This window comes from Microcebus murinus, chromosome X, assembly GCF_040939455.1.
Source record: "Microcebus murinus isolate Inina chromosome X, M.murinus_Inina_mat1.0, whole genome shotgun sequence".
In the NCBI taxonomy this organism is placed as follows: Eukaryota; Metazoa; Chordata; class Mammalia; order Primates; family Cheirogaleidae; genus Microcebus; species Microcebus murinus.
The window spans coordinates 7729656-7859797 of NC_134136.1; the positions used below are offsets into that span (position 1 = coordinate 7729656).

The 130142-nt window shown below is 35.8% G+C and overlaps 1 protein-coding gene across 2 annotated transcripts; it reads right to left on the reverse strand.

Annotated features, from left to right (window-relative positions):
- Nucleotides 1-2870: 2870 nt before the first annotated feature.
- On the reverse strand, nucleotides 2871-103161 carry ABCB7 (ATP binding cassette subfamily B member 7). Of its 2 annotated transcripts, none has more exons than XM_075999429.1 (16): nucleotides 102952-103161; nucleotides 60795-60872; nucleotides 58295-58381; nucleotides 49388-49507; nucleotides 24159-24291; nucleotides 23022-23290; nucleotides 22298-22386; nucleotides 22118-22205; nucleotides 19843-20017; nucleotides 18404-18561; nucleotides 17680-17843; nucleotides 17396-17525; nucleotides 13408-13579; nucleotides 10427-10530; nucleotides 7591-7698; nucleotides 2871-3186 (listed from the first exon to the last, which is right to left on the reverse strand). In XM_075999429.1, exons 1-16 carry the CDS (start codon nucleotides 103117-103119, stop codon nucleotides 2971-2973), a joined length of 2259 nt encoding a protein of 752 aa, XP_075855544.1. In that variant the 5' UTR covers nucleotides 103120-103161; the 3' UTR covers nucleotides 2871-2970. The 2 variants fall into 2 exon arrangements, with proteins under 2 accessions (XP_075855544.1, XP_020140450.1); XM_020284861.2 differs by having other exon boundaries at nucleotides 60795-60875.
- Nucleotides 103162-130142: the final 26981 nt, after the last annotated feature.

Sequence of the window (130142 nt, forward strand, 5' to 3'; positions counted from 1 at the left end):
AAATAAAGGGATGTAAAAAATAAAATCCTATCACCTTGTTCCATTTTCAGAGCCTATATTCTAAAACTGTAGCTTATGCATCCTAATACATTAAAAAACATTATGTTATAACACTGATTTGGAAATTTATAAACTTTATCCTTTTGTGTGAGTATGTAATATTGTAATGTAAAATTAGTACATTATAATTAAATGCCCTTTTTCTTGGCATTTCCTCTGAATGAATCATCCTAGGAGGCTTTTCTTTCATCTTAATTTGTCTATATTTCCCTGTATAGAACCACCTTAATATGATGTGGTTAAGAGAAATGTCTTAAAGACTCAGCTATGGCCCGTACAATAACTGTTTTTCAGGCAATTTAAGTTTTTATTAGCTGAAAATAATAGTTAATGACCACAATGGCCTAGGGATCACCTGCAATCATATGAAAAGAAAATAGTTTTAAATCTCTTAGTGGGGAAATTATTCACACCCTGAAAACATTCCTACCCTTCTAGGACTAAATGTTCCTCATATTACAAAATAATTTACTTTGAACACTACTATTCACACTTCAAAATGAATTATTACTGACAGTTACTTCATTCTTACCTGCTTGTTCATGCAACTAAGCTAAATCTTTTCCATCAGCATCACTGGAAATATAGAAGGAATTAACAGAGAAGCAAAATTTCTATTTAGACATTTAACCACATTTCCAGTAATGCAGCTGATTTATTCAAATGAAGTGCTTTTTCCCCCTCAGAGGAACAATGTCTTCAGAGTAAGAAATGTCAAAAACAAAACAAAACAAACCAAAACAAAACCCTAAGCCATTTTGCAGTTGATTATGCATCTCAGTGTTAACTCCTTCTTTAAAAGCAAGATCCTACATTGCTTACTCTGGTATTAAAGACCATAAAACACTGGCTTCAACTGATATATATATAAAAAATTAGCCGGGCATGGTGGCGCATGCCTGTAGTCCCAGCTACTCAGGAGGCTGAGACAGAAGGATCGCTCGAGCCCAGGAGTTTGAGGTTGCTGTGAGCTAGGCTGACGCCACGGCACTCACACTAGCCTGGGCAACAAAGCGAGACTCTGTCTCAAAAAAAAAAAAAAAAAAAAAAAAAAAACACTGGCTTCATGTTACTTATCAAATTGCCTTTATATAACAAAAGTGGACATCCAAGTTAGATAAGTTTAGATATCCATCCATCAATGTCAACAATACAAAACAGAAAAAAAATCTCTTCCATATCAAATTATCATTTAAAATACCTTAAAATCATAAACTATTAAAATAAGTATTCTAGGACCTTTCCTGAGAAACAAAACCTCGATATATATGGTTATGTGGCCATTTATGAGAAGCACAAGCTTTCAAACTGAATGATTAGTACCAAACAAATTAAAGCAAATTCATATTGGAAAAGAGAGGAACTTTCTAAGTGAACATAAACCAACATTTTAGTTATTTCTAGTAGGTAACACCTTTTTTTTTTCCTGTTTTATTTTCCCAGCTAAAACTTGATTATATTATTTGGGTTCTTCCTTATTATGTCAGGCTTAAAGAAACTCATTAAATTACTAAAAAGGAAGGTAAGACCCTATAATAAAGTGATTCTAAAGCATCAACACAGATTAAAAGTCCTGATCATCTAAAAGGGTGTGTGTGTGTATGTGTGTATATATATATATATATATATATATATATATATATATATATATATATGTATTACTCTCCTAATTACCTGAAGGTCTTTAATGATTTTTTAAGTGGACATTGATTTACACACATGTGAGCATGTGCATGTACATATATATGCATGTACAACATCCCATTTACTTGTTTCTTTGTATAACTTCAGACAGCAAAAGCAGTGAATTTAAGATAGAAATAGAAAAAGACATTAACTTCCTAAGCTTTTTAGATCCCTCCCAGTATAGCAACTCTCAAATTACATCAGGGTTTATAAGTCTTTGAAGAAAAATGTGGCCAGACACAATAACTCATGCCTGTAATTCCAGCACTTTGGGAGGCCACAGTGGGAGGATCACTTGAGGCCAGGAGTTTGAGACCAGCCTGGGCAACATAGACCTAATCTCTACAAAAAAAAAAAATTAAAAAATTAGCTAGGTGTAGGGGTACACACATGCAGTCCCAGCTACTTGGGAGGCTACGGCAGGAGGAACACTGAGCTCAAGGGTTCGAGGGTCCAGCCTGGGCAACAGAGTGAGACCCTATCTCTAAAAATAAAAAAATAAAATAATAAAATAAAGAAAATGGATAAATGTTGGTCCAAAACAAAAACAATGCCTCATTATGGTGGAAACATAAAATTCCAGTCACTAGATGATAGTTATGGTGCTGTGTAATGATGAAGAATATTCTGCATACCAACATGACCATTAAGATTTTTCCTCCAAAAAGTACACAGTTGCAAATACTTATGTATCTATCAAGTAAGACATTGAATTATAAATGCATGTCTATTTCTGACAAGTTCTAACTTTAAATGTGTTTATGAATTCATTTTAACATCAATGAAGTATTTCATTTGGAGGGAGGAGAGAAAAGAAACAATGAACCTACACTATCCTCTTTTTCTTTAAGAAACATTTTCCCTCTAAATTGTTAAGATAAAGGAGGTTTTACCAACTACAAAAATTTGAAAACCAATCTGATTTATCTGGTTATGGATATCAAAGGAACGTCAGGCCTCAAGAAGGGTAATGCTAGCAAAAATTATGCATTGAGTATAACCAGGGCAATAACAAGAAAATAATCTGGGGATAAATACAGATACCACATTAAATAGCTTATGAAAGATGTAAAACTCAAATCCCCTCTTAAGTAAATCTCATCTAAAAGAAGGATTGTAGAAAATGGGAATGTATGATTTTTTTTAATAAACAATTATGCTTCAGTGCAAATGTATAGTCCAAAACAAAAAAGAAAAGGAAAAAAAAAGAACATCTCATGTGACTTAGCAGGAACAGTTTCCACAGCCTTTCACACTGTTGATAATTTCTTCTTGTAGTTTCTTCCTTTCCTCCTCTTTGGACATATTTTCTTTCTTTGCAATCCATTTGGAGTTATCATGGTTCTGCACACGGCTACTCTGTGTATGCCACATTTCTGAATAGATACTGCCAGGGTTAGCAAGCAAGCCATGGTGGGTACCACGTTCAGCTACCTTACCCTAAAAAGCAAACATACAGAAAGGTCATTTAACTAGCATAATAACTGAAAAGTATATAATACTTTCTAACTAAGAATTCTGAAGGATTTGCATTCATTAAAATACCTCTCCCAAGTCCTCATCCACAGTGTAAGTGGGAAAAACTTAGGTAGGAATGTCTTCTTCACTGTTGAGCTACCCAGCCCCAGTGAACAAACAAAAAGCTATTGAAATTTCTAATATGATAAACACCATTTTACTTAAAGGAAATGAAATTTTAATGTTTTATTTTTAATTCTAGAGGGCAGAAAGGGAAAGTCAAAGGTATACGAAGGTGATATTTTCTGTAATCTGCAAATATTCAAATCAAAAGCACTGTTATTTATACAGGGATTTAAAAATAATATCCTGAAATCCTTATGTGTACTTTGAAATAAAAAAGATTTCATGAAATAAAAAAGATTTCATGAAAACGAGAAGTTTACTTCTTCCAGTAGCTATTTTTGTTAACAATGGTTATTAAACTTAACACTGCGCAGATTTGGTATAGATTCCAAACTCTGATCTACAATTAATTTGTCTCTTGACAGCTATTGTTAAACATGCTGGGAGAAAAAGGAATTTTGTCACTTTTACTGGTATTCCTGGTGATAGGACTTTTATGATATACTCTTAAGCAAAATAACTAAAATTTGTCCATGCCCATGTCTGAGTATTTACATATAAGGTTAAACTGCTATTTCTTGATTTATTAATTTCTGGCATCATCTACTGACTTCATATTGTAGAAGATGGAGACTCAGCACTTATACTATCTACATTCCCACTGCTCCATTCATCACTTTCCTAATAACATCAGTTATACACCTAAGTGGACATATAGGAGTAATATTTATAGGGTGTCGGGAGGGTGGGAGGGGGAGGAGGGGATGGATATATACAACCACAACGAGTAAGATGTGCAATGTTTCAGGGATGGACACGCTTGAAGCTCTTACTCGAGGGGGGGAGGGGGGGCATGGGCAATATATGTAAACCTTAACACTTGTACCCCCATAATACGCTAAAATAAAACAAACAAACAAAAAACATCCCCATCGATAAGGAAACAGATCAACAAAATGTGGTATTCATAAAATGGGATTTTATGCAACAGTTAGAATGAATGAGCTGGATCTATCAACACGAATAAAGCTCAAAACAAAGTTGAGGGGGAAGAAAAGGAAGACACAAAATAATGTGTTATATAGCATAATACTTATGTGTGCAAAATGTGCTTTAAATGATCTGAAAGGATAAATACCAAATGAACAGTAATTGCCTTAGGGACGGGGTATAAAGACAGGGGTTAGACTGGATGTGTTGGTTAAGGGGGCTTTAAATGTATCTGCAGCATTTGATTTCTTTTTCAAAAGGCTAGAAAAAATATTGTAAAAATGCTAACAGTTTTTATTATAATTATGGGTGGTACAAATACAGATATGGATGTCTATTAAACTAAAAAAAATAATATCAGTTATATCACAAATTTTGGTTCAGTGTTTACCTTATTATGACTAGGTAAGTATTTCCTGTTGAGCCAAGTATGTACTAGGATTTTATACATATTTTCTCATATAGTTTTTTATTCTTCCTAGACTTAGTAACTGTCTTGTTTTTTCATTTGCTTATTTTTCTATGTCAATATTGGAAATCTCTCCAAAGTTTATTAGAGAATTATAAAACCCTTCTAAATATAGTTTTTTTTTCATAATCAACTATATTAGGTAATTGATTAGCTCATTTCCCCCCACTCCCTGGAGATACTGCTCTCAGAGCTTTTAGGTTCTTTTCTATATCCTCAATTCTGTAGTTTTATGATAATGTGCCTTGGTATAGCTTTTTCTTTTCATTTCCATTCATTGTGGTGGGTACTTGATAGGCCCTTTCAATCTGAAAACTCTTGCTCTGAAGTTCTGGACACTTTTTTGGTATTATATTATTCCTTTGATAATTTCCTCTCCTCTTTTTTGTCCTTGATAGAACTAACATTAGTCAGACCTTAGACCTCATAGACCAGGGTGGGGAACCTGTGGCCTTCTAGGTCCTCAAGTGCGGCCTTTTGACTGAATCTAAATTTTATAGAACAAATCCTTTTATTTTTATTAATACACTTTTGTCTTTTATATTTTTTATTTTTAAAATGAATGTATTTACGAAACCAAAGAATAAAATAAGAATAAAATAATATTTCGTTTTAACGAAATAATCCTCCCAGATTGATGGGCAGAATTAGAACATTAGTAAGCCGTAAGGGCTAAGTTGACGGCTGCTACACTCATAATTTAGTTCTAACTGCCCCTGCCTGACTGGCACCACTACCGCACAAGGCTGATTGGCAAGAGTTTATGGGGGTCAGGTACACCAGTCTGTTATCAGCTTTGGATAACAGCGCACTATGTTTTTGTTTGAAGTGGAATTTGTGAATAGCTGCACAGCTCAACAGTATTTTTTAATTCTGTCAGCTTAACAATCCATTACATCGGAGAAGATCAAGAGAATGCTGAAGGAAGAAAGTAGATGTTTTAATGAGGATTGGGAATTCCAATATTATCTTGTTTCTGCTAAAGATAAGATGATTTGCTTGCTTTGTGATACTGCAATATCAACATTAAAGAAATTCAATGCTCATCAACATTATAACACTCATAAGGACCACAAATATTTCAAATTAGAGGGAGAGGCACAAAAGGTTGTATTGCAGAAATTAAAAGATGAAAAGTACAATAAAAGACAATTATTTCAAGCAGCAGTAAGACCTGGAAATAATGCCACTGAGACAACTTATAAAGTAGCTTATATACTTGGGAAAAAAAGGGAAGCCATTCAGTGATGTAGAAATTGTGAAAGAACGCGTTGTTGAAGGTGTAGGATGCTTAGACCCCAAAAACGTTTCAAAATACTAAAACTGCCTCTTTCAAGGAGAACCATAACTGATCGACAGCATGAATTAGCCTTCAACTTAACAAAAGGTCATGTTAGTTTCACTAGGCAATGAAACTCTGTGATCTTTATAATCAAGTGACTACAGAACCATCAAATTATAAACATAAAGAGATTTTAGTTTAGATATAGGTGCTATGATCATTAATAATTTAGTTCCAATTATAATCCCAAACCCAAGTGACAATGATGTGACATAACTGTATAGATACTATGGACATCATGGCATGAGGCAGGTAAGTATGTGCCTCCTAAAATACTTTGACATTTTATACTTGTTTTCAAGCTCTAACTACATGACTGCATAGAATTGGAAAGCTTAATAAAAAAAAGCACAAAGCAGATTTTACTTCTGATTCATGAATATTGATGATACAATAGGGTATATTTACAAATTTTCCCATTTAAGACATTCTGGTACAATCATACCAGATCATCATAATGGTAAAATGATACTGGTACAATCATACTGGAAAAATCAGTTTATTTTCTAATGAATGTAAACATTTATGAACAAACCAACAGAAAGGCCTAGGATCACAGGTGTACATGTAACTTAGAAAGGAAACAGTATTACACCACAGCATTGAATATCCTATAAGAAATTTTAGTGGAGTAAAAAGTCTCTCTCAATAACTAAATATACAGACAGTACTTGAGAATGCTGCTTCTCTCTGAACTCTCAGTATGCAGGCTTTCAACATGATAAAGAATCAAAGATGTACTTATTAGAAGGGAAGATAATCAGAGAAAAGGCTAAATGCAAGGTGGAAAACTGAATAATATTAGAAATAATCGAGTACTAGGGGGTGGGGAGAAGAGGTCCTTATAGAGAGGAGAAAAGGAAAATTATTACAATTTTCAAATCTACCAATCACAATAGTGGTAACTCTGTTTTGTTTAGAACATTTACATAGTATACTTATATAGTAGTTCCTTTAGAAGAGATTAAGTGGGCTTTTTCTTACTTTCTCCATAAGGAAAAACATAAAATAAAAATGGCTTTGTTTGAAAATGACTGCTTTATTTTATGGTAATTTTCCTTTAGACATCAAAGGTGTGTGCAGGTATTAGAAAAATGAAAATAAATAATATGGCAAAGACACTCAGCAAAGATTCTATTCAGAGCAAAAATGAATACAAAAAAATTATATATATATCCTTGAAAACCTGCTTCTATCATGAAGATTTAATGCTTTCATGATGAAACTTTTGCTTGTAGTACTTTAATAGAAAGTGAATTAATACAGTTTATTCCTTCTTGGAAGTGATATGCATTATTTCCAATCAAAGGGGGCTAAAACCAGAATGTTTATCAGCATTCAATCTCATCTAAAGAATACAAATTCTATATATTTTATTAGAAACAGTATTTAAATTTCTTGTATCTATACTAATTTCCAATGCTCCTGAAATATTAAACTTTAAAATTAAATCTTTTACCTGGTCCAAGACAATGATTTCATCTGCATCAACCACTGTTGACAATCTGTGTGCAATGAAAATAGAAGTTCTGTGTTTGACCACATCCCTCATGGCACTAAGAATGGTCTACAAGTTTGATAAGAAAAACAGGAGAAAAAAAACTACTCATTAGGTAAATGTAAATTAAAATAATCATATATTTCCTAAAGGAACATATAAAATGTCAATCTTTTATTATGTACACTTTATATCAGTATCAAATATTTGACTTAATATGATAGTTACTAAAAAGAGGAGGACAAAATTAAGAAAAAGAGGAGGCAAACATGACCACATGATCATGGAAAAAAATTCTTTAAGATAGGTAATATTACTCTTAATTACAAAGTCAAGGAGAAGGTAGATATTTTCTATAATTTAAAACAAATAAACAATTCTAGTGATACCAGGAACATAGCCAGATATGTTTATCAATGAGAACAAAACTAAAATGAGGAGAGATTCAAGTGATAGGACTCAAAGAAATTTAAAATAATCCAAAGAAAGGAGGAGACTCAAAGGGTACAGGAACATTTGCTTTCCCTTAGTTCAAACTCAGAGGACTAAGACAAGGGCTATTTTTAACCTGAGGAAATCTCTTTTTCAAAAGCATTGACTTCTTAATGCACCCTGAGAGATAACATTTTGTTTACACCTGTAACGTATAAGAGAGTTGTATATATATTCAGCTATACTTGGAAACCTGGGTCTAAGAGCAGCTAGCTAGATGGAAATAGCAGTGTGGAGGATGGGAACACAACCAATGGCTTCCTACAGATATTTCTAAACATATTATTTACTAAAGGTATAAAATTGTCAAGAGCAGATGGTTACCCAAGAAAAGAAGACCTTATATTTTACTAGAGCGGACTGATAATCAAGTACCAGGCCAATCCTAAGAAAAACTGTGATGTTTATGGGGACTCCCTTTCTTTACCCTTAAGAACTTAAACTCTGACATCCTACTGAGGACTTTGGACCTTTAAAAAGGCCCATTAGATTTTTTCTTGCTGATTTTCGTGAATTCTAAGTATATTCTAGTTATCAGCCCTTTATCGGATATGTAGGATGCAAAAATTTTTTCCCATTCTGTAGGTTGTCTGTTTACTTTCATGACTGTTTCTTTGGCAGTGCAGAAGCTTTTTAGTTTCATCATGTCCCATTTTTTAATTTTTGTTGCTGCTTTGATTGCCTTTGGGGACTTCTTCATAAACTCTTTGCCTAGGCCGATGTCTAGGAGAGTGTTTCCAACATTTTCCTCTAGAATTCTAATAGTTTCATACCTTAGGTTTAAGTCTGTTATCCAGCGTGAGTTGATTTTTGTGAGAGGTGAAAGGTGTGGCTCCTGTTTTAGCCTTCTACAAGTGACTATCCAGTTTTCCCAGCACCATTTATTGAAAAGGGATTCTTTTCCCCAGCGTATGTTTTTGTCTGTATTCCCATAATATGCCGAAATAAAAAAAAATAATAATAAACACTAAAAAAAAAAAAAGGCCCATTAGGCAGGGCGAAGTGGCTCATGCCTGTAATCCTAGCACTCTGGGAGGCCAAGGTGGGCAGATTGCTCGAGGTCAGGAGTTCGAGACCAGCCTGAGCAAGAGCGAGACCCCGTCTCTACTATAAACAGAAAGAAATTAATTGGCCAACTAGTATATATAGGAAAAATTAGCCAGGCGCGGTGGCGCATGCCTGTAGTCCCAGCTACTCAGGAGGCTGAGGCAGGAGGATCGCTTGAGCCCAGGAGTTTGAGGTTGCTGTGAGCTAGGCTGATGCCACGGCGCTCACTCTAGTCTGGGCAACAAAGCAAGACTCTGTCTCAAAATAAATAAATAAAACAAAAATAAAAAGGCCCATTAAAACTGACCAAATCTTCTGGTAATTCCTTCCCTTGGGGGTTCTATGTTAGCTCTTAATGGCTTATGCTCTGACATGAGAAAGCTATGTGACTTGAATGATAACTGTCAGTAGGACTTTTAATTTGTGGTAGTATGACACATTTTAGGTATGTTGCAGATCGAATAATGTGTCCCAAGACTTAACCCCATATGCAAATATTATGTCATAGACCCTTTAAAGCCAAATTAGGCCTATCCTTCAATACCAGGTTTATACAATGTATTAAATTAAAAGGTAGGTGACTGAATGCATTGACAAAATCTGCCTATCTTCAGTTCTAGATGAAGGGGATTTGTTTATAAAATTGTCATTGTTGAGACTTTTGTATGTAATATAGATGTTGTTATGAAGTCTAATGTGGTTGCTGGGTTAGTGTCATGAAGTCAGTGTCACAACATTTTGGTGTCTCACAACACTTCTTGTGGAATGAATACAAATTGATACCAGCATTGCAGATTGTATGCCTGATTTGCACCTCTGTGAGTTGCCCCATGATAAGCGAAAGGCTTTCTGGTGTGTACTGTGTCACAAGTGTCGCAATCACTTACATGACTTGTTTTAATGAGTGTTAAGTGGCAACAGGAGAGAAAGAAAAAAAAACAAAAAACAAAAAAACAAAACCTCCTTCCTCTGCACATTAGGCAATTCCTATGCAAGATACAAGGGTAATACAATAACAGCGTAAGGTATCACACAGCTCCAAAAGGAACCATATTTGCAAATGGACTTAACACTATGATATCTAGTTCAATGCAACCTGGCACTCTTAAGCATCATCACTTGGAATATGGGGGAAAGGGCTAGGCATTTTGCTTCAATGAAATTCAATGGGAGGTGCTAAAGAGCAAAATACCATTTTATTAAAACTTTCAAGGAAAAAGGTAAACATTAAGAGCTTTATATTTTCATCATCATTTACCTCTTCAGTAATTGAATCTAATGATGAAGTGGCTTCATCATAGAGTATGACTGGAGGGTCCTTCAAAATAGCTCTTGCAATTGCTACTCTTTGTTTTTCTCCTCCTGGTAAAGAAAAATTTTAGTTTAAGTAAGCATAGTGTAGACAGATTTTATGTTTCTAGAGTTTCCATTGATTATAACCACCAATTAAAACCTTCAACATTTACCTTCAACCTTCCTGATTGCTGTTCATTTGACAGAGTTGTAGAGTCTAAGTTCATATATGATATCCTTTTACAAATTAAAATTCCCTGGAACATACATGCAATACTAAATTCTGACTTCAAGGCAGGTGAAAGAATGAAAACAAGGCAGGGAGGTAACAACTTTGATTCCACAATTATTCTTCTGACCAGAAGTATGCTCATTCCATATGTTACTTTATATTACAGATCATTTTCAATAAACAGCAATCTCAGACAGAAAACTTTTAATGTAAAGGCATTGACAATGCCAAAAACAAATTCAATATCTGAACCCTGAAAACCTGAAGACATGAAACTATGCATATCTAAATTCATATCTTACCATAAAAAAGTACCATTCATCTAGTATTCTCAAGGATTTTTCTTTTGACAGAAAGCTATTATTTTCATAGCATTCTTCAAAGTTAAGGGTACATACTAGATACCTCTTATTTCCCCTTAGTTATTTGCTATAAGTCTCTGGCATAACAGATTATTTTTTAAGAGATGAGGTCCCTCTCTTTCACCCAGGCTAGAGTGCAGTGGCATGATCATAGCTCACCGTAGCCTTGAATTCCTGGGCTCAAGCGATCCTCCTATCTCAGCCTCCTAAGCAGCTAGGATTACAGGCATATGCCACCACATCCAGCTCAGATTTTTAAAGTAGAAAGGAAACAGAGGCTCAGAAAGGTTAAGTGATTTACTCAAGGTCACAGAGCAAGTTCCAGTGAAATCTGAACTAGACCTGTCTCAGTCCAATGCTCTTCCTATCACAATGTACATGCCCATAAATACAAGAATACATAAATATTCTTGTATTTATTCATAAATACAAGAATAAATATTTAGGAAATATTTCCTAAACAGTGAAACTATTTAGTGAAATATAAAGAAACCTTTCTTTCATTACTAGGATTCCTGTAAGTCTAAGTTCATTAATCTTACATAGAAGTATAGTTGGTAGTATAGGAAATGGTGCTTTACTGAATATGCCCCTTTTGGCTTCTTTTCTTGTGTGTTATACATTAATTTAACAATTTTTGAAAAAAAAAACTTGTATTTTTCAGCTTCAATAACCTCTTCAGGAAACAAGCTCTACCTGGTGATTATCTGTTATATTAAGTATTATTTTATTTTTACTTGTTCCACAATTGTTATCTTCAACCTGTAAAGGGGGCTCCCTGTGTCTAATATTAGTAAGTTCATATTCATGCTAGCTATATCCTTCCCTATCTCCTAAGACCAAAATTCTCTTATCAAAGTATCATAAGAATTATCTTCCCACTCACCTATCAACATAGTAGCAGAAAGCTTTTCAAAGAAGTAGATACTCAGAGGAAGGATTAGTTTTGACATGTCTCTCAAATTTCAAATGGAAACCAACTCACTTTAAATTCTATACAATAGTATTTTGAAACTTGGAGAAGAAACGTCTGTTTATTCTTTAACATAATTATTAGCATAGATTCTAAATAATAAGTTGCTCATTTTGAGATGTTTAGTTGTTAGGTAAATGCGTATTAGATAAGAATAAAATATCTTTATCCATTCCTACCCCCACAGGCACACAGGGAGGAGAAAAGGATTAGAAAATGGAATATGGCAAAGCTGGCTAAAGCAATGTCATATATTGAGAGGGCTAGTCTATATTATATAATAAACTGGAGATCATCAGAATTAGCCAAATGAATACATAATTAATTGGAAACTATCACCAAATAAGAGCAATAAAGTGTAAAGAGGGACTAGAATGACACAGGCATCTTATATCACCAGGTAATGACCAAATAACTACCACAAATCAACTAAACTTGAAAATAATCTTTGCTTAGGATTTTCTAAACCTAGATCAAAACTTTCCAATAGGCTGCAAATTCCTTGAGAGTAGCCCTGCTTATCTTTCATCTTTTTAACTATCAAATCATTTAGCATAGTAGCTTATACACAGTATGTATCTAATAAATGTGAATAAATGAAGCCAGTTTGTGATGAAGAGAAATGAGGATTCATTAAAATTCACACAGAGTATTCTTCATTCTGTTTTTGCCTTAACCCTACCCCTAATCTATACAATTTCTCTCCACACTAAACTAGCTATCATTATACTTCTGAAATTCAAATAGTTTGGGGCAAAGAAATATTTTTATAGATCCTCCAAAACAATCCAAAGTCATTTTAGGGTAATTCATTCTTAAACCTAGCAATCTCATAATTAAACACTTAAATAGAAATGTATAAGCCCCCAAATTTCCTTGACCACTGAATCAACAAGGACATGAAATTGAAGTTGCTATACGGAAAACATAGCAGGTAACAGGATCAAGTGTAAGGAGGTCTAAAGTACTGGAGACATCCCCTTATGATCTAGGAAGTTATGATAACAAATACACTATTTCCTACCAAATTACTTCTCTCTACTATTACCACTTTCCCAGGTGATAAATGATCTTGGCTTTCCTTTAATATAAAGATCATGGATAATAAGTTAACACTTATCTGAGCATATATTGATAACTTAATATCAAGCACCTACAGTGTTTACAGCTAAAAAAGAGACTTGTATGACTTGAGATCAGTTACTTCTAGGATGTTGAATTGTTGACAGTAAGGGGTAGGAGATTAGGAAGCCCATCAAATGCGACTAGATGAACACCAGTTTTGAACTCTGTTGTTACATTTTCTTAAAAATAGCTTTGACAAATTAGAGTTTGAAAGGAGTATACAAGTGGGGGGCAGGTCTAAAATCTTTGATCACCTGAAAGCTTGAGTCCTCGTTCACCAACTTGGGTGTCATATCCACGTGGCATTCGAAGAATTGCATCATGAAGTCCAGCTAATTTTGCCACTGCATATACTTCCTCAGGTGAAGCACTGATGTTTCCATATAAGAGGTTGTAGTAAATAGTATTATGGAAGAGGACAGCATCCTGAGGCAAATATATATACATATATATATGTATGTGTGTGTGTGTATATATATATGTATATATATAACACATACATATGTATTTCATTATAAAAAATTTAAATAGTAAAGACACAAAGGCATAAAGAGTAAACATGACAGCCCCTTCCATCACCCCTCATCCCTGCAATTCCATTTCCCTTCCTAGAACTAATCACCATAAATAATTTGTTATGCATCATTCTGGACTTTTTTCTATGTGTTTATATGTCTAAACCAGGGGTCCTCAAACGTTTTAAACAGGGGGCCAGTTCACTGTCCCTCAGACCGTTGGAGGGCTGGACTATAGTTTAAAAAAACTATGAACAAATTCCTATGCACACTGCACATATCTTATTTTGAAGTAAAAAACAAACGGGCAAAAACACCCACATGTGGCCCGCAGGCTGTAGTTTGAGGACACCTGTCCTAAACATATGCTTTTTTCCCCCAATACAAGTTGGGGCCATTCTATACATATTATTTTGCAAATTGCTTTTTTACTTATCATATCCTGGAGATTGTCTATGTCAGTAACAGAAACATACCTCATTCTTTTTAACAGTTTATATTCCATACTATGGATACATCATAATTTATTTATCTATTCCACTATTGATAGATATTAATGTGACTTCCAAATTTTTGCTGTTAATGCTATAATGCTGGGATAAAACATTATATATATATGACTTTTTATACCCATATGTTTCTGTAAGGATTCCTAGAAGTAAATTGATGGGTTAAAAGGTGAGCATACATTTATCCTTTGATAGCATTGCCCGACTGTCTTCCAAAAATCTCCAACAGCAACCAATAATGTATGAGTACACTGTAACCAATAGTATTAATATATGAGGGTGCTAGTTCCTCATCAACCCTGGATATTGACAATTTTTTGTTGTTGCTACTTTTAGGAAAGAAATGGGCTGGGTGTGGTGGCTCACGCCTGTAATCCTAGCACTCTGGGAGGCTGAGGCGGGTGGATCCTTTGAGCTCAGGAGTTTGAGACCAGCCTGAGCAAGAGCGAGACTCTATCTCTACTAAAAAAAATAGAAGAAATTAGCTGGACAACTAAAATAATATATAGAAAAAATTAGCTGGGCATGGTGGTGCATGCCTGTAGTCCCAGCTACTCAGGAGGCTGAGGCAGGAGGATTGCTTGAGCCCAGGAGTTTGAGGCTGCTGTGAGCTAGGCTGACGCCACGGCACTCTAGCCCGGGCAACAGAGTGAGACTCTGTCTCAAAAAAAAAAAAAAAAAAAAGAAAGAAAAAAAGAAATGTACTTTTTGTTTAAATTAGCATTTTCCTAATTACTAACGAGGTCTGTATATGTTTTCCTATGTTTCTAAGAAGCTTTGACATTGGACTTAAAACACAGAAAATAAAAAAACATATGATACACACACACACACAGAGACAGTACACTGTAAGCATTCATTGAATATTTCAGCTTATTCTGACATGGCACACTAAAGCTAATCAATCTACTTAAAGTGAGCATCGCTCATTTTTCTTTCAGTCTCCAAATGGTTGTAAGTAGGTGAAATAAAATGACTTCGTTAGTTCACATTAACCAGGATATCCAATTAATTAAAATCTCGTTTAACATTATAATCAGACCCAGAATTTCAGATATTATTTCAAATAATATTTAAATCATTTAAATATCTACTACGAATATTAAAAATTTCTCATATTGATATAGTACTTAAACTCAATAAGCTCATTCTATAAATACAAAATACTTATTTTTAAATATTTTATTTTCAGAAAAAAGCTAACAAAAATAAAGTAAAATAAAAATTAAATACTGGACTTTTTCATGATTTTCGCTAAATAGATTTTAGCTGTTCTTGTCACAAAAATGGGTAACTATGTGAGATGACAGATGTTAATCTGATTACTATAGTAACCATTTTATTATCTATATGTATCTCATAACATGTTGTATACCTTAAATATATATAATAATATTGATAAATCTTAAAAATTAAATAATCCATAATACTATCCTCCAGCAATAACCACTATTAACATTTTGGTATATTTTCTCCTATCTTTTCTTCTACTTAAGTGCATTAATTTAGTATTATAAAATTAGGATATTATATTTTGTGGTATCCTATTTTTCAATAAACTGTATTTTTCATAATAATATTCTTTTAAAACATTTATAAATGACTGCATGACATTTGATCCTATGATGATAATTTAATTCACTTACTGTTGAACATTTATATTGTTTCCAAATTTTGCTATTATAAATAATGCTATAATGAATATCTTCGCATATAAAGACTTGTTCACATCTCTGTTCATTTTGTAACTACAATTTCCTACAAGCAGAATTATCAGAATAAAGGGCATGAATATTTTTCAAGCACCTGATACATATTGCCAATTTGCTTGTCAGGAAAGCTGTATACTTTCACCAGCAAAACAACAGACTGTTTTACACAGCCTTGCCCAAGCTGGATATTGTGAATTTTAAAATCCTTGCCAATCTTTTAAGTGAAAAATGGTATCCTATTGTTGATTTAATTTATATTGCTAAGGTCTCCAATAAGGATGAGCATCTTTTCTTTTGTTTACTGACCATGTATATTTTCCTTTTGGTAATGTTTTATTTCTCAAAAGAATGAGGATAATTGTTATATTGCCCAAGAGAATGGTGGGAATCTAGTTACATGGATGAGGGCACTGAGCCCTAAGTAGTCACAGCCCAGAATCCAGTTCACTTGACATATAGTTTAGGTCAGTATTTCTTAACATAACGTCTATGAACCGTCTATATCAGAATCACCTAGCAGATATTTTCAAAAGTGCAGGTTTCTAGACCCCACATAGCTCTCTCTAAAATCAGAACTTGGGTGTGTGAAAAAGAACTGGAATTTGCCAACTAATATTTGGGATTCTCTGTGAAAGACAGGACAGAGAAGAATGCCATGAGTTGGATCACTTGGGGACCTTTTATAACCTACATATTTCCATCCAATCACTTTCTAACAGTTTTTCCCTTCCCCTCCCCAATATTTTGATCTATTCTGCCAAGGATTTGATTCTGGTTCCAGAAGCCAACTTTTAATAAATATTAGTGGTAACTAATTCCTAGGTCTCTCTATAAGTTTTCAACATAAAAAAGCTCACATTCTATAAGGCTATCTATCACTTAACTTCTCAGATCTTATTTTGAATTTACTTTCCTTCTAAAGTCACTGAGCAAATGTTTATTAAGTGCTTACTATGGGTCAGGCATTATGCCTGGTACTGAGGGTACAGTAGTGAACACAGTATACAAATTTGAGGTTGGCAGCCAAATTACTTTATAATTATCATAAATTCGCTGTGTTAAAAACTGTTCCAAATGATAACAGTAGTTTTCGTTTACTGAACAATTATGTAATGGACATTGTGCTTGGTGCTTTACATATGTTATTTCTAATCTATAATAATAATCCTAGCCTATAAGATAAATGGTATGCTTATTTTACAGATGAGGAAACTGAGGCCCAAGGTTATCGAATTAATTAAGGGTTAGAATCCAGGTCTGTGCTCTTTCCATTCTCTTATGCTATCATTTTAGGGCTTCAACATCTTCCCATCCTACATATTTTCCATTCAAGTGTTTTTCTTTTCCATTTTTTTAAAAAACTCTTTTTGGTAATAAAATTTCCCTGTAGGATCCGATACTACCTACTTTACTAGCATAAGTTGACTCCATGGATTCAAATTATTTTAGTTAGAGATCCACCAACCCAATACCAAAAAATAATTTTTTTTTTCTGTTTTTAAATACCTGAGGTACCACTCCCACTGCCCTCCGAAGGCTTTCCAGGCTCACATCTTGTATATTTTGACCAGCAAGGTAAATGCTACCTTTTTGAGGCTCATAGAAGCGAAACAGCAGCCTTACTATTGTGCTTTTCCTGAAATTGGAGATAAAGAAAGGTTATTTAGCTCCTACTGGCATTAGAGAACCCCCATTTTAAACCACAACAATCATTTTATTAAGATAAAAAATATTACATTGGGAATCATCAATCAATAATGCAGAATTTTATAAATAACTAAATTACCCACCCTGACCCACTACCTCCTACAATGGCCACTTTCTTTCCTGCAGGGACTTCAAATGATATTCCACTAAGGACTTTCTGCCCCTCAATGTACTCAAAATGCACATTATCAAAGGCCACCGTAGCTGTCTGTGGTGTGATCTGAAGGGAAGGTGCCATCACTTTGTCCTAGCAGGGAAGAGAAAAAAAAAGCCACTTTACACACTATCTTAGAGTATAGCTATACAGACAACTTTCTAATTCACAGAGAGAAAAAGGAAAATAATGGGGAAGGAGGAGGTTTATAAATGGATTTAAACCATTTCCAAGCATGCTTTTAAAGATTTGTTTTTTCACTCCTCACTGCTAAGGTAAAAATTCCTGAATGTTTTAGTTTCTAGGCAAACGTTTTTTAGGGGAGATTATGGGCAAGGGAGTAAACGGTTTGAGGATATGAGGAGAGGCAATCAAACATTCTGTATCATTATTAGCAAAAGTAAATTCAGCTTAAGTACCAATAATTTAACAAAATTTAGTTTCTAGATATAATATTCTTTGCTAACACTGTAATGTTTTTAAACACAGATGTGAAAGCCATAGCAACCTATTAACACACATGATAGTCCCAATTCCTGCAAGAAAGAAATTAGTTTGCTAACATGGTGATGTAAGAATATTTCCCTAGAATAATCCTATTAATAGGATGATGCTCAAATAATTTTTGAAAAGGTACTATATAGATTACTTACTTTAATTCGGGTGTCTACCTTGAGTAGAGTGAATAAGGTGTTCATATCTATGAGTGCTTGTCTAGTCTCTCTATATACAGTTCCCAGAAAGTTAAGGGGTAATGAAAGCTGAAAAAGCAGTCCATTCACCATTACTAGATCTCCAACGGTAAGGGTACCTTAACATGCATTTGAAAGAGGAGGAAAAAAAGTATATTTTAAATGAATGTTATACATTTTTCCAGTTTAAGAGGAGTTTACAGCCTATTATGGAATACAGTTCAAAATATACATAATCAACAAGTCTTAGGCGTACTCAAGCTCAAAGTATTCTAATTCATGATTTAGGTAAAACAGGGAGCTTGGTATATGTTATGTGGAGTGGAAAAGCCCATCAGTATACTATATATGTTATACACAAAAAAGAATGGCTTAATTGAGGATAGAAATGGAAGGCTAAAAATCTCTCCTTTCTTTCCTAAGACACTAGCAACAGTTTCCCTGTAGTGTAAAATAGAAATTTTAAAAAAGAGTATACGTTAAAAATTGGAGCAAATGAGGCCGGATGCAGTGACTCATGCCTGTAATCCTAGCACTCTGGGAGGCTGAGGTAGGAGGATTGCTTGAGGTCAGGAGTTTGAGACCAGCCTGAGCAAAAGTAAGACCCCCCCGTCTCTACTAAAAATAGAAAAATTAGCTGGGTGTGGTGGCATGCGCCTGTAATTCCAGCTACTCAGAAGGCTGAGGCAGGAGAATTGCTTGAGCCCAGGAGTTTGAGGTTGCTGTGAGCTAGGCTGATGCCATAGCACTCTAGCCCAGGTGACAGAGCAAGACTCTGTCTCAAAAGCAAAAAAATCCCAAAAAAAACCCCCAAAAACCAAAAAACAAAAAACCTGGAGCAAATGGGTGTCATGACTAAGAATGATATATCACATATTTAGGTCACAGTAAATGAATCTTAACTGAGTAGGGAGATTTACAGCCACAGACATTATTTGCTTTTGAAGTGTTTTGCAAATGAAAAAAATAGTAGAAAGATTAAAAGGTTACTGGTAATTCTAAAAAAAAAAAAAAGAAAAGACTGCTTCTTAGTCCTTTGGACTAAACACGAAATTAATTACATTGCTTTTCAGGTCTACAAGAGAAATTAGAAATACCAGAAGCTAAAAAAAAAAAAAAAAAAAAAGTTTCTGAAAGAATCAGGTTGTAGACCCATAAAATGTATAAACTGTAATCCTACTCAATGAGACAGCCAGTGCTAAACAAATGGAAGTAAAAAACATTACCAAACAATCAAGAGAACACATTCTGATACAAAAAAGAAAGTACTCCAAGGATATTAAAGCATTTTATTGAATATCCTTTATAATTAAGATTAATATACACATTCCTTTCATTCATCTTTATTAATAAAAATTAGGTTAAACAGCCTATAAATGTGATAACCACAGATCCATTACCTGCCACAATTCCCTTACTGGCGAGCACCATTATAGCCGTTAAACCGACACTGAAAATAGCATTTTGACCAAAGTTCAGCATAGCCAGAGTGGAGGTACTTTTCAATGAAGCAGTCTCATACGTCTTCAAAAATCCATCATATCTCTGTGCTTCATATTTTTCATTATTAAAATACTACAAAATATATAAAAATGATAACTATGGTCACGTATAATTGGAATTTATTCTCTTAAGTGATTAGTACACTTTTCATCAGACTTCATGTATAGATACAACTTTGTACTTAAAACTCTATTTTAAAAATTGATTTTCAATATATTGGACTATGATACACCTGCAGTTTTCCACAATGGATTGTATTTGAAAACTACACAAAATTCATCCAACAAACATTTACTGAATGCTTAGCTAATTCAAACCCAGATTTTAAAAAAGTCTTTAATGATACTTCTGTCACAAAGCCTTCCCTTGGGACTCTGCATTGACAGCTCCCCCTGCCTTTAGCATATCATGCCTTCTTGTCTAGTCACCTGCATACATAAACTCTCCCAGCAGATTATAAAATTCTGGGAGTGCAGGGATTACACAGTAATCATGTTTTTTTTTTATCACCCTCCCCCATCAAAGCACTTAGTGTAGTGCTTTATATATAAGAGGCATTCGGTAACTATTTGTTAAATGGAAAAAGGAATAAATAAATGAAAGAATCAATGAGATGCACTATGCTAAGCACTCTGAGATATAGTCAAGAATTTATATGCCAGTTTAATTAGCTTAATGTTCATTCTGAATCAAGATGCTATCCGTATACAGTCATGTGTCACTTAACGACAGAGACACATTCTAAGAAATGCATCATTTAGGTCATTTCGTTGTGCAAATATCATGGTGTACTTACACAAACCTAGATGGTACAGCCTACTATACATGTAGGCTATATGGTATAGCCTAATGCTCCTAAGCTACAAACTTGTACAACATGTCACTGTAATGAATATCGTAGGTAACTGTAACACAATGGTAAGTATTTGTGTATCTAAACATAAACAAGGTACAGTAAAAATATGGTATAAAAGACAAAAACTGGGGCGCTTGTAGAGGTACTTACCATGAGTGGAGCTTGTAGGACTAGATGTTGCTCTGGGTGAGTCAGTGAGTGAATGATGAGTAAAGTCAAGGCCTAGGACATTACTGTATGCTACTATAGACTTTATAAACACTGTACATGTAGGCTATGCTAAATTTATTGAAAATACTTTTCCTTCTTTAATAATAAATTAATCTTAGCTTGCCATAACTTTTTTACTTTATAAACTTTTAATTTTTTTAAACTCTTTGACTCTTTTGTAATAACACAGCTTAAAACATACATATAGCTGCACAAATTATTTTCTTTTGTATCCTTATTCTATAAGCTTTTTTCTTATATTCTATAAGCTTTTTAAAATTTTTTATTTATTTTTACTTTTTAAACCTTTTTGTTACAAACTAAAACACAAACACACAGGTTAGCCTAGGCCTACACAGTGTCAGGTTCGTCGATACCACTATCATTCACCTCCACGTCTTGTCCCACTGGAAAGGTCTTCAGGGGCAGTAACAGGCATGACGCTGTCATGTCTTATGATAACAACGCTTTCTTCTGGAATACCTCCCTGAAGGACCTGCCTGAGGCTGTTTAACAGTTAACTTTTTTTTATATATATAAGTAGAAGGATTATGCTCTAAAACAACAACAAAAAGTATAGCACAGTAAATACATAAACCAGTTACACTGTCATTTATTATCACTATCAAGTATTATGCACTGTACACAATTGTATGTGCTATACTTTTATGACTGGCATTTATGCAGTAGGTTTGCTTATACCAGCATCACTACAAACACGTGAATAATGAACTGCACTAGGACATTACAATAGTTATGATGTTACAATGGCTACGATGTCACTAGGTGATAGGAAATTTTCAACTCCATTATTATCTTGGGGGACCACCATCATTGCACGTGCTGCCTGCTGTTAACCAAAATGTCGTTATGTGATGCATGACTGTATTTATGATCACTTATAAATTAATTCAGAAGGCAAAATTCTGATGGTGCCAAACAAAAACTGAGGAGGGAAAATGGGTAATTTCTGAACAATTACCCTATCACACCTAGAAATCCTACCCTAATCTGAAGCTCTAACTTACAACACCTATTAAATTAAATGGCAGAACAAATCTTAGTGCAGTGTAAAAGGCAGAGGAAAGTATAATTAAACATATTACCTTCACAGTTTCATAATTCAGCAGTGAGTCTATAGCAGCATTACCTGCATCATTATCCGCTTTGTTCATCTCTATTCTAAATCTAGTTCTGTAAGACAAAGATTTGCACAGATATGAAATATATGTTATAAAAGCATAACTAGTTTCTAAACCTTGGCTGGCCTCTGGGGAATACCTTACCTCCACCGTGTGACTGCAATTGTAAAGGCTGTGTATGCACCAAGGGTTGTGAGGGTTACCAAAGCAAACTGGGCACCACATTTGTAATACTGGAAAAACATGTCAAGAGAAAAAGTCATTGTTCTTGCCAAACAGTTTATAATACGCAACAGCAAATCTCTCTCAGTCAAAATATTTTAATAAAAATATGATGGTGGGTAATTATATATGTGAAAAACTAATAATAGGTGAAAAGCCAAATACCTTAGAAAATCTACTTTAGGTAACAAGGGAAGGAAGCCGAACTGCACTTGCCACATTGATACTACCGTCAAATGCTAATAATAAGATAGTATAATAAACAAAGAAGAATTTTAAAAATCTACTTTTAATTATAAATAATGAAATTGTCTAAAGTGTTATGAATGGTGAATAGAAACACAGATATTCTAAGCATATCAGTCCAATGCCACACACAAAAATCTCTGCTAAAAAAACCTCGCGAGTACTAGTTAATGACGATCTATGTGTAGAACTGAATAGTTCTTTATAATAACAGGATAAAGAATTTGGACAGTCCCTTGAAGCTTGTGGTAAAATAATTAAACAAACTGCATAATCTTTCCGACATCACGAAATTTTGCTTTCAAACCGATGGGCATGCAACAGTACAATAGATTCAAACATTGAATGCTACTAATGGGAATGTAAGATAAAAGCTTATTATGAAAAATGTTTTACTTACCAAAACACTGCTGACAAGCATCACCTCAAACATGATGGGAAGAAGATTAAATACCAAAGCACTCAGGACAAAACTGATACCCCTTGTTCCTCTGTCAATAGCTTTAGATAAAGCTCCTGTCTGTCTGCTCAGGTGGAAACCCAGATCCAGGTTGTGAAGATGGAGAAAGACATTTTTGGCTATTCTTCGGATTGAATTTTGGGCTACCTTGCCAAATACTGCATTTCGAACTTCGTTAAAAAAGGCAGCTCCAGCTCTTGATACACCATCTAATGATACATTCAAAAGAAGAAATGGAGTATAAAAATACTGGAATCACCAGAGTGTAAAAATGGCAAGGGCTCAGAAAATGTTTGTACAATGAATAATTCAGTGAATAAATATATAACAGAATATTTACACTAAAAGAAATCTAGAAATCATCTAGCCTAATGAGCACCAACCTTTCCACCACCATGGATCTCATTCAGTGTTATTTTTCCCTAGATTTCAGATATTAAAAGATTTCTTCCAATTAGAATACTTAAATAATAGCCCATATGGCCTTATTGTGGAAAAACGTATGGTATCTATTAAGGTTTTTGATTTAATCTAATTCCCCCAAGTTACAAATGATAAAATTAAGATCCTAAAAAAATCAAGTGCCTCCACTCATGTCTCCTAAATCTCATAAAGTGTCCTTTCTAATACATGGGGACACACAGCATTCATATTCTGTTCTAGATTTGTTTCACGGCTGTTGAATATATTTTAATAAAATATTAATGTACATATATATATTGGCATTTAGCTATTTCCTATTTAACAGCTAATAATAGGAGCAAGAAAATAACTGGCCTTACAGAAAGGGATCTTATAAAAAGCCTAACTATTAGAAATAGTTGTTATGAATTTAATGCCTTATTTCATATTATTATCTCCTGTAACTTGGAAAATGCTACTGTTATCATAGAATTTTTGAAAATTATATCATACAAAGAAATTAAGAAAAAAACATATCAAAAAAGATCTCACATAAAACAATAAACATCCAAAATGCTAAGTTGTGTTTGTGGTGAAAAGGTCATCTGTTCAAATATGATGAAACCTTCCTGAAGAGAATCAACACCTGTAGACAGATTAAAGAATCACACATACAGCCAATCAGAACTGCTGTTGCCATGGTTGCAACTGTATTTGGTGCATCACTCAGGTTCAGCATGTTTCCCGACATCTGGTTGAGGCTGTCTACAGCATATTTAAACATGAAGGGGACCACAATATTCATGGCCTAAAAACATAACAACATCAATTACTCATTATATGCAAAATATTTATTTATAGAAGTACAAATATTTACCTTAAATCAGTATTTATGGTAACATTTAGATATTTACCATTTACTGGTATTAGAATGATTTTCCCTATTTATAAAGATAAAATCTTTGGCATTGGAGAGCTATCATTTCAGGATTTCTATATTACATGGCCATGTTAATATTCATTTACAAGCTATGTAAATTAGTCAAATGTTCCCACTTCCATGAAATCATCCCTGATCAGCCACTCAAAAATGCTCTCTCCATTATGTGAAATCCTACAGAGCTCATGGAACTTATGACAAACTGTCTCATCACTGTGTATGCATTTTCTTTTCCTACTAGAGCCCTGAGAGTCTGTATCATATTACTCTTTTTGTTCTACCCATGCTAAGCATATTGCTTTGGATACAGTAGGTATTTAATAAATATTTTTAAGATGATTTACTCACCAAAATAATAGTAAAACGGAAATTATATAGCAAAAAGGATTGCAAATGCAGATAAATTACAAGTATCTGCGGCTAATTCACTATTGGAAAAAAAACACATCTATTTGCACCACAAAAAGATTCTTTGCCCAATAACATACCAAAAAGAGCCCAATGAATATCAAACTAAGCTTTCAATAATGAACATATTATTCCATGAGAATATATCAAAAGAAAATTTTAAATACATACGTTCCTATAGTCAAGGCAAATATTTAATCATTCACATTTTACATTTTCTATAGTGACAGTATTAAAAATATCAACCACTTAGGAACAGGAAGTTTGTTAGATGCCAGAGTTCTCCTTAAAGAAATTAAAGTGATATATATAAATAGCATGTGAAAACAATTCTATAAGGCTTAATAAAAACACTGAAATTTCAGCTCTTATTAATGTTCCATTGTTAAGCCATCCATTTTTGTTAAATGTAAGAATTTACTGCCAACAAGTCTAAGTCTAGCTAGAACTGACAGAAGCTATATAACTCTTCCCATCAAGATTTCAAGGTAAGGTATACAAGAGTTTTAGCAACCAGGCAGGTGTTCTAACATTCAACAATATCATTAAAATACACAGCAGATACTGGGATGCTTTTAAGAATGTAATATTATGAGGTAAATTGCCTAAACATTAGTGTTTCAAAATATAATCTAACAGAATATATGGCAGGTCACAAATAGCATAAATGTCTCAATTCTGATTTCCTTATAACCCTATAACCTCAGGCTCTTGCTTCTGCTTGAAATGGCCTCCCCTCCCCTATCCGCCTCTCCACTCTTCAAAGCTCAATTTGAATCTCATTTCTATCCTAATGCCTTCTCTGAAACTTGTATTCAATTTGGTACTTATATTTTCCATCTCTTATCTTTTGGTTATAGTTTATGACTCAATATTTATCACTTTTCTGATATATTTCTCATTCACTTTATATGTATATATGCATGGATACACCGCCTTCTTAATGTACAAATCTTTTGTGACAAAACAAACATTTAGTGAACAACAGCTGTATCAGTCAGGTATGGTGCTAGGTACCTTTCATAAAGGTGAGGGTGGAAAGAAATAATAATTCTACAAAATGGGTATTATCTCTAGAGTTGAGGAAACTCAGGTTCCCTGAGGTTTAATTACTTGTTTGGTAAGCAACAGAGATTAAAATCTAGATCTGGCTGGTCCGAAGGTAGTGAGTTATCTCACTTGATTGTGCACAGTCAGTTACAGATTGAACTCCTTGTTCTACTACTCCCCCCACCACTACTGCACTTGACTAGTCTTCAAAACAAAACAAAATCCAGATCTGACGCCTGAAGTCAGATTTTTTCTAGTATATCATAGCCATATTAGCATTTTATATACATTTTACTTCTTTTTACCCTAAAACGGATACTCTCAACTGCACTGTTTAAAACAGCTACAGTTGTAAAATATGTCACGAGGAATTTAAATAATTTGAGCAGATTCCTGGTTTTCCACACAAGTCCACAATCCCTTACCTGCATTCCAATACACTTTCTTGAGTAGGAGAAAAAGCAATAGTTACAACTAGCATTCAATTCAATTCTCATAACTCACACTATAGTGACAACTATAGTGAGTGATGACTGAAACTAATGTATCACCAATGAAGCTGTGCAATTTTACTTTCTTGAAAATGTTTTTTGAGTTTAGTCAAATTTGGGAGCATACTTGTGTATAGAACATGTGAAGGTCATCTGCCCTGTGTTGTTACTGGCAGGAAAAGGGCAATTAGCACAGTGCTAAAACATGACACTACCTCTAATAATAACTGAATACTGTCAGTTTTACCATAAAAGTAATTTTAAAAAGGAAAGAAATATACCATGTGTATTAAAAAAGGAAAGAAATACACTAAAGAAATAGGATTATATTATGTGTAGATGTTCTTATTAATATGTATGTGTAGGTTTCATTGGCCTTGTGATATTTGGGGGCAGGGGTGGCAAATACTAGTTTCCCCCAATATCCCACCTTCAGCAGAACTAGACTTAAGCCATCCCAAATGAGAATATTTTTTTAAAAAACTTTTCATTTTGAAAACTCACAGGAAGTTGCAAAAGTAGTACAGAGACACATGTACCCTCTTCTCAATGACATCTTTTTTTTTTTTAATTTTAAAGAGATTTATTCTGAGCCAAATTTGAGGACCATGACCTGGAGCCACTGCCAAGAGGCCTTGGGCAAGTGGACTCCCTCAATGACATCTTATATAGCTGTAGTTCAGTATCAAAACCAGAAAGATAACATTGGCACACTACTGTTAACTAGACTACAGAACTCATTCAGTTTTCACCATTTTTAAACCTGTACTCATGTGTGTGAGTGGAGGGGTATATGACTGTTTATATGATTCTATGTAATTTTATCCTATGTACAAATTTGTGTAACCACCTCAATCAAGACACACAACTATTCCATCACCACAAAAGAACTCCTTTCTGCTACCACTTTATATTCACTCCCATTCTATCCTGCCTTACCTTAGTCCTTATGCCCGGGCAACCACTAATTTGTTCTTGATCTATATAGTTTAGTCATTTTGAGAATATTATTAATATTATAAATGGAATCATATAGTATTAATAGCTAATTTTTTGAGACTGGCTTTTGTTTCACTCAGAATAATGCCCTTGAAGTTCATCAAAGTTGTTGCATGTATCAAGAGCACATCCTTTTTTATTGCTATTATTCCATAGATTATTTATTCAACCATTATTCAATCCATTCCATGGACTATTTATTCAACCATTCACTCTAAAGGACATTTTGTTTGTTTGCAATGTTGGGCTATTATGAGTAAAGATGTTATTAACTTTCTCATACAGGTGAACGTAATATTTCATTTCTCTGGATAAAATCCCAAGAGTCCAATTGCTAAGTCATATGGCAAGTCTATGTTAAACGTTTTAAGAAACTGCTACACCCTTTCCAGAATAGTTGTACCATTTTACAATAACCAGCAAAATATTAGTGATCCAGTGACTCTGCATCCTCACCAACATGTGCTATCATTTTTTTTTATTTTGAAACTGTTCTAATAGGTGTGTAGTAATATCTTAAGTGGTTCTAATTTGCATTTCTCTAATGGCAATAACGTTGAGCATCTTTTCATGTGTTTATTTGCAATTTGTATCTCCTCTTTGGTAAAATATCTGTTCAAAGTCTTTTGTACATTTTATAATTGGATTGTTTTTGTGGTGTTGAATTTTAAGAGTTCTTTATATATACTAGATATAAGGGCTCTGTTAGATATGTGGTTTAGAAATATTTTCTCTCAGTCTATTGTATTTTGTCCTACCAAAGAGCCCAAACTCCCACCCCACTCAGCAGTAATGAGGAACCCTTTCTCCTTGGAGTCAACGGAGGCTGAAGTGGGAACCTGGACTTTCATCCCCACCTGCTTTTATCCCCACCTGCTCTACTGAAGCAGTATCATAAAGAGACCTGCTAAACAGAAGATTTACATAAGATTCAGAATCCTCTAACATAATACTCAAAATGTCCAGATTTCAATAAAAAATTATCATTTCGAAAACCAGTAAGATATCAATTTCAATATTATAATCAACAGGCACTAACACTGGGGGGACACAAATATTAGAACTGTCTGACAAAGAAATCAGAGTAGCCATCATAAAAGCACTTCAAGGAACATTTATGAACATGTTTGAAATACGTGAAAAAAAAAATAGATGTCTCAGCAAATGTATAAAGAACACCCTGCTGGCTTTGAAGATGGAGGAAGAGGCCATGAGCCAAGAAATGCAGGCAAACACTAACAGCAGGAAAGGCAAGGAAACAGATTTCTCCCAAAAGCCTACTGAGGGAGCACAGCAATGCCAAATATTAATACATTTATTTTGATCCAATGAAACCTAATTTTGTACTTCTGATTTCCAAAATGTATAATAATAAATTTGTGTTGTTTTAAGCTACTAAGTTTGTGATAATTCATTATAGCAGCTATAGGAAACAAAGAAAATTCAATAGGGAAAGGATAGCCTTGGTGTTGGAAAAAAAAAAGAACCTCCATTTAAATCTCATACAAGAATTAACTCAAAATGGAGCACTTCTGCCAGTCCAGATTTAATTTTTTAAAAACTGGAGCACGTGTCTAAATGTAAAAGATAAAAATATAAAACTTTTAGGTGAAAACATAGAAAATATTAATGACTTTGACTTAGGCAAATAGTTCTTAGACATGACAACAAGAGCATAATCTATAAAGAAAAAAAATAAACTGAAATTCATCAAAATTAAAAACATTTGTTCTACATAAGATGTTATTAAGGGACTTAAAAAACAAGCTACAGATTAAAAGAAAATTTTTGCAAATCATGTATCCGAGAAAGGTCTCACAGGCAGAATATATAAAGAATTTGCTAGTGTCAAGAGGCAAAACAAATAGCCCGATTAAAAAATGGACAAAACACTTACACACTTCACAAATGCTTGATATATGCAAATTAAAGCCACAAGATACCACTATATACCTGACAACACTGAGTGTTAGCAAAGAAGTAAGCAACAGGAACTCTTACACATTGTGGGTGAGAATACAAAAACAGCTACTCTAGAAAACAGTTTGGCAATTTCTTAAAGAATTAAAAATATATTTAGCATGATACAGCATTCCATACCTATGTATTTACCCTAAAGAAATGGAAACTTATGTCAAACAAAACCCTGTACCTGAACGTTTATGACAGCTCTAGTTATAATTGCCAAAATGTCCTTGAATGAGTGAACAGATAAATAAACTCTGTTATATCCATACCATGGAATATTACTCAGCAATGAAAAGAAACTGACATATTCAATGACTTCAGTCAGCTCAATTATATAACACATAATTCCATTTATATAGTATACTCAAAATGTCAAAATTATAGTGATTGAAGACAAATCAATGTTTCCCAGAAGTTAGGGGTCTAGAGAAGATATGAATACAAATATGTAACACAAGGGTGATTTGGGGAGTGATGGTACTTTTTTGTATCTTGACTGTGGTGATAATCACATGAATATATACATGTGTTGAAAATCATAGAAATGTGTAACAGAAATAGCACATTTCACTGATTATACATTAACATTAATTAAAAAAATAAAGTAAGTGTTTCAGGTCACAACAGACCTGGTTCCCTACGGATAGGAGATATCTAAAAATAAGAATAGATGACAGAATATTTTAATCAAAATTGATTCAATATGAAGTTTCGTATACCTGTTACTTTCTAAAAATTAAGAAAATAGTTACTTTTACTAGATTATGATCCTGTGACAAAAGGTATATTTAATCTGTGACTGCAATGTACACATTAAGTACAAGAGAAATAAAGGGACTTATCTTTATAAAACTTTTACCCTCTCCAGACCCCTACGTCAAAAGCTTTTCTCATACGTATAATCTGCTAAACTCTTGAATTTTCAGAGACTGGTATATCATTAAGAAATTGAATTCACTCAATTTTTAGCACAAAAATATATAATTTGGGACACTAAAGAATAGAGTTAAGGGAAAAGTAAAATCACCATAAAGGACAGTCGAAAGTATGTCATATCTACATGATGCCAAAACTACTGGTCAATATGTTAAGCTTGATGAGAGTCTCAAATTCCAGATTTAATTATCATTAGTCATCTGAGGAACCCAATTCTTTCAGATTTTTAAATATCCAAACCCCTCAATAATTAATCTCTTTCAGAGTGGCTTTTGTTAACTAGGGGCTCTGTAAGCAGTGCTGCTAAGAAGGGTCCAATATATCTCAACAAGTAGAAGAGAAATTTTTTTCTTTGTTTAATTGTCTCTCTAGTCACAAAAGATTCAGGAGATAAAGAAAATAAAGACCAAGAACACTAAAGGGAGATTTGATTAGCAAAGGAAAAGAAGGGGGAAGGAAAACTGGACAAGGTACTTAGACCATTTGTAAAGACCATCAAGGTAGTGGTAGGACCTTCGCAGAAATGAAATCTCTATTCTATTAAAAGGAAAAAAAAAAGACAAGCAAGCAAGAACTACAAAACAATTACATGAATTCAACAAATGGAAATTCTTTTATACTTTATAAAATAAGTTATTAATTCATGAAAATTAGACCTGGGTAACAAAAAACATGACATAAAAGATTTTCATCATATAAGATAAATTCTTCTGGTTTGTATATAAAGTTTAGTTTGAGTATTAGAGAGTAACCTGAACAGAAAACAGCCTGTTTAATCCAATCCTTGCAACACAGTTGAATATGGATTCTGAGAAAGGGACGCAAGAGGTATGACTAACCTACATGAATAAAAGATACACTGAAGACTCCATATGCAAGACTGTTACGTAATATTTGTAAGAAATTTGTTTATTGTTTTTATTTAACATATTAGTTTGATCAGGAAACTATAAACATAACAGAGCTGAGAGATATAAATAGAGAGGAACCGTATGTCACTGTCAAATAACAGACAACTAAAACACGGTATAGGCAAATTGAAAATCAAGAAGTCAAAATATTCAAAAAATAAACTTGTTTTACCTTATTTTACAGCTGAAGCCCTCAGAACTGAAAGCAAATTAAAGAACATGGACAAGCAGTTGATTTATACAGTGTCAACTGTACTAATCTAACATATAAGTCCTTTTATCTAAGATCTCTAGGACAGGGGCCCTCAAACTTTTTAAACGGGCCAGTTCACTGTCCCTCAGACCGCTGGAGAGTGCGCATTGTGGGCCCAGGATGAGTCGGCTGCTAAGCAGGACAGGCAGCAGCGGCAAAAACACCCTGCGGGCCAGATAAATGTCCTAGGCGGGTGGCATATGGCCCACGGGCCATAGTTTGAGGACGCCTGCTCTAGGAGATAAAAAATTTGGAGGGGAAAAGTACATCAGACTAATATTTAATGAACAACCTCAATGTAACCAGTAGAAATGACATGATGTATAAACTTGATTCATTTTTTTTTAGTGAAAATATCAACATTTTCATTTTTTTCCCTTTTTCTCAGATACTTTAGATTACCTAAAAGCTGGCCCCTCCACTGGGGGCTATACCTCTTTACTTTGGTACGATGGACCCAAGTTTTCACTTCTGATAATTTTAACAAGGTGTGAGTTGTTAGAGCCACTTCACAGGGTCCCTTCCGCTTTTCTGCTTCCAACTGGGGCCAGGACCTGAGACAGGCAAACTCATTTATAGTGGTTATCAACTGATCCACTCATTTGACATATTGTTTTACTCTATTCTCTTTTACTTATGGTTATATTACCATACTTACCTCAGGGTACCAGGAAGGGTCTCTCATAAATTATTTTTTAGGGGCTTAACTTAAGCCTGTTTCTAAAGGGCTACTCTTATCCAGAGGAGGGCAAGCGGGAATACGCTATTTCATTTTAGATGGTTTTTTTGTATCAATTTCAGGATGTATATAATTTCTATTCTAGGTGTAGGGCTTTGCTTACTTGCTGGGTTACCTCTGCTACAAAGGGGGATCCATTATTACTCTTATGAAATGTCCAGCACTCAGCAGAGTATGCTCTTGAGTCCTGTTGACAATGGGTGGCCTGCTGATGTCCTTGCTATAGGAGGAGGAGCTGCCAAGCCATCTCTGTAGCTGTCTGTCCACGGCATCCATCACCAGTGTGTCATTCTCTATCTGTTCAGCCTCTTTCCCTAGACTGAACGATGTGCAGGCTTGCTGAGGCCTGATCGCCAAAGTGCAATGTCAGTCTCTTGTATACGTCTTCAGGCCCTGGTATTCATCCAGCAGGAGCTTGGTGGTACCCCTCCCCCTCAACAGAGGTAAGCTTCTGCCACTTCTGAAACAACCCAGGTGATCTGCTGCTCGCCCAGGTCTGCCTCCTGGGCCCACTGTGACAAGTTTCGCAGCCACTGCTTGTCTACAACTGCCTCACTACCCCCTGGCCCCCTCCCCCATCACCCCCTGCGTGGTTCACAGAGCACTAGGCATGGCTGGTGTCAGGGATTGGGGTGGCAGCTGGGTGAAGAGACCCCCCCCCCGAACCCCTTCTGTCCACATGGGTAGTACCAATCAAATCCCCACTGTCAATTCTGCCCAGGGCTCCTGTGGGGATATTTGGTTCCAGTGCCCCTCCTTTGCTGTCTGAGTCCTGGACTTAAAATATATATATATATATACTCTCCTGGAGGCTTCCCGCAATGTGGAGTCCTTTGCAACTTTGGGCAATGTTCCTTTCAAGGTCCTTTTTCTTTACAAAAAGTCAGTCTGGGGCAGCTTTTTCACCCTTTCCTTCTGACTGTTTCAAAAGACCCTGCCAGAAGCTATTCTTGCACATTCAAGCCCTCTATTTGATATTGCTGAACACTGCCCTGCTATAGCTATGGGTTCCCTCTGGCCTATATTGAGTCTGCTGCCAGGAGAGATCATTCTGAACTCCGAGTCATAATTTACTGGGTGTGGGACTGAAGAGTTAGTTCAGGCGACGCCCTCCCCAGCTCCTCCCATGGTGCCAGGATGGTGGTGGCAGCAGGCATTCCTTCCCCCTTTGCTACATGCCGCTTGGCGACAGGCTGTGTGCACCAGTCTTCCCTCCTGCCAGGGCGACCCCTGGGCTGTGGCCCTGCCTGGAGGTGGGAGGGGAGCCTCATTGATCAAAAATGTCACAAACACAGATCATTTTGTATACTGTAAACAATGACTTTATCTCAAGCAATGAACTTGAGACTTAACATTTTACCTCTGTAGTAGCAGGTGGACCTTTTGAGCTCTGAATTTTCCTGGACATAATTTGCCTTTTAGTAAAAACTTGTGCACGAGAATTGGCCATCCTAGAAAACCTGGCCTACCTTTGAACCTTATACAAACACTTGCAAATAGAACCTTATACAAACCAACTGGGGTGCCCAAAGGGGGTCATTCTCCTTATCTTTCTTTATTTTAAAGGATTTAATAGGCAATGGAGAAGACCCATTAGAATGTACCTCCAAGTCAAAATCAGGGTCCAAACAACAAATTCCTGGGAAAAGAACCAACAGCTCAGAATAAACCCAATCAACCACCACTTCTTCCTTACACTCCATTCAAGCGGTACCAATCACCACTTTTCTTCACATTCCATATAAGCAGTACCACAACAGAAAATCTCACCAGGCAAGTGGTGCAAAAACTCACAAACATACACAAACAATATAGGGAATTCCCAAAACAAATAATCTAAAATGACATGGCTTGTCAATAAAATGAGATTTTTCATTTAACAGCCACTTCTCCTCACACTCCATCGTGTACATTAGATTCCAATAACACCATTCTCTTTGCACATGAGTTTGTAGCTATAAGTTAACCATTCAGCCAAAGTTTTTCCCAGGGGGCTTTGAGATGGAACTTCCTTATGTTGCAACAAAATGAGCAAATAAGAGACAATACAGGGGATACAAAACTGCCAGGGCCCATCAAACAAATGGGAATCCAAAGGGGACAAACGCCATCCCAAATTGCACCTCAACCAGTGCCTCAAATGCCCTACCACAGGGCTGAAAAGTTCACAAATGGAAATCCAAAAGGGATAAACACCACCACAAATGGACATGGGAATCCAAAGGAGACAAACGTCACCCCAACTGGAAGGTTCAAAACCCTCCCCAAATGGGTGGCTTAATCCTCCTGTTCCCTGGGCCTCCAACAAATGCCTCACAGGGCTGGAAGATTCAAAACCCTCTCTAAATGGATGTTCTAATCCCTCTGTTCTCTGTGAAACCCTACCCTAATGTGGCCCAGTCCCCCCCCCCCCCCCGTTCCCTGGGAACCACAAATGAGCTCCAAATTCAAACCAGGTTCCACAGTTCCACTCAACCTCATGACTTCCACCCCCCAAAAATGCCTCAAAACAAAGCCAACAAGAAGGTCTGAACCCCTCCACCCCAAATGAGTGGTATCAAGGTCTCAGGGTGTACCTGGGGAACTTATTCAACAAATGGCTGAGGCTGTCCAGACATCTCAGAATCCATTTCCTTCTCCTCACCTCAGTTCAGGTTGTGGGGAGCCACATCTATATCAGGGAGAGTGAGACAGCGACAGCGGTTCCCGGGAGCTAAAACAGGCTCTGGCAGCTGCCGGAGCGTCTCTTGCTCTCTGACCTCGAAAAGAAGTTACTCCTACCTGTGAAGACCCATGACTTTGACGCGGGGCTGTTCCCTCCCTCTTCCAGCAGTCGTGGGGTGCCATTCAACCAGGGCATTGATAGGCCCACCCAGGGATGGCAAATTCTGTTACCAAAAGTTCAGCACTTGTCCCCAAGGTCGCATCAAAAGAACGAGGACAAGTGTTTTGAGGAGGTGGAAAGAGGAGTTTATGAATTTGCCAGCAAATGAGGAGGTTGAAAGACTCCTGTCTTAAAGTACCAATGTCCTGTCATTAATTTTTGTTAATATGGCCTTTTACAGTAAAATTTGTTTGACCTATTAATAAAATTAGCAGGCATCTGGATTAACTGGTAATGAGTTAAAATATATTACAGGGTAGGACTTCCAGTTTCCTGTCTGACTTGTAAAGAGCTTGGAAATCATGACTCCCATGCTCACAATAAGAAAAAAGCTGAACTGAAAACCAATAACTCTTCTTGGATTTAACAGAGAATTGAGGTCACAGAACAAGCTACTGCCCTGAAAACTGGACAAACATAAATATATGGAATCACAGCTTACTGGGAGAAGCAGCTGTGGCTGGAACCAGTAAATGGTAGGTAGGAACACTACCAGTAAATGGTAGGTAGGTAGGAAGGGTAATTGACTAATTGCTGGAGAATAAGCAAGGACTACACCTAAAGATTAAGACTCCTGGGGGTACAAACTTTCATGAGTTTTATTTCCAATATCCTTACTAAGTTCTTATGGTAAATATGTAAGAATAATGCCCTCATATTTTGAGCAGGGAGAGAAGAAAAGTAATCATTTTGAAATATGTCCAGAGTATTCTGTTCTCATTAACAAAGGGTTTCTCTCAAGGGAAATTATATTATCAAAGCCTAACTGACTTGGAATTTATCAGAGTATGACCATCATGGCGAAAGGGAGATACCCAATTCCACCTCCTCCAGCCTTCCTGTTTCATCTAAGCAGAGAGGGGAAAGCTGAGAAGTACCTGTGAGTGTCACATCCTAGGGGCACAGGCTTCACCAAAAGTCTGAAACCTAATCATAGGATTATAGAAGGACTCTCCCCAGCCCACTTACCATCACATCAATAAGGTTCCTCTATAATAAAAAGATTACAACTGAAAGGACTGTAAGATTCATAACCTATTTAAAAAGAAGTCTTTAGGGAAACTCAAAGACAATAGGTGAGACAGACACTAGAGGAAATTCTAGCCTGACACCTACAGCTACAACAAACATTACAGATAGCCAACTCCTAGCCTTTATAACATAAATCATGTTAAGGGCCTATTTATCTCAGTACCTTTTACCCCAAATGTTGCATCCAGCTTTCAAAAAAAAAAAAATTACAAGGCATGCTAACAGGCAAAAACCAGTCTAAATAGAGAAACTAAGCATCAGAACCAGACTCAGAAAAAGCAGAGATTTTAGAATCATCAGACCAGGAATTTAATGTGCTAAAAGGCTCTAAAAAAAAGTGGATAGTGTGCAAGAACAGAAGGGTAATGTAAGCAGAGACAGGGAAAACTCTACGAAAGAATGAAAAGGTTATAAGGTTATACAAGAGATCAGAAATACCATAAGAGAAATGAAGAATGTCTTTGATGAGCTCATCAGTAGAAAAGAATCAGTAAGTTTGACAATTTATGTCAATGGAAACTTCACAAAATGAAAAGCATAGAATAAAAAGAATTTAAAAATGGAAAAGAATATGTAAGAACTATGGAAAAATTATAAAAAGTTTAACATATGTGTGCTGAGAATACCAGAAGGAAAAGAGAAAAAGAAACAGAAGAAATATTTTGAAATAATAATGGCTGAGAATTTTCTAAAATTAATGAAAACACCAAGCCACAGATCCAGGAAGCTCAGAGAACACTGAGCATAATAAATCCTAAAAAAACCTGTACTTTGGCATATCACATTCAAACTGCAAAATAAATAAATAAATATAAAGAAAGAATCTTAAAAGAAGCCAGAGGAATCAAGTATATACTAACATCTGGGCAGGAAAAAATTATTAAAAAAAAATAACAAAATCCAGAAGGAAAACCACCTATAAAGGGCCAAAGATAAAAATAACATTGCTCAAACAATTCAGCAAGAAAAAACAAACAAACAACCTCATCAAAAAATAGACAAAAGATATCAACAGAAGTATTTCAAAAGAATATAGATAAATGGCCAACAAACATATGAAAAAATGTTCAATATCACTAATCATCAGGGAAATTCAAATTAAAACCATAATGAGATACCACCTTACTCTTGTCAGAATGGCCATTATTTAAAAGTCAAAAAACAACAGACGCTGGTATGGACGTAAGGAGAAAAGAACACTTATACATTGTTGGTGGGACTGTAAACTAGTACAGCCTCTATGGAAAACAATATGGAGATTCCCCAAAGAAATAAATGTAGGCCTACCATTCAATCCAGCAATCCCACCACTCAGTATCTATCAAAAGGAAAAGAAGTCATTTTTTCAAAAATACACCTGCACTCGAATGTTTATTGCAGCACAATTCACAATTGCAAAGATATGGAATCAATCTAAGTACCCAACAATTTATGAGTGGATAAAGAAAATGTAACGTGTGTGTGTGTGTGTGTGTGTGTGTATGTGGGTGTGTGCGCATGTGTATATACCATGGAGTACTACTCAGCCATAAAAAGGAATGAAATAATGTCTTTTGCAGCAACTTGGATGATAATGGAGACTATTATCCTAAGTAAAGTGAGTGAATGGAGACTATTATCCATTTCTCAGGAATGGAAAAACAAAAACCACATGTATTCACTAATAATTGGGAACTAAACGATGGGCACACACAGGCACAAAGAGATGTAAAAACAATGGAAAATAAAAAGACGGGTAGGAGAGGGGATGCAGGGTAAAAACTATTGAGTACAACATGATTATGGTGACAGGCATACTAAAAGCCCCAACTTAAGTATTACAAGATAGCTGTGTAATAAAATCATTTGTAACCCCTTAATATTTGAAAAAAATTAAAACAGCAATGAGATGCCACGTTATCCCTGTCAGAATAGCCATCATTAAAAAGTCGAAAAATAACAGATGTTACTGTAAATGCAAAGAAAAAGGAACTTTTACACACTGTCGGTAGGACTGCAAAATAGTACAACACCTATGGAAAACAGTATGGAGATTCCTCAAAGAGCTAAGAGTAGACCTTCCATTCAATCCAGCAATCTGACTACTGGGTATCTATCCAAAGGAAAATAAGTCATTGTATGCAAAAAAGACACCTGCACTTGAATGTTTATTACAGCATAATCCACAATTGCAAAGATACAAAGACATGGAATCAACCTAAGTGCCCGTTAATTCATGAAAGGATAAAGAAAATGTGGTGTGTATATATGTATACAAACCAAACACACAAACACACATATATACCCTGGAGTACTACTCAGCCATAAAAGGAATGAAATAATGTCTTTCATAGCAACTTGGACGGAACTGCAGATCATTATCCTAAGTATCTCAGGAATGGAAAAATAAACAGCACATGTTCTCACTAATAAGTGGGAGCTAAGTGATGGGTACACAGGGGCAGAAAGAGATACAAAGGACATTGGAAACTAAGAAGGAGGAGGTTGGGAAGAGGGTGAGGGATAAAAATAAAAATTTAAGTATCAGATACAATGAACACTGTCCTGGTGACTGAAAGCCCTGACTTCAGCATTACACAGTGTATCCATGTAACAAAAACATTTGTACCCCTTTAATATTTTGAAAGAAAAAAAAATAGCAATGGACTTTTCTTCAGAAAATATGTAAGCAAATACAAAGTGGACTGAAATATTTAAACTGTTGAAAGTAAAAAAAAAAATACCCATCAATGTAGAATTCTGTTTGTTCTCAGTACAACTGTCATTTGAAAGTGACAAAAAATAAACACTTTCCCCCCCAAAAAAAACAAAAACTGAGGGAATCTATTGCCAATACATGTGTCTTCTAAGAACTGTTATTAAAAAACAAGCTCTTCAGAAAGAAGGAAAATTATATAGAACAAAAGCTCAGACTTCATGAGTAAAGGAAGCATATTAGAGAAGGAGTAAATTAATATCAAATAAAATCATTTATTTTTCATTCTTAATAGATTAAGAGTTTCTTCATATTAATAACAGCAACAATGTAATGGGTAATTAGAGATTATGAATAGGTAGAATGAATGACAGCAATGTATAAATGATGAGAGGAATAAATTGGGAATACTGTTATACACACTACCCATGAAGCAGTATAATGTTATATGAAAGTGAACTGAGATTGGTTATAAATATACATTGTAAATTCTGTGTCAACCACCAAAAAAATTGAAAAGTTTAATTGGAATGTTAAGATTAGAAAAAATAAAACCATACAAAATGCTTAATTAAAGCCAGAGAAGGAAGAAAAAGATTAAAAGAAAACTGAAATAAAAACAAAAAACAAAGAGCATGGGCAATGAATAGAAAACAGTTACACATATGGTCAATATTAATCCAATAGTATCAGTTGATCATTTTAAATGTGAATAGTATAGACCAAATAAAAGACAGATTGTCAGAGTAGATTAAAAAACATAATCCAACTATAGACCTCACTTGAAATATAAAGACATGATAGATTAAAAGTAAATATAGGAGAAAAAATATATACCATGCTAACACTAATCAAAGTAAAGCTGGAGTAACTATATTAATATCAGACAAAGCAGACTTCAGATTAAGGAAAATTAACGGGGATTAAAAAAGGGGCATCACATAATGATAAAAAGGTCAATTATCCTAAAAGATATAACAATCTTTCATGTGTATTCACATGAAACAACACGTGAATACGTGTTATGTATTCACATAACAACATCAAAAATGTGTGAGGCAAAACTGATAGAACAGGCAAAAAAATATATAGATAAATCCTCTATTATAGTTTGAGACTTCAACACCCCTTTATCAGTAATTGACAGATGTATTTGGTAGAAAATCAGTAAGCATACAGTTGAAATAAACAGCACCATCAATCACTTGATTCTAAATGGCACCTTCAGGATACTCTATCCAATAATAGCAGAACGCACATTCTTCTCAAACTCATATAGATCATTCACCAAGATAAACCTCATTCTGGGCCACAAAACACACCATAACAAATTTAAAAGGATATACCTGATACAAAATATGTTCTCCAACAAGAATGGAATTAAATTAGAAAAGAAGAACAGAAAGGTGGCTAAAATATTCTAAAGATTAAACAACACACTTTTAAATACACCTGGGTCAAGTCTCCAGAGAAATTTCTAAATATTTTGAACTAAATAGAAATGAAAATACAACTTACCAAAATTTGTGATATGCAGTGAAAGCAGTGCTTAGAGGAAAATTTATAGCATTGAATGCATATATTAGAAATATATCTAAAATCTAAAGAAATATCTGAAATCAGTAATCTAAGCTTCCACCTTAGTAAACTAGAAATAGAAGAGCAAATTAAATCCAAAGTAAGCAGAAGAATAAAATTGGAGCAGAAATCAATGAAATAGAAAACAGGAAACCAACAGAGGAAGTTAACAATAAGGATTAATACAATTGATAAGCCTCTAGTCAGGCTAACAAAACAAAAAGGAGACTACATAAATTTTTAATATCAGAAATGAAAGAGGGGCCATCACTACTGATTCTATGAACATTAAAAGGATAATAAAGGGATGTTATGAGCAACTCTATGCCTACATACTGTATAACTTAGATGAAATGGACAAATTTCTTAAAAGATCCCCTTCTATAAAAAGAGGGATAAATTGAATATGTCTATATCTTTAAAGAAGTTGAATCCATAACTAATAACCTTCCAAAACAAGAAAGCAGCAGGTCTAAATGATTTTACTGGTGATATTTTAGCAAATGCTTAAAGAAGAAATGATGCAAATTTTCTATAATTTCTTCCAGAAAACAGAGGTAGAGGGAATACTTCCTAACTCATTCTAGGAGGACAGCATCACTCTAATACAAAAACCAGACAACTGCATGAAAGGAAAACTACAGACGACTCATTCTCCTGAACATAGATAAAAAAAAATCCTCAACAAAATATTAGCAAATCAAATCCAACAATGTATAAAAATAATTTTATAACATGATCAAGCAGAATTTATTGTAGGTTCAACATTTGGAAAGCTGCTTCAACATTTGAAAATCAATTAATGTAATCCATCACTATCAATAGGTTAAAGAATAAAAATCATATGATATCAACAGATAAATACCATTTAACAAAATCCAATACCAATGATAAGAACTCTCAGCAAAGTAAGAACAGGAGAAACCTTACTCAACTTGATTAAAAAATGTACAAAAAATCCTACAGTTAACAACAAACTTAATGGTGACAAACAAGATGTTCCCTCCACCCGAGACTGTGAATAGGCCAAGTGTATCCTCTTTTACCGTACCTATTCAACACTGTACTGGAAGTCATAGCTAATTCTATCAGATAAGAAAATAAAAGTATACATTTTAGAAAGGAAGAAAGAAAACTGGCTTTGTAGGTGATATGATTGTCTATGTAGAAAATCAGAAAAAATAATTGAAAAAAAACCTACTGAAACTAATAAGCAATTATAGCAAGGTTGCAGGATACAAGGTTAATTTACAAAAGTCAACTACTTTCCTATATACCACCAATGAACAATATACAATTGGAAATAAAATACACACCATTTGAATTAGTACCAAAAACCGAAATAGTTATAAATCTAACAAATGCGTACAAGAGCTATATGAAGAAAACTATAAAACTCAAAGAAATAAAAGAAGCTAAATTAATGGAGAGATACTTCATGGTCATGGATAGGAATCAATACTGTTGAGATGTCAGTTTTTCCCAGCTTGATCTACAGATTCAATATAATCCCAATTAAAATCCTGGCAAGCAAGAAAAAAAATCAAACAACCCTATCAAAAAGTGGGCAAAGGTAATCCTTTCCCCCCTACAATGCTCATCGCATCCTTAAGATGTGGGTCTCCCCCCCCTCAGATCCCTGTTGAACACTACAATTATTTGAACACCATAGTTTTAGGCTGTCAGTACCAATTTGATGGTGAGTATCCCTTTTTAGGGAGAGGCAAAGAAACACACTGTAACCAAAATGTCTAAAAAAAAAATTTTTTTTGTTAATGGGAGTTGAACAGGTGGAAGGGGGGAGAAGGGAAGGGTACGCACTTTCATGGTGGGTGCAGGGCGCACCACTTGAAGACTGGACACGCTTGAAGCTCTGGCAGAGCGGGGTGGGGAGGGGGACAGGGGCAAGATATGTAACTCTAACAATATTTGTACCCACAGAATTTGGGAAAAAATAAATTAAAAAAAAGTGGGCAAAGGACATGAACAGAAACTTTTCAAAAGAAGACAGAATAATGGCTAACAAACATATGAAAAACGTTCAACATCCCTAATTATCAGGGAAATGCAAATCAAAACCACAATGAGATATCACTTATTTCCAGTGAGAATGGCCTTTATCAAAAAGTCCCAAAATAATAGATGTTGGCGTGGATGCGGAGAGATAGGAACACTCCTACACTGCTGGTGGGACTGCAAACTAGTTCAACCTTTATGGAAAGCAATATGGAGATACCTTAAAGTGATACAAGTAGATCTACCATTTGATCCGGCAATCCCATTACTGGGTATCTACCCAAAAGATCAAATGACACTCTACAACAAAGACACCTGCACTCAAATGTTTATAGCAGCACAATTCACAATTACAAAGCTGTGGAAACAACCCAAGTGCCCATCAATTCATGAGTGGATTAATAAAATGTGGTATATGTATGTATACCATGGAGTACTATTCAGCTATAAGAAACAATGGTGATATAGCACATCTTGTATTTTCCTGGATAGAGCTGGAACCCATTCTATTAAGTGAAGTATCCCAAGAATGGAAAAACAAGCACCACATATACTCACCAACAAATTGGTATTAACTGATCAGCACCTAAGTGGACACATAGGAATTATACTAATTGGGTATTGGCAGGTGGGAGGGGAGAGGAGGGGGCAGGTATATACATACATAATGAGTGAGATGTGCACCGTCTAGGGAATGGTTACAGTTGAAGCTCAGACTTGTGGGGGAGGAGGGGCAAGGGCATTATTTGAAACCTTAAAATTGTACCCCCATAATATGCTGAAATAAAAAAAAAAATCCTGGCAAGTAATTTTGTGGATATGGACAAACTGATTCTAAAGTTTATATACAAAGGCAAAAACCTGAAAATAGCCAACACAATACGAAAGAAGAAAACAACATTGGATGGCTAAACTACCTGACCATAAGACTTACTATAAAAACTACTGTAATCCAGTGTGGTACTGGTGAAAGAACAGACAAATAGATCAATGGAAATAGAATAGAGAGCACAAAAATAGACTCCCACAAATATATTCAATTGATCTTTGACAAAAGGAACAAAGGCAACCCAATGGGGAAAGGATAGTCTTCTCAATAAATGGTATTAGAGTAATTGGACATGAAAAAAAAAAGAATCTAGATACTGATCTTACATCATTCAGAAAAATCTTTCATAAAAATTAACTCCAAATAGATCATAGACCTCAATGTAGAACACAAAACTATAAATCTTCTAGAAGATAAGACAGGATAAAATCTAGGTAACCTTAGGTTTGGCAATGACTTCTGAAATGTAGTACCAAAAGCATGATCCATGAAATATTAGTAAGTAGGATTTCATTAATATTAAAACCTTTTGATTTGCAAAAGACACTGTCAAGAGAATGAGAAGACAAGCCACAGACTAGGAGAAAATATTTACAAAAGACTTACCTGATAAAAGACTGGTATCTAAAACATACAAGGAACTCTTAAATCTCAACAATAAGAAAACAAACAACTCAATTTAAAAATGGGCAAAAGATGTGAACAGACACCTCACCAAAGAAGATATACAGATGCCAAATAAGCATACGATAAGATGCTCAACATCATATGCCATCAGGCACTTACAAATTGGAACAAAAATGAGATGGTACTACATACCTATCAGAATGGTTAAAGTCTAAAACACTGATAATACTGAATACTGGTGAGGATGATTGTAGAGCAACAAGAACTCTCATTCATTGCTGGTGGGAATATAGAATAGTACAGGCACTATAAAAGACAGTTCAGCAAAACTAAACATAGTCTTACCATACAATCCAGCAATTAAGCTCCTTGTTATTTATCCAAATGGGTTGAAAACTTATATCCACATAAAAACCTGTATACAAATGTTTATTACACCTTTATTCATAACTGCCAAGATCTGGAAGCAACCAAGATGTCCTTCAAAAGGTGAAGGTTTGGTACATCCATAAAATTGTATGGTACATCCATACAATGTAATATAATCAGTGATAGAAAGAAATGAACTGTCACAAAAAAACATGAAAGAACCTGAAATGCATATTGCTAAGTGAAGAATGTCAGTCTAAAAAGGCTACATAATATGATTCCAACTATATGACATTCTGGAAAAGGCAAAACTAGAGAGACAGTAACATGATCAATGGTTGTCAGGAATTTGGGAGGAAGGAAGGAAGGATGAATAAGTGGATAACATGGGATTTTTAGGGCAAGGAAACTATTGTATATGATACTATAATGGTAGATAAATGGCATTATACATTTTCCAAAAACCACATAACTATAAAACACAAAGAGTAAATCCTAATGTAAACTATGGACTTAAACTGCACTTGAGAAGAAAGGTGTATATAAGAACACTCTGCACTTACTGCACAATTTTTCTGTAAACCTAAAACTTCTCTAAAATATAGTCTTTTAATTTAAAAAAGTATTCTAGGGTATAAATCATACTTCTCAACTTAATTAAAGGCTTTGGGTAGCATTGTTTCATTTTAAAGTGTTTTTCAGAAAGGTTTCAAAATATCAAAGTCAAGGAAGAAGTGTATAATTTTTTTGAAGTTACAAATGTCAAATTAGTTATAGGAAAATGCTAGCTCCTCCATGAAGCCTTCCCTTAAGTGCTTAACCACTGGCACTCTCATAGAGTTCCACTTGTGCCTCCCTTTGGATGTTTATATCATGTCTTTTATGACATGATATATACATATAAATGTATAAAATAATTATTTATATATTTTTCTCCTTTGGTACACTGCAACTCCAAAGAAAGGCACATGTTTTATTTATCACTTTTGTATTTCTAGCTGCCTAACATAGTACCTTGTATCTAGTAGTTACTCAATAAATATGTACTCAATACATATATTATCCCTTACTTTACATAATACATGCATTCCTGCCTGGAAAAAGGGGTACTGATTTCATTTTTATAAATCACAGTCTCCCCTAAAATTATTTTATAATTTTAAAGATAGCTTACTGTGATTTCAAACAGATTACTGAGAGTATCTTTTTGAAATTGATACTTTAATTCACTTTGCTCCCAATTTCTTTCTCAACTAAGTGACTTATAAGATGGCAATGGTTAGAAAATATGAATAAACTATTTTTAATAGCAAAGGTAACACCTATTTTATAATATCCGATGATTTCAATAAATATTTTTTATATTGTCCTTAAATCCTGGCATGATTATATGTAAAATGCTAATAGAAAGGTTGAATTTTTAAAAAATCCTTAGATCTTCTAATCTCAAAGCCCTCAGATTAATGATGAAATATTACTATGAAATATGCACAGATGTTCAGTAAAGACATTACATATAATTTATAGGACTTAAGGAATGAAGACAAATTGTATTATGTCTCTGTCTCTCTTGGTAGCTGAACCCCTAAAATACCTCGTATATAACCCTAAACATATTAAACATTAAGGATGAAATCCTCCTCCCTTTTTCTTCTTCTTACTTGACATTTCTTTCTTTTTTCTCTCTTTCTCACCTATACCTCAGGCTAGTCATGATATCACCACAGTCATATAGATGGTTGGGTGGCACTTAGAGCTAAGAAGGTTCCTGAACCCTGCACTAAAATTCCCAGAATACGTCTAAAGTAGGAAAGACCAGAGTATAAAGGGGCCTAGATTGGTCCAAAATGTTTATACATCAAAGCATTTAATCAGGTTTGAAGAAAAATAGGAAACCAAGGAATGAAAGGGTATAACGATACACCTTTGCGCACCACTTAAAAAGCATACTTGTGATACTGCTCAAAAATAAACAATGATCCGTTTTTAAAGGTTGGAAGAGTGATCACTTTTAAACAGAGAAGTCCACAAAGCTAGAAAAATGTTGTTTGGAATGGTTAAATGCTACTACTATGCTCTACATGCCTAAAATTATTCTATGGTCTAGTTCCTGTCTAGTAAAAAGAAAATTGTTTTCTATATGCTTTGGAAGTACTAGCAGGCATTCATCATAACATCTGGCAATTTCTTCCTTTTCCTGATTCAAAAGAAATCAAACATACTTTCTGAGGATTTTCTACATTCATTTCTGTTTACTTGCAATTCATTTACATGAGTTTAATGCACCACTTTCTATTCTATGGGTAGTCAGTATTCGTTGACTAAAGAACCAAATATTAACCTTCTAAAAATATTTCAGTCCTTAAGGAAGTTCGCTTAAATCCAGATTTCATACCATGATATTTACCTGTCATGAAGCAACAGAAATCTGTATTTTGAAGGATTGGAACTCATTCTAAAAATAAATTCTAACACAAATATCATTACTTAAGACTCCTCCCTTTGGCTAGCTTAATTAGTCATGCTCTGACTGGTTTTCTTCTATTCAAAAGAAAGTCCAGAAAACAATCTGCCTTTAACTTGTCAGCAAGGTACTTGCATCCAACTAAGAAAGGATTAAAGGTCAATTTGCTAATTATGCCTTGCATAAGAGCTCAGAATCACCTTTATCCTTAAGTAATTTGTATGTAAGAGACAACAACCAGTACTGGGCAAAAAATAAACATGAGAGTTAAAAAGAAATTTCAACATTAGCTACCAAAATTCGATTCATAATACTTGTTTTATCTGTTCAGCTTAAACAAACAGAATAAAGTATGGATTCTTGATCTGTTTTTCAGGGTCTTGAGTTAAGCAAATACACTCCCTAGAAATGATTGAGATCCATTGGAGATTACTCAACAGAGCCCATAGATGAGAAAGGAGACACTAAAATGGAGTCTGTGAATTATTTTGGTTTTACTCTTAACTCTTCAATTACTCCTTCCCAATTTCCTCAATTTCCTCTACTGTTTACTTTACTTCCCTAGAGGAACACATTAATCAAAGGTTCTGTCTCTACTTGTCTTCTATTTCTGCTCTTTTCCTTGGTGAACTCATTAATTTTTACTGTTTCAACAATCACTTCTTAATCTCTCTAGTCCTGGGCTCCTTCCTGAGCTTGTCTTACATTTGGTCTTAGTAGTTGAATAGCTCTGGATGCTCTGCTAGCACCTCAAACTTAACATATCCAAAGCCAAGATTTTCATTTTCCCAATCAAGACTTCCTGACTTACTATCTACTTCTGTTAAAAGCATTATCATTCTTTCATCCTTGGTATCATCTTTCAATCCTATGCCTCTTTTTAAAAACTCTGATAGCCCATCCATTGCTAAGTCTATTGACTGTTATCTCACAATTTCACTTGCATCTTTATTTCTACCACCACTCTAGTTGGTGCTATTGCTTCTTACCTAGACTATTACAGTAGTCTCATAACTGGTCAGTAAATATATGCTGAATGAATGGAGGAAATGAATGGTATCCCTACTTTAGGTCTCTTACCACTTTAGTCCATCTTCTACAATAGGGCCAGATTAATTTCCTAAAACACAGCTCTAATCTTATTGCTCTTCTATTCAAAATAGAAGCTACTACTTACTGCATAATATATTTTTCTGATTCACAGTTAAGATACTTCACATTAAGAGCTCTAGCTGTCTTTCTAAGCTTATTGCCAATTCCACTGAAACACTTCCCCCTCACTGGACCCAAAACAGACTACTCACTTCTCCACACATACTATAATATATGTTCTCTCTCATCTAGGCCATTGTTCATGCTATTCCTATGCCTGTAATAACCCTACTCATCAATCAAGGTCTATCTCAGATGCTATCTCCTCTCTGAAACCTTTCCCGACTCCCCATTATAGTGGCTCCTTACCTTTTCTCTGAAACCCCGCAACACCTGACTGGTACTTCTTTAAATCATTTATGATCTACCTTGTATTACGGCCATAAAATAAAACTTGCCTTATCCTGTATGATTTGAGGGAAGAACTTTGATTTATTCATATTTGAATACTCTGCATTGCCAAGAACAATATTTTATATGATAAGTTCTCAATAAATATTTTTAGGGTAGGGAAAAGAATGAGTAAATAAAAGGGAACATACATGGTTATAAGGATGAAATAAGTGGTAAGAACTGGGTTCTAAAACAAAATATTAATCCTTCTATGTAAGAGGAGTAACCAAATTACAGCCAAATTTCATTTATACTTGTTTTAAGCAAACACTTTTATTTATATTTTTGGAAATCTAAATTTATTTATTTTTATTTTAACACTTATATTGCATTTTACTACCTGTCAGGTACTGTTCTAAGTCTTTTATATGTTAATTTGTTTAACCCTTATAAAAACCCTATTTACAAATCAGGAAACTAAGGTGTGGAGACTAAGCAACTTGCTCAAGGTTATAAGATTAGTAAGTGGCTCAGGCAGACTGACTCCAGAGAAAGACTTCATCATGACTATATTGTACCTATAATTCCCTGAGTTTAAAATCTGAGCAAATTGAAAATAAGGTTTTGTTCTTGAAAACTCAGAGAAATCATTCTATTGCTTTATAGTACAATAACAAAGTGAGAAAGCTGCTGAAATACAGAAGACCCCTATACTGAATGTACCAAAATGTCCAGATTTTGTGGCTGGTAGTTTTTGCTTGTTTGCTTTTTAGTTTTTCTGCTTTTTCCCTTGATATTAAGCTGCTACTTACCACTTATGGCCATCAGTGTGCCTAAAATGCCTTCACGCGATTTTCAATTTACCAGGATCTGGGAACCAAGCTTATCAGAAATAATATGTACTAAAAAGGAGCCAATGAGGCTCTAAGGAGCTTCTTTTATAAAGTTACTTATGCTTTGTTACAACCAATGTTCTTATATATTGCACTGGCTTCAGGAGTGAATTCCATTAAGTTGAGGCTTTCAGAAGTCTGGTCCAGAGATGAATTGGGCATTGCCATATAATTTCTGCTGACTGTACAAAATAATTATGCAAACTAAATGAGAGTCCTAAAAATTGAACATATTCCTCCCAAAGTGGTTTATAGCATTCCAGAATTCACGCCTAGAAATTGTTGTCTTATTTCTTAGTTAAAACAACACACAATGTATAGTTTCTCTTATTCTTACCTTTGCACCACCCAAAAATCCCAAGGAAATGGCAACTCTTGCTCTTAGATCTGGCCTGTCTTTGGGCCACACATAAGAAAGCATTGCTTTTATGATTTTCCGAGTATCAACATCTTTTAACTGTTCAAAGAGAGAAAACAAAGCAGTGAATAATATGCCATTTCAAATGTAACCATACTTCAATAATGCAGTTATATAAATATTTAAAAATACATGAAAACATTACAAACACAACTTTTACTCTGAATCTAAGGCCAGTATCTTTCAAAGTCACAATATTTTGGAGAAAAAGAAACTATTTCAATTACTTTTAAAAAGCTACTCATTTCTCTCAAATTTCTTACTTTCAATTTTAGCCACCCTCATATTACTAAAAAGGTATTTATTTAGTGGTAACGAGGGACAGGCACTATACATTTATTTATTAAACTATCAAAACATTACATAAAACTTTAAAAACATTTCCATATTTCCATCTTTGGAGTCAAAAGTTTTATATACTTTTGGGCTATTTTTCAGTATTTTTATTTAAAATATTTTGAAGTCCTAAGTCCAAACTCATAGTAGTGCAGAGTTACAATACTCTGTTTAGGAAAATAGAGGTTTGGTATTAACCATATCAAACAGAGTCTGGGTTATTAAAAATTTCAACAAAAACACAATTTTACAGTCACGCTTAATCTGACCTAAATCCACCTCATATTTTTCTTTTTCCCATGTTCCTGGGGCAACATTCTCATTAAATACCTTTTAGTTTCAATTTTAGAGGCAGAATATTAAGAATCAAAACCATACTTTTTAAAACCAAAATAAAGAGATCAATACATATATATTCCAAAGCTACTATATTATTATAGTTGGCAAAACAATTCCCATTTAAAAAATTAAAATATTAACTCAATTTCTGGAAAAGGTAATAAAACAAAAAAGACTCGAAAAGATAATGCTCATTGCTGGTGAGGGTGTATGGAAATGAGCACTCTAATGTACTGTTAACAGGCACTATAATACACTGACACAATCTTTCTAGAAAGCAATTTGATATCTATTACAAGCTTTTAAAATAATTCTGCCTTTTGTCTCAAGAATTCCACGTCTGGGAATTTATGCTAAAAAAAAAAAAAAAAAAAAAAAAACCTTAGAAATATGCTCCAAGTTGACTCAATTTTATCTCTTAAAAATCTCTTGAGTCTATTTCTTTCCATTTCAAACCACCAACCTAACCCAAGTTATCATCAATTCTTACCTAAATCACTGCAAAGACCTAACTGATCTCCCTGTATCTACTCTGTTCTCTAATAAGTTCACTCTGCAATCAGATACAACTTCCAGCTTGAGACCCTTGAGCAGCATCCTATCATTCTTGGGATAAACACCAAAGTCCATAACATGGCTTAGAAGGCCCTGTTTAGCCTGGTCCCTGACTACTTGTCATGTCATGTCTTATACCAAAGCTTTCAGTGTTCAGGCCACACTGGCTTTCTTTTAGTTCTTCAAATATGCCATAATGCCTCCTGCGATAAGGGCCTTTGCACAATAGTGTTCTCTCTGTCTGGAATAATCTCTCTCTCTGTAACACCTCCCCTTCTGGTCCCTCAACCTCTTTCAACTAACTTCCAGGTCAAGCAGCACTTCCTCAATAAAGGTTTCCCTAACCCTTCCGTCAGGATCCTTTGCTGTATTCTCTCACACAACAGTACTCCTTTCTTTCAGAGTATCCATTTCAATTATAAACTATATATACAGCAGTACAATTATTTGATTAACATCCGGTCTCCTGCTAGAATTTAAATTCCATGTGAGTAGTAACTCTCTGTTTTGTGCTCACTGTTGTAACCCAATAACAAATAAGTGGCTGACGCACAGTAGGTAGTCAATGAGTATTTATTGAAAGGAATGAAAATTTATTAGTAGGTATAAGGATGTTCACATCCATGCTGTTTTAATAGAAATAAAATTGGAAACAGCCTGAATGATAAACATTAGAGAATAGCATAAAAAATTAGAATGAATGCATGTCAAAATACGGCCATTCAGAGATATACATAGTGACATAGAAACATGTTAAATAAAAAAAAAAATAAAGAAACTTATTTTTTGTGGAAAAAAACGTGAGGTATGTATGAGTTCACACATGCATGCTAATGATGTGGAAAACAAGACCTCCAAAAGTGTTAACATCAGTAGCTGTGAGTAGGTGGAATCATTGATAATTTTTTGTATTCTTCTTTTTGCTTACTTGTGTTTTCTGTAATTCAAATCTCTTCAAGGGGTGGAAAGTTAACACAATTTCAAGTAGATTTGCAAAGCAAGGAAAGTGGGGGAAATTGTCAACATATGAGACCCAGGACAGTACATTATATAATACAGGTTAGTTTTATAGTATGATTATTCCCCCTAGGGCTCAGCAAACTATTTTCCTAGTCTTCTAGGCAGGTTATTGCATACGGACTAGCAGAAATAAAATTGCACATATTGTACTGAAAATTGAAGGACTACCTTCCTAAGCTGCTTTAAATACATAAGATAGCAAATATATGAAATGCTAAAAAGGATAGTTCTTAATGCTTTATTTTATACACACACATACACGTGATCTTATAACTGGCAAGGTGTTAAAAAAAGGGAATAAGGCAGTAATTTTAAAATTCACTTTCCCAATCGAACTATTACAAAATAATTTAATGCATTATGACACCAACTGGGGCATTTCAACCACTTTCCCATTTCACAAGTTTCGTCTGCCTTATTTTCTTGATGGAATAATGGAAAAAAGGCCCTGTTTCCACATATCTTTAGAAACAGTCTCCTATCAAAACCTTCTACAACATACCCCAAAATTTTTTCAAAAAGGACACAGAAAAGTTATGGCTAAGAGCAAGAAAATTATTCTAGTTGGCTTAATAGTACATAAAATGTCACCACTTCATTTAGCAAAATGGGTTCCAGAGTTGTGTAATCATGCATTATGAGTCCATTAAGCTCTAAAGTACATGACTTCAGTTAGTTTAGATAAAGTTTGAAAAATGACATTTTTTAAAAAACTGGAGACCACGTCAAAGAGGCATTTCAGAGGCTGAGACACATTTTCAAAGAATTTGAAACCAACTTATTCCAGCTGCACAAGAGTAAAATAAAATTGGTGGCCTCAACACAGAACCCGAAAGACAATATACCACCTTTCAAAACCACCACAGTTAATTCATACTGGATACTCAATGGTAGTCCTGAAAGACAAAAGGGTTATTATCTAAGGCTGAAAAGAGACCAACCACTAGCTTTTTATTTATTTATTTTTTTGAGACAGAGTCTCACTTTGTTGCCCGGGCTAGAGTGCCGTGGCATCAGCCTTGCTCACAGTAACCTCAAACTCCTGGGCTCAGGTGATCCTCCTGCCTCAGTCTCCCGAGTAGCTGAGACGAAGGGATGTGCCACCATGCCTGGCTAATTTTTTCTATACGTATATTTTAATTGTCTGGCTAGTTTTTTTCTATTTTTAGTGGAGATGGGGTCTCACTCTTGCTCAGGCTGGTCTTGAACTCCTGACTTCCAGTGATCCACCCGCCTCGGCCTCCCAGAGTGCTAGGATTACGGGCGTGAGCCACCGTGCCCAGCCCCAATCACTAGCTTAAGACTGAATTAGACATCATATTCACATCAACTATTCATTTTCTCCCTGACTCAATAGAGTATAAATAGATAATACAAATAGCATATGTACCCTTTTAAGACCACGTTCTTAAAGTGTACGAAATGATCAAGGAAGATGACAAGGAATTTGGTTATTTAAAAAAGCACTGTAGAAAAAGTAATCACATTACAGTATAGGGGGGAAAAAAAATCAAACAACGATTTAAGGAAATGGAAATTTTTTCTCAAGGGTCAAAATTCCTGAAGTAACTAATGGATGACATCATAACAGTTTTTCTTTAGGTATCTTTTATACATAAACAGAAAGCATAAAATTCTTTAACTCTTCTGTTTTATCATTTTCATAGTAAATAGAATTTAAAAGATATTTTAAAAACATAACTGTTATGACTATATTATGACAACAGAAGCTAAGATTGAATGCTCTAGAAATAGCATTAAAAGGCCTGCAAAATAAGTGCAAATCTACTTTCCTTCTCTGCTAACAGAACATTATACAATGTGGTCTCCTTGCTGTAGTTATTATAGATAGCTCCAAATTTAGAACACAGAAGTGACATTTTAAGCCCCATTACAATGTAAAACCAGTACTGCGTTCCTATGAGGAATAAAAGTTTTTAGAGAGGTCTCAACTATATATTGAAATTAGATAGGCATAACTAAAGAAAAGCAATTAGATTCAGGGAAAAAAAAAACCACAAGGGTAACAAAAAAAGGAATTCAAATTGGCTTACTAAGATCTTTGAATAGTGATAAAATTGTATTTACTTTTTTCTAGAAATTAGTTTAGAAGAAAAAGTTTAGAAATGTCAGAGAGCTGTCAAAGATTAAAGTAACTGAAAACAAGGTGGTCCAAGGGGGAAAAAGCAGGTGCCAGGAAAAAAAAAAAAACTTCACTGATATCAAAAACAATGCTCAATAAATATTTATTAAATTAATTAATTAATGTATCTATTCTCAAAGACACGAGGATAATTTTTTTCTTTTTAAGAGACAAGGTCTCACTCTGTCACCCAGGCTGGAGTACAGTGGTATGATCATAGCTCACTGCAGCCTTGAACTCTCAGTCTCAAGTGATCCTCCTGCCTCAGTTTCCCAAGTAGCTAAGACTACAGATGCATGCTACCATGCTACCATACTGGGATTTTTTTTTTTTTTTAGAGATGAGGTCTTGCTATGTTGCCCAGGCTAGTCTTGAACTCCTTGCCTTGAGCAATTTTCCCACCTCAGCCTCCAAAAGCAGTGGGGAAGAAAAATTAATATTAATAATATTTTAAAATTTTAATTTTAAAAAATTAAATATTTAAAAATTAATATTAAAACTATTTAAAAATTAATATTAATTTTTAAAATTAATGTTAATAATTCCTATTAATATCCTGAAGTATACCTAATACTTAATTTACTAAATCACCACAACTTTTGACAGATTTTTAAATATTTACTTATTTGGTATTAATATATAGGTTAATAAGCTTCATCAGGATGGATAGGTAAGAAGAAATATTGAAAGGAACGTCTACTTGTACACAGGAAGATGAAACAACACAATCATAACACAGTTGGCCAAAGTTGAATACATGCTTTGCTCCTCAGATGGGTAACTTTATATTTCTCTCCAGAAAAGGTTGTCAAGCACTGAAACAACAGCAAATTTTTCCACCACAATCTCATTCCTTTCAAGGAAGTGAAGCCTAATGGGCTTTGATAAGAAAATGAAAGCGTAAGAAAAAAGAAAATGATCTTTTGGTAAAGACAGCAGAATCACCTTTTTCTTAGCTGATGAGGAATTAATTTATCTAACAATTCTGGTTTTGCAGACATTCCTAAATTCTAATAGCAAGAAATGTAATAGCACCTACGAAATCAGGCTTTCTGCTAGAAAAAAGAAAATTAAAAAAAAAAAAGAATGTATTAACTCACAGAATCAAGGGATTGATTAAGAAAGAAACTACTTGGGGGCAAAACTTGTGGTGAAGAAGAAAAAATATATACAAAAAAAATTTTGGAATGTATCAGTTTTGTAAAAATAATGGGCCACAGGCTAAATGTTTTCTCCTTAAGGAACCAATTTGGCAGAGAAGTTGGAAGTACTCACAATTTCAAGAGATAAGCAAACTTTCCAGAGAAGAGAACTATCTCTTCAACCCAGCAATTGCAATTAAAGGAATAACTGAAACAACTACTTCAAAACTGTTAGGGATAACAGTGGCTTGATAAAAGCTAGGTCAAAAGAAGACAAGCAAGTTCAGTAGATGTCTAAACTGAAAAATCTAGAGGGTAACTAGAAAATTTTTCTCATATTGTTGAGGACATAAGTATAGTGAATTTTGGACGGGAGAGAAAAATATGTATTAATTGTCAGGAAAGAAAAAAAATAAAAAATTGTCAGGAAAGGCTTTGCAATTATTGTTACTTTCTCTATATCTCAGGGTTTGTTTTCTAAGCTCTGTTGGTCTGAAACTTCAATGAAGAGCTTATTAAAGTGGTGATTAGGCCCTTTTCTTAAATGGATTATGCTACACATGAGATGGATTTGTACCCAACAGTACATTTAATAATTTACAATTAAAAAAAAAAAACAACCAACCAGACTTATGTTCACATTGGCCAGTCAGTGAATTTTGTATCCCTAAAGGAAGACAATTTGAGAAATCAAATGAAGATCATATGAAATGAGAGCTAGAAAACAGCTATCCCATGTCATCCAGGTATTCCACTGGTCTGAGTGCCCACTCATTTTAACAAGCATAGAGACTCTATCTCACTATCTCCCCAATCCTCCAATTTTTAATACTCTAAATTGTTTCACTTCTGATCACATCAAGATTTATACAAAGCTCTCTGATTGCTCTAGTAAGTGCTAATTTCTCTTCTAAAACTACTAGCTCTATCTGTATCCAATCAATGAGAATGTGTTTTTAACATTAAAAAAAAAGAGTATGTCAAGCAAAGTCTGGGAAGTAGTCCTTTCATTAAGTTCTGCATTATTCATGTTCTTATTAGCACAGGACTAACTAAATTTAGTAACAGATGCTTCTTCAAAGAAGCATATAAATAAAAACTTCCCCAAAATCCCTAAAAAATCTGAAGATTCTATTATAAAACAAATAACTCCTTAGTTCATCTCTTTAAAACGGAAGTTTTCAAATACTGAAATTGTCATTCCTTTCTCACAAACCCTTTATGATAGCCACACTGGATAAACAGATGTTTTAAATACCTTCTGAGCAGTATTATTAATGCTAATTAATAGCTGTTAAGAACATACAAGTGCAAATGAATAAAAAGTAAAACAAAGCATGGTGGCATATACCTATGGTCCCAGCTACTTGGGAGGCTGAGGAGGGAGATTTGCTTGAGTCTAGGAGTTCAAGACCAGCTTGGGCAACATAGTGAGACTCTGCCTCTAACTAACTAGCTAAATAAATAAATAGTAAAGCAATAGAGAGTTCAGCTGATTATAAGGTAAAATGTATTACTTGACAGAGTGATAGAACTTCTTTGTGGCAGTTTAGATATTCTTCCATCTAAACTAAGTTTCTAGACAGCAGGGACTTTGTCTTGTTCACTAATTTATCTTCAGTACTTAGCACAGAGTTTAGCAGAGAGCAGGTATTCAATACATATTTTTTAAATGAATAGATTATAGTAGAGGACAGGCCTTACAGTTTCACATTATAACAACAGTAGCTAGTATTTATTGAGCATCTTTTATGTGCTAGGCACTATTTAAGAGCTTTAACATGGTGTACGGAGGTAACTAATTTAAATTCCCTTCGGTATTATTATCATCCTCATTTGACATATGAAGAAACCGAAGCGCAAAAAGATTAAGTAACTTTTTCAAGTTCATTCCACTAGGAAATGATAGAGCCACAATTCAAATCTAGGCAGTCTGGCTCTAGAGTTCAGGCTCTTAACTACAACTCCATGCTCTCTTTTTTCTTATAGCCTCCTAGCTCTATTATTCTGATTCCATTTAGCTAACAAAGCTAATGTAATATCAAGATGACGGGAAAAAGAATAAAGATGTAAAGACCAAATACAAAGTATTACAATAAGTTTGGCTTTGTTCTATTTTGTTAGAGAAGAAAGAAACTGTCTTGAAGTTTATATTGCTTGAGCCTAAGAGAATTGACTGCTTCTCCTTTATTAGTCAACATATTTTTGGTTGTGTTTAGAGCATTATTAGCAACTATCCTTAAGATTAGGCCTTGGTGACAGATAATCCTGAAAACTGTCAAATAGCACACCAAAACTAATAATGCATGGATAAAGAAATCTCATCATTTGGTTTAATTTTTACAAATTCTATTTTATGATACTTTGCTGTTTCTTAAGATAATCATGAAGGATAGTAATATACAAAAATGGGACAGAAACATGAATGTGAAGTGTTTTGAGTTCCTTGAAAGAAAAGAGCTACACTGGGAATCTAGGAAAGAGGGGGGAAAAGCATTGAAAAGTTTTTCTTGCCAATCACTTCCTACCAATAAAATAACTAATAGTTATTTCTCTCTCTACAATTTAAAGAGTACTTTTATATAAAATTTGTTCACCTGACCACCAATCATGAAAATATCATTTCTACTCAGAGATACCACATATGTATACTGATTAATGGTCAAGCAGAGGAAGACAATAAAGGCAAGCTCAGAGAAAAATGGCCAGAGAACTGTATAACAGTACTTCAATGACATTTTCACTCACTTAGAAAAAGTGTAATGCAATTAAATCTTTTTATTTCAGTGGCCATACTGCTTAGCATGCCTGTACAATGATAATAATGATAATGATAAATAATATGGATAATTAGATGGATCATGTATATAGAGAATTTACCATGAAGCTAGGGGATATTCTAGGATCTTTCTATGTAAGTATAGAGAAGGGGAAGTATTAACCTTTAAGCACACATACAAATTACTTGTAAGTGCTAAATCTAATTTGCCTACTTATTTATTAGGCTAGATTATATGATAAATAACCTCAATCAATGCTACTTTAAAGAACTAAAGCATTCGGGTTGATAAATAACTTCTTTTTTAGTCAATCATGAATTTTTGTTTGTTTTAAGCCTGAGAAAATATCATCTATGTAACCATGGTAAATTAATATGATTTTGCATTAAAGAATATGCAGCTAGATGAGTCAATCAAAATATTCTATAATATGATCATCTTAAATACATATATCTTCCATGCAAGCTCAATCATCAGCAAGAATTTCCAGTTACTTGTTATCGGCTCTTACCCCTTCTTTCGGGTCTGTGTGGAGCCCTCCTCCTGCGTGACCATGCCAACATGTCCTCTTTTCTATCAGTGGCCATGCCTGGAGAGCCTAGTTGAAGATGATACCAAATAGTTCATTAGCTATTACAAAATTTAATATGTTTAAAAATCTGGATTAGACAGTCCAATCTAATGAACATCCCCAAAACAAATTCAGAGGCATAGCTTTTAGCCTGGCTAAACACCATCAGAATTAGCTTATAGCTAAATTTATACAAGGAATACTAAGACGTAACAAATACTCATACAGAAGTCACTTTCTCTAAATAGCTTTTAAAATTAATGTTTAAACATTGTATTATACTTCTACTTGACTTATATGGGCTTTCTTGATGTCATTCACTACTATAGTGTTGATAATCTGTTTATTCCATTATTGGCAAGCAAGTATATTATACAGTTAATTTATATCTCACTTGCTTTCCTTGTGTATACATTTTTGTTTAATAATTAATACAGTTGATTTTACACAACTGAGTCTTTTTCTTATTAGTCTAGCTCACATTATATATTCAGAAACAAAGTATTTTTAATACTTCATAGTCTGTCTTATCCTGTAGTCATTTGCATACATGTTTTGTCTTTCCTATTACAAGATAAAGTTTTTTTTTGAGACAGAGTCTTACTCTTTTTTTTTTTTTTTTTTTTTTTTGAGACAGAGTCTCGCTTGTTGCCCAGGCTAGAGTGAGTGCCGTGGCGTCAGCCTAGCTCACAGCAACCTCAAACTCCTGGGCTCAAGCAATCCTGCTGCCTCAGCCTCCCGAGTAGCTGGGACTACAGGCATGCACCACCATGCCCAGCTAATTTTATATATATATACATTAGTTGGCCAATTAATTTCTTTCTATTTATAGTAGAGACGGGGTCTCGCTCTTGCTCAGGCTGGTTTCGAACTCCTGACCTCGAGCAATCCGCCCGCCTCAGCCTCCCAGAGTGCTAGGATTACAGGCGTGAGCCACCACGCCCGGCTACAAGATAAAGTTTTTAAGATTAGGGACAGCATCTTTTATCTTCGTATCTTCCATGGCACATACCACAGTGTCTTATACATGGGCACAGTAGGTTTCAATGCTTATTGGATTCACTTATAAAATAAAGCTATCTATAAATCTAACTAGCCTTGAAAATACGCAAACATCTTACTTATTATAAAAATTTTTTAAAGGCTTTAAAATTACTGCTTAAGTTAGAGAAATATAAAATTAAATCATTTGAGAAAAGATAATATTCAACAAGATAGTAAAGATTAGGCTTAAAATTTAGGCTTGCTAATATTGAAAGTGTTTTCACAATTAAAAATACTTAATGAAGTACATGGATTTTAAGATACTTTTTCAGTAGCCATAATAATCGATCATTAATGAACAAAGACACAGTTCTTTACAAACACAAACGTATCAACAACATACATAGCATAACAGTATCAGCTCTGGGTCAAGCTAAGAAAATGGAATTACAAAAAGCAAAAGTGCCTTCTTGCTCTCACTATTTGAGACACAAAAAGTAATTGCCATAAATGGGTTATTGATTTTTGGATCAACAATCTTAAAGCATTTTGTTAAAGGAAAACATCAAAAGGTAATTGTTTGTCTGACAATGTCTCTTTGTGACATTTTTTCCTCTAAAAGACTAAGAAACAAGTTTTATTATGGGGTCTGGTGAATACCATACGAGGTAATGAGGTCTTCAACAAAGCACAAGACTAAAATATAATAAATTTAGTGCTGTCACAGACAATGAGAATATTAAGTACATTTTCCCCTTAAAACTTTAATTTAATAAAGGAAAATAAAATTCATTTCTATAGCCTCTGCATGAATTAGAACAATGCCTTGTATCTTAATGGCAAATAATTATTAATCAGAAAGAAAAAATAAAGGAAATATCCAGGATTTAGACCGTCTCCTAATTTTCTAGTCTTTTTCTATCATGGAGATTTACATGTCTCATTTTAAAGTACTAGGAGTTTTTAAAGATGTCTTTCATTTATATTAGCAATAAAAAATAACCCTCATCAACATATAAACTCAGCATCACTTACCTCATAGGCTCTAATAAGCTTAGAATCCCTTGGTATTCTGCTATCTGAACATCTTCTAAGGTAAAGAAACTTTACTCACTTGAAAAACTTACAGCATTCCACATATCAGACATAAATTAGGAGGATAAATTTAAGTGTCAACATGTTGCCATTACATTTATAAAAGCTTTCTGAAAATGTTACTCTAGTTGGCACTGATCTCAAGAGATTCAGACAGATTTCTCCAGGGGTAGAAAAATATCAAGACTTCTCTCTGCATTTCTAGCAGAAGCATACCTTCTTATTTATTTTGCCAGTATTCAGAAAAACATGAAAAGTGGAATTATTTGAGAAATGTAAAATATGTAGTATAAATTGGGAAATGCTCCCAGGGCTTGCACGTTTTTCCTAGCTATATATAAAAGTGTTTGCTTAATCTTACCTTTGTAGCATCTAATAATTGTCTTGAATTGCATTTTCTCACTCTCTGCCATGCAGTATTTCTTAATGACTCCGGGATCTGCTGAAGAGAAGAAAAGGAGGGGAGGAGTTTCAGAGTAGACAGTTAATATTCAAAGATTATTTCCTTTGTTCATAAATATATATAAAACTAAAACCATAGCCAGTGTTAGAGAGACAGTTATGCTTTTAACACATGCCCAAAAAGATTTCAAAAAATAAAATTTGGGGTTCAGGAATAAAGTAAATTATATTGTTCATTTATTCATTTAAAATGTCAAAATTGGTTTCCGTGATTGCAAAGCCTGGGAGGTGAGGTCCCAGTCCAGCTGAAGACATTGGATCTTATCGTCCCACTTACTTGTTTGCTCTCTGCCCCCAATTCCCTCAATAAAGTGGTCTGCCACCCCCTGCAATGTGAAATTGTAATTTCTTTTCACTCCCTTTCTCTCTAGGTTTGTTTCCTTTCTTTTTTCTATTGTTTTAATAGTCTTTTTTTCTTAAAGCCCTCAAAGTCTTCAACCCCATTTCTTTCCTAAATGGCTTTTATGCTCTTTTCAAATACTCCTCTTTTGTTCTAACTCCATCACTGCATTTTATTATGCACTCCCTTATGTCTGTTCTCTCTTTTGTCTTAATCCGAATGCCAAATTTATACTGGTCACAAGATCAGTTTTGACAAACATTTCTATGTGCCTAGCTAATAGACTCCGATCAAAGTTTCCCTGGGGCAGTATTTTTTCTCATACTGCTGCAAAAATGGAACTGAAAGAAGGCAGAATAAGAACCTCTTCATGGTAATACCACACACACATCTGTAAAATGGACACACATCTTTCTGAAATGCACCATCATTTAGTGAGGAAAAGTTTGCTTCTTAGGTCAAGTCTCTCCCAACAGAAAAGAAATACTTAGGCCTTCCCTAAGCTGTCAATGAGTTGTAAATGTACAGTTGGACCAATGTCTAAATATAAAAATCAATGTTGTACACTTTAAAATTACCAAAAACCAAATCAACCAAAAGCCAACCTCTCTACACAAAAACATAACCAAGCTACTGAGATAATTAGCTCATTTGTTTTCTAGAATGTAATAAACAATAGTTGATTTCTGCTTATGTATATTTATAAACATATAAGGCATTCCTTGAACTGTGACAATTTCAAAAATACCAACGGCTGTTTGCACACTGTCTTGCTGAATCCAAGCTCCTACACTGTATCGTGTACCCTCCAATCTTTTTGCCATAGTAACCAAGCCATGTACTGTAAATGATACCCTTCTGGTACTTAACTCCACTGTTTTCTCTACTGCCTTTCTCCATATTCAGACCTTCTACAAGCTTTACTTCATTTTCATGTTTTTCAGAAATTCCTAATTCAAGTAACTGCACATCAAACAAGATCTTGCTCACGCTTGCACATGCACATGCAATGTAATCTTCTTTGCCTTTCACATCTTGCCCAGTTATCGCGAGTAAAGGACTATCCACTTTCTTTTCTTTCTTCTCTCTCAAACCATGCCTATTATATGGCCACTAGATAAAAGATTGATATTGGTAATACACTTAACAGCAAAAACATACATTCTGAAGTGATATTGTGCAAAATAATGACAACTACCATCAAATCCAAGCCCATGAAAGTACACCTAATTCCCCTTCAGAATTTCCAGCTACCTCATTATCCCTCTCTAATCAAACCATATTTTTTCTGAAGTATCAGTATTTAAGGTAAATAAATAATTTTTAAATGTGCATATTCAAACTGAACTTCTAGTAATGAAACAGCATTGTTAAAATTATCAAATATTTCAGGCATATAAACTTCAGAAAACAATATAATGAACACATGTATAAGCACTACCCAACCTAAGACATAACAGATCAAAAGAGAGCCCTTGACATACTCTTATACAATGTCACCACCTCCCTGTTGCCCAAAGATAACCGGCACTGAGTATTTAAAACATCTCTCACTGCAAAGATAAAAAGTTCAGTCACATAATGGGTTAACACCTTTTGAGGGCTTGCCTTGAAACCATACCACTATTTATTAAATATAATATTGTCCCTATGGAAAAATGCTCTGAGTTTCAAACAACAGACTTAAAAACATAATTCATTTATAAATTAGATACTACCTCTACTTTTAGAACCCTGAGGGAAGGGTTTATAGCAAAGTATCTTCCATTTACAAATTGAGGAAGGCAACAGGAGAAAAATGATGCGAAACTTGATTTGAAAATTAGAGGGTTAGATTAGATGCCCTCTAAGATTTATTCCAACTCTGAAATTCTATGATTTTTATACAATGAAATGAAAAGGCTGCTGTTATTAACTAAACTTTTAAAAACTTAATTGAGTAGATTATAATTTATTTCTTCAATAAATCTAGCATCTGAATTTTTTATAACACCATCCCTCCAAAGACATACATAACAATAAACCATGTATTACTGAAGATAATAGACATGACTAATATGCACAGATATCAAATAAATGCAGTATACTGAAAACGACAGTCTGCCAGTCCATTTTAGGAGGCACGTAAGTTAAAATGTTTAAGTTGGAGGTTTGTATTTATTTCACCTAAAAAACAAGAAACTCCCACTAATCATTAAACATATTAATTCTCAAAAAATAGTTGCATGGGCATAATGCTTTGTTCTGTGTAGACATTTGATAAGTATTTATAAAACGAATATCAACACTAAAACCATCGATCTAGCAGACAGAACTGCCCATGTAAATGAAACCAAGACTCAAGTGAGGTAAAAATTCAACCTTTACCAAAAATAATCTATTAATAAATTTTTTAGTGGTTACTAATGATTGCATCCTTTTTTATAATAGTTAACATTCATAACTCAAGTTATGCTCAGTGTTTATGACACTTGAAGAATTACCTAATGATAAAAAGAGATTAAAAACCAATTTATAAATTGTCAACCCATCAGGAATTTTGGAGTCAATTATATATTCTGCATTCCTGAAGCTTCAGAAACAAAACTAAGTTTACAACTATCTATCCCTGATGCATGTAATGCTTAACAGTATCATTCATGTGTGAATACTGTTATCATCTGATCATTAATCATCTGTGATCAAAACCTGAAATATTAATAAAATTAAGCTCTCAATACATTCTTAAAGAGAAACTGCTGTGATTTTAAACTACATTTAACCTACTTTAAAAGTATAAGTCTGAGGCCGGGCGCTGTGGCTCACGCCTGTAATCCTAGCTCTTGGGAGGCCGAGGCGGGCGGATTGCTCAAGGTCAGGAGTTCAAAACCAGCCTGAGCAAGAGCGAGACCCCGTCTCTACTATAAATAGAAAGAGATTAATTGGCCAACTGATATATATATATAAAAAATTAGCTGGGCATGGTGGCGCATGCCTGTAGTCCCAGCTACTCGGGAGGCTGAGGCAGAAGGATCACTCAAGCCCAGGAGTTTGAGGTTGCTGTGAGCTAGGCTGACGCCACGGCACTCACTCTAGCCTGGACAACAAAGTGAGACTCTGTCTCAAAAAAAAAAAAAAAAAAAAAAAAAAAAAAAAAAAAAAAAGTATAAGTCTGACATAAAACTTGGTTTTCTTCCCACCTGCCTAGAAACCGGGGGGGTGGGGGGGTGGGGGTGTATAAGGAAAGCAAGAGGAAAAGTGAGGAAAAGCAGGAAAGAAATGGTAGGCTGTCTTCCTAGATTTTGTAATTACAGTTCTCAGCCAAAACTTGGGGGAATAAAGGATTTTCTTTACTGTGTTAAGTATTCAAAAATGCTTGTTGAATGAATGGATGAATGGTAGCATAGCATAAGGATTTTGGACAGCTCAATTCACCTGAGTCTTCAATTATTAGACCACAAAATCATCAGGTGGAATTCTGTCATTATAAAATTTGATGACTCTAGAACAGGGGGTTGGCAAAGCTTTTTCTGTAAAGGATCAGATAGTAAATATATTTTTTCTCTTTTAGAAGAATACTTATTAACAAAGGTAAAGGTAACTTTAAGAAGATTACATAAAAGTATAATATATAAGAATAGCAATTCCCCTACACTCTCCATCCAAGTATCCTACATTATTGCTGCTAATAGCACTTATCACAATATATTTTATATTTATAGTCATGCTCTGCATAACAACATTTCTCTCGATGAAGGACTACATACATATATGATGGTGGTTCTATAAGATTATAATACTGTATATTTACTGTACTTTTTTATGTTTAGAAATGTTTAAATACACAAATACCACTGTGTTACAATTGCTTATAATACTCAGTACAGTAACGTGCTGTACAGGTTTGCAGCCTAGGAGCAATAGGCTACATATACTACATAGCCTATGTGCGTAGGCTATACCATACAGGCTTGTGTAAGTACACTCTATGATGTTGCACAATGAGGAATATGCCTAATGATGTACTTCTCAGAATGCAGCCCTGTTGTTAAGACATACTTCTCAGAACATATCCCCACTGTTAAGAACACGTGACTGTACTTGTTTTTTATTGTATATATTAAGGTGGACGACATGTTTTAGTATACATACTCATAGTGAAATGATTACTTCAGTCAAATAAATTAACATATCCACTTCCTCACAGTTCTCTTTTTGTGCACGGTGAGAGCACCTGAAATCTCCTTAGCAATTTTCCAGCATACAACACAGTATTATTAACTACAGTCATCACACCGTACATTAGATTTCTAGACTTATTTATTCTACATAACTGCAACTTTGTACCTTTTGACCAATGTCTCCCCATTTGCCCCACTTCCCCACCCCTGGTAACTGATATTCTACTCTGTTGCTATGTATTCGACCTTTTTAGATGACTTACACATGAGTGAGATTACGCTGTATTCGATCTTTTTAGATATTGGTCTATGCCTGGCTTATTTCACTAAGCATGATGTCCTCCAGGTTCATTCATGGTGTCATAAATGGCAGGATTTCCTTCTTTTTTAAGACTGAATATTATTCTACTGTTTATATATACACCACCATTTCTTTATTCATTCATCCATCTACAGATACTTCAGTTATTTCCTGTCCTAGCTATTGTGAATAATGCTACAATGAACACGGGGATGCAGATATCTCTTTGACATGCTGATTTCATTTCCTTTGGGTATATAATCAGTAGAAGGATTATTGGGTCATATGGTACTTTTATTTTGAATGTTTTGAGGAACCGTCATACTGTTTTCCATAATGGCTACACCAATCTAGATTCCCACCAACAGTGTACAAGGGTTCCCTTTTCTCCCCACCCTCACCAATACCTGTTATCTCTCATATTTTTTATAAAGATCATCACAACAGGTATGAGGTGGTATTTCATTGTGGTTTTCATTTGCATTTACCTGATAATTAGTGATGTTAAGCACCTTTTCAGATACCTGTCAGCTATTTCTATGTCTTCTTTGAAAAATGTATATTCCAGTCCTTTGCCTATTTTAAAAAAGGTTATTTGGTTTTTTTGCTATTGAGCTGTGTTAGTTCCTTATATATTTTGGATATTAACCCCCATAAAAGATATATGGTTTGCAAATATTTACTCCCAATCAATAGGTTGCCTTATCATTTTGGCGATTGTTTCCTCTGCTGTGGCTTCTGCTTTTTAGTTTGATATAGTCCCACTTGCTTATTTTTGCTTTTGTTGCCTGAACTTTTGGTGTCATATCTAAAAATCATTGCCAAGACTAATGTCAAGGAGCCTCTCCCCTGTGTTTTCTTCTACTTTTATGGCTTCTGGTCTTATGTTTAAGTCTTCTGTCCATTTCAAGTTGATTTTTATGTATGGTGTAAAGGTCCAGTTTCATTCTTTTGCATGTGGATATCCAGTTTTCCCAACACGGTTTATTGAAGAGACTATCCTTTCCACATTTTGTATTCTTGGTGCCCATGTGGAAGATAAGTTGATTATATGTGTGGGTTTGTTTCTGGGCTCTACATTCTGTTCCATTTGGCTATGTGTCTGGTTTTATGTTAGCACCATACTGTTTTAATTACTACAGTTTTGTAATATAATTGGAAATTAGGAAGTGTGATGCCTCTAAGTTTATTCCTTCTTGTCAAGATTGCTTTGGCTATTTGGGGTCTTTTGTGATTCCAATTAATATTTTCTATTGCTGTGAAAAATGCTATTGGAATCTTGATAGGGACTGTGTCGAATCTGCTATTGTTTTAGGAAGTACAGAAATCTTGATAATATTAATTCTTCCAATCCATGAAGATGGGACCATCTTTCCACTTATTTGTCTTCTTCAACTTCTTTCATCAATGTTTTACAGTTTTCAGTATACATATCTTTCACCTCCTCAGTTAAATTTATCCCTAAATATTTTATTCTTTTTTATACTATGGTAAATGGGATTGTTTGATTGAGTTCCTTTTTTCAGAAAGTAAATATTCTTTAGTTTGCAGGCATATAGTTTCTGTCACAACTACTCAACTCTGTCACTGTAGCATGAAAACAGCCATAGATTATATGTAAATAATTCTGGCTGTGTTCCAATAATACTTTATTTATGGACAATGAAATTTTAATTTCATATAATTGTCATCTATCACAAAATATTATTCCTCTTCTGTTTTCCCAGACATTAAAAAGGATTTTAGGCCGGGCGCGGTGGCTCACGCCTGTAATCCTAGCTCTCTGGGAGGCCGAGGCGGGCGGATTGCTCGAGGTCGGGAGTTCAAAACCAGCCTGAGCAAGAGCGAGACCCCGTCTCTACTATAAATAGAAAGAAACTAATTGGCCAACTAATATATATAGAAAAAATTAGCCGGGCATGGTGGCGCATGCCTGTAGTCCCAGCTACTTGGGAGGCTGAGACAGAAGGATCGCTTGAGCCCAGGAGTCTGAGGTTGCTGTGAGCTAGGCTGACGCCATGGCACTCACTCTAGCCTGGGCAACAAAGTGAGACTCTGTCTCAAAAAAAAAAAAAAAAAAGGATTTTAAAAAATCCTTAGCACAGGAGCCTTGCAAAAACAGGTGGCATGCTGGATTTGGCCCAAGTGCCATAGACTGCTGACCCCTGCCTCTAGATAATTTCTAAAATCCCTTCAACCTCCAAAGATTTTCAGAATGACACAGCAAAAGAAAGCACCCCTACCAAAAAATGTCCACAACCACCATCACAAACATGCACAGAACTTCCTTCTTCCTCAAACAGTTTTCCTTTTATCTACCAAAATTTCACATCTCTGAGGGAATAACAACAGCAGCAAGGCCTACTTAGGAGATAGCATAAAAACTCTTCATAGAGCTTTTTATGTCTGTTCAGGCAACTTCTATGAATTAAGTTTCCTTGTTCCCATTCACATAAGAAGCTCATTTATCATAACATTGTTGTCATCATGAAACTTAGGCATTGCTTCATAAGTTTTAATTAAGTAGTATGAGATTCCACGCTGCTTGCTGAATAGAGTAAGAATTACAAAGCATTTGCCAAATTCAGGGCAATAAAAACCAATGACTGGCCGGGCGCTGTGGCTCACGCCTGTAATCCTAGCTCTTGGGAGGCCGAGGCGGGCGGATTGCTCAAGGTCAGGAGTTCAAAACCAGCCTGAGCAAGAGCGAGACCCCGTCTCTACTATAAATAGAAAGAAATTAATTGGCCAACTGATATATATATAAAAAATTAGCCGGGCATGGTGGCGCATGCCTGTAGTCCCAGCTACCCGGGAGGCTGAGGCAGAAGGATCACTCGAGCCCAGGAGTTTGAGGTTGCTGTGAGCTAGGCTGACGCCACGGCACTCACTCTAGCCTGGGCAACAAAGCGAGACTCTGTCTCAAAAAAAAAAAAAAAAAAAAACCAATGACTGAATATTAAAAGTTAAGAAAAAACTTCAGAACCAACTCATTTTAAATCATAAAATTAGGAGACAAATGTATAAAGAGACCTTTATCATATTAAGAGTGAATTTACCAAGGATATATTTTACACATATTTAATAGTGAATTATTTCGTTGGCCTGGTTTATTAGAACCTAAAAACTTTAGAAAATTGGTTATGAATCTCTCAGTACTTCTAAGATTCCCAGTCCTATTGTGTCTGTGCACAGAATGGAGACACTATCACACATTTCACACTGCAGCTGGAATACTGAGATAATGTAAAAGAAGTCGAGAAAGTAGAACCCTACTTATTTTCTGCTACTTTACAGTTTCAACTTTTGGTAATTTAATAGTCTTACTCTTTATGTTCACTAATGTAGACTTGGAAGAGAACCCACAAGCACATTTCTTAACTCTCAGTTCCATGCCTGGACAATCTGAATTAGTAGTAGACCTGCCACTTTGTTTCATTATATTTTTCTATAATGCTAGTTTGTTTGTTGCTTTTTATGTATATGTCAAATTGCCACTGATGACTAAATTACCTGGAAAATTACCCTAAACTCATACAAAATAGCATTTTCATTTACTTGGATCATTCTAGAAGGCTCACTATGCAGGTCATATCCCAAACACATTGGTTTTCTTTATAAGCATTCCAGTAAAGTCTGATAATAGGTGGTCTTTTGGTAGGACATACTAATCATAATCTGCTTATAACAGAGGTGTAGACAAAGAGAATATTGATGTAAACACAAACCCAACGCTGGGGCTTACAAATGATACTTAATGAGTTCCTGCTTAATACTAGATGGAAAAGGTATTTAAAGAAGATATTTGGTTCTGTAAATTTTAAATTCCTTTCAGCTTATCCCTATCTAGTATTTTTCTAGCAGGCTGAAAGTTCATTTCTGTTATAGAGGTAGGTAAACACAGGCATTTCAGGCAATTTCTGATAGCAATCTGCCACTCTCCTCAACATGGGTGTTTTCTCTTTATCTCATTGCTACCCTGTTTTTTGTTTTTCTCTTTTTATATGTTCATTGATTTCTTTTTCTTCTGCATATTTTTTAATTGTTAGTTTAGTATTGCTAACGGTACTCAAGCCTGAAAGGTTTCTAACCACTACCCCATTATCTCCTCACGGTCTAATTGAACAGACATGATATAGAATGCAACTGTGTATTTCTGATAACACTATTATTGCCCAAAACAACTGAATTAGCTCCTCAAATGGAAAAAAGGGACTTTTTCAAAAGATACTACAAACCCATCCTCTTCTATCAAAACGTACACATTAAAAAAAGTCTGAATTTTGCTCCCTCTCATTTTTCCTCAGGTATATTTGAGCCCTAAAAACCTATCAGTTGTTTTCCAAAAATATCTACTCTTCTTTGCAACTGCACTTCAAAAATTCCTAAGGTGAGCATAATTCATACGATAGCTAGAATACTTGTTTTCACATAATGCCAGGAAGAAAACTGACAGCTCTCCTGGAAGCATTTTAAGAGTCATCTCTTTTTTCAAAAGCTGCACCTAGAGCCTTCAAGTCACTCTAGAATGTTTCAAGAGTAAACAAACTCTGCTCTAAATTCATACCAAACTTTTTAAACTGCACTCAACTGCTGCAATACAACAAAAAGGGTTTTATCTTGCACACTGTACACAACAAAAATTTTAAATACTTGATCCTTACACTTTAGAAGTTTATAATCTACAACTGACAGATGCAGGCATAAAGGTTACATCAAGACAAATGCTATGGTAAGATAATATCTTGACTGCCTTCCTACCATTATCCACCCCCAAAAACCTTCAATTTTAGTTCATTCCTGTAGATGCTTAGTCTAGAACAGTATACCAGATTCACGTAAGGCCAGGGTAGTTAGTATTTTATCACTTTTCATATTTTCATTTTGATCTTATTTTGCTAAGGTATTTTTACATTATACAACAATGTGGATTAGTAACAGCTATTCTATAATTATGTTTAATAAGAACAGCAGCGGCTACCATTCACTGAACACGTACTATTTGGCTGGCCTAACATCCAATAGTACATTATCTCATTTCATTCTCACTGCAATCCTACAAGGTAGGTACTGTTGTTAATAGTATTATCATTCCCATTTTACAGATTAGAAAATGAGACTCCTAGAGGCTAACTTGCTCAAATTCACACAGCCAGTAAGTGGTGGAATGGAACTATCCATTCCTAACACTATTAATACTAACAATATTAGCAGTGTCACTGGACCTAGTGAATTTACTGTCATCTTGCTGACTGATAACCTTGAAATGTCTAAGTTGATTTTTCTATTGTTAACAAGGCACACATGATTTTGTTTGGTTTTTGGTAGAAGTATCAATAAAATAGTGATGTTAAAAATACTGGAGTGATGTCACCAAAAATGACAGAGTATGATGGAACTCCAAAAATTCAGCTCTCCACTAAAGCAATTAAGCTGGCAAAAATGGTCAGATCTGAATCAATTTTTTTCAGAACTCTGGAATCTAATGAAAAACTAACAACAATCAAGGGAACGTATAATGAAAAAAGAAGTTGCTAAATTTCAGAAGAGAGTATTAGGACATTTGTGCTCACTAACATATCATGCCTTCATTCCCCCAAGGGGATGGCAGCCCACATTCTTGGTATAGCTTGCTGGTACCACAGGGGGAAATGTGGACCTTGTTCTCAAAGAACTGTAGTTGTACATTTTGACTTGTCTGGTGGCTCTCTGAAGGACTGGCTCAAGGGCTTACTTTGTTTTGTACCCATCAGAACTCTCTTAGGACTAGAATGGCCTTCCACTGGGTCCTTTGTTGAAAGCATTTAAGACATATACCTGGGGCAAGGGATAATAGACCCACAAGACAGGCAAGCAGGCTGGGCGCGGTGGCTCACTCCTGTAATCCTAGCACTCTGGGAGGCCAAGGCAGGCGGACTGCTCCGATTGCTCAAGGTCAGGGATTGCTCAAGGTCAGGAGTTCGAAACCAGCCTGAACAAGAGCGAGACCCCGTCTCTACTATAAATAGAAAGAAATTAATTGGCCAACTAATATATAGAGAAAAACTTAGCCGGGTATGGTGGTGGCGCATGCCTGTAGCCCCAGCCACTCGGGAGGCTGAGGCAGGAGGATCGCTTGAGTCCAGGAGTTTGAGGTTGCTGTGAGCTAGGCTGACGCCACAGCATTCACTCTAGCCTGGGCAACAAAGTGAGACTCTGTCTCAAAAAAAAAAAAAAAAAAAGACAGGCAAGCAGCAGACAGAGTAAAACGCCTAGTAAGAGGCTGGGGAAGGAGATACATGGGAGAATAAGAGCTTTGAAAATGGAAACATTAGGTATGAAAAGGAGTAACAGTTAAATAAAAGAACACAGAAGCGAAGGTATTAACATCTATTTAACATGAGGCTGAAGAAGAGAAAAAATTAAAATGGAGAAAAAGAAATATTAACAAAAATAAGAAATTAAATGTGCTAAAATTATAGATGAAAGAGTTCATATTGAAACAGCCCATAGAGTGCCAAGGGAGTAAGAAAAAAAACTATCACCTGGACATATTCACTCAGAAATTTAAAAACATCAAAGTAAAATAATATATTCTAAAAGAATGTAAAAAGAACAAATTAACATATCAAGTATAAAGAATCAGATGGACATTAGACTTTTCAACAAATACACTGGATGCAAAAGAAAATGGAGGATTTTCAAAGCATTGAAAGAATGTTGAAGCTACAATTTTATATCCAACTAAATTGCCCCTAAAACATGATGACATGCTGGTTACAATTTTACATAGGTCTGTTCAGTTTGTAAAAAATCGTCAAGTCATATACTTATGATATTTACATTCTTCTGCACACATATGTCAATAATGGAATTTAAAAAGCATATGATGAGGCCGGGCGCTGTGGCTCACGCCTGTAATCCTAGCTCTTGGGAGGCTGAGGCGGGCGGATTGCTCAAGGTCAGGAGTTCAAAACCAGCCTGAGCAAGAGCGAGACCCCGTCTCTACTATAAATAGAAAGAAATTAATTGGCCAACTGATATATATATAAAAAATTAGCCGGGCATGGTGGCGCATGCCTGTAGTCCCAGCTACCCGGGAGGCTGAGGCAGAAGGATCACTCGAGCCCAGGAGTTTGAGGTTGCTGTGAGCTAGGCTGACGCCACGGCACTCACTCTAGCCTGGGCAACAAAGCGAGACTCTGTCTCAAAAAAAAAAAAAAAAAGCATATGATGGGGGACATGGCAGGGCAGTATATTTTTCCAAATTCTCACATTAACAACTGTCAGCATGACTAGATAAAACTGACAACAGAACCTATGAACAACATTTACAACAAAATTAGGATATAAGAAATCCTCTTGAATCTCAAAATGCAAGCACATGGAGAGAAACCACCAACACCCATATTATCTACATAATATCAGCAATTCTGTAGTAATAAGCAGAAGGCATATGCAGACCTGAGACAAGGAGAGTATCCAAATAGCCAGTAAGTACTCAGAGGAAAACACAGTGGTCAGTTAGGAACAGTAGATGAAACTGGAAGAGCTTCTGTCCATCCCAACAGTGGATGAAAGCAAGGAGTCTGAGATAATAAGGTCTGAAGGAGTTGGAACACTCTAGCCCCATGAACTCTCAGAATTGACTAGTGAAGGCTCTCTTTCAGGACACTAATGAGAAACTGCTAGAAATGGAATTAACGCATGACAAGGACAACAGAAAAGAAGGTCTAAAAAAAAGTAAGGGAAGGAGAGATAAGATATCAGGGAAAACAATCTAAAACAACACAAAGGGGAGCTCTGGGAAGTTAGAAAAGGTACTTGAACCAAGTCTCTGTCTAAAAGTTCAAGACATTTTACATAAAAATGAGCAACAGAAAAGTATCGAGGTCAAATCCCACACAAAGTTAGTATACAAAATACAAAATAAAGAGAACGACAGCCCTATACTATAGACAAGAAAAACAAAACCAGAAAGCATGCTTTTAAAGCAGATCAAAAGTATATATTTCAATGGCCGGGCGTGGTGGCTCACACCTGTAATCCTAGCACTCTGGGAGGCCGAGGCGGGTGGATTGCTCGAGGTCAGGAGTTCGAAACCATCCTGAGCAAGAGCGAGACCCCCATCTCTACTATAAATAGAAAGAAATTAATTGGCCAACTAATATATAGAGAAAAAAATTAGCTGGGCATGGTGGCGCATGCCTGTAGTCCCAGCTACTTGGGAGGCTGAGGCAGTAGGATTGCTTGAGCCCAGGAATTTGAGGTTGCTATGAGCTAGGCTGATGCCATGGCACTCACTCTAGCCTGGGCAACAAAGTGAGACTCTGTCTCAAAAAATATATATATATATATAAACTATTTCAAAATAAGCTAAAAACCAATTAAAAGCAAATAAATTCAACAAATGATGTCTTACAAAAAGAAAAAGGTGAAAAGGAAGAAAGAATTAAAAATGAAAAAGAAAGACAAAAAAGGATTCAAGAGAAAGTGACATAATTAAAGATAGGCAAAGATGATCCAAAATATAACTAATACACGTCCCTGAAGAAGGAAAGTAAAGTATACTTCTTGATTTCAAAACTTACTACAGGGCCGGGCGCTGTGGCTCACGCCTGTAATCCTAGCTCTTGGGAGGCCGAGGCGGGCGGATTGCTCAAGGTCAGGAGTTCAAAACCAGCCTGAGCAAGAGCGAGACCCCGTCTCTACTATAAATAGAAAGAAATTAATTGGCCAACTGATATATATATAAAAAATTAGCCGGGCATAGTGGCGCATGCCTGTAGTCCCAGCTACTCGGGAGGCTGAGGCAGAAGGATCACTCGAGCCCAGGAGTTTGAGGTTGCTGTGAGCTAGGCTGACGCCACGGCACTCACTCTAGCCTGGACAACAAAGCGAGACTCTGTCTCAAAAAAAAAAAAAAAAAAAAAAAAAACTTACTACAAAACTGTAGTAATTAAGACAAAAGGGTATTGGCACAAAGATAGCAATACAGATCAATGGAATAGAACTGAGAGTCCGGAAAGAAACAATTGCATTTTTGGTCAACTTATTTTTGACAAGAGTGCTAAGAAAATGAAATGGGAGAAAGAATAATCTTTTCAACAAATAATACTGCAACAACTGGATACCCATGTGCAAACCCCCTTCAAAATGGATTGCATGCCAAATTGTAAGAATATGAAATACAAGACTTTTAGAAGAATTATTTCTCTCAGGAGAATTTTTTTCATGATCTTTGGTTAAGCAAAACCTTCTTAGAGAAGATACCAAAAGCATTAGCAATAAAAGTAAAAAAAAAAGAAAGATAAATTGGATTTAATCAGGATTTAAAACTATTGTTCTTCAAAAAATACTGTCAAGAAAGTGAAAAGGCAACACACAGAACAAGAGAAAACACTTGCAAATGATATTGATATCTCTCTAGTAAGGAATTTGAATCTAAAATATATAAAGAACACTTATAGCACAACAATAAAAAATAACCCAATTAAAAATTAGAAAAGATCCAATAAACACTTCTCCAGAAAAGCTCATGAAAAGATGCTCAACATTATTAGTCATTAGGAAAATGCAAATCAAAACCACAACAAAACTTCACTTCACATACACTAGTATGGCTAAAAGAAAAAAAAAAAGACAGACATTAACAAGCTTTGACAAGGATGTAGAGAAGTTGGAACCATATTCACACACACACACACACACACACACACACACACTCCAATAGAAGAAAAAAAGTATGTATTTTGCAGTTGTTAGGTACATATACACAATGTGTATACACATATACATATATACACATATACATGTACACATATAAAATCAAACTTGGTGATTATTAATATGTTGTTTAAATCTGTATTTGTGGGTTTTGGCTGCTTTAATTTCTTTTCTTTTTAATTAAGCCTTAATAAAAGCTCTTTATAGGATTTTCCAAACCAGATATTAATACTGGTGGGAAATGAGGAATACCTTTTATATCACTTTGCAGCTATTAGCAAGTAATCTGACATATAGGATGGCTTTTTAACTGGTCACCATATTCCTTCCTATACAAGTCTGGGTATACATTGAAATCCTCCGGGAGCTTTTAAAAAAAATACAGCTCCTGGACACTATCCCAGACTTGCTGAACAAGAATCTTCAGGGATGTGATACAGGGATCTGAAACTATTTTTAAAGACCCCAAGGTGTTTCTGATGCAACCAGACCAGGTTCACATTCGTGAACCACTGTCTATCCACCACTGAAGATTAATTCTTCCTAAAACAACCCTTAAAACCCTTGGTCCTCCTGCTCAAAATCCTCTAATAGCTCCCTACTAACTGTAAGACCCTTGGAATTGGATTCAAGTTCTTTGCTGATCTGATACCAATTGCCCTTTTCAGTCATATCTCCATCAGCTTTATGTCAAACTTTCAAACTGATATATTCATTATCCTTCAAACATACTTTGTACTTTTTCTGACATCGGTTCTCTTGCCAAGAATGTCTTCTCCCTTTCTGTTTATCTAAAAATCCAATTTATCCCTCAACAACTCGCTCAAAATTCTAACTCCTTCTAAATATTAAAAACAATTGATCTCATGGAGACAGAGTAGAATGACAGTTACCAGAGCCTGAGAAGCGTAGTGGGGAAGAAGGGATAAAGTGGGGATGGTTAATGGGTATAAAAATATAGTTAGATAGTTCTATAGAAATGAACAATATTTGATAGCACTACAAAGTTACTATAATCAACAATAAGTTAGAATATACTTTAAAATAACTAAAAGAGTGGAATTGGAATGTTCCTAACACTAAGAAATGTTAAATCCCTGAAGTGATAGATATTCCAGTTACCCTGATTTGATTAATTCACATTGTGTGCCTGTAGCAAAACATAGTATCTACCCTATAAAGATACATACTATTATGTACCCATAATTAAAAATTTTAAAAAATTATACCTCCTTCCCAAATCTTTTCCACATCACTCTCTTCTCTAAGCCTAAAGTAACTCTGCCTCCTGAGAGTACCTGTTTACATAAGTCACTGATCAATTAATTGTGTGATCTCTTCTACTATGGTTCTGAACTATTCTTTAAATCTTTTTTATTTTAATTTAGGTTTAAATTTGTACTAAATTGTATATAATTAGGCTATATACTCAATGAAGGCGGGTAGCATGTCTTATACTTCTTTATAACTACCATACCAAATTTCATGTCTCACAGAGGAAATGCACATATAAACACTGATTTAATTCCTTTCTACCTGGAAAGTCTCTCTCACTTCTATAGATAACTAGGATAAAAGGTTAAGATAAGACTGGGAATGAAGGTGGGAGAAACTTCTTGCTTCCATGAGATCACATTTCTGGCCTCGTTCTGATACCTTCTTTAATTTAATGCAGGCAGGATGTGGAAAAGATAAGAAAAGGCATCCAGAGTCAAAAATAAAATTAGAAGAGAACAGAAACCAAGACCAAAGTGCTTCTCTCATCTTCTCTCCTTTTCTGCCACCAAATCCCCGTATTCTTCTTAACTTTCTCCATGAGCTATCAGAGTTGGGGAATGAAGTAGAAGCTATATCACCAGGGTATAATCTCGTAAGGTTAAAAAAGCCACTTTAACCCTTATGTCTTCAGGATGCAGAGCAGAGCACAGGAGAAACAAGCCAAAGTCATCCCTGGCCAGCATGTTAGCATCTTTTAATTCTAAGCCAAGCCTCACAACCAGAAAGCAGCTCAGGTTCTGACAGCTGCTTCCTTGAGAAACTTAAAGGCTACAGGAAAGGAGAAACAAAAATTGGGTTCTTAAACTATGTATTTACTGTAATATACTATAGCATCACAAAAATGAAAATGGGGTTCATTGTAGAAAATTTACAGAGATGAATACAGAGATACAGATAATACAGAGACGAATGTAGAAAACAGTAGTCAGCCATTATCCTACCACCCAGAAATAATGTTTTTACCTTTGGGTGTACTTTCTTTTAATCTTTTTTTCTTGCATATTTTTTTTCAAAAATAATTACAATTATTTGGCCTATTGAATTTTATATGTTGCTTTTCACACTGAATATTATATCATATGCATTTTCCCCATCATTAAATATTTTTGGAAAACATCAGTTCTGGCATCAGTGAACTGATGGCAAAACCATAATTTCTACTGATGGCATAACCATAATTTCTTTAACCACTCCTAGTGTTTGTTAGATATAAAAGTTGTTTTTTCTCTGGGAGGCCGAGGCGGGTGGATTGCTCAAGGTCAGGAGTTCAAAACCAGCCTGAGCGAGACCCCATCTCTACCATAAAAATAGAAAGAAATTAATTGGCCAACTAATATATATAATATAAAAATCAGCCGGGCATGGTGGCTCGTGCCTGTAGTCCCAGCTACTCAGGAGGATCGCTTGAGCCCAGGAGTTTGAGGTTGCTGTGAGCTAGGCTGACGCCACGGCACTCACTCTAGCCTAGGCAAGAAAGCGAGACTCTGTCTCAAAAAAAAAAAAAAAAAAAAAAAAGTTGTTTTCAACTTTTACCATTACAAATAATACAGTAAAGAATATCCTTGCATTCATTTATAAACTTTTATACATTTTCCTGATTGTCCTTAGGAGAAATTCTTAGAAGAACTGGTGGGTCAAAGGGAATGTATTTTCTTTTTCAAGGTTTTCAATCCATTCTGACAAATCGCCCTACAGAAACGCTATGCCTACTTACATTACGAGTAGCAGTGAATAAGAGTCATTTCACTACAGCAACACTGGGGTGAGTGTGTATAATGTGTTTACTATTGACAAACAAATTGAAAAAGATTTTGCTGCTGTTTTTAACTCACATTTCTTTGATTTTTAAAATGAAGTTGGGCATTTTTTTCATATACTTATTGACTATTCATCCAGTATTTCTTTTTCTATGAATGGCCTGTTCACCTCCTTATCTATCTTTCAATTGAGTTTTTGGTCATTCTAAAAAAATTCCTTTGTGCAAATTCTTTTCTTTATAATTTTAAAAATGTATAACTTAGTAATATATATTTCTTTATAAAAAGCCAAAATTGGCCGGGCGCTGTGGCTCACGCCTGTAATCCTAGCTCTTGGGAGGCCGAGGCGGGCGGATTGCTCAAGGTCAGGAGTTCGAAACCAGCCTGAGCAAGAGCGAGACCCCGTCTCTACTATAAAATAGAAAGAAATTAATTGGCCAACTGATATATATATAAAAAATTAGCCGGGCATGGTGGCGCATGCCTGTAGTCCCAGCTACTCGGGAGGCTGAGGCAGAAGGATCACTCGAGCCCAGGAGTTTGAGGTTGCTGTGAGCGAGGCTGACGCCACGGCACTCACTCTAGCCTGGGCAACAAAGCGAGACTCTGTCTCAAAAAAAAAAAAAAAAAAAAAAAAAAAAAAGCCAAAATTTGCCTCCCTATAACACTTTCTATATCTCACAGTTTTAACCTTTTTTTTAAATTTTAATTTATAATTTCTTTTTTTAATTCAGGATATTATGGGGGTACAAGGTTATCAATTCTTTATTGGCTTTATATGTGATGAATATTTATCTTTTTATGTCATCTTTGACAAACACATGTACTGTTACATCATGTCGCTTTGTTCTTATGCTTAGAAAATCCTTTCCTTACCCTGGGAGCAGATAAATGGTCATATCATTTCTTTTCATTAAGATTTATCATATTTAATCATTAATCCATTCACAGTTTATTTTGATATATGTATAAAGTAAAGATCTAACTCTTCTTTTTTCCCCTGATTTGAAATTTGAAGAATTTTTCAAACATTAAATTTATATTTGGGTCTGTTTCAACATTTGATATTTGGTCTCAGTAATCTGTCTATTCATATGTCAGTATCACACTGTTTATTTTTACTTTGAGACAAGGTCTCACTATGTTGCCCAGGCTAGACTCGAATTCCTGGATTCAAGGGATCCTCCCACCTCAGTCTTCCAAGTAGCAGGGTCTACAGGTGTGTACCACCACACCCAGCTTCACGTTGTTTACTTTGTAATATAGTCTAATACCTGGATAGAATAAGTTTCTCCTTCCAAACACACCTGCAGTACTCTTCTATAAAATTTTCTTGGCTTCTCTCACTAGTTTATTCTTCCAGAGATGCTATTAAAATAATTTTGTCAAGGTCCCATCAAGAAATCCTATAGAAGCCGGGCGCGGTGGCTCACGCCTGTAATCCTAGCACTCTGGGAGGCTGAGGCGGGCGGATTGCTCGAGGTCAGGAGTTCGAAACCAGCCTGAGCAAGAGCAAGACCCCGTCTCTACTATAAATAGAAAGAAATTAATTGGCCAACTAATGTATATATATATAAAATTAGCCGGGCATGGTGGCGCATGCCTGTAGTCCCAGCTACTCGGGAGGCTGAGGCAGAAGGATTGCTTGAGCCCAGGAGTTTGAGGTTGCTGTGAGCTAGGCTGACGCCACGGCACTCACTCTAGCCTGGGCAACAAGCGAGACTCTGTCTCAAAAAAAAAAAAAAAAAAAAGAAAAAAAGAAATCCTATAGAAATTGATTGGATTCCATTAAATCTATTAATTAATCTGGGGAGCACCAATATTAATATAATATTAAATAATCTAGTATTTTCTCATTTATTAAAAACTTCTTTTTTGTACTTTGGAAAACTTATATAGATTTGGTCATATAGATCTTAAAAATTCTATATAAATTTATTGCTAATATGTATATGTACATTGTGAGAGTCCCCTCTATATTTTCTACAAAATAAGGGACATCTTCACAATGCATTACAGTATGTAGAACTTTTGTACTAGCCTATAGATTATAAATTTATAGATTAACACACTGTCATGTGAGTTGTATTTAACTCATATTAGTTTTGAGCCTGGAATTTCATGAAGCAAAACCTGAGCAAAACCCTGCAGTTAGTTTGTGAAAATCTTGATGTTCTTATTGTTACAATTAATATTGACAAATTAATGCTAAAAATGTACATTAAATTAATAGGAGTCAATAAATTTCATTTTTCATTAAATTAGAAAGGATTGTTTTGTTTCCAAAGTTTTTATTCTATTTTTGTAATAAAACACCGTGGCCCCAAGGAAAAATTTTTTCTCTAGTGCGGCAGTTGATGTGTTAAAAGCTTATATGTATAAATCTGCCCAGATACCATCTATAAGAATCACTTGAAGAGCCTTTTAAGAATACATTCTCCCCCAACTCCCACCCCTAGGCAATATTCCTTCCTGAAACACCTGAATACCTCATAAGTATCTAAGAATAGGTTGCTATGATTACTAAGATTATGGGCTTCCTAACATGACCCAGAAAGCCCTGCATAATTAGGCCTCCTCCTACCTCTCCAGCCTTCTCTTATAGCACCTTACTGTGTACTATATACTCCCAATCATCAAAGTTGTTGTATATGTGTTTCCCTCTGCCTCGAATTCTCTTCCTTTACTTCTTTGCCTCGTTAACTCTTACTCATCCTCCAGATGTTAGCTCAGGGATCACTATCTCTAACTTTTATGATAAAGTCAAATCTCCTTACTAGTGAGTTTCATGACAGCATGCATCTCTCAGTATAGTACCTGTCACCTTTTCAATTTTGCATTGTAATTTTTTGTCATCATTTAATGTCTGAATCTGTATCTCCCCATCCGTTTGATCCATGAAGAGAAAGACCAAGTCTTTTTCTCTCTGTGATCCCACAACCTATACTTTCTGGCTCACAGTATAGTCTTTCTATGAGTATTTGTCAAATTTTTCTTTTTTTAGAGACAAGGTCTCATTCTCTGTCACCCAGGCTGGAGTGCACTTGTACAATAATAGCTCATTGCAGCCTTGAACTCCTAGGCTTAAGCAATCCTCCTGCCTCAGCCTCCCAAGAAGCTGGGACTACAGGTGCTGTATCACCACACCCGGCTAACATTTTATTATTTTTTCTAAAGACAGGATCTTGCTATGTTGCCTAGGCTGGTCTTGAACTCCTGGCCTCTCAAAGTTCTCGGATTACAGGTGTGAGACACTGCGCCCAGCCTGTATTTGTCACATAAACAGCTAAAAGAACAAAGAGTAAATCTGAGGTAACTTGTTATTTCTGTTACTAGCAATTCTCTTTCAAACTTGGCTCAACTTTTCAGTTAGTTTTAAATGTCGTGATGACAGAGAACCCCAGGAAAGAAGAATATGACAGCTCCATCTATTCCTGAATTTCTCTCTAGATTTTCATTTCTCAGTTCTTAGGTAAGAATCCAAGGAAGAATTGAGCAAGGGTTAACATACATAATAAAAGTCTGAAGTGAACTGAATTTAAAAATTCTAGGCCCAGTGCAGTGGCTCACGCCTATAATCCTAGCACTCTGGGAGGCCAAGGCAGGAGGATTGCTTGAGGTCAGGAATTCGAGACCAGCCCAAGCAAGAGTGAGATCCCGCTGCTACCAAAAATAGAAAAAATTAGCCAGGCATGGTGGCGCATGCCTGTAGTCCCAGCTACTCGGGAGGCTGAGGCAGGAGGATCGCTTGAGCCCAGGAGTTTGAGGTTGCTGTGAGCTAGGCTGATGCCACAGCACTCTAGCTGGGGCAACAGAGTGAGACTCTGTCTCAATAATAATAATAATAAAGTGGTGTTTTTGTCCCCATCAAGTTAAATTCCTGTAATTTAAAGAACTGTCCTGACTAAATTTTGGTGCTCTTTATTCTAAGAAATTATGGAGATAGATGGTAGTTTGATTTTTTTATTCCCCTCATTAGACAGATTAAAAATTGGCAACTCTACATTGGTCACCAAAATTTCATTTTTTTCAATTAGACCGTAGGTGCAAAGCTCAGAACCACTGACTAAGAGTGAGGAATTAGGGCCTGACACCAGCACTCTCTGAGAGGCCTTGGGGACATGCAGAACACATCACTGTCTGCACTGAGCGTCTTGTCACCTGGAAATGAAGGCCAGCATGTCTGACACCACATGCTCTGTGGAGCCTGTTTGGAACTCAAGGTGTAGGTTTCTATGATTCTGGATGTAAAAAAATCTAAACCATGGCATGGGGAAGACATGAAGATATATTTATGGTACAAAATCTCTTTATCTTAAAACTGTAACTTCTGAGTGTCTCATTTGTTATTTGAATTAATTATGAAAGAACTTCAAATATGAAATAAGGAAAGAGAAAAGGAGTAGGTGCTCTTATGGTAAAAAGTCCTCCTTCCTAGAAAATTTAAAGATTTCTCAATTGCAGTTGAAATTTAAAATTTTTTAAAAGTAGAGATACACTGCTTACAATATATATATTTAAAAAATGACTGTGTCAGTGAGAAAGGTTAGAAGTGAGGTTGGAGTATGTTTTAAAGCTCATCAGAAGCCAGGTGTGGTGGCTCACCTCCTGTAATCCTAGCACTCTGGGAGGTCAAGGAGGGAGCATTTCTTGAGCTCAGAAGTTTGAGACCAGCCTGAGCAAGAGTGAGACCCCGTCTCTACTATAAATAAAAAGAAATTAATTGGCCAACTAAAAATATATAGGAAAAAATTAGGCAGGCATGGTGGCACATGTCTGTAGTCCCAGCTATTTGGGAGGCTGAGGCAGGAGGATTGCTTGAACCCAGGAGTTTGAGGTTGCTGTGAGCTAGGCTGACGCCACGGCACTCTAGCTGGGGCAACAGGATGAGACTCTGTCTCAAAAACAAACAAACAAAAAATACTAAGATGATATAGTGGGATAAACATTCTACTAGAAGTTAGAAGCTTGATTCTAACCCTGTTTCATTCATTATCTTGTTATGCTATCAGCCATGTGATTTTTCAGTTTTTCACTTGTAAAATTAGTAAAACGGAATAGCTTACTCCTAAAGTCTTTTCTAATGCCAAATCTGATAAATCTATGACTCATGTGTAATTACTTCACGTAGTTAAAAAAAGCAACTGCCTTTGCTGGCAATTAAAACATTAGTTAACAAGCCATTTGAAATGCCATCCAAAAGTAAACACAGTTTACTTAAATGAAATTTGGATTGAATACAGTATTTGGCCTTCCCATATGACTATCACTGAAATCTCAGTTTTATTCACTAAAATTCTATTTTTTAAGTAAAATTCTCACATGAAGTCCTTGTGCAATTTCAAGTTTAGAAAATCAAAATTAAAAGTAAACTTATTAAAAGACATTACATAATTGTACATGTTTTCAGCCCTTGTAATGAATTTAAATATATTACAATAGGAAGTCCTATGAGTAATAACCTGGAAACCATATTAGCTCTAAAAAAAAATTACTTTCTATTCACGGAGTTTTTCTATCATATGTGCCAACCTAAATTATTAAAGTACTAATATAAAGTTAAAGTGAAGGATTTTTAAAAAACACTAACATGGTGATGGCTCAGATACAGGTGAATTTAAATATTACAAATAAACTAAGTAGGTTCAGAGAAGAGTAAATAATCAAGTTTAGTTATAAATCCGATAATTTTGGATTTATTTCTAGAAAGCAAGGATGGTTCAACAGACGAAAATCAATCAATATAACACATCACATTCATGGAATGAAGGACAAAAACCACATGTTCATCTCAATTGATGCAGAAAAAGCATTTGACAAAATCCAACACCCTTTCATGATAAAAATGTTCAAAAGACTAAGAATAGAAAAAAAAACTACCTCAACATAATAAAGATGACATATGAAAAGCCCATAGCTAATATCATACACAACAGTGAAAGACTGAAAGCTTTTTCTTATAGATAAGAAACAAGGTAAGGATGCCCACTCTTGCCACTTCCATTCAACATAGTATTGGATGTCCTAACCAGAACAATTAGGCAAGGAAAAAAAGGCATCCAAACTGGACAAGAAAAAAGTAAAATTATCTGTGTCTACAGATAGCATGATCTTGTATGTAAAAAACTCTAAAGATTCCTCAAAAAAAAACAACTGTGAAAATAAATGAATTCAGTAATGTTGCAGGATACAAAATCAATATGCAAAAGTCAATTGTATTTCTATACACCAACAATGATTTTGTAAGGAAAATAATCCATTTACAATAGCATCAGAAAGAATAAAATACTGAGGAATAAACTTAACCAAGGAAAAAGACTTGTATGCTGAAAATTATACATTATTGAAAGTAATTGAAGACACAAATAAATGGAAAAACATCCTACACTCATGGGTTGGAAGACTTCATATTGTTAAACTGTCCATATAACCCATAGATATCTATGCAATCCCTATCAAAATGCCAATGGCATTTTTTGCAGAAATAGGAAAAAAAATCATAAATTTTATATAGAATCTAAAAGGACCTCGAATAGCTAAAACAATCCTGAAAAGAACAGAGGTGAAAGCCTACACTTCTAGATTTCAAAACATATTACAAAGCTACAGTAATCAAAACAATGTGGTAATGGCATAAAAACATATAGACCAATGAAACAGAAGATATGTCCCAGAAATGATGCTTGTGCATATGGTGAAAATAATCTTTGACAAGAGTGTGAAGACCACTTAATGGGGAAAGAACAGTCTCTTCAACAAATTGTGCTAGGAAAAATGGACATCCATATATAAAACAATGAAGTTGGACTCTTATCTCATACCATGTACAAAAATAGACTCAAAATGGATTAAAGACTAAATGTAATATCTAAAACTATAAAACTTCTAGAAGAAACATAGGGAAAAGCTTCATGACACTGGATTTGGCACTGATTTCTTGGATATGATACCAAAGCACAGGCAGCAAAAGCAAAAACAAACCAATGAGACTACATCAAACTTACAATATTCTGCACATCAAAGGAAGCAATCCACAAAGTGAAATGACAACCCAAGGAATGAGAGAAAAGATATGCAAATCATATATCTGTAAGGAATTAATATCCAGAATAAAGAACTCCTACAACAAAAAAACAACTCAATTTAAAAATGGGCAAAACATTTGAATATATATTTCTCCAAAGACATATAAATGATCAATAAGCATATAAACAGAGAGAAATGCATATTAAAACCACAATGAGAAAAAAAAGAAAAGTGAGATGCCTTGAGCAAAAATTGTTTAAAAAATCCACAATAAAATACCACTTCGTACCGGTTAGGGAGGCTATTCTCAGAAAGTAAAAAGAATTGGCAAAGATATGGAAAAATTGAACCCTTGTATATGGCTGGTAAAATATAAAATAGGGCAGTGGCTGTGGAAAACACTATGGTAGTTCCTCAAAAAATTAAAAATAGGATAACAATATGATCTAGCCATTCCACTTCTGGGTATACACTCAGAAGAATTTAAAGCAGGTACTCAGACAGATATTTGTATACCATGTTCATAGCAGCATTAGTCACAATAGCCAAATTGTGGAAGAAATCCAAATGTCCACTGACAGATGAATAAACAAAATGTATGTTCAGATGAGTAAACAAAATGCATACAATGGAATATTCTTCAGCCTTAAAAAAGGAAGGAAATTCTGACACATGCTACAACATGGATGAATCTTGAAGACATTAAGTGGAATACACCCATCACAAAAAGACAACTACTATATGATTCCATTTATATGAGGTATCTAGAATTGTCAAATTCATCAAGACAGAAAACATAATTGTGGTTGCTAGCAATTGGGGAAAAGGGGGAATAGGAATACTCATTTATCACTTCTTCATCTGGAAAATCTTCCCTGACCTCTCTAAACTGAAGATGGTTTCCCACCTTTGGGATAGCATAAAATCTTGCACATGGCTCATGAACCCACTTATCATACCTGATTTAAATTGTTCACTTACAGATCTGTCTTCTCCTCTAATTTGTGACTTTCTGAAGGGCAAGGCTATGTCTCCTTCATGGTTGTAGCCCCAGTGCCTAGTACAATATCTGCCAAATGGCAGGTGCCCAATAAATGTTTGTTAAAAGACTGGTGGCATATTCTTTTTGTAAATGTGGAGCTGTGTTAAGTGGTGATTAAACTCTAGAAACAGAGTATAGTATGATTTTACTAATTTTATATGTATGACAATATTCCAAGCTAATAATACATAAAAATTTGTTTCAAAGATAGCTTTACAATAGGTTTATTTAAATAGATTTATTCTAGCTATTTATCAAAGCAATAGATTACAGATGCTGTGAGTGGAAAATCATACAAACTCAGTGCTTTTTCCTATTATCTCACTCCCAACAACAATCAACACAGAAGATTTCTGTGACCCTAAAATATGTAGAGATTTCTCCCCACCAGCAAGCAAGCAATCAATTCTCCAGCTGACACCAGCTGGGTATCCTCAAATTCAGTGCCAACACTACCTGGTAGTGTGAGATTCCACAGTTTGAGGGCTCAGTCCATAAGACTGCCACCCCTCCTTCGGCCATTCCCATTGGCCTTCAGACACCAGTTGCAAGTCTGGGCTTCCAGAACTTCTGACTAACCAGCTTCATGTTGGGGCTCCCACAACCCCCTCGCGGGGTTCAATTAATTTGCTAGAGTGGCTCACAGAACTCAGGGAAACACTTAAGCTTACCGATTTATTACAAAGGATATTTTAAAGGATACAAATAAACAGCCAGATGAAGAGACACATAGGGCAAGGTCTGGAAGGGTTCCAAGTACAAGAGCTTCTGTGACTGAAGAGCTGGGGTGTGCCACCCTCCCCCGCACATGGATGAATTCTTGTTCACCTTCCTGTAAGCCTCCACATCTCCAAACCCTGTCTTTTTGAGTTTTTATGGAGGCCTCATTACATAGGCAAGATTGATGGTGACCAGCTTAATTTTCAGCCCCACTCCTCTTCCCTGGAGTTGGGGGGTGGGGCTGAAGATCCCAACCCTCTAATCCTGTCTAGGTCTTTCAGGTGACCAGCCCTCATCCTGAAGCTAAGGGACGCAGGGAGGTAGCTGTAAGTCAACTATTACGATACAGAGACATCATTTTAGAGATTCTAAAAATTTTGGTGTCGAAGACCAAATATATGTATACCACAATATCACAGATGCACAAAAGGTCAACTAAATAGAAAGTAAAATTAATCAGTGTGAGTTGTGAAAAGGAAAGCTACCAAGATGAAGGGATAAAAGATGAGCGAAAAGACCAGGGTTGTAGTTTCAATTCCATCGCCAATTACCTATGGTATAATTATACAGCTTGAGAAGCATTCAAAACAGAAATAATGATGTAGCCTAATGGTAGCCTGACCATATATGCTGTACAGGCAGTCCTCATAAAATCCAATACCAAACGCTGTATTTTATTATAGAACTAGGATAAGCCAAAATAGCAACAGCAAAATTTAAAGCACTGTACAATTCATAAAATACTTACACATGTATCATTTCACTTTATCCTCCTCAGAAATGTGGGAGATGGGTAAAGTAAATCTTACTCAAATGCTTATTTTACAGTCTAAAAACATTGAGACTGAGATAAAGTAACCAAGACAAGGTGATACTCTCCTGCTTCAAAATCTTATCCTCTTTTCATGATAAAAATCCTACCTCATAACAGGCAGTACAGGACCTTATCACTTCTCTTATATTACGTCAATATCCTCCTAACTGATGTTTCTATTTCCAATCCCTGCCTATTTCTAATCTAGCCTTCAAACTGTACCCAGAATCATATTCATAAAACAAATTTAGGCCGGGCGCGGTGGCTCACGCCTGTAATCCTAGCTCTCTGGGAGGCCGAGGCGGGCGGATTGCTCAAGGTCAGGAGTTCAAAACCAGCCTGAGCAAGAGCGAGACCCCGTCTCTACTATAAATAGAAAGAAACTAATTGGCCAACTGATATATATATAAAAAATTAGCCGGGCATGGTGGCGCATGCCTGTAGTCCCAGCTACTCGGGAGGCTGAGACAGAAGGATCGCTCGAGCCCAGGAGTTTCAGGTTGCTGTGAGCTAGGCTGACACCACGGCACTCACTCTAGCCTGGGCAACAAAGCGAGACTCTGTCTCAAAAAAAAAAAAAAAAAAAAAAAACAAATTTAATAATGTCTTCCCCTGCTTAAAATTACTTTCTAGGCTGGCCATGTCCCATAGAACTTCTGTGATGATTGAAATATTCTATATATCTGTGTGGTCAAATATAATAGCCACTTGGCCACACATGTGGCTACTGAACCTTTCAATTATGTGTAGTGTGACTAAACCACTAAATCTTTAATTTTATTGACTTTAAGTTTAAATAGCCACATGTGGTTAATGTCTACTGTATTAGTGAAGCCAAGTCAATTGGGAAACTTTTTTTTGGATCCTGGTGAAAACCACTGAATAATTAGAAGCAGGAAGAAGTAAAATATTAAAGCATTTTGCAAACTAAGAACACTATAAAAATATTATCTGGTATTATTGTAAGTTATACCAAAGTGTTAGCATAGCTTCCCTTTTTTTTTTCTTTGCTTTTCTAATCTTTTAGTAATGGGTTGGTACTGTTCGGGGAATTTTTTAAAATATAAGAACTTGATTTTGAAAAAGAAACATAACTATACATAGCTCTTTATTAGGCAAAATCAAATGTGCAGAAAGCCTATGTTACACAGTAGGAGAAGAACGAGAAACATTGGGACTCAATCTCCAAAGAATCCCCTCAATTCCCCAATAAATTAACAACATGAAATTGGTTAAATCTAAAAGCAGCAAATACTTCCAAGAAAGCTTCTTAAATATGTTAAAGACTTTTTTTTACATTATATGAAATAATCATTGAGTCATATATAGGGATGTTAAAATGCATTACTAGTAGATGAAACAAATTAGACTTCAAATAAATGAACATGTTAATAAAACCTATTCACAAAGGTCAGTTTGCCAATTGAAAAGCTTAAATATGAAATTTTTCTCATTATAAAAACAAGTACAGTATATCCAACTATGTCTAAGTATTTATAATAGCAAGTGAAAGTTCCTTTTTATTGTCTTTTAGCCTCTCAACCCATCTTCTTTCCAGAGGTAACCACGGTTACCAGTTTGGAGTATATCCTTCCAATTTTCTATGCATTTGCATTCTTTCTCTCTCTCTCTCTCTCTCTCTCTCTCTCTCTCTCTCTCTCCTCTTTCTCTCTCTCTCTTCTCCTCTCCTCTCCTTTTTTCTTCCTTCTCTCTCTTCCTTCGTCTCTCTTCCTCTTCCTCTCTCTCTCTCTCTCTCTCTCTCTCTCTCTCTGTTGGCTGAATTGTGTACCTCCCCAAATTCGTATGTTGAAGTCCTAACCTCCAGTACTTCAGAATGTGACTGTATTTGGAGACAGGAACTTTAAAGAGATAATTAAGGTTAAATGCGGTCACCAGGGAGGGCCCTAATCCAATATGACTGATGTACTTATAAGAAGAGATTAGGACACAGTCATACACACAGAGGAAAAGACCATGTGAAGACAGAAGATGACGGTCATGTTCAAGCCAAGGAAAGAGGCCTCAGGAAAAATTAACCCTGCCAACACCTTGAATTTGGACTTCTTAGGCTCCAGAACTGTGAAAAAATAAATCTCTGTTGTTGAAGCCACCCAATCTGTGGTACTTTGTTATGACAACCATAGCAAATACACACACACACACACACACACACACACACACACACAGTTGTTCAGTCACTATAGATAGAGCAGTTGAAGAAAGAGTTCATACTTGGCAAATATTCATGCACTTTAATCTCTTTCCCCTCTGGATACCGTAAATAAAATGTAATCAGAGGACTAAGGAACATGCCAAAGTACAGTCTGCTATTAAAATTTCTACAGAAGGTAAATTTTTATATCTTATTTCTCAAAGAACTCTATCTTGTAAATCATTCTTTCTTAGCAAAAGATGCCCATAAATAAAGTAACTCAAAAATTTTAGGATAAAAAATGCATGTGTGCTTTGGTTACTGAACTAAAAACTGACATTCTTTGATGCTACTCCACCATAGTACCATATACCTAATGACAGAAATGCAATTGACAGATTTACGAGGTTGCCCTCAAGAAAGTGAAGCTTCGATTTCAAATGTATAGCACTGAAGTAAATATTATTTATTCTTATGTTAGACTTTGTTTTGGTTTGGTTATAGGGTTTAATTATCCATTCCACAAATATTTTCTGAGTGCCTACTACAATATAAGACACCATGCCCAGTTCCACAGAAGATTAAAAGAAATGACTGGAATGTATCTGCCTTTTAGATGCATAAAATCGTATCTCTGCCACAAGACACACATGATAACTACTTGTAGGAAAAGGTGCTGTAGGAATTCAGAGGAGAAAGAAATCGGTATCTTGTGAGTTTATGAGGAATGGTTCTGTTAGCATAGGTAGGAAAGAAAGACATGATATGGAACAAGCAATGTGAACAAATAGTACGCTTAGTAAGACATACTGTTACAATAACAAGATAAAGATAACCGAAAGCATCACAAGAAACATAATAGAAACAACAAAGGGCACATTATATGATATTGCAGTTCGCCCTCCCCCTCCGCCTCCTCCTCCCTGCCCAGTGGGCTTTGGGCACCATGACACATCCGGGCCTAATCATATAAAGTGAAAAACTCCCCTGCCCAATGGCAGGGAGGACACATCATCCCCACTGGCCAAGAAAAAGGGGAAGAGACAAACGTAAGGAAGGAGGAGAAGTCAGGCTGAAGAAAAAGGGATAACAGAGAAACCCAGGGGCCATGATCTGCTCCGAGGTATGCCTGTTCTTAGCCCTTGAGAGTGCGCTTTCACTTCAGTAAACTCTCTCTGCTGGCAATACATTCTTTGTGGCTCACTCATTCTTCAATCACAAGAAGAATCAAGGGATTCGGGATAAAGCTGGTAACATATTTGGTGCTGTGACTTGGATTACCAGACTTAAGGTAAGACTTTGCCTCTGACTTTCTTTCCACTGTCACATTGATCCAGATTTCTGGAGCTTTTGTAGCTATTGGAGTACAGTGCTTTCACCCTTTTCCTGAGAGTCCTTGCTGTTTTTGCATGGAAGAGATCCAGTCTTCAGATTTGCTGGACTCTATGCGGGACCTTGAGATATCTGATATGTGCTTTGTGTCTTGCTTGGTTAAGCATTTGGGAATGTGTGAGGGCATTACATCCTCCTTGGAGAGGGGACGTCTAGAAATTTCCTTGGTTCTACTGTGTGATAAAGGTTGAGACGTTGCAGGGGAAAGGTGTGGGATAATTTAGGGAGACTACCCTCCTTATAACCTTTTTTGTCTGTTTTTAAAACTCTTGTTTTTATTTTATTTTATTTTTAACAATATTACCTCCTATGTTTCTTTCTTTCTTTTATTTCACAATATTATCGGGTACAAACATTTTGGTTACATGTAATGTCTTTGCCTCACCCAAGTGAGGGCTAGAAGCATGCCCTCCCCCCATACAGTGCGCTCTGTCTCCATTAGTTGTGAGTTTACCCACCCCAACACCTCACCAGTACCCAATGAATATTACTACCATGGAAGCACTTTAGTGTCGATCAGTTAGTACCAATTTGATGGCAAGTACATGTGGTGCTTGTTTTTCCATTTTTGTGATACCTCACTTCGAAGGATGTGCTCAAGCTCTATTCAGGATAATATAAGAGGTGCTAGATCACCATTGTTTTTTGTAGTTGAGTAGTATTCCATGGTATACATATACCACATTTTATTAATCCACTCATGCATTGATGGGCACTTGGATTGTTTCCACATCTCTGCAATTGTGAATTGTGTTGCTATAAACATTCGAGTGCACATGTCTTTATTACAGAATGTCTTTGTTGCCTTTGAGTAGATGCCTAGTAGTGTGATGGCTGGATCACATGGTATTTCTATTTTTAGCTCTTTGAGGTATCTCCAAATTACTTTTCACAGGGGGTGTACTAATTTGCATTATTTGGGTCTTGCCTCGGCATCCTGAGAAAGGGGGAATAATCAAAGGGGATCACCCATGGAGATTAAGGGAGACCATGGTAAGCATGCCTAGTCTATGTCTCTGGAGGCCCCCGACGGGCCAGGATGGTGTCTGTGCTAGGAAGGATACCTCCTCCCAGGCAATGGGATGGGTAGGGAGATGCCCCAACAATTCTGTGCACTCTTCTACGTTTCAGACACGAAGTCAGCACAGTATTCCCAGGACAATACCTTTTGGGTGTATTCTTCAACATTGGGATTAATTTGACTCTCAGTCCCTAAAGAAGAAACGGTTAATCTTTCTGTGTATTATGGCCTGACCACAGTATAAGCTGGAAGATGGGGAGGACTGGCCTGCAAACAGCCCTCTTAATTTTAACACTATCCTACAACTTGACCTGTTTTGCCCCAGATTAGGAAAGTGGTCTGAGGTGCCTCATGTACAGGCCTTTATGGCACTGACAGATAACATGGGTCTATGTCAGGATTGTTCATTAGACCCATCCCTTCTGGCAGTGGTCACCAGGCCCTCTCCAGCCCCTCCACAGGAGCCCAACATCCTAGATGACTCGCTGTTGGGGGCTACTCAACCACAGCGCATAACATCAGCATTACGTAGCGGACAGAAAGGATTTCTTCCCCCTCAGGCTGGTTCTCCCTGGTTGGCATGCAGCAATCACCCTGATACTCTCCACCCGATTTGCCCAGCCCAGGTGGATATACTCAGAGAGGGGCCTCTTTCCACCCTCCCTTGGGAGTATACCCTTTCAGGGAGGTGGCTACTGTGGATATGGGAACCATAGGGTACATGTCCCCTTCTGTATGACAAATCTAACCACTTACAAGCAGAAACAGGGGAGGTTTCTGAAGGACCCTTCCCATTTTCTAGATGAGTTCCAAAACCTGACCTTATCTTTTGACCTTACCTGGGCCTGGGCAGACATTCATATAATCTTATCAACCTGCTGTACAGCAGAGGAAAAACACCACATTTGGAATGCTGCCCAGGCATATACTGATGGATTGGCAGTTTCTCAGCCTGGCCAGTATGCTGTTGGGACAATGGCAGTTCCCTCTGAGGACCCCCAGTGGCACTATCAGATAGGACATACAGACTTAAGGAAATGGAACTACATGCTTCGGTGTATAAAGGAAGGGATAAAGAAGTGTATAGTTAAGCCAGTGAACTATGACAAAGTAAAGGGAATAACCCAGGAGACCACAGAAAACCCTGTCCTCTTCCATGAACAACTGGTGGAGGTAGTCAGGAAGTTTACTAATACAGACCCTCAATCTCCAGAGAGGCAGGTATTCTTGGGAACTCATTTTCTTAATCAGTCAGCCCCTAACATTTGAAGGAAGCTTCAAAAATTAGCTATGGGATCCCAAACCCCAACCAACCAGCTCATAGAGAAGGCATATGAGGTGTTTAACAATAAGGAATATGAGAGATTGGGGGAAGAGCAAGGCAGGGAGAAATGCAGAGACAGGAAACAGGCCCAACAGATTTTGGCTATGGTCCAGGCTTTCCGGTCCCATCCAGGTTATCCAAAGGGAAATCCCATCAGAGCATGTTGTCATCTTTGCAGAGAGACAGAGCATTCAAAGGCCTAGTGCCCCAACTCAACTGGAAGCAGACTTCATAGCCCAAAGAAAGAAATCCTACCTACTGAGAAACAGAAAGGAAAAAAAAAAAAAAAGCCACCCAAGGATGATTTGTCCGGCCTCTGGAGAGTTCACACACTGGAAAAGGGACTGTCCCCAGCCCTGAAGGGGACCAGGATCAGAGCCCTCCCTTCTGATGTTCTTGGACTGAAGGGGCCCTCCCCTCCAGTCAGCCTCCCCAAGGACAATTGACATCAGGGGGTTGGATCCTAGGGCAACTCTGTACATGACAGGTAGGACTGTTAGTTTTCTTGTAGATATAGGGGCCACCTACTCTGTGTTGACCTCTTATGCAGGACCTTTCTCTCTCCCATTTCCTGTAAATTGCAGATACAGGATCTCCTGAGTCAAAGTTCAGCCAGAAAGTCCAATATCTAGGGCTGGTACTGACCCCTGGGAAGAAGGGCTTTCCCAGGATCGGGCGCTTGCCATTGAGAAAATCCCCTTGCCAAGCAACAAGAAACAACTCCAGATTTTCCTGGGAATCATGGGATACTATAGGATGAGCCATTCCAACTTGCTGTAACAGAAAGATCAGAAATAGCCCTCAGAATACTCACCCAGGCCCTGGGTCCTACCGAACACCCAGTGGCATATTGTCCAAGAAGTTAGATGCAGTGGCTCAGGACTGGCCCGGCTGCCTCAGGGCCCTGGCCACTTAAGCTCTCCTACTGGAAGAAAGCTACAAGTTCACCTGGAGAAACCCCCTAACCATTTATACTAATCATCAGTTAAAGGAACTATTAAACTTCAGGGGCCCCCATTGGTGGACTGATTCTAGAATTCTCAAATACCAAGTGTTATTACTGGAAAACCCAGCTGCTACCCTTCAAATATGCCAAGCAATAGAAAGTTATTAAGGGACTTTATGATACCTGCCATATGGGCAGAGATAGACTTTCCCTATTTCATAAGAGACTCTTTTCAGGGAAGAAGCTGTCCAAAACCATTAAGCAGGTTTGCTCTGCTTGCCTGCTGAACCTTCAAAATAATCTCCAAGGCTCTCGGCCCCCCCAAGCTTGTTAAGCCAGTTCAGAGAAGGGGGATCTATCCCAGGAAAGATTGGCAGACAGACTTTACCCAAACAAGTCCTCATAAAGGCTACAAATACTTATTAGTTATCAGAGACACCTTTACTGGATGGATAGAGGCCTTCCATACCAAAACCAAAAAAAGCTTCTGAGGTGGTAAAACACTTACTCAAGGACATCATCCCCAGGTTTGTACTGCCTTATTCCTTACAAAGTGACAATGGGCCACCCTTTACCTCACAGGTCAATAAGGAGATAAGTAAAGCCATGGAAATCTACTATCATCTTCATATAGCCTAGAGGCCCGAGTATTCCAATAAAGTAGAAAGGGCTAATCAAGCTCTAAAACGTACCCTGGGGAAACTGTGCCAGGAAATTTCCCTACCCTAGCCCAAAATGCTCCCTATCGCCCTTCTCAGGTTGAGGGTATCCCCTAAGGAGGTCCTCCAACTACGCCCCTGTGAAATGCTGTATGGAAGGCCTTTCCTCCATCCTGATTCAGTTGTTTGGACTCTGAAACAAACAAGCTTACGCAGTATGTAAAAGAAGTGGCCCAATTCCAAAAAGCCATAAAAAAATTTGGGCGCGGTGGCTCACGCCTATAATCCTAGCACTCTGGGAGGCCGAGGTGGGAGGATCGCTCAAGGTCAGGAAACCAGCCTGAGCAAGAGCGAGACCCCATCTCTACTAAAAATAGAAAGAAATTAATTGGCCAACTAATATATATAGAAAAAATGAGCCGGGCATGATGGCACATGCCTGTAGTCCCAGCTACTCAGGAGGCTGAAGCAGCAGGATTGCTTGAGCCCAGGAGTTTGAGGTTGCTGTGAGCTAGGCTGACGCCAAGGCACTCACACTAGCCTGGGCAACAAAGTGAGACTCTGTCTCAAAAAAAAAAAAAAAAAATTTGCTATGAAGCAAGAATTCCAATCTGAACAAGGCACTCCCCTTTACCAGCCAAGGAACCTAATCTTTATGAAAACTTAGAAGAAACCAGTAAGTAGGAGAGAGAGAGATGTGAAGAAAGTTAAAGATATAAAGAAGTATTTTTGATAAGGAGGGTAAAAGGGAATAATTTTGAGTGATAAAGAATCTTATATAGTAAATTTTGGTCCTAAAACAAACTGGTTATTTAAGAAAGGAAAATTTAGGACAAAACAAGAAAGTCCAAGTATGTCATAGATGGTCTGTGTAATTTGTGATGAGGTTTGTGAAAGAGAATTTGTGAAAAAATTTTGTATGTGATCAAGTTGGCCACAATTGAAAAAAACTGGTTAAAACAACAAGACTCTCTTAAAGTACTGATTAATCTTTGGGACTCTCAGGGGATGGCTGGGATCTTGGCTAACACCAATTATATCAGCTGCAACTATAACAGTGATGGTCCTAATCTTAGGCTCCTGTGTTTTTAATCTTGTTAAGTTTGTCGCTTCTAGACTACAACAATTCCAGACAAAACTTCTGGTGATGCAGGGTTTTCAGCCAATTTCCACAAGTGATGAGTCCCTAAATCAGGCATCCTCAAACTACGGCCCGCAGGCCACATGTGGGTGTTTCTGCCCGTTTGTTTTTTTACTTCAAAATAAGATATGTGCAGAGTGCATAGGAATTTGTTCCTAGTTTTTTCAAACTATAGTCCAGCCCTCCAATGGTCTGAGGGACAGTGAACTGGCCCCCTGTTTAAAAAGTTTGAGGACCCCTGCCCTAAATGCTTTAGATTTAGCCAGACAACACTTCTACCAACACATGCTCTGACCTTAATTCCTTTAAAAAGCAGCAAGGATTATGGGACCCGGACCCAACTTCTCCATCCAGCAGGAAGTAGTTACAGACAACGAGTCAATGCCCTGAAAGAATTCAGGGTTCCAAATCCTTGGGGGGGGAGTGTTAGCATAGGTAGTAAAGTAAGACATGAGCAGAGAAGTATGGAGTAAGCAGTGTGAACAAACGGGACCTTGAGTTAAGAGAGCATACAGTAACAATAACAAGATAAAGATAACTGCAAGTGTCACAAGAAAAGTAACAGAAACAACCCAGGGCACATTATATGACACTGTTGTTTGCTCCCCACCCAGTGGTCTTTGGGCGCCATGACACATGTGGGCCTAACCATATAAGGTGAAAATCTCCACCACCCATTGGCAGAGAGGAGATGACATCCCCACTGGTCAAGAAAAAACGGGAAGAGACAATGTCACAAAGGAGGAGAGGTCAGATGGAAGAAAATGGGAGGACACAGAAACCCCAGGGGCACAATCCACTCAGATGTGTGCCTGTTCTTAACCCTGGAAGGTGTACTTTCACCTCAATAAACTCATTCTTTCTCTTTCTCTCTCTCTCTCTCTCTTTCTCTCTCTCTCTTTCTTTCTTTCTCTCTCTGCAACATGTTCTTTGTTGCTCACTTTCATTATTCAATCATGAGAAGAACTGAGGAATTGGGGTGCAGCCAGTAACAGTTCCATGGAATAGATTGACCCTTGAGCTAAGATTTGAAAAACAGGAGTTAGAAAGATGGCATTTCAGATATAGGGTATAGCATAAATGATGGAACAGAAACATATGGAGGTGGTACAATATATTTGTCAATGACATCACAAAGGAGATGGGTAGGAGCATAGCCATATTGGGATAAGGAAACGACTTCACAAAGTAACTCAAATATATGAGAACAAGTAAATAGACCAGAAATGGTAAGGTTAATATAATAAAAACTATAAATATATACTTGCCTTCCTCTATTCTCTCAGTTTCTTTAGAAGGCATAAAATTATATAAAGTAATAACTATGACCAAGTATTGTTGGAATTATAATATATGTGCACTATATATAAAAAATAAAACAACAGGCCGGGCGCTGTGGCTCACGCCTGTAATCCTAGCTCTTGGGAGGCCGAGGCGGGCGGATTGCTCAAGGTCAGGAGTTCAAAACCAGCCTGAGCAAGAGCGAGACCCCGTCTCTACTATAAATAGAAAGAAATCAATTGGCCAACTGATATATATATAAAAAATTAGCCGGGCATGGTGGCACATGCCTGTAGTCCCAGCTACCAGGGAGGCTGAGGCAGAAGGATCGCTCGAGCCCAGGAGTTTGAGGTTGCTGTGAGCTAGGCTGACGCCACGGCACTCACTCTAGCCTGGGCAACAAAGCGAGACTCTGTCTCAAAAAAAAAAAAAAAAAAAAAAAAAAAAAAATAAAACAACAAAGGGGGAAAAGGAACTAGAACTATACATGAGTAATGTTTCTGTATCGCACTACAATGAAGTTATAAAATTAAAATAAAACATACGAGTAAATCTTCATGATCTCAGATTTTGCTGTGAATCTTAGATATAACACCAAAAGCTCATGATCAACAAAAGAAAAAATAGATAAATTTGACTTCATCAAAATGAAAACCTTTTGTGCTTTGAAGGATATTATCAAGAAACTAAAAGGATAACCCACATGAGAGATTTAAATAATATTTGCAAATCATGTGATAAGGGAGAACTGTTACAACTCAATAATAAAAAACAAACAACCCCATTAAAAAATGGACAAAGAAGGCCGGGCGTGGTGGCTCACGCCTGTAATCCTAGCACTTTGGGAGGCCGAGGCGGGCGGATTGCTCAAGGTCAGGAGTTCGAAACCAGCCTGAGCGAGACCCCATCTCTACCAAAAATAGAAATAAATTAATTGACCAACTAAAAATATATATACAAAAAATTAGCCGGGCATGGTGGCGCATGCCTGTAGTCCCAGCTACTCGGGAGGCTGAGGCAGTAGGATCGCTGAGCCCCGGAGACTGAGGTTGCTGTGAGCCAGGCTGACGCCACGGCACTCACTCTAGCCTGGGCAACAAAGTGAGACTCTGTCTCAAAAAAAAAAAAAAAATGGACAAAGAATCTTTCTGCAAAGAAGATATACCAATGGCTAATAGGCACATGGTAAGATGTTCAACATCTTTAGTAATCAAGGAAATACAAATCAAAACCACAACAAGATGCCACTTCACACCCACTAGTATAGCTAGAATCAAAGTCAGATAACAAGTGTTAGTGAGGATATGGAGAAATTGGAACCTTCATTTACTTCTGGTGGTAATATAAAATGTGTAGCCACTTTAAAAACCAGTCTGGCAGTTCCTTAAACAATTAAACACAGAGTTACTGTATGATCCATCAATTTTACTCCTAGGTATATACCCAAGAAAAATGAAAACTTGCACATGAATATTTATAGTAGCATTATTCATAATAGCAAAAGATAGAAACAACTCAAATGTCCATCAATTGTTGAATGCATAAAGAAAATCTTGTATATCCATACCATAGACCATTATTTGACCATAAAAAGGAATAAATTACTTATACATGCCATAACATAAATTTGCCTTGAACACACAATGCTAAATGAAAGAAGCCAGTCACAAAAGACCACATATTATATAATTCCATGTATATGCAATGCCCAGAATAGACAAATATATAGAGATTGACATAGATTGGTAGTTGATTAGGGGACAGAGGAGGGGTACAGGAGGGTGACAGTCAAAGGGCATAGGCTTTCTTTTTGAGGTGATGAAAATATAAAATTGATTGTGGTATGGTGGTACATATCACAGAATATACTAAAATCCATTGTACACTTTAAATGGATGAATATGGTATATTAATATGGTATATGAATTACATCTCAATAAAGATGTTAAAAAAATCAAATGAAGAAAGTGTATGATCAGTGTCAGAATGAACAGTCAAGGACTCTTTAAACTTGGATAAAAGGTGCTGAGGAGAAACTATGTGATACCTCAGTTTCTACTATTTAAATATTAATGAAATAAACCCAAAATTCTATCATTCAATATTCATAAATCCTTTTAATATCAACTAATGTAGTAGAGAGGCTCTGGTATAATAAATCATGCAATTTAAATATTATCATATGAAATCTTCCCATTTTGAGAATGATTTTTATTTATGGTGTTTTCCTTTATTAATTATTAGACAAGTATCTTTAGAATTTGATGAATATTTATTGCGTGTCTAGTGTCTGTCAGGGTCTTATTCACTCTTATGTAAGTATCTGACCCATACAGAAGGCAATAAATGAACGAATGGCCTTGAAGGATGTCATTTATCCATACTGGGACTTAAGTTTTCTCATCTACAAAATTAGAAGTGCTGGATATGATACTCTCTAAAGCAACACTATCCAGTAGAACTTTCTACAATGATGGAAGAAATGTTCCATTATCTAATGCTGTACAGTATAATAGCCACTAGCCACATCTGGCTACTGAGCCCTGAAAATATGGCTAATGCAATTGAGGAATTAAAATTTTAATTTAAGGCCGGGCATGGTGGCTCACGCCTGTAATCCTAGCTCTCTGGGAGGCCAAGGGGGGTGGATTGCTCGAGGTCAGGAGTTCGAAACCAGCCTGAGCCAGAGCGAGACCCTGTCTCTACTATAAATAGAAAGAAATTAATTGGCCAACTAATATATATAGAAAAAATTAGCCAGGCATGGTGGCGCATGCCTGTAGTCCCAGCTACTCGGGAGGCTGAGGCAGGAGGATCGCTTGAGCCCAGGAGTCTGAGGTTGCTGTGAGCTAGGCTGACGCCAAGGCACTCATACTAGCCTGGGCAACAAAGTGAGACTCTGTCTCAAAAAAAATATATTAATTTAAATAGCCACATGAAGCTAGTGGCTGCTATATTGTACAGCACAGCTGTAGGAATGATCCTCAGTGAAAAATACATTTTACAATGAGTCCCAGTAATCACATACATGTTGGAGTGTGTATATATACATAAAACAAAAGTTCATACAATACATCCCTTAATGTGTAAAATGCACTGATATTTTCTTTTCTGTTCTGAATTTCATCTAAAAAAGGGTTTAATTTCCCTTGTTTTTAACACTTCAGAAATGGAGTTTGGGGTATAGTTGTGGGGCACAATGTTCATGGAAAGAGAGAAAGCCATTGCTTCCTCTGAAATTCCTAATGACATCTTCCCCCCTTATCCATCATTCTTCCAGCCTGAGAAAGTCCTACAAATTTTATCTTAACTTCATCTGCATTATTGGAGACTGTAGAATAAAGAAATCGTGTGTTAACAAACTTTCAACTGTAAAATTCTTTAAAAACTTTAAGAAAACAATCTAGATTTGCTTCTCTAGGCTACTTCCTATATACTACTTCCTTCTGCTACTTCCTATATTTAACTCCTTACTCCAGTCTAAACTAAATGCAGATGTGCAAAAGGTCCATGGTCTCTCTTACCTGTGGGCCTTTGCACATGTTTCCCTCTTTAACTAATTTCTAATTTTCCAGGTCTTGGCTAGGTATCAGTTATTCAAGGCAATCTTCCCCACCTTAAGATTAGATTTAATGTCCCTCATATATACTCTCACAGTACCTTGTACTTTCCCCATCATTGCACAGTTCTACTGTATTTTAATTGCCTGTTAACTTATCTATTTTCCCCTACTAGATTTTAAGTTCTTTAAGGGGATTATATTCTGTTTTATTCACTTCTGTAAAGGTGTTCAATAATTATTGAATGAATGATGAATCTAATTCCATCAGCCTTCCACATACTTAGTGCCATTCCCTATTCTCCCTGCTGGGAATGTTCTCCCCAGTTCTATCACCAGCATGAGATCCTTTTTATAATCTGGTCTTTAATTAACACTATTTCCTCTGGACACCTATAGCCTTTATTCATACCATTCATTTGATATTTAACCTACTATTCTGTTATTCAGGTATTCTCACAATGCACAGATCCACTCTCCTTAAACTGTACAATCCTTGAAGGCATAACTGTTTCTCTTGGTACCTCATTATCTGGCACAGTGCTATGTACAAAGTAGATGTTAAATATCTGTTGACAAAGAATCAAAATTTAAGAAGTTATTTCTCATCACAAGGCTGACAATACTTTAAAGCAATACCGAGGAAAAAGTGGTGGCAATGAAACTTTTTGCCAATATATAGGAAATAAAAATATATACTGAAGTATAGCAAGTACAAATAATTATTTTAAAAATGTCCTTGAGTGAGAGGTAATAATGGACTCAAACAAATATCAAGAAGTACTATAACCATAGCTATAGTCACAAGATAAGCAGCCCTATAGCTTCCAATGGGACCTGTGCACACAGAACACCACTGTAATTTCAGATGAACGAACAGTCATGTTTATATATGAATTTAGGGCAGTCTATGTTTTGGAACGATAATTATGGTCTTGGCCTATCAAAGAGCACGCCCGTTAGCAAGAGAGTTAATTCATGCGACTGGTTTATAGATAGCTGGCTGTCATGTTACAGTGCCCTCCAAATTGCTAATTCCGACTGAGTAAAATCTGAACCATAGGCAAACTGTCCCAATTTCCATTACTAACTCAGAAAAGTAGCCCAGTCTTCCTTGCATTTAGAAAGGTAAGCAGGCTGGGAATGGTGTCTACCCCATATGTTAACGACAGCGAAAAAGTAAATCCTATGAGAGACTCCAGGGCTCCAAGTGCCCTCTGCTCGGAACCTCCCGCCCCGTTCCCCTTGGCTGTCCCCAGAGGTTTTTATTCGCCCCTTCCTCAACTCACTAACTCTAACTCCCTTCATTTACTGCTGCTCGGAGTTAGCCCTAACAATCTCTCTTCTTGCTGCTCTCGCTGACCCGAGGTCACGAGGGCAAGCTTTTCCCTATAGGTCCCCTTGTCCTTCACCCTACTTTTCCATGTGAACATTTCACCTGGCAGATTCGAGCGGTCCCCGAGGCGCCGAGCTGATGTAATCTCCATCGCGGGCCTGAGCGGCAGACAGAGACTAGAGGCCTGACCAGAATCGCGGAGTGCCGGCGCTTTTCGAAAGCAGCCGCCGCGGCCGCCCAACGCCAAGAATGTATCGCGAGCAGCGCCATCTTGAGCGAGGAAAGAGGAACCGAGAGGAGAGGATTGTGGGACGCTGGCGGACCAAACTCGGCTGCCTTAGTCTTCTCTCCCCTCCCCCTCGTTTTTCCAGGGCCAGGGACCGGAAATAGCTTGTATCTGAAGATTCGAATGTTTCGGCGTAGACTCCTGTTTTCTTCTAGGGCCAGGCTTTGATTGTTTTTCTTACACAGCCAGGAATACTGGAGTAACATTGTCTTTCTCTCTTTTCCTAGGGTTGCCAGATAAAATACAAGATGCCCAGTTAAGTTTGAATTTCAGATAAACAACGAATCATTTTTTAGTATAAGTATGTACCAAATAGTGCATCTGCTAAATCTGGCAACCCTATCTTGTCCATCATTCCACTCTCTTACTGCTTCCTACTCATTGCTACTCTCCACTCTTTCCATTTTCCCTATGCATATTCTTATCTCCACTCTCCTATGCACTAGGGTAGATTAAACTACAGACATTAATTTCCCCTGGGAGGAGGCTTCATCTGTGAGATTCACTGCCTCTCTGTCTTGTAAGCGTTTTTACTTTGCTGATTGTTTTCTCTTGCGCAAATCTAGGGGCAGTTTTCCTTTGGTTGCTCCTGGGACAGTTACAGATACACACACTGCAGACGTCTTTACTCTGCTAATTTATTTGCCTCTCTCTTTCTAACTCTTCAGCTCTTAGTTTCTGCAGCATTCTTACTTATTTAAAAAACCGCTAGATTGGCTGAGGCGTGGTAAAGTGAAATGTGTATAGAGAAGTCCATGTTTAAGACAGGTTTATATTCTTTTGTTACACTATCATAAAATAAAATAATGTCAAAATATGTTTACAGTTATCTGGGAAACTGCATTTGCAAGTGTAAATATTACCGGAAACCCCAGAGACAATAATGCAGTTGCAATTTTATATTCATTGCTGCATTCTCAAACTTTTCACACAAGACAGGTGAATAATTATGAATATCTTATGAAGAGGCACTGTAAACTAGTACGTCTGATGAAGACAAACAAAGGATATGGATAACCCATGCAGTTAGCTTTACTTTGTTCTGAAATTCATATTACACCACAGGTTTCCACAGAAGGGGATGGTTGAGCTAGTTATTTGAAGAAAAATAGAATTTATTGAAAAGGTCGATGAAAATTTCATGTAAAGAAGATGACATGTTAAAAGCAAGAAGGCATAAGAAAACATTTTCAGGCTCAGGAGTCTATGGTGTCAACTGAAACAGTTTGGTTTTATACATTTCAGGGAGATAGGAATTACACATAAAGTCATAAATTAATACATGGAAAGACATGCATTGGTTTGGAACAAAAAGGCAGGACATCTCGAAGCAGAGGATTACAGGTTATAGGTGAGTTTAAAGATTATTTAATTCGTGATTGGTTAAAGAAAGGAAACTTTGTCTAAAGGCTTGGAATGTTTTAAGTTAAGATAAGGAAGTCTGTTAATCAGAGACAAGCCACCGGACATATACCCAGACTCATGATCTGTTCGTAAATTGATGACCTGTAGGTATGATTTAAGCTTTGTCTTATATAGCTTTAGGCCCGTTAATGAGTTACAAAAGTTATCTCCAAGAAGGGAAGGGGTAAGACGAAGTATGTCTGACCTCCCTTCTCATGGCGAGCAACTCAGCTTTAGGATATTTCTGGAGCCCCTTGACCAAGAGGGAGTCCATTCAGTCAGCTGGGGTGGGGTAGGATTTTATTTTAGTTCACAATGGAGTGTATGGCAAAGTAGTAGTAGATGAGCCTGAGTGAGTAGAACCCTCATGGTAAAGGGCTTCTATTTCATTCTACGAAGTTAATGCTTTATCCTATAGCCAGTGAAGGGTTTGAATCAAGAGAGTAACATGATCAAATTTATATGTCCATTAAGGCACTCGGGCTTAAGTGAGAAGGTTGGATTGGAGGGAGTTCAGATTGAAGTCATGAAGTTAATGCAATAGTTCAGTCATAAAATAAAGGCCTGAACCGGGCCATAGCAGTGACAATAAATCAATTCCAGCGATATTAAGGAGATAGAATTGATGTGACTTGGTGACTAATTGGATGTTTCTAGCTTATTATTGTCTTCTCGACAGTAGATCAGTAATGGCCTCTTTTATTAATGACTATGTCATCATCAATAAATATTTATTCAAAGCATCTATTTTGTGTTAGACAGCAGCAGTCTACATTAGAGAAACCCTAGACCCTACCAATGATTTCTAACAGGTCTGAATACTGCCACTGAATCTTACCAGGTAAGGCATTGTCAAATGATGCTCTAATTTTAAAAAATGTAAGAACCCATACAATACATATTTCGTGAGCAATTGTCAGATAGATACAATGTGATGCAATAATATCTTAAATTTTGATACTTTCAGAAACACATTATCTTGCTGAATCTTAGTAATAGCTTTCTGAATCTTAGTAACAGTTTTCTATAGGTTTTAGCTGTTCATAGCAGTTAAAGAGGACCAGAACCAGAACTAGAGCTGTGGTATTCTGGCTCTTATTCTACTGCTCTATCCACTAGGAGATGTTGCCTACACTTAAACATAAGATTTAATGACAGTCTAGAGGCCATTTGGAATCATAAAATTTTAAATCAGAAAAGACCTCAGAATTCTGAAACACCTACACCTGAAACAACTTATGATTTCTCAAAATTCTTGAGCAGTTTTATTAGAATCACCAACAGGCATTATTGATATGGAATAGTAGTTGTGAGGTCTTTGAATGGAGTCAATATATTTTTTTTTATCAAAGTAGTACTTACTGTAAGCCAATGTGAATTATGGCTGGGCATGGTGGCTCATGCCTGTAATCCTAGTGCTTTAGGAGGCCAACATTGGAGGATCACCTGAGGCCAGGAGTTCCAGACCAGACTGAGCAACATAGCAAGACCCCATCTCTACAAAGAATTTTTTAAAATTAGCCAGGTGTGGTGGCACTTGCCTGTAGTCCCAGCTACTCAGGAAGCTGAGGCAGAAGGATCACTTGAGCCCAGGAGTTCCAGGCTGCAGTGAGCTATGATCATGTCCCTGCACTGCAGCCTGGGCAAAAGAGTGAGACCCCATCTCTAAAAGAAGAAGGAAAAAAAACGCGAACAACGTTGAAATACCCAAATAGCTACTCTATGATGAGCTGAAGTGAAGCAAACATTTATTTGCCAAATAAGTCAAAGGGCTCCCAGAAATAGAACATAAAGCACAGTAAGAGTTGCACGCTGCTGGGGAACAGCATCAACAAACAGGCCAACTTGGCCCGCAGCAACTCGACCCATAAATTTCTGACATATATAAAAGCTGCTATAAGTAGCTGCTACAGCCACAGATCACATGATAGCACTTTATATAAGCAATAATTATACCTAAATGGATATAGTATTTTATAATTTACAATATGCTTTTTCATACCTTATCTTATTTAATCCTCAGATCAACCCTAGAGAATAGGTATTATTTATTAATTATCCAAAGTTTATGAGGAAACTGAGATAGGTTTTGATTAGACAGAGACCACAGAACTAATGGGATGGAAACCAAACCTAGGTTTTATGACACCAAATACAGCGCTCTTTTCACAAATTAAACGCCTGAAATGTGGAAGAAATACTTGAGCAATTTAAGAAGGCCACAGTGGTCTCCTTTCTGTTTCTAAAAAAATGTTAGAACTTATTCTCACCTCAGGACTTTTGTGCTTGCTTTCCCCTCTACCTGGAATGTCTTTCATGTAGATTTTTTTTTTTTTTTTGAGACAGAGTCTCACTTTGTTGTCCAGGCTAGAGTGAGTGCCGTGGTGTCAGCCTAGCTCACAGCAACCTCACACTCGTGGGCTCAAGCCATCCTCCTGCCTCAGCCTCCCGAGTAGCTGGGACTACAGGCATGCGCCACCATGCCCGGCTAATTTTTTTTTTATATATATCAGTTGGCCAATTAATTTCTTTCTATTTATAGTAGAGACGGGGTCTCGCTCTTGCTCAGGCTGGTTTTGAACTCCTGACCTTGAGCAATCCGCCCGCCTCGGCCTCCCAGAGAGCTAGGATTACAGGCGTGAGCCACATGTAGATTTTTTAATGACTTTTTTTGTCATTCAGGTCTCAACTCAAATGTTAGAGAAGCTTTCCAAGAACACCTTATCTAAAGAGCCACCTTCTGTCCCTGCCACTCTCTATCACATTTCCTTGTGTTATTTCCCTTAAAACCTTGCTATTCAAAGTGTGATACACGAACCAATGGCGTTAGCATCACCTGGAAGGTTCTTAGGAATACAGAATCTCTTGTAGCTATTTTGAACTATACAATAAATTATTGTTAACTGCAGTTGCCATACTGTACTATCAAACACTAGATCTTATTCCCTCCATCTAACTGTATTTTTGTATTCATTAACCTCTTTTTATTCCTCCCCCTCCTTCCCTTCTCAGCCTCTGGTAACCATGATTCTACTGTCTACTTCCATGAAATCAACTTTTTTAGCTCCCACATGACTGAGAATGTGCAATATTTGTCTTACTGGCCCTGGCTTATTTCATTTAACATAATGACCTCCAGTTCCATCCATGTTGCAGCAAATGACAGGATTTCATTATTTTTACAGCTGAATGATATTCAGTGGATTCATTGTGTATATGTACCACATTTGCAAAAATTGGAATGTTCCCAACATAAAGAAAATATAAATGTGTGAGGCAATGGATATCCCAATTACCCTGATTTGATCATTACATATTGTATGTATCAAAATATCATGTGTCCCCAAAATATGTCCAACTATTATATATCAATAAAAAATAGAAATGTAGAATCTCAGGTCCCACACCAGACCTAAAGTTTCAAAATCTGATTTTAATAATAATTCTCAGGTTATTCATACGCACATTAAAGTCCGAGTGGCACTTTTAGTGCACCTACCACTTTCTCAAACTAACCTCTTTATTTTTCATGTACTTTTAACATTAGGAAATATTGAATCATAAATGAAAATTACCAAGTAAAATATAATTAACACCACATACCCACAACCCAGCTTAGTCAAATCTTAACATTTTACTATGTTTGCTTTATTTTTTTATTATTTTTTTTATTATCTCAAATTCTGTGGACTATGTTTGCTTTAGATCTTAAAAATAATGATTTAGTTGAAGACCCCTCTGTTACTACTCTCTAATCCTATTCTCTTTGTCCTTGTAGATTTATTTCTGTTTGATTCCTTTTTGGTATTTTGGTTGAGTCTGTAAAGAAGAGGAGCTAAATAGATTTTATTAATACACCATGATTATCTGGATGTCTTATGTATTTTATGAGGCTAGTACAAACTTAATACCAAACATGAACAAGGACTGTACAAGAAAATTATAGATCGATCTTATGAACATAAATGAAAAACTATTTAATAATAGTAAACTCAATTAACATTGTATTAAAAAAGTATATCATGACCATGTAAGCTTTTATCCCAGAAATGCAAAATTTACTCAGTGTTCTATAGCTATTAGGAGTCATTTATCTGTATGTCCCTTACATCAAGGTTGTAAACTGTCCCTATGCTGGACAAATTTTAAAGAACAGATATATATAAAAAACATATAATTCAGAAAAGATACTCAATAAAATTTAACACCCATTCAAGATTTTAAAACTGTTAGTTAACTAGGAATAGAAAAGAGCTTCTCTAATCTGATAAAGGATATCTCTCCTGCCACCAATAATCTATTTCAGTTATTATACCTAATATATAAAGTGTATACTATACACTTTGCTAGTGTTCTTAAAGATGGAAATATGTCCAAGGATGCTCACTTAGCCTACTACTATTTGACATTGCATTGCATGGAAGTAATAGTCATTGTAATAAGAAATAGAAACAAAAAGAATGAGGAATGAAAGAGAGAAAATAGTAGTTTTTTGTAGATTTTATAATTTTCCAGATAAAAAAGATAATCTATAACTGAACTAATAAAAGGCAATAAGAGAGTTAAAAAAAGGTTGCTTAATAGAAGAAGATCAACCCAAAATAATCAGTACTCTATAGAGGATATAAAAATTTACTTAATTATGCAGATTTTCTATATGTTTACTACTTATTTATGTGCTTGTTTTATCAGTGTTAAAATGCCCCACTATTAATGAGGATTTCTCAATTTCTCCTTGTAATTTGGTTAACTACTGTCTTTTATATTAAGCTGATATTATGAGGTGCATACAGGTTCATGATTATATCTTCTTGGTTGATAAAAGATTATCATTAAGTTATTTCCTTGTTATGTATATTAATAATTTTCACCATAAATTCTCTTTTGTCTGATACTGACATTGCCATGTATTTGCCTCAGGTATCTTTTTCTACTTCTCTATTGTTAAGCTTTTTGATGTGATTATGTTTTAGGTCTGTCTTTTGTAAAAAAAACATACTCCTAGATTCTGTTTTTCTATCCAATCTGAGTCTCTTTTAATAGACACTTATGATTAATTTACATTTATATGTGAATTGCAAACATATTTGGGCTTGCTTATTAATTAATTAATTAAGAGACAGGGTCTTGCTATTAGTGTGCCCATCACCTAAGTAATGTTCATTTTACCTGTTAGGTAGGTTTTTACTCCTTTCTTACTCTCCCTCCCTCCTACTTGATTTCCAATGACTTTTACTTCTCTTTGTGCCCATTCGTGCCCATCAATTAGTTCCAAATTATTAGAGAGTATATGTGGTGTTTGTTTTTCCATTCTCGAGATACTTTCACTTAGGAGAATGGTCTCCAGGTCCATCCAAATTGCTTCAAAAGGCATTAATTTATTTCTTTTTATGGCTGAGTAGTACTCCATGTTATATATATATATATATATATATATATATATATATATACATATATATATATATATCACATTTTTTTAATTCCACTCATAAATTGATGGGCACTTAAGTTGATTCCACATCTTTGTGATTTTGAATTGTGCTGCAATAATCATTCGCATGCAGGTGTCTTTTTGATGAAAAATCTTTTTTTTTCCTTTGGGTAAATACCCAGTAGTGGGATTGCTGGATTGAGCGATAGGTCTACTTTTAGTTCTTAGAGGAATTTCCATACTGTTTTCCACAGAGGTTGTACTAATTTGCAGTTCCACCAACAGTATATAAGCATTCCTCTCACTGTGCATCCATGCCAGCATCTGTTGTTTTTGGACTTTTTAATAATAGCCATTCTGACAGGGGTAAGGTGATATCTCACTGTGATTTTAATTTGCATTTCCCTGGTGATTAGTGATATTGAACATTTTTTTATATATTTGTTGGCTATTTGTCTATTTTCTTTTCAGAAGCTTCTATTCATGTCTTTTGCCCGCTTTTTAAAGGGGTTGTTTGTTTTTTCTTGCTGATTTTTTTGAAACACTAGAAGGATTTATTGACTCATATAAGTCTAGGCATCTTGTGGTTATAGGGTTGATTAAAGGCAGCAATTCAGTAGTGTCATTGAGGACAAATTTCCCCTTGTTTTCCTACTCTACTGGACTCTGTGTGGTCTCCTCAGGCTCATTTCTCTCCAGTTTTCAGAATGTTTGAGGTCTTTGTAGATTCTGGATGTTAGCCCTTTATTGGATGTATACCTTGTAAATATTTTCTCCCATTCTGTAGTTTGTCTATTTGCTCCTTTGATTATGTCCTTTGCTGTGCAGAAGCCTTTTAATTTAATCAAGTCCCATTTATTTATTTTTGCTGTTGCTACAATTAATTGCTTTTGGGGTCTTAGTCATAAATTCTTTGCCTAGACTAATGTATAGAAGAGTTTTTCAAGGCTATAGTAACCGAAACAGCATGGTATTTGTACATAAATAGAGATATAGACTAATGGAACAAAGCAGAAAACCCAGACATAAAACTCTACCTATAACCAACTGATCTTCGACAAAGCAGACAACAGCATACACTGGGGAAAAGAAGACCTATTCAACAAATGGTGCTGGGAAAATTGAATAGCCACATGCCAAGGAATGAAACAGAACCCCTTTCTCTCATTACTTACAAAAATTAATGCAAAATGGATAAAAGACTTAAATGTAAGTCATGAAACCATAAAAATTCTAGAGGAAAATGTAGGAAAAACTCTTTGAAACATGGGCCTAGATAAACAAAGAGTGTTTTAATCATCATTGTTTGCATAAAAATTAAATTTTTAAAATTCATACAAAGTTTTAGTTATTTTACCTTAATAAAAGTTTAGAGATTTTAGTCAATTTTACTGATTAGCTTTCAGGGGAAAAAAATCTTCTACAAAGTTGTAAATGAGCTGGTTCATTTGCAGGTCATATAAAATAATAATATCCTAATTCTTATGTATAATAATAACAGCTATTAATTATTGAGTGCTTAATCTGTAAGAGGGACTTGCTACTGCTTTCCTTACATGATTTCATATAATCTTCTCAAATGTTGTATGAGGTAGGTAACATCATAATTACTTTTTATTCTGCTGATGAAAACTGAGACTTGCAGAGATTAAGGAACTTGCCCAAGATTGCTTACCTAGTAAGCAGCAGAGCCAAAAGCCAAACCTAAGCCTGACACTAAAGTCTGTGCTGCCAACCTAAACTGTGCTGTCTCTTCTTGTAGTTATCAATGTCACTTACAGAGTTTAGGAGGCATGCCAAATATGTTTTCACTCTCTAATAATGTGGGCAATCATATGTATTATAAAGCAGTGACCTAACTTTTTCTTGACAAAGAATGATCTTGTGGGAAATTTCGTGGCACTGTGGGACCCTGTGCAGATGACACGATAAGAATCATCTCTTTTTGAACACTATGCATACCATTGCTCAGAAAATGATCTAGTGTATCTCTTAGAAATATTTCTAAGTATACCCTGACTTCAAGTTTCTTGAAGTTCTAATTAGCTTGCTGTTTTATAATTCCATGGTTTAACTCTGGTATGAAGAAGCCAGTGAACTGTGAAAACTTATCTTCTTATCTGTGTGTCATGTAGGCCCATGATAGAGCTATGACTCAGCATGACGTTTTTAATCTCTCAGAGCTCACTTCAAGTATTCATCTTAAACTCTCCCTTAAAGGAGTGTTATGGCTTCATGAAGGTGTTCTAAAGCAGCCGTCCCCAACTTTTTGGGCACCAGGGACTGGTTTCATGGAAGACAACTTTTCCACGGAAAGGAGGGGTCGTAGCTCATGTGATGATGCCAGCGATGGGGACAGGAGCTGCTGTATAAACAGTTGAAGCTTCACTTGCTCACCTGCTGCTCACCTCCTGGTATGTGGTGCCCCCCCTCCCCAAGTTTCTAAGCCTGGGGTGTGGTGAAGCTTTGCAGCCTTATCCCTAACAGGTACTGGTCCGTGGCCTGGGGGATGGGACCACAGTTCTAAAGGACAACAAAGTGGAGTGAGAGAATGAGAATGAGAAAAATAAGAGAGAATTATCTGGAAAATTACTTTAATGAGACAGGTTGCAAAGAAATTGATTTGCTTGAGTATGACATCAATCTTTAATAGGCTGAACCTGATGAAGATTCATTTTAGACTATTAATGTAACACATCTAAGATCCCTTTGGCTATAAAAACCCATGGTTGTGTCATTTCTTGTTTACCAGAATCATTATTTCCTTTATGTTTGAGTAAGGCTCTCTGGCAGAATCAAGTTTTTTTTAAAGATAGCTTATTACTCATGTAACTGCAACAATTATGACAGTATTAATAATCATGGAGAAGGATGGGAACTATGGTACATGGAGGCAGTATTGGATCATATGCTGACAAAATCATCTGTAGAACATTGAATTTGCTTTATATTGCTACATAACAAATTAGTTAAAACATACATTTATTATCTTACAATTTCTTTGGGTCAGGAATCTAGTACAGATTAGCTGCATTCTCTCCTCAGGGTCTCATCAAGATAAAACCAAGGTGTCAGCCAGGGCTGCAATCTCATCTAAACCTGGGGTCCCACTCACAAGGTTGTTGGTTGCCAGCAAAACTCAAAACTTTCTTGCAGTTGTAGAACTGAAATCCATGTTTTCTTGCTGAGTGTTGGCTGAGAACTGCTCTCAGCTACCAGAGGCACCCTCAGGTCTTTGCCATGAGACTTCTTCATAGGCAATTAACAACATGATTGGTTGCTTTTCCAAGGCCAGCAAGAGAATCTCTTTTGCTTTGAATGTTTCTTTCCAGAACAGGCTGGACCCTCTTTTAAAGGACTTTCCTGATTAGTTAAGGCCCACCCAGGATAATCTCTTTTTTGATTAACTCAAAGTCAACTGATTAGGAGCCTTAATTACATACACAAATTCCTTCACCTTTGCCTTTGATTATATAACATAATCAAATCAGTGGAGTGATAGCCTATCATATTCACAAGTCCTGGCCACACTCAAGGGAAAGGGATTATATAGAATATATATACTAAAGAGTGGCAATGATGGAGGCATCTTAGAATTCTGCCTGTGACAAAAAAACTGAGGTTCAAGATCAAGTTGTAAATGTAAACATAGCCACACAAAAACCTGTACATGAATGTTCATAGCAGCATTATTTATAATAGCCCCAAAGTAGAAAAAACTCGAATGTTCATCATCTGGTAACTAGATAAATAAAATGTGATATATCCATATAATAAAATTGCTATGGTTTGAATGTGTCTCCCAAAGAGCCTGTGTTGCAAACTTAATCCCCAATGCAACAGTGTTGGGATTGGGACCTAATGGCAGGTGTTTACATCATAAGGGCTTCACCCCTTGTGAATAGATTAATGTAAATTATAAAAAAAGGTTTGAGGCTGAGAGTTTGAGCCCTCTCATGCATGCACCTGCTCTCTTGCCCTTCCACCTTCTGCCACGGGATGATACAGCAAGAAGGTCCTCACCAGATGCAGGCCCCTCAACCTTGGACTTCCCAGCCTCCAGAACTGTAAGAAATAAATCTCTGTTCTTTATAAATTACCCAGTTCCAGATATTCTGTTATAGCAGGACAAAATGAATTAAGAAAGAAATATTATTCAGCCATACAAAAGGATGAAGTATTGATACTTGCTACAACATGGATGGACCTTAAAAACATTATGCTCAGTGGAAAAATCCAAAAGACCATATATTCTATGACTCCATTCATATGAAATGGCCAGAATAAGAAAATCCATAATGATAGAATGTAGATTAGTGGTGGCCTAGGGCTGAGGAAATGGTGGAGTGACTGCTAATGTGTACAGGGTTTTCTTTTTGAGGTGATGAAATGTTCTAAAGTTGATTGTGGTAATGGTTGCACAACTCTATGAATACACTAAAAGCCATTGAGTTGCACACTATAATGGGTGAATTATATGGCACGTAAATTATATCTAATAAAGCTGTCTTAAAAATAAAGTTGCACTACTTGCTAACTTCTTTGAAGTCTGGTAATTCAAACTCAGTTTCCTCATCCCTAAGTGAATATAAAAGTGTATATAATACTATCCTTAAGTGGATATAATGCCTACTTCACAAAGTTGCTATGAAGTTCAAATGGAATAATTATGAGGAATTATTTTGTAAACTTCAAAATGCTATACAAATTTTTAAAAAATATTATTATGTAGTCTGTAACTTTGCAATCAAGGCCAGATCAACTTAATTCTTATTTCAGACTGTCCTGATAACAGCACCCAACATATTAATCCTGATAGCTAAGTATAATTTCTATATTTCCAAGCAAGACTAAATCCTTCTTGCCCTAGTATGTCTATTTCATTCTCAACAGAAATGAAAAACATTTGCTCAATACCATCAATCCCTTCATCTACTTGAAGTCTTTTATTTAACCTTCCTCAATCATTCTCCCCCACATCAATAAACTAATGCAGTTTTAAAGCAAAATAATTCCAATTTCTTTAACCTTTATTCACAAATCCTCATAAATTGAAATATCGCTGCCCCTCATCTGATCGTTTAAAAATATAAGAGATAAACAAGGGCTGCGGGCTTAAAAGTAAGATCAATCTGGGGGGGGGGTCTATCTATAAAAAGCAATATTTAAAGCAAAGGTCAAGGAAAGGATAAGATATCCGGGACTGGAAGAGACATGTTATTTAACTGAAACTAAGAAGAATCCACAGGGATTACAATTCTCTAAGGTTTGAAGCCACAGATGAAATCATAAAGGAAAAGATTGATAGGCATGTAAATGACATATTAAAATGTTTGCAATATAAAACTAAAGGAAAAGGCTAGATTAACCAAAAAAATCAGATAAGCTATATTTATGTGTAGAAAAATTGCAAAGAGAAGTGAAAACAGACAAGGGAGGAGTGAAGGATGAAGGAGGAAAAAAAGAGTACCAATGTATTTATTACCACTGATTGTAAGTTATATATGTATATTTTACCTCAATAAAAAATGTTTTTAAATATTCCATGCAAACACTAGTCATAAGGAATATTGAATGGCTATGTCAGTATCTTACAAATTAGACTTCAGATCAAAGACTATTACTCTAGATGAGAGACATTTTATGAAGATAAAAGAGTCAGGACCCAGTGTGGTGGCTCACGCCTGTAATCCTAGCACTCTGGGAGGCCGAGGCGGGAGGATTGCTCAAGATCAGGAGTTTGAAACCAGCCTGAGCAAGAGCGAGACGCCGTCTCTACTATAAATAGAAAGAAATTAATTGGCCAACTGATATATATATAAAAAATTAGCCGGGCATGGTGGCGCATGCCTGTAGTCCCAGCTACTTGGGCAGCTGAGGCAGAAGGATCACTTGAGCCCAGGAGTTTGAGGTTGCTGTGAGCTAGGCTGATGCCACGGCACTCACTCTAGCCCGGGCAACAGGGACTTTGTCTCAAAAAAGAAAAAAAAAAAAAAGATAAACGAGTCAGTTTATTAAGACACCCTCATGTGTGCACCTAGTAACAATGTTTCAAAATAATTTAAGCAAAAACTGACCAAACTAAAAAAAGACAAATCCAAAATTTATGGTTAAATTTTTGAACAGTTTTCTTGATAGTGATGGAAAAGTAGAAAGAAAATAAGGACCACTATAGAAGACTTGAACAATGTTATCAACCAACCTAAGTTAATTGATATTTTCAGGACATTTCAAGTGTCCATGAACTCATTTACCAGGATAGATTATATGCTGGGTCATAAAACAAGTATAAATTAACTTAGACTAAAATTATATGGAATATTATTTCTTGACATAATGGCATAACATTAAAAAAGTGAAAATAGGCCGGGCATGGTGGTTCACACCTGTAATGTTAGAACTCTGGGAGGCTGATGCAGGAAGATCCCTTAAACTCAGGAGTTCAAGACCAGCCTGAGCAAGAGCAAGATCCTGTCTCTACTAAAAATAGAAAAATTAGTGTGGCGTGGTGGCATGCTTTTGTAGTCCCAGCTAGTTGGGAGACTGAGGCAGGAGGATCGCTTGAGTCCAGGAGTTTGAGGTTGCTGTGAGCTATGATGATGCCACTGCGCTCTAGCCTAGCTGACAAATTGAGACTCTGTCTCAAAAAAAAAAAAAAAGTGAGAACAGATAGTTGCTCAATTTTTAAAAGTTTAGTGGTTTTGTAATGCTGTTTCCTGTTTTTTAAATAATAATGTAATATAAAAAATGAAGAATTCACATATCATGAAAAGTTCCTGAAATATAACTCAGTCTATAATGCAATTCAGGAGATAGGATATTAGTAAGATGAGGGTAAAAAAATCATTAACCTAGCACATAATTAGTAAAAGAAATCTTAAGTTTAGGATTTAAATATGATGCAGGACTTTCAACACTAAAACAAGAATAACTCTAGGCAAAATGGAATGGTTGGTCATCCTACTTTAGTCTTACAATAATTTTGTCCAGAATGAGCTTCTTATAATTTTTTCTATTTTATACTCATGATGTATAATAATTTAAGTTAACATTTTTTCAACTCTCTTCTCTATATTTTAAACATTTCCCCCCTACCTCCTCACTATTTACCAATTACCAAACTATTCTGAAAATAAATTGCATTTGGAAAGAATGATACTGTGATAACAGATAAAAATAGAAATGTCAGTTTCAACTCAGTAGGGTTAGAGTTGGAGAGCTAGAATTTGGCAGTTTGTCTCTAACACTTTCTAGAGAAGAGAAAGCCTGACAGAGTATTAATTACAGCCTCCCCCCATGAGGCTAACTCCATAATGAAGGTGAGTCCATGAAAATATGTGACAATTTGATGCCCCTATTTCTTAAGATAATTCAAATTCCTCTGCTCAGATTCTCTACTCACCAAACAGCTTTCCCATTCTGTTTTTTACTGTTTTTATTGAGAAGAATACTTTAAGTCAAAATGTATAAAAGGTAAATGAACAGTTCTGTGAATTCTTTAAAAAGTGAGCATACCCAAGCAGCTACCACTCAGATAAGAAATAGAGCATTGACATATTCCTAAAAGCCCCCAATTGTAAACCTTCCTTTTTCCCCCAAAAGAAAACTAAATACATCCTCACTTTAATTAGACTTACTTTATTTTTAATTTTATTTAATGGGATCATATAGTGATTTTCTGCATATAGTATATTTACTCAACTTTGTTTTGTGAGATAGATCCTTGTTGCATGTAGCTGTATTAGTTATTTTTATTAGCATGTAGTATTTCATTTTATGAATACACTACTTTTTTATTTCAGAATATTAGGGGGTACACAACGTTTTGGTTACATAATTTGTTTTTGTACAGTTTGAGTCAAAGTTATAAGTGTGCCCTTCACCCAGTTAGTGTGCATTGTACCCATTAGGTGTGAATTTACCCAGCCCTTTTGCCTGCCACCTACTTGATTTCCCTTGAGTTTTACTTCCATATGTGCACGTAAGTGTTGATCGATTAGTTCTAATTTAGTGTTGCGTACATGTGGTGTTTGTTTTTCTATTCTTGTGACACTTCACTTAAAAGAATGGTCTCCAGTTCCATCTAGGTTGTTACAAAAGATACTAGATCACCATTTTTTATGGCGGAGTAGTGCTCTGTGATATACATATATCACATTTTATTAAGCCACTCATGTATTGATGGGCACTTCGGTTGATTCCACATCTTTGCAGTTGTGAATTGTGCTGCTATAAACATTTGAGTGCAGGTGTCTTTTTAACAAAATGTCTTTTTTTTCCTTTGGGTAAATACCTAGCAATGGGGTTGCTGGATCAAATGGTAGGTCTACCTTTAGTTCTTTGAGGTATCTTCATACTACTTTCTATAGAGGTTATACCAGTTTGTAATACCATTAACAGTGTATAAGCATTCCTTTCTCTCTGCATCCACACCAACATCTATTGTCTTTGGACTTTTTAATAATAGTCATTCTGACATGGGTAAGGTGATAATCTCACTGTGGTTTTAATTTGCATTTGCCTGATGATTAGAGACGTTGAGCATTTTTTCATGTGTTTGTTGGCCATTAGTCTATCTTCTTTTCAGAAGCTTCTGTTCATGTCTTTTGCCCGCTTTTTAATGGGATTGTTTGATTTTTTTCATGCTGATTTGCTTCAGTTCTTTGTAGATTCTGGTTGTCAGCCCTTTATCGGATGTATAGCATGCATATATTTTCTCCCATTCTGTAGATTGTCTGTTGTCTATTTGCTCTACTGATTGTATCTTTGGCTGTGCAGAAACTTTTTAATTTGATCACGTCCCATTTATTTTTGTTGTTGTTGTTGTTGTGATTGCTTTTGGGATCTTCTTCATAAACTCTTTGCCCACGCCAATATCTATGATAAGAGTTTTCCAACACTTTCTTCTAGAATTCTTATAGTTCCCTGCCTTAGGTTTAAGTCAGTTATCCATTGTAAATTAATTTTTGTAAGTGGTAAGAGGTACAGATCTGGTTTCAGTCTTTTACATGTGGCTATCCAATGTTCCCAACACCATTTATTGAATAGGGATTTTCTAACCCAGTGTTTGTTTTGACTGCTTTGTCTAAGATCAGATGGCAATATGAGGGTCGTTTCATATCTGGGTTCTCTGTTCTGACAGATAGATCTATGTCTCTGTTTTTGTGGCAGGACCATGCTGTTTTAGTTACCATAGCCCTGTGGTATAGCTTGAAGTCTGGTAAAGTGATACCTCCTGATTTGTTCTTATTAAATAAAGTTGCATTGGCTATTTGGGAGTGTCTACAAGCCGGCTTGAGCCAAAATTACTTTCTAGGATGCCAGGGATGGAGGAGGTGCAGAGGGGGAGGTGTCCGGATGCAAGAATGTCAGCTTTCTGGTCCCTCATGGTAGTGCCCCATGGGATGAGAGCCATGTATCCCGCTGTTACCTGGAGACACCCATGTGGCAGAGGGGAGCCCCCTTACCCTTTCACTGGGCTCCAGACCTCCCTGGATTTGGACCATGCTGCCAATCTATCCTCCTCTCTCTCCACCTCACAGCTCCTTTTGGTGGGGTCTCCAGACTTCTCTGCTGTCTCTTCCTATGGTCCACATCTGAGCAGTAATTGTTCTCCACTCTCCTCAGTCCACCCCTCTACTCTTCTGCTGGGAGGGTCCAACAAGCTGTGTCTCTGTTGGCCATCTCAGCGGTCTGAATATACTGTTTGTGTTTATCCACTTTCCTGTTGATAGACATTTGGTTTGTTCCAGTTTAGGGTCTTTGTGAATAATGCTGCTATAAATATTCTTATATACATCCATTGATGTACGTGTGCATGCATTTCTGTTGTGAATAGACCTAGGAGTAGAATTGCTGAATCATGTATCCTCACCAATACTTGACATTGCACGTCTTTTTCATTTTAAACTTTCTGTTGATATACAGTGGTGTCTCTAATGCAAATGGTCTTTCCATTTGCATTTTCTTTTTGCAATTTTCACTTTCCCTACGAAATTTGGCACTTTTTCATATTTATTAGAAATTGGGATATCCTTTTATGTGAAATGCTTACTCGAGGCTTCTGCTCATTTTTATGCTTTTTTATTTGCAAGCATGTTTATATATTCTTATATGGGTTCTTTGTTGGTTATATGTGTTATAAAAATTTTCTCCCACGCTGAATCTTCTGAAGCTGTATGTACAGCTCTAATTGTACAACTTTGGTATTGCTCTTTAAATGATTCATGGACCTGGGCCATATAGGTCTCTTTATAATCTTTAAGCAACTAAGCATCATATTAGACCCATAATGGAGGTTCAAGCAATATTTGAATTAATTCATTGAAGAATATGGTGAATTGATTTCTGTGTAATTTTTAAATATTATGCTCAACTTTGCATATGCATTTAATTTTATAATTTCAAAGATAGTTTTCAAACATTGCTATGCCACATTTTATTTCCACATGCTTTGAAAGAGGAATTATCTAAGTCTTTGGGTGAATAATCATTCTAGATCTGGCAAGATTAAGTCCTCAACTGAAAGGATAAGAAGAAACAACACATAAACCACAGATGAAATAAAATGCTATTTCCATCAATAGTTACATACATCTAACAAATCAATAAGGGCTCATGTTGATAGTAACCATTATATTAATGCCAGAGGGATTCTAAGGTGACCAATCATTCTAGTTTGAACAAAATTAGCAGTTTTCTAAGAAATGGGACTGAAAATACTAAACCTAGGACAGCTCTGGGCAAAATGAGATGGCTAGTCTTAAATCATTTTATCCAGAATGAGCTTTTTGTATGTATTTTTCTCCTTTGTATTGATGATGTATAATAATTAAAATAAGTGTGATTTTTTAAAAAACCATCTTTCAATTGCCTTCTCCATATTGCAGACATCCATTGCCACCTCTTCTCTATTTGCCAATGCAGCAACAAACCTTACCTTGTTGATCTTTGTTTATTTTTTCCTCTTGACTTGCCACACTTTACTCTTTTTTTGTGACTTGGATGTCTAGGAATTATGCTACTTACTCCTTTTGAAGGCTGAATGGTAATGTTGTTGAAGTGTGGATTTCTAAACTTTCTGATATTATAAGAGACAGCATACAACTTGAACAGGGAAAGAACAGATAAATCCAAAATATTCACTTTTCCCTTAATGCACCTTATGTGTTCTTTACTTCGCTCAACAGATTTGTAAAGCAAGGCACTGCAACATTATAAAAGCACTGTAATATGTGCAAAAATGAAATGCCACAATAATGGATCTTTTCCCTTTAAAGAACTCATAGTCTAGCAAAGGGCACAGAAACATAAATAAATACCTAATGCAAAGCAGAATATAAGAAGTACCAAATAGAAGGATAAGCTAAATGGTATTGATGAGAAAGGGGAAAAAATAATTCTGACTGAAGGGAAGGGGCATAGATCAGAGAAAATATCACACAATAAAAAGCATTTGAACTGAGTTTTGAAGGATAGGATTCCAATAAGAGGAAAAGTTGGGGGACAGCATTCCAGGCTAATGAACCAACAAGGGTGAGAGTACAGTATTTCATGCAATATAGTAAGAGGAATATAGTGGCAAGTGAAGCTGTAGAAGTAAGAAAGATAAGTTATGGAAGTCTAATAATATTAATAACTTTTGCTGAGCTCTTATACTAAGCATACAGTATGATCTCATTAACTGACACAGCAATTCTTTGAGGTAGGTATTATTTTTAGTCCCATTTCATGGATGAGGAAATTGAGGTTCAGAAATATTAAGTAAACAGCCTCAGATCTAACAACAAGAACATGGTCCAGCAAAGATTCAAACCCAAATCTACTTTATTCACAACCCTGAGCTCTTACTACTAGGTTCTACAATGTAAAGATTTTGGAATTTATTTTGTAAGCAGGGGAAGGCCATTTGAGGAGGACAGTGAATACGATTCAACTAGTGTTAGGAAGCAAACTGGCAATAGTGTGAAAGATGGATTGGAAGGAAGGGAGACTAGAGACAAAGGAATCAGTTAGTGGGCTATGGCAACGGTTTCATTTGAAAGATGATGAAGGACTGAAAAAGGGTAATGGCAGGGGAAATGAGAAGAAGGAGACAGATTTAATATTGTGGGGCTTAGATGGATAGCATTTGGTGATTGCTTAGATGGGAGGTATGAAAGAAAACAAGAATTTCTAATCATGATGACTGAGAAGATGGTGGTACATTTAAACAAGAGAGGGTACACAGAGGAATAGATCTTGAGGTACATGGTGGAGAGGAGGGTGGAAGGAGGTAATGAGTATGGTCTGGAACATGTTGCAATTGAGGTCCTGTGAGAGCACACAGATAGAAATTGACATCTGAAGTCAGGTAACTATTTTTAAAGTTCTTTAACAACAACAACAACAAAAAAACCACACAAGACTGCAACATTTCCATCATAAAAACTTCTCCATATAAGTCAAGATGACAGCTCATTCATTTTACTTAGCATTTTAAACCATGAAGGGCTACTATGTCATGACTGCCACTATCTAAAGGGCCCAACATTCATCAGCTGTGAGTTGTATCCAAGTGATTGTCACATAATCCACAGTACAATTCATATTGCCTAATAAAACCCCTCAAGTGTTGGCAATGATATTGATGATGATGAGTTTGAATTTTAATATTTCCATGGATTCTCCTAGAGGCTTTTCTTCTTTAAGCAGATTCAGTAACTGTGATTGCAAAATATTTGAAGAAGTTTCCCCTATAATCCTTACCACAATACCTTGCCTAAAGAACCGATATAGCTATTGAAGTTGTCTATATTTAATGCAATATAACATAAAGGTAGACCATCTAAATAATGTGCAATAAATTTGACAAAATGAAATAACTGACACAAAAGTGAACATACTATATGATACCAGTGGGAGATTGGGAAGTGGCATGAGGAAGTTTTCTGGGCTTATAGAAATGAAATGTCCAATAACTTGACAGGGGTACCAAGTGCATGGTGTATCCATTTGCCAAAACTATACAGTTAAGATGATATATATGCACCTCAATGATGCACCCAGTCGATGTCAAATTCATTTTCTTTTCAACCACACATGTGACTTATATGAGAATTGACCATTTACTGAATCATAAAGCCAGTCTTACCACATTTTAAAAGATTGGCATTATGATATCTAACTGGTAGTCAATTAATTTAAAACTAGAAAAAATATATTTGTAAACTAAAAAGCACACTTCTAAATAACTCAAAATAACTAATGGATCAAAGAAAAATATTAATGAAAATCAAAATATTTAGAATTTGAATTATATGGAAATATCATTTGTTACAATTTATTGGATACATCTAAAGGAATACATAGAAAGAAATTTACAGCTTCAAATGCTTATATTATAAAGGAAGAATTAATGAGATAAGCATACAAAGTAGATGTCCAGTAAAGCAAATTAGGTAGAAAAAGAATAGCAGAATAAGCCACAGAAAGAAGAAGGAATCAAATAAAGAAAAGAATGGGAGCTAATGTACAGAAATATACATACAACTGAGAAGATAAACAAAGCCAAAAGTTTTCAAAAAGACATATAATATTGAAAATTCTCTAGTAAGATTTATCAATACAAATAGAGAAAATACAAATAAGTAATATCAGAAATTAGACATTACCATAAAAGATGAAGATATTGAAAAAAGAGGCTATTATGAATAATATTATACCAAAAATTTGAAAACAGAAAAAATGGACAAATTCCTAGAGAAATATTAGGTAATAAATTGACTCAAGAAAAAATGGTCCTTATTTCTGCCAGCTTAAAAAAAAAAGGAAGCGGAAAAACCTGAATGCTTTTAAATGAATTATAAAAAATAAAATGGAAGTTAAAACAATCCCAGAAGGAAAAACTTGGGTTCATATATTTTTCTCATGAGTTCTATCAGACATTCATGAAATGACTAATTCTACTCTTCTATTAACTATTCTACAGAAAACTAAAATTTTGACAAGAAAAAGAAGAGAATACTCCCCAAGTCATTTCAAAAGGATATCACTGACTTTAACTCCAAAATCTAAAAAAGAACGGGGCAAAAATGAAAAATTATGCACTTAGATGCAAAATTTCTGAAAAAAAATTAGCAAACTGAATCCAGCAAAGTATTAAACAATAACACATCATATGTCTAAGTTGGGTTTAACCTAGGAATGGAAGGTTGATTTAACATCAGAAAACCAGCTAATATAATTCATTACATGAACAGATTAAAGGAAAAAAATCATTTCATCATCTTAATAGGTGCAGAAAATGTTTGATTTTTTGTTTGTGATAAAAACTCTTATGAAAATAGACATAGAAAATATTTAACTTGATAAAAGGTAACTACTAAAAACTTACAATGGTCATTCTGCTTAATGGTAAAACACTAAAAACATTTCACTTAGTATTGGGAATAGACAAGGGTACCACTACTCATTGTCACTTGTATTCCACATTGCCCTAGATGATCAAGCTAGTGCAATCAAGCAGAAAAAGGGGGAAAAATAGAAGAATTGGAAAGAAAGAAATAAAATGCTCATTACTTTCAAATGATATAATTGACTACATAGAAAACCCAAAATTACCTACAGAAAAAAGTTTATAGTTACTTAGAGGATATAGCAAGGTTTATAAACACAAAACTGATACATAATAAAATCAGTGCATTTTCATGTTTACCAGCAGAAAACAGTGAAAAAAATGTTTGTAATAAAAAGATAAAATTAAAAACAGCACCAAAATGCATGAAGTACTCATGCGTATATTTAACAGAAGTATAAGACTTTTATGGAGAAAATTATAAAACCTTATAGAGAGAACTAAAATATATATAGATATAGAGATAGATAGATAGATAGATAGATAGATAGATAGATAGATAGATAGATCCCATTCAAAGATTGGAAGACTCAATATTGTAAAGATGTCAAGTCTCCAGAAATTGATCTGCAGAGTTACTAAAATCCCCCATGAAAATCTTAGTGGGTTGATTTTATGCGAGGTGACAAGCTGCTTCTAAAATTTACATAAACATGCAAAGGATCAAGAATAGCTAAGATACTCTCGAACAAAACAAAGTGGAGAGTTTTACCTTAACATATACCAAAAATTACAAAGCTATAGTAATTCAGAAATTGTAGTATTAGCCTAAGATAGACACAAATTTACCCATGTCATAAAATAGAGGGTTGAGAAACAGACCTATATACATATATGAGCTTAATTTATGATAGAGCTGTCATTACAGACCAGTGTAGGGAAGATGAACTTCTCAATAAAGGATGCTGGGACTAGTGGTTATCTATATGAAATAAAATAAAATTAGATCACCTACCTCATACCACAAACAAAAATTAATTTGAGGTGATTTTAAAACCTAATTGTAAAAGGCAAAATTATATAACTTTTAGAAGATAGTACAAGAGAAAATTTTCATGACTTTGGAGTAGGGAAGACTTCATCAACCAGACATTAAAAACACAAGCCATAAATTAAAAGAATAAAAACTGTAGTTACATTAAAATGAAAATGCACTATTCATTAAAAAAAAAATAAAGAAAACAACCCAGAAGCTGAACTGGGAATAGGTAACACATATTAACTGACAAGGAAGGTGTCCAAAATACATGAACAACTTTAAAAACTCAATAAGAAAAATTGCTGAAAGAACTGAATAGTAGAGGAAATACGAGTTACCTATAAACAGTTTACATCGAAGGCTATGTCTCCCTGGTTTGCAAACTGCTCACTAGAATAAAGTCATTTTTTTCTCAAAAAAAAAATCATGGAAATGCAAGTTAAAATATACTAAGATACCACATTACAGTTACCAGATTGTCAAAAAATGAGGAAGTCTGACAATATCAAGTGTTAGAAATAAGGATGTATAGCAACTGGAACACTTTTATACTGCTAAAGGGGGTTTAAATGGGCATAATCATTTTAGAAAACAATTGGGCATTTACAATACGATTTAAAATGTGCATATACTATGACCCAGCAGTTTTATATTTGGCTAAAATTCTGCAGGCATGTTCTGAAACCATGGATCACAAACCCATTAATGGCTCACATAGTCAATTTTGTGGGTCACAAGCAGAATTTTTAAAAGTGAATGTGAATAGTGTAGAAAATAGAGTGCACCATAGGTAGAAAATACTGATTTAGTGAAACTTTTGATTCAGTTGTATACTCTGTGTGTGTGTGTGTGTATACACACACATATATATGTATGATTCAGTTACATACTGTGTGTATATAATATATATTTGTGTGTGTGTGTGTATTTGTACTTGGTCACAATGAAATGTATTTTGTATTGTGGGTTGCAGTTTACATTAGTGTTCTATGGCTGTGTAAAAAATACTATGAACTTAGTGGCTTAAAACAACACACATTTGTTTTTTCATAGCTTCTATGGACCAGGAATCCAGGCAGAGCTTAGCTAGGTTCTAGGCTTAGGGCCTCACAAGTCTGCAATCAAGGCATTGACTAGGACTAGGGCTGTAGTCTCATCCGAGGCTGGATTGGGGAGGGATCTGCTTTCAAGCACATGCAGGTTATCATCAGAATTCAGCTCCTTGCAGCAGAAAGACTGATGACTTCCATTTCTTGATGACTACAGTCCAGGGACCACCCTCAGCTTCTTAAAGTCACCCTCAGTTCCTTGCCATGGAACTGGCAAGGAACATGAGGTTCACTAACATGGCCACTTGTTTCCTCAAAGTCAATAAAGGAGAGAGTGACTCCATCAAGACAAGTGCTACGATTTTATGTAGGCAATAACATATATCTATGACCTTTGCTGTATTCTACTGGTTAAAATCAAGTCACAGTTCCTGCCTACACTTAAGTGGAGGAGACTACACAGGATCTGAACATCTGAGAGTCTGTCTGCCAACTGAAAAGTTTGAAATCTACTTCCCTAGAGAAACTCTTACATATAGGTACCAATAGAAATGGAGCATCACTATTTGTAATAGCTAAAATTTTTAAACAACTCAAGTGTTCACTAGAGGACTGGATATAAATATGTGTTATATTCATAAAATGGAATATTTTTCAATAGTGAAAAATGAATGAAATACAGTTACCTGAAACAACACGAATGAATCTTAGGAACATGATGTTAAGAGAAAAAAGCAAGTCCCCTCAAATATGTATAGCATGATTCCACTTATATAAAGTTTATGAACATGCAAAACCAAGAAATAGGTGATTAAAGATATAATATATGTGACATAATGATAAATGAAAGCAAAGAAATGATAAACACAAAATTCAGGCTATTGGTTACCTCTGAGGAGGGAAGGAAAGGAATGGAATCTGGCAAGATTCATGAGCCTTAACTGGGTAGAGGGACTGAGGATGTTTGAGAGATATATCATTCTCTATTCTTACATGTATTTCATTTTTTAAATCCTATTAACCATTCAGTATTTAATAAAAAAAAAATTGGGGCCAGGCGAGATGGCTCACACCTGTAATCCAAGCCCTTTGGTAGGTCAAGGTAGGAAGATTGCTTGAGGCCAGGAGTTCGAAACCAGCCTGGGCAACATAGGGAGACCACTGTCTCTATAACAAATAAAAAGAAATTAGCCTGGTATGGTGGTGTGAGCCTGTAGTCTCATCACCTGGGAGGCTGAGGCAAGAGGATCACTTGAAGCCTGGAGTTTGAGGTTGTAGTGAGCTATGATTGCACCATTGCATGCTTCAGCTTGGGTGACAGAGCAAGATTTTTGTTTCAAAAAAAATTATTTTTTAATTTAAGTTCCTATTTGTTAACACGCTTAAAATTTTTCTGGTAAGGTCTCATTTTTGTCTTGAATGTAAGAGGATTAAAAATTGCAGAGGTTTTTTGTGTGTGTTTCTCTGTATTTTCTACCATTCCACCTAAAAAAGATCAAAGAAACATATTTTTTCATCACTGTCTAAGGTTCACTTTTAAGTATTTCAATCCTAGAGTAAAGAGAAATAAAAACTGCATTTCTGGAGGATAAAGAAGATTTCCCCCATTCTTTTCTTAAATCTCCAAGTTCTTTATATTTCTTGAGGTTACCAACATGGCCTTCATTGAGATATTCATGTTTTAGACAGTTCTCCTAACAGATACCTGAAATGGCTTAGCAGAGTAAGTAGAATAAAATCATATCTGTAAAAATTCATCAGCTGTGGGCTCACAGGAGATTTGTGCAGTGATAGAGAAGTACTTGAAATATATGTGAATCTGAAATCCAGAGATTTACATATAAAATAACAAGATCATAAAAATGCACACATCTGGAAGGTTAACATCAAGCTTTACAACGAAAGCAAGAGTATCGTGAATATTATATACATTATCAGCTGGATACTGAAAACTGTGGTCAATTCAGAGCATGAAAAGAGAGAAAGCATTTTCCTGTTGAGTGGTCTCAAAATGAATTTTTAATCATTTCATTTCTATGCTTCAGGTAATTAGGAGAATCCAGTGAAATAAAACTGTTAATTAGTTTTAGCCATAGTGTTGTAAAAGTGTAGAATGGTCCTTTGAGAGTCAATTGAGTCATGGAATATTTTACCAAATGAAAAAGCAAACAAATAACTTTGTTCAAAGTATGCATGACATCATTTCTGGTCATGTGATCTCATGAGAATTAGCAACTATGATTATCTCTTTTCTTTAGGTGCACAAAATGTACTTTTACTCTACCATTGCATTAGTAGATACACACCCCACAAAATCTTAAATAATCTCTTTCTGCCTAATAAGACTCCTTTGGATATTCCAACTAAGTTAGAATCTGATACTTTCAAAGAATAGCAATATGTCAAGCAAACAATAATATGTAAATAAGAAAAAATAAACTGATAATGATGTTTTATTGAGAGTCTTTTATTCAAATAGCTTAAGCCACCAATGTAAGTAAATATAAATGAAGGCCAGTTAAAAATATTTACCAGCTTGAAAAGTAAGTCGCATTATTTTTGTTTCTGTTTAAAACTTATTTCCATCTTTGCTTTATTTTATTTTATTTTATTTTATTTTATTTTATTTTGAGATAGAGTCTCGCTTTATTGCCCAGGCTAGAGTGAGTGCCATGGCGTCAGCCTAGCTCACAGCAACCTCAAACTCCTGTGCTCAAGCAATCCTCCTGCCCCAGCCTCCCGAGTAGCTGGGACTACAGGCATGTGCCACCATGCCCGGCTAATTTTTTTTCTATATATATTAGTTGGCTAATTAATTTCTTTCTATTTTATAGTAGAGACGGGGTCTCGCTCTTGCTCAGGCTGGTTTCGAACTCCTGACCTTGAGTGATCCGCCTGCCTTGGCCTCCCAGAGTGCTAGGATTACAGGCATGAGCCACCACACCCAGCCCATTTTGGCTTTAAATAAATTCTTTGAATAGAGGTGTTCTATACCAAATGTCCATTTGTGGAAAATATCCAAAAGTCACATTGATTTAGTCACTAGTTCATTCCTGATGCAGATATCAAACTTTGTATCAGATCATTTGGCAAGAATAATTGCCAACTAATTTCATCAGCAAGTATTATTTTAAGTGTCTTTTGAGTGTTTGGCATTGTTTTAATACAAGGAGGGTTTTTACAGTAATGCCCTTTTGTCCACAAGGATTTTTTATTCCCAGATATTGAGAGGATATCATACTGTGATTTTAGGTGAAATAGTCATATTTGGATGTCTGACATCAGAACCTATCACATACAACATGGTCAGAATATAAACAGAAATGACCAAAGAAGAATGAAGTGATGATGCTGGTGATTAAACAGGTGACACTTTTTCCTGAGTCATTACTAAATTGCCTGTTGGCATAATGTCGTTCTCACTTCCTTTAACATATACCTAATATGGGTGGCAGCAGCATAGGCTAGTAGACTGAGTGCCCGATTAGGAAACTAAAGAATTGGGTTGAAGTCCCAGCTCTGTATAACCTTGGACCAATTGTTTCACCTCTCTGAGACACAATTGCTTCATTTATAATAATAATCTTTAACTTAGGATAATATCATTTTCCCATTTCTATGGTGTTTGTGTTGCACTATGGAATCAGCAGCCTGGAAGAATAGAAATGTCTCCAAGATACCTCAGGTAACTTGCCTTACTTTGGTTTGTATACAGTGGGAGTGCACTAAATGTATATTGTCAAGTAATG

What these genes read in the sequence shown, in the direction of transcription:
- ABCB7 (XM_020284861.2), bottom strand. Translation starts at nt 103,119, where the DNA reads ATGGCGCTGCTCGCGATACATTCTTGGCGTTGGGCGGCCGCGGCGGCT. An exon ending in AACAGCAGTTCTGATTGGCT is followed by an intron (nt 23,291 to 24,158) that starts GTATGTGTGATT and finishes ATGTATCATTAG; the next exon opens with ATGGTGTATCAAGAGCTGGA. An exon ending in GTAGGAGGTAGTGGGTCAGG is followed by an intron (nt 17,526 to 17,679) that starts GTGGGTAATTTA and finishes CTCCAATTTCAG; the next exon opens with GAAAAGCACAATAGTAAGGC.